The 127712-nt window shown below is 39.7% G+C and overlaps 6 protein-coding genes and 1 long non-coding RNA gene across 14 annotated transcripts; 3 read left to right on the top strand and 4 right to left on the bottom strand.

Annotated features, from left to right (window-relative positions):
* Positions 1-3483: 3483 nt before the first annotated feature.
* Positions 3484-11868, bottom strand: HRG (histidine rich glycoprotein). The gene is given in 10 exon segments (XM_039850625.1): positions 3484-4028; positions 4030-4067; positions 4069-4093; positions 4095-4441; positions 5625-5726; positions 7488-7568; positions 8556-8722; positions 9891-9981; positions 10828-10944; positions 11590-11868. Coding segments are annotated over 10 exon segments (1638 nt in total). The 5' UTR covers positions 11782-11868; the 3' UTR covers positions 3484-3550.
* A 3615-nt stretch (positions 11869-15483) lies between these two features.
* FETUB (fetuin B) lies at positions 15484-25716 on the bottom strand. The gene is made up of 7 exons (XM_039850627.1): positions 25288-25716; positions 24833-24943; positions 23450-23537; positions 21394-21557; positions 20554-20655; positions 16881-16964; positions 15484-15978 (listed from the first exon to the last, which is right to left on the bottom strand). The coding sequence occupies exons 1-7, from the start codon at positions 25510-25512 to the stop codon at positions 15601-15603; spliced, it is 1152 nt and encodes a 383-aa protein (XP_039706561.1). The 5' UTR covers positions 25513-25716; the 3' UTR covers positions 15484-15600.
* Positions 25717-44507: 18791 nt separating this feature from the next.
* Positions 44508-51702, bottom strand: AHSG (alpha 2-HS glycoprotein). Its single transcript, XM_039850628.1, has 7 exons — positions 51399-51702; positions 49028-49138; positions 48588-48672; positions 48065-48228; positions 46740-46841; positions 45737-45820; positions 44508-45031 (listed from the first exon to the last, which is right to left on the bottom strand). The coding sequence occupies exons 1-7, from the start codon at positions 51636-51638 to the stop codon at positions 44702-44704; spliced, it is 1116 nt and encodes a 371-aa protein (XP_039706562.1). The 5' UTR covers positions 51639-51702; the 3' UTR covers positions 44508-44701.
* Positions 51703-55705: 4003 nt separating this feature from the next.
* Positions 55706-69787, top strand: LOC120593003 (uncharacterized). 2 transcript variants are annotated; one of them, XR_005650283.1, is made up of 4 exons: positions 55706-55867; positions 57094-57166; positions 57297-58962; positions 69562-69787. It is a non-coding gene; the product is annotated as an uncharacterized LOC120593003 (long non-coding RNA). The 2 variants fall into 2 exon arrangements; XR_005650282.1 differs by having other exon boundaries at positions 57094-57177.
* Positions 69788-73282: 3495 nt separating this feature from the next.
* On the bottom strand, positions 73283-89167 carry DNAJB11 (DnaJ heat shock protein family (Hsp40) member B11). The gene is made up of 10 exons (XM_039850786.1): positions 88892-89167; positions 86137-86293; positions 83276-83373; positions 81486-81618; positions 77893-78035; positions 77073-77155; positions 76374-76431; positions 75138-75249; positions 74517-74676; positions 73283-73739 (listed from the first exon to the last, which is right to left on the bottom strand). Exons 1-10 carry the CDS (start codon positions 88957-88959, stop codon positions 73675-73677), a joined length of 1077 nt encoding a protein of 358 aa, XP_039706720.1. The 5' UTR covers positions 88960-89167; the 3' UTR covers positions 73283-73674.
* A 178-nt stretch (positions 89168-89345) lies between these two features.
* TBCCD1 (TBCC domain containing 1) lies at positions 89346-109061 on the top strand. Of its 6 annotated transcripts, none has more exons than XM_039850785.1 (8): positions 89346-89759; positions 94114-94486; positions 97448-97558; positions 100735-101101; positions 102900-103086; positions 103240-103737; positions 105735-105885; positions 108243-109061. In XM_039850785.1, exons 2-7 carry the CDS (start codon positions 94157-94159, stop codon positions 105862-105864), a joined length of 1623 nt encoding a protein of 540 aa, XP_039706719.1. In that variant the 5' UTR covers positions 89346-89759; positions 94114-94156; the 3' UTR covers positions 105865-105885; positions 108243-109061. The 6 variants fall into 6 exon arrangements, with proteins under 6 accessions (XP_039706719.1, XP_039706717.1, XP_039706713.1 ...); XM_039850783.1 differs by having other exon boundaries at positions 89347-89640; positions 97403-97558; XM_039850779.1 differs by having other exon boundaries at positions 89348-89759; positions 97403-97558.
* A 232-nt stretch (positions 109062-109293) lies between these two features.
* Positions 109294-116533, top strand: CRYGS (crystallin gamma S). 2 transcript variants are annotated; one of them, XM_039850788.1, is made up of 4 exons: positions 109294-110540; positions 110723-110785; positions 115340-115582; positions 116005-116533. In XM_039850788.1, the coding sequence occupies exons 2-4, from the start codon at positions 110768-110770 to the stop codon at positions 116275-116277; spliced, it is 534 nt and encodes a 177-aa protein (XP_039706722.1). In that variant the 5' UTR covers positions 109294-110540; positions 110723-110767; the 3' UTR covers positions 116278-116533. The 2 variants fall into 2 exon arrangements, with proteins under 2 accessions (XP_039706722.1, XP_039706721.1); XM_039850787.1 differs by lacking the exon at positions 110723-110785.
* Positions 116534-127712: the final 11179 nt, after the last annotated feature.

Raw genomic sequence — 127712 nt, 5'->3', positions numbered from 1 at the left:
ATCAGCACAACTGAAACTGAAAGGTGGGCATCCTATCGGGTCTCTGGCCAAGCCAGCCTCTTTCCATTCAATTGTGTTAGTTGTAGAAGGAAAAGTGCTCCCCAGGGTGGAGGAGACAGGTGAGAAGTGTAAGAAGGTATGGGCTGAGTTATGCCCTGCTTACCCTGTCCTTGCTTTTTGTTTCTGCTTTGGTCGATGTAGGGGTCCTTCACTCACCAAACCTAGGTGACCTTTCTAATAAAGTCCGACTGTTGAGGGAGAGGAGGTCTAAGGGTGGGTTCAAGATGTGGGCTAGCTCTTAGTAGATGCTCGCTTTCAAGTCCTAGCCTCTCCTCACCCCCAAAAGATGTTTGGCTTCTTTGTTGTTGTTGATAGGGACTCTAGCTTGGCAATTCAATCTCCCAAGAGCCTCTGAAAGAAGGAGGGGTCAGTGTGGGCTGAATGGTGGCCTTGTAGCAGAGTGGCAGGAACATGTGTTTGGCAGGAAGTCTAACCTTGATTGCAATCTAGCTCTGTTACTTAATTGCTATGTGATCCTGAACAAGTCAGGGTCATATAGCCTTTCTGAGCCTCAGTTTCCTCACCTGGAAATGTGAAAAATTGCAATACCTTAACTAGATTTTTTGAGGAGTGAATGAGAAAAAGGTACAGGGCCTGGTAATTAGTTCTTATAAATTATATCTAATATTAGAGTGGGATGGTTAAGAATCCCCGACTTACTGAAGCAGTTTCAGGTGCGGTACGGCAGAAGGTGATTCAGTGTGTGTGTGTGTGTGTGTGTGTGTGTGTGTGCGTGTGCAGGTGGTGGTGGTGGTGGTGCAGGTGGTGGTGGTAAGGGTGTAGGAAATAAAACTAAGGGTGAAAGAGACTTGAGTAAATCCTTAGGCTGGGAATAAGGAGGGACCCACAAAGATGTAGAAGCTGAAGATGGGAGAGTGAAGGCACGACTGATGGTGCATGGTCCAGGAGGAGTTAGAAAGGAACACAAGGCTGATCATGGCAGGTGTTTCAAGTGAAAACTCAGAAACAGGACTTGGCAGAGTATATAGGCAGTATAATAAGCAGGAAAGAATGTGACTTTGGAGGAGGCTGATTTGGGTTCTCATCCCAGTCCCACAATTTACTGACTATAACAAACATTAAACGTTCATACACTTTTTTAGCTATCTATAACAAAAAATCTAGAAAAGGTGCAATCAATGGTATATTGTCTAAACCTCTAGCACAATGTAAGCTCCCTAGAGTAGGGATTGTTTCTTACCCCATTATTCACCTGCAGCAACTTTGTTTGCATATTATAAATGTATTTAACTGAACTTTCAATCCTATTTTTCTAGGTAATATTTCCAATAACTCAAGCAATGTTTGTGAAAGTACTTTATAAATTATAAAACACTACTCAAATGCTTCTGTAAATTATTAAACTGTTGCGGTTTTTTTGTTTTTGTTTTGTTTGTCTTCCTGAATTTGTTCTTTCTGTCCTCTTTATCCAAGCAGCCAAACCTATGTTCACATCTCCGTGAAGGAATGTGATTCTGCAGGGCTGATTGTTTATGGCTGGTGCCTGTTCTGACCGGTTGTTGTATTTGCTTTGGCTGGTCAGTGCTTGTGCCATATTGGTTATTAAATATTTGGGGGATTATCGTGTGGCTCCAAGAAATGAAGTCTAGCTGTACTCTAAGGAGGAAAGGGATATGGGCTGCTACCAACGCCAATTTTTTAGGGAAGGAAGAAGAGACCCAAAGAGGTTTAATTACTTTCTTAGGATCTTATAATCAATAAATTGTAGTACCAGGATTAGAATCCAGATTGGCCTCCTCTCAAGTCAGATTCTTTCCTACTCATTACACTGCCTGTATATATGGCCAAGTTCTATTTTCTTTCCAGTTTTTTTGAGAAATAATTGACATACATCATATAAGTTTAAGGTATATAGCATGATGCTTTGGTTTACATATATTATAAAATTACTGCAATAGGTTTAGTTAACATTAATTGTCTTATAAGATAAGATAAGAAGAAAAAAATTTCTCCTTGTGATGAGCACTCTTAGAGTCTACTCTCTTAACAACTTTCCTGTGTATCGAACAGCAGTGTTCACTATACTCACCATGTTGTACATTATGTACCTAGTTTTTATTTATCTTAAAACTGGAAGTTTGCATCTTTTGACCACCTGTTGCTGAATCTTCACTCGAAATACCCGCCATGATCAGCCTTGTGCTCCTTTCCACTTCTCTTGGACCATTCCATCATCAGTTATGTCTTCATTCTCCTACCTTCAGCTTCTCCATCATTGTGGGCCCCTCCTTCTTCCCAGCCTAAGAGCTTATACAAGTCTCTTTCATCCTTAGCTTTTCCCCCTCACACTCCCCTCCGCTAGAATCTACCTTCTGCCATTACCACTTACCTGAAACTGCTTCAGTAAGTTAGGTAGAGAGAATCTAAAGTCTTATTAGCTTGTGTCTAAATGCTTGAGGTTGATTTAGAAAGAAGGGAAAAGAAAGGTGATTCAAATGTAACAAAAGAGTCCCCTGGCATCGAAAAATGAATAGAGAGAACTTTCTGAGACTCGAGAGTCCCTAGCCTGGGAGAAGAACAGAGAGGAGTGGAGGTCTGGAAGCAGAGGACACCTTTGCTCTGCTTTCTGGACATATAGCCTAAAAGGCAGCAGGATCCCAGGAAGAGAAAAGCCATGTGATATCTCTGGGCAGACATGTCCATCAGTAGTCTTACAGAGACTCTTATATTCCCAGTTGGAAATAGAAATAGCACATAACCTAGACAAAGAATGATGTGAACAGGGTAGTAAGCATCCCGCAGCAGAGGGACCTGGTGGACCAGTGGTGAAGAATCAGGCTCCTCTTGTACCCACCACCCAAACACCTTGACACTATGTGAGAGTCTTGGACTGTGGCACAACTTTATGTGGGAAGCAGCAGGATAGAGGAACTCCAAGAAGGACTGAGGTTAAGTTTCATTTTATCCTAGTAGGATGACAATCTGAAATAGAAATTAATGTGTTCTGAAAATAAAGTAATATTTCTGGTGCCTCTGAATTTATGGGCATGATTCATGCCTGTAAACTTCTTTGCAAATTATAGCCTAAGCTTCGTTTGCTTCATAATTAAATTTAGAACTTATTTTTTCAAAAATTAATGTAGAGAACTGGAAATAAGAAGTAGGAAAGAATTTAGATCACTTTTATAAGAGTAATCCTTTATGTGATAAATACATGCCTTCTTGGTATGCCCAGCTACAGCATAAGTACCAAGAGGAAAGCTGCTAGAATTAAAGGAGTTAATTCCAGGAAATAATGACCTTCAGGGCATCAGAGATGTGCCTCAAGTGGTTTACTGGCCAGTGAGAGAATTAACTTCCGACTTGTGGCACTGAGATCTTCCCTCTCTCCACTTGTCTTTTCTCATGTTGTCTCCTCTCTCACACGCATTTTGCCCCATCCTGAATGTGAAAGTAAGGTTTAAATAACTTTTAAATTTTCATTTGTTACTGGTTACATTTTATTTATGGTTCGAATTCAGAACATTATTCATTTTTCAAGGAACTCAGATTTTTCTTTTAGAAATGTATATGCAAAAAACTGTGAGACTTGTGGAAACTCACTCTTGAACACCCCTGGACATGATTCAGAGGCTGATTGAGGGAAGGGCTGAATTTCTGGCTTTAAAGGATTCCTGCGGTCTGGCAATGAGAAGATGGGAAAATTGGCTTCAGGAAGAGGAAGAACTTCGCCTTTCATTAGTGGCGGGAGTCGGTAGATGTATTTAACATGTCTCCACTTGAAGGGAAAGTGTCCTTTACCTGGACCTCTTTTTCCTGAGTGCCTAGGTGGTGGGCCATGGCCCCAACGATGGTGATCTGGGGGACTTTGGCTAAGGGGTAGTGGGTCACAGGGTCCATAGTCATGGAAATCGTGGCCGTGGGGATGGTGTCCATGAGGATGGTGTCCATGGGAGGGCGTCCAGGGGGAGGGTCCAGGGGAGGGTGTCCATGGGGGAGGGTGTCCGGGGATGATGTCCATGAGTGAGGTGTCCATGGGGATGGTAGTCCATGGGGATGGTGTCCATGTGTGAAAGTGTCCACGGGGAGGGTGTCCATGGGGATGATGCTCATAAGGATGGTGCCCAAGGGGATGGTGCTCATTGGAACTATGATTATGAGGGGGTACATGGGTCTCATTGGTGCCAAAATGGAGGTGATGACATCTTGGAGGGGGCAATGGTGGAGGAGCTCCTTCTTGAAACAATGGTCTGCCTGGGTGACTTTTCTCTTCTAGAGGAGGTGGGCATCCAAATTTATGTGGCTTGTGAGGATGGTGATAATCTCTGGATCCACCGGGCTTAAATGGAGAATGCTCATGCCCACCAGAGTGGAAGGGATGGCCCAGATGGGGTGGCGCATCACTGAAATTTCTATGTTCCTGGGAAAGGACACAGAAAAGTGAATACCATTGTGTAACACAAAAGAAGTTAGATATTTAACTTGAATTAGAGCAATGGCTCCTGTACTTTTGAATTCAACAAATCAATTTTAAAATTAGGACACCAAAAGAAGATTCTCAGGTTTTTATCTAACCAAGTTGACATTTAAAATACAAACAAAAATTATCATCTACCACCATCATTACTTCACAGCAGTAATGATATTTTGATAACACAAGAGTCAGAAAGATAATCTCTGAGTAAAGGATGGTCTTTTAAATGAAAAATGTTATAAAAACTTTTCTTATCTTTATTTTTATAATTTCAACATACAGTGGTAAAATTATATTGTAAAATGATAATTATCTATAGACCAACATTCGGAAAACTAGTACCTTATAATTTAGATTCTCACAGAGTTCTGAGGCATCTGTGTAAGCATCTCTATTTCTAAAGGACGAGCATTTTACCTCTTTACCCCCTTGTTCAGATTTTAATTAAAAAAAAAATCTATGTGGCCATGTTCATGGTAACAAATCTGTCCATCTTTCCTCTTTTTTTTTGGTTTGGCATATGGATGTTTGGATTATTTTCAGGTTTTTTTTGTTTTCGTTTTTTTCTTTTTGCTGATATAAAAAATACTGTGACGAATATCTGTGTGTAGAACAAAAGTTTCTACACACAGATATTCTTATAAAATATTGTTTTTCATCTTATTTTATATAACTTATATGATAAATTTGAGGCTAATTCATTTCCCTTAAATTCTATGCCTAATAATAAAACTAGGAATTATTAAGTCTCAGCACTGGAGTGCTGACTTCAAGGGCCATTTTCAAATTCATTAAAAGTTGATCAAATTGATTATGATTTTACTTTTCTGCCAAATCTTACCCCTTCCTAATTCTTGGAAAAAACTTCATACTTCTTGTGTCATACCAGCAATTGTACTCCTTTCCCCAGGAGCAAGTCTTTCTGTATCCCTCCCCGCCATCTCATCCGGCTCTCATGTCTCTCTCTCTCTCTCTCTCTCTCTCCTCTCTCCTCCCTCTCTCTCTCTACTCTCTCTCTCTCTCCACACACACACACACACACACAACTATAAGAACAAAATACACTATGTGTGTGAAAATATCACTTAGTCTGGCACTGCTCACGATAAGGACTACTTAGGCAACCCACCTGAAGGTTGAAGACTTCACAGTTTATGACAAAGTCTTCTGGCGTTTCCATGTCAGAGGTTCCTGCATCATAGGAAAAATCTGCTCTGCAGAATCCAAAGACCTATGAAGAAGAGAGAAGCCTGTTAATGTGTGTGTGTGTGTGTGTGTGTGTGTGTGTGTGTGTGTGTGTGTATGTGTGCAGGAGGTATAAAGGTGTCCAGCTAGAGTTGTAAACTTTCAGACATTCTAGAAAGGAGAGAGAGCTCTAGAAAAATCAGGGTAGGATTATCAAACATCTCCACCAGTTATTTAACAGTATTTCCTAGGCAACACTTCGGAAAAAATTACTGCTTCTAAAGGTTTTCTTTATGAGTCGCTGTGGTTCTCTTCCATGAGTGATCACCAACACTGGGCTTCATGGAATATCATGTCATTGATGCCTTGACTTTAGGCCAACTCTTCTACACCGAAGACCTAAGTTTTCTGTGCCTAGAGAGAATTAAGAGTGGTGTAGAAGAGAGATTTGTACAACTTTAACTGGTTCCTTGGAAGAAAGTTTTGGAAAGGAGTATAAAGTTTACAAGGACCCTGTCAAAGTGACTGTCTGCTGGACCTACCCTAAGTACAGAGGCTACAGCTGGCTGGCACCCATATACCCCAGAAGTCCCTAAACTCAACTGTTTGACTAACACATGAAGATAACTCTTTTTTAGAAGAGACTGTTAAGCACTGAGTTTCTGAGTACAGTTTTGGAGTCAGATAGGCTTATTCTAATCCTGGCTTCATCATTTACCAGTTGCGTGAGTTTAGACAAGTTGCACAAAATTTCTGAAACTCAGTCTTTGTCTGTAAAATGGGTAAAATAATATCTACCCACAGGTTGTGGGAGGGCTTAATTAAGTGAGATAATGCTGTGAAACACTTCGCATTGAGTTCCTCTTCTCCAGCTTCCATGTTTCTGCACTGGGTTTCATTACCCACACCAAGATAGTTAAGAGTTTGCTGGGGGACGGGAGTGTCTTTTCTGGTAGCATGAAGCAGGATTCCAGAACTGCTTCAGGTTGAAAAGGTGAACAGCCAGACAAGGAATTAATGAATGCTTCCTCTCTACTGGCCCCAGAGAATGTGTTGTTAAACTCCAGAAAAATCCTGGACTTGAAATAAGAAGTCCACCGTTAAAATCCTGTGTCCTACCACTTTCTATCTAAGTGCCCTTGGGTAAGTGTTTAAACTTCTAGGCCCTTCTGTCCCAGGAAAATGGAAGCAGACACTTTTTTCTCCTCAATGGGTTTGTCACACGGCCCCAACAAGGCAATACATATGTGGAGGTGTTTTGTAGACTTTAAGTTACCATATAAATGCTGAGTATAATTAATAAGACTTTCCTGCAGGTACATGAGTATCAGTTTATAAGTGATTAGGGGAAAAATTCCAGTGGGTTGAACATAGAAATGGATTCAGCTTAATTGTGAACACTGGGCAAAACTGTTACTTTGCCGAGTCTCAATTACCTTCCCATTTGTCAGATGAGGTCTCTGTGACGAGTAAATGAGATGAAGTGAATGAAAGAACTCATGGTTCTTAATGCAATCTCGCTATTAGTTTTAGCAAAGTCTTTAATCCTAATGAGTTTAAATAACTCAGTGTTAAGTTTTGGTATATATCATGTGTACTTATAAAGTGATATTCTCACGATTCACTTAATTTCTCTGTGCCTCGGTTTCCCCATATGTAAACCAAAGATAAAAACAGTATCTGGTTCGTAGGGTAGTTGTGGAGGTAATAGGTTAACATATGTGTAAAGCACTTAGAAGGGTACCTGGTACATCGTAGGTGGCCTCTAAATGTTACCTAGTATTTCACAGACGTCTAGTATACTCACATTAGAGTGCCTGGGAAAACGGTAAGCGGAGCAGTTCCTCACAGAGAAGTCCACATAGTAATTGGTTCTTTCCTCTCCTCTCTAGAACAAATTGGATCAAAGCAGTTTCAGGAACATTAAAATAAAAGTCAGTAGCTACTTGCTATCCAATATACTGTAAACGACTATGAGGATTCAAAATCACTAATATGTGCCATTTTTCTTATGATCTCTGCCTTCTAAAACTTATTACATAAGTGATAAGGTGAATACTATTTTATTGAAAAGATTCAAATAATATAGAAATAATCAAGCATAGCATGAAAAATCACCCTTCCTGAACCCCAATCTTTCTTTCTCTGAGGTACCACTGTTTACCATTCGATGTATTTTTCCTTCTAGCCTTTTTCTAAATGTGTTGTGCATGTAAACACATATGTAATCATTTACTATGAGGGGGCTCATAGTCTAAGTATTGTTCTGTAATCTGCTTTTTCCCTTAGCATATCTTGAAACTCTTTCCAATGTGTATATCTCCAAAACAGTCTAACTGCATTATATTCATCCCATTGCTTGTATGCACCATAATCTATTTAACTTTGTGTTTTCGAAATGCAAGACAACTCAACTAGCTACTCTATAAGGTCACTCTGAGTGGAGGACACTTGGGTCCCTGGACTGGGAGGAACTGTCTAGCTCCAGCCACACCACTGGATGTGGCAAGGTAATTGCTCAGAGCCTCAGTTTTCTATCATATTATCAGGAGGTTAAGACGAGATGATTTTAATGACTCACATAGCCCTAATATGTTCTTCTGTTTCAATCTCTCTCTCTCTCTCTCTTTTTTTTTTTGGTTTGGGGTTTCCCTCCTCTCTGTTACATAGTCACACTCTCCACAACACCAAAAAAAGTAAAAGACTGCAGGAGGGCAGCTCTGTGGTAACTGCTGCCTGTCTGTTGAGGCTGCAACAGGGCCTTCAATGTAAAAAGCAGTTGGCGCAGTTAGGCCAGTGAAGAGTTGGTGAATTTGCACCTGCCAGGTCAGAGCCTGGGCCCTCAGACTCTAGCTGGGCATTAGTGAAGACTCACCACTCTCACAACTCTCTCCACCTGGTCCACTCTGAAAGAGGCAAAGTCAACATTCTCTTTTTTGTACTTCTCAAGGGCTTTGTCTGTCTGTTTTCTGAAGAGCTCGGTATCCTCAATGTAATCGAAGAGTACGGGGCTGTCTTTAGTATTGGCCAGTGCAGAAGAGACTGGAGAAAGAAGATGGCAGCTTTGTGGTTACTGGGTGGGAAACAGCAATGTCAGTGCTGGGGCTTAACACATATAAGCAGGGTGGCAAGAACAAAAAATAGCTTCCATTTTACAGATAGGCAAATTGAGGGTTGGAGAAGCTAAGAAACTTGTTCCAGATCAAATCAGCTAATCGACGGCAGAGCTAAACTTAAATCCAGATCCTTCTGATGCTCAAGTCTCTGTTGTGACCATATTCAAGATGCTCCCCCATCGTTCCTAAAATGTTAATATTTTAATGGACGCTTCCTACCTCTGCCAAGGAGAGAGAGGCATCATTAACATGAAGTTTTGCCCAGAGAGAGAAGAAGATGCAGCTCAATCTTTCTTTAAGGCAACCCCTTGAAGGAGTTGCTTGACTGTGAAGTTTTGTATATTGAATCACATTAAGATTTGCTATTTTTCAAGGAATTCTGTGGTAATTCTTTTTGAGAAAATTAAAGAACATGGGATTTAGAGTCAACCCCAGTGGGATAAGGTCATGTATTTTGACTGTGTTCCTGAGGCCAACTCTTTGAACTTTTTTGAACCTCAATTATTTCACTTCTAAAATAGAAAGTATCATAATCTTTACTTCATAGTCTTGCCATGAGATTAAATGAGATGACATATTTATAACCGCTTTATAAACTGTAGTAATAATACATAACTTGTAGACGTTGAAGTCAGTACTTACTGAGTGCTAAATACTTTGCAAATGTACAGACAGAACACGTCATTTAATTCTAACAAAGATCTGAAAGTTCAATACTGTTATTATCCTCATTTTACTAATGAGGAATGCTTAAAGAAGTTAAATAACTTGCCCTCAAGACCATACAACTAATAAGTGATGAGGTTGGGATTCAAGTAAATCTGACTCCAGAGCCCATGTTCTCTACAATAATGCTATAATGCCTCACATAGATTTCTATTTTTATGTATTGAATTTCTTTAAAGGAAAGTACACCAATAACAGGGGAAAACCGTCTCACCTCTCTTCTCAAGAGAGTGAGTAGTAATTAAACCCATGAGGTCAGGGACCCTTTCTGACATGTTCACCATAGAATTATCATATGAAAAATACCACAGTACAATTGAATTCTATATTAGTCTAGAATTAAGTACCATTATAACAGACTACCATACCAGAACTTGTGGTGCAATTAAAGTCATCCACTCTAAGATCTTGAGGTTCATTCAAACGTGTGGTAGCTACTACCTTACATTGTCCAATCACCTATAAGAAAGAGGAGTTGGTCATTGCATACTGCTTTCCTCAGCTTGAATATGAAGAAAAAAAAGTGATACAACGTATTCCTACTGTCCATTTAAAATTTATTTGTGGTTTTTCTCAACAAATCCTGTCTCAAAACCTGTAATTTTTTAATCTGTTTCTCTGTGTTGGATGCTATAGACATCCAAAACCCTCATGAGAACTAGAAAGAAACTATTTAAATGGATCATGGCCATATCCCAAACATTTTAAAGGAGAAAAATGCTGAAACTCCTAGGTACATAAATGTCTTATTTTCTGGAACTGAAATCTTAGATCTGTGTTTATTCATAATATTGTTCTCCTCCTGTGGCAGAGAACCTGGGATCAGAGTACCCATGGGCAATGTGCCAAACACCCCATTCCTCATGGTAATTGCAACTAACCCTTTTGGCCATTCTTGCTAATGGGACCAGTCTTCATAGGACACAATTACAAGTTCATAGGTTCCTACACCCATAGACAGTCAAGTCCAGGAAGGACCTTAGAGTTTATCTACTCCGAACCCGTCCTCTTATTTTACAGCTGAGGATACAGAGTCTAGTGACATTAGGTGATTTGCCCAAGGTCTCACAGCTGGTCATGCTATCCCATGGAACCACAGCCCCACTGACTTATTTCAAATTGGATTCCCAGGTATGGCTCTCAAGAGAATATTACTCAAGGTTAACATAATCCTTATGAGTCAAAAGGCAGAAGCTGCTCTTACTCTTTTGCTGTGTTAGCAGATACATACAGCTACCCTGAGTAAGCAGAGTAGGCAAAAGTCAAGAATGACAAGAAGAGAAGGGTGGTACCATGTTTACTTACTATATCAGATGGACGTCTGGAAACAGCTGGCTCACAGTCATCCCATTGTTTCCCGGATCGGGCCGGACAGTCAGATTCTTTCACATCTAACACTAAATAATAGACAGTCACAAATTCCTGAGGAATGCCAAGAAAACAACAGGTGAGTAAAAACAATCTCTTTATTTCTTAAACAGAATTCTTGCTCTTCTACAAATCATTGCAGATGGCTACCTTTGTGTCATTTGATCTATTTATTTGAATAAATAGCTTTAAAGAGTTACTTCCAAATGTTCTTTTTTAACTAGTCATGATGTTGTTTCTGCCCACGAGCTTTAAAAAGCAATCACCAAATAGCAGTGTTGGTTTAGGTAGAGGTGTTGAAGGTGTAAGCTTATAATTACAAGTGATGACAGCCATGTCACAAGTTCAATCTATATGTGCAGTACTGTCCTCACCTCTCTCTATTCTTCAACTTGATTATTATTTCCTTGGTGGCAAGGCCCACAGTTTATTATAATTTTTCTCTTATGGTACTTAGAATTTGATTTGGCTCAGCATCAGTGCTTTTAAGTATTTACAGACTGACTCATAGTTAAGGACATACTAATAACAAATGTTAGTCTGAAAGAAAAAAAATAGTTTAGAGCAGCAGCAGAAATTAAACAGAAAACCCTGACCAAAGCCATTGCATTGTGCAAAGCATTAGGCTTAAGGGCTAGAGTCACATTGGCCCCTGGCGCATGATCTCCCAACTCAGCTCTGCCATTGGCAATTCCTCACCAGGTTGTTCAAGTGGGCATCAGCGACCCGTAGCAACTGGAAAAGGTAGCCATTCCGACGTCCTATATTGATCAGGTCTACTGCTTTCGTAGCCAGGGGCTCAATAGCATTGCAGTCTGCGGGACTCACAGCACAGGAATAATGCAGCATGATCGAAAAGATTAAAAGTAGAGCTGCAGTGAATACCTTCATTGTGTTAGAATGTGAAAACAATTCCTTGTTATGGTATACCACAGCAGATAATTTTATGCAGGCTTTCTAAAACACACACCTGCACACACTGTTGATTAAACAAAGTTTTTATATATTTGTGTTGTATAACTGGGGATATTCACCTTGACCCCTGGTTAAAATGTCTGTCAACATGCTGTAAATGATTAATGGGTCCTGGGGACAGAAAGTTGAGACATGCCACTGGTGAGTGGGCGAAACTGTGATATGCACAAATCTGGATATTTCTAGTAGATAGCAGATCCAAAGTGTGTTTTTGACTGTAAACACTGCCTTCATTGGTGTGGGGAGGTAGGGTTAAAAGTAATTTTCCTTCACTTGCCTGCCTATCTCAGCCATTAATTTTCACCATCAGCCTCTCTCTTTGGATCATGGCACTAGAACTCCTCAGGAGAATGCAGCTGCATTATTTAAGGGAAGTAATGTGTTAAATGGTTAACACCATAACGGAAATTGAGTTCAAGTAGAATAGAATGACCAAGAGGCAGTTGCTTTGAAGTCAGATCTGAATTTCAACTCTGTTACACTCTCTTATGTGTGATGCTGGATAAACTATGAAGCTTCTCTAATTCTTAGTTTCCTCATTTATAAAATGTCACAGAGTTGGAATCATAGGATATATACCCTTTTCGGATTGGTTTCTTTCACTTAGTAATATATGCATTTAAGGTTCCTTCATGTCTTTTCATGGCTTGATAGCTCATTTCTTTTTAGCGCTGAATAACATGCCATTATCTGTATGTATCACAGTTTATCCGTTAAACTACTGAAAGGAATCTTGGTTGCTTTCAAGTTTTGGCAATTATGAGTAGAGTTTAACATCCATGTGCAAGTTTTTATATGGACATAAGTTTTCAACCCATTTGGGTAAATACTAAGGAGAACAATTGTCAGCTATTATGGTTAAGAGTATGTTTAGTTTTGTAAAAATCCGCCAAACTGTCTTCCAAAGTGGCCGAACCATTTTGCATTTCCAACAGCTATGAATCAGAGTTTCCCATTGCTGCACATTCTTGCCAGCATTTGGTGTTAGTGTTCTGGATTTTGGCCATTCTAATAGGTGGGTATCATATTATTGCTTTAACTTTCCATTCCCTAATGAGACATGATGTGGAGCATCTTTTCATATGCTTATTTGCCATGTTATATCTTTTTTGGCGAAGTGTCTGTTCAAATCTTTTGCCCATTTTTAAACTGAGTTGTTCATCTTCTGATTGTTGAAGAAGTTACTTTTAAAGATTCATCAAAGAGAACTCTTACTACCACGTAACTTGAAATGCCCGACTCTTAAAGTTTTAACATAGAAAATTAATGTTAGCAATTTGTAAGCCACTGATTATTTGCATATAAGGACTTCAAGTGGTTAATGATTACAGCATGTGAGTCTATTGGCAAGACTATAGGATTAGCTTGCCTGTATGGAGTTTGCAGAGTAAGAAAAGAAGATCAAGGATCCAAAGCTAGAGAAACAGCATCTAAGAGATGAGTCCACAAGGAACCCGAAACCTTAGGGGAAATCATTGGAAGGGTAGAGAAGGATCTGGAGAATGTGGGACAATGTCCTCTCGAGAAAGTTTGAAGAGAGAGCAAGAGTCAGCATTGACAGATACTTGAAAAAGTAGCCAGGGGCTCAAAAAGACTATGTAAGTGTGAATGGCAATGCTTTCTTTGAATTTAATAAAGTTAACTCAGCAACTTCATCAAATTGGCTCTTTCTCCTGCATCCTCTATCTCTGTTGATGGTGCCCTTGTCCATCCAAAAGAAACATCAAAGAAGACACAAATCTAGGGTCCTTTCTTGCCCTTTTTTTAGTGTAGGAACACCTTTGGGAAATCCCCTACATGAGACTCACAATGGTTATCTCATTTGCCACCCCCGCCAGGTTTATTCTTTGCCTTTCTCTTCCTGACTGTCTCAAGAGGCAGACTACTATGAATCGAGTAGTTTACTAGTTTAACTCCTCTCATTGGCTCTTTAACTAGTTAAAGAGCCAATGAGAGGAGGACATTGAAGGGATGGAAAAAGGGAGAGGTCAAAGTGTTCATTCCCTGCTCATTTGTGCTTCAGCACTTGGATCTGGCAGTGACTGCATCTCTCCACTAGGGCAGTTTCCTGCCAGGTGGCAGGCCTCTCCTCCAGTAGGTCCAGCTCACGCTGGGCTTGGTTAAGGCCCCTCCTTCAGCCTTCTCAGGCCGAGCGATAAAGAGTGATAAAGCCTTCTTGCTATTCTCCAGGTGCCTCAGCATCCTTGTTCCTTTAACTAGGCCTACAAGGCTTCATTACCTTCACTAAAGTCTTTTCAGTCGAACTATCTGAGTAAAATTGTGTTTCCTGCCAGACATTGATTGAAACAGGATTTAAGACTCCACATGACACCCCACTTAATTATTTTTCCTTCTTACAGGAAGCAGATAAGAGTAATATGGTGTAAATATTGTCTACGGCTCTTAAGCAAATTATGTTAAGGTCTATGTGCCTCTTCTAAAAACAGCTACTAGAATGGAGGATAATGGTTATACTCATAAATTCCCTATGTTCTCTGTGGTATTAGTTTGCTAGGGCTATCATAACATAGTGCCACAAACTGGGTGTCTTAAACAACAGAAATTCATTTTTCTCACAATTCTGGAGGCTACAAGTTTGAAATCAAGGTGTTGCAGGATTGGTTTCTTCTGAGGCCTCTCTCCTTGGCTTATAGATGGCCACCTTCTCTCTGTGTCCCCACGTGGTCTTCGCTCTGTGCTCATCTGTGTACTAATCACCTCTTCTTATGCGGACACCAGTCATATTGGATGAGGGCCCACCCTAATGACTTTATTTTACTTACTTACCTCTTTAAATATCCCGTATCCAAATACACTCATGTTCTGAGGTCCTGAGGTTTAGGACTTCAGTACATAAATTTAGGTGGTCACAATTCAGCCCATAACACCTGTCATATTTCAAAAGATATATGTGTGTATATATTGGTATGTATTACACATGTTTGTGTGTATATATGTATATGTACATAATATACATATCACATACATAATATTACATATATGCTGTATACATTTGTTCTTTTTTAAGTGAAAAAATTAGGAATGAATATTATCTGGGCTCCTAATTTCTTCTCTGAGCAAAACTATTAAAGAAGCTAGAAAGCTCCCTAGGTTGGAACGATGGCTGATTCCTCCCAGTCTCAGATGCAGGCCACAGGCACTGTCTCTTCCATCCACCCCCATTGCTAAGTGAATTTATCAAGTTCTGGGCTTGGAGCCTATTCAGACAGGTAAGAAAAAAAATCCACCTTCACGTTGAAGGCTCTGCAGACAATATCTGATTAATACTTGATGTTGAAATAATTATGGAATAAAGGAAGTGAAACTCTGTGATGAATCCCAGTCTCTTGGTATCCTTCAATTTCCATCTCATTTTGATCAAAAGAGTCATAGTCTGCTCTTGTCCATAAAGAGGAGGACATGCCTAAGGATGGCAGGCCCTATATCAGAGACGCTTAGTTAAAAGTCAGTAACCATTAGAAAAGGAGAGGTAAAAGACGTGAGAGGAATTTATCCATGGAACGAGACCTGGGCTAATATAGAAGGCATACAACCTAGTGTATAAGTGGAGGATTTAGTCCCATTTTCACTTCTAGCCAACATGATGAGACCAAGAAGAGTAAAAAAGACACACTTTATCAACTATTCTCTACAATGAAACTCTTCATCTCCCTTCCCCACCACTTCTCATGGTGTGGGGGGCACTGCATCTCCATGGAATTCGCTATGTAGTTCTTATGGTGGGAGAACAAGAGGGTCGGCCCTCTGGGCTGGTCCTGGGCACTTGGCAGAGCGTTTTTCTTCCTTCGGGAAAGGCAGGACAACCAGCTTCTCCTTCATAGGCCCCAGGAAGAGGAAGGAGACATCAAGGGTTTCTCCCTGGGGATTCGTGGTTAGATCTAGCTGCACAGGGAAGGCCTCCACAGGGCCTTTTTCCTGAGAACCTTCGGGCTTCTCATCATTCAAGTCAAGGAGGTATTGGACAGATCCTTTTGGCATGGCTTTGGAGGGTGAGTCGGTAGGGGCTGTGTTTATCTGCTGGGGCTCTTCCGCCTTGGGTAGGTTTGCAGGTCCCTGGTTATCAGCAGAGTTTTCTTCTCCAGGGGTGGGAGCCTGAAATAAGAACGCTTTCGATAAAGAAATGTCCCCCCAGGAAATCCCTGCGTGCCTGGTACCACACTAAGCTATTCTGTTCCTTCCTGATGGAATGTTTCAAAGGGGGACCAGCTAGAGGTATGGGCCTCTGGGTAAAGGGTTATAAAGCACAACAGATAAGGGCCAGGGGGAACCAAGACCTGTAGAAGCTTGACTGCAAGTCTCACAGATTCATAAACGGACAATGGTCCAGAAAGGGTAAATGGCTTATTAAAGGCCCCAGTGAGCTGTCTCCCTGCTCCTCGCAATAGAAGCAGCAGCAGCCACCTTTTATAATGTGCCAGGCTGAATACAGTGCCCTTTATCCAGGTCTTCTCACTTATTTCTCAAAGGGATCTGAATGAGGTAGGTGTCACAACTCTATTCATAGATAAGGCAACCATGACTCACAGAGATAAGAACTTGCCCATGGTCACACGGCTTGCAGGTGGCAGAGCAGGACTGGAACCCAAGTGGCCTGTCTTAATCACTCTCTCAACTATACCAGGCTGTCGCATAGTAAGTGCTAAATAAATACTTCTAGAAAGGGACTGGATATTTCCATGAAAACAGCTTCTCCCTATGGTTCAGGGTAAGGGTCTTTGGGAGACCGAATTTATTGTCTCAGAGGCCTGAACCATCCAGACTAGTAAATCCCTGTTTCTGAAGGGGTCTTGTTTATTCTGCAGGACCACATTGTGACTAAAACTAAAAGTAACAGATCTTTAACCAGCTATCCTGTGCGTGTGACCTCAGGGCAGCCTAAGTAAAGTGGTGATCAGGGATCTAAGGAAAATAAAAGGAGCGGGTGGGGTTGGGGCAGTTAAAATGCAAATAATCTGTTTTTTTCTTCTCAGGAAGACAATTAGAATGAAAAATACCTGTGATTCAAAAAAGTCACAAGTCACCGAGACGAACTTTTCTGAATAGCTTTGACTCAGAAAACCTTTGCAAAGACCAACGGGCTAAAACAAACAAACAAAAAAAAAAAAACAGAGAGAGAGAGGATAAAATGTTGTTTGAGTATTACACTATCAATAATTGTAAATAGAAATCAACTTGCTTTCTGCTTATGTGAACACATAGCCAATCAATATTTCTATGGTATTACCACAAAATAGGCAGGCTCTGAGCTGATTCTATCTAGATCATTCCTACAAGTAATCAGCCGAACAAGGCTAAATTGCCTCCAGTGATGGGAAACTCAAGACTTCTTGAGGAACAAATCCTATAAGAAAATTCTTTATATTTAGCAGAAATCTGCGTCTATAGAACATCTACCTCTTGGCCTTACTTCTACCTTTGGGTCTTCAATTCTCATATAGCAGCCCTTTATGTACATTCCATCTGAGTTTACTCTTCTCAGATGAAACCACTCTCAGCTCCTTCAGCTTCTTTTTATTTAAAAAATAAAATAATTTTGTTTTCTTATTACATTCTTATTAAAGTGTAATAGTTTTTTAGAATCTGGATTTTTTTTAAAAAGACTTGTAATTGCATGAAAGATACCTGTTTCCCAAAATGATTTAATTTCTTTTCTTCTAATCTTTTTTCCTATGTATATATATATGTATTTTCTTTTAGAAAAATAGGATTATACATATAATTTTCTAATTCTCTTTTGTCACTTAAAATTATATTGTGACTATTCTTTTATAGCATTGAATAGTCTTCTATCATCTTTATAATGGCTATCTAATATTCCTCTGTGTTATTTAACAAGTTCTCTTTTGTCACACACAAGATCGAATCCCATTTGTTTTGTTTAAACATTGAAGCTATATACTGCTGAAACTAGAGTGGACTACAAAGAGAGAGTTCGAGAATATGTTTAACATGTGAACCCTAGAGTTTAGAGACATATGGACTATGGAGATTGGGATACACTTCTCACTCAGAGCATTCTAAGAGCAGAATCTTGGAAAAAGCAGCCTACTGTGGTAGAGTAAGGAGAAAGGGCAGCAAAGAGAAGCCCATTTCCACTATTTGCCATAGTAATAATGTGTGAGGGTTCCATAGGACAAGCAAATGTCGTAGGTAGTACGGAGGTGCCCACCCAAGGGAATTCCAGATAGATATGAGGCATTTAATAGTAAAAATCTGGGAGGTGAATCCAAAAAGGGGTAGTTCCAAGGAGTCAGCTAGAGAAAACATTATCCTACTAAGACGAGACCTCTGGATGAATTCACACCTGTACCACCTGAGAAAACCAGCCTGGAGCCTGTCTCATAGAGGGCAAGTATAGACCAAGAGAAATCTATGACTGCAGGTTCAGTTATGTAAGACTTCGTACTCTTTTCCCTAATCCTATCATTCTTCTTGGAACTTGGAAGATACAGAATTAAGCAAAAGATTGCAGGATGGGGAGAAAGAGTGAAAGAACAGATCTTGACATCTTCCTCACATTTGATATTAAGCTCCAGGTAAGGCTTGAGCTACAGAGAAGGAAAAGCATTGTATTGTATACAAGATAGAAGTTTTGATTCAGAATTGACTAAATGGAATTTTTTCATACCTGAAAGTAAATTTTAATTTTCTAAGTGAAATTATTCTTCTTATTAAAAATAACCAGAAAGCTATGGGATCTGCCCAAGGTGTCATTGACAAGTGAGAAAGAAAAATCCCACAAAATAAGGTGAAGATGTTTTCCAAATTATTGCTTAAGAAAATTGAGACTATATGATTAACAGTTTACAAAAGGCTTTTGAGAGACACACCTTATATGCAAAGACATACATCAAATAAGCTGGGGCCACTGTATATCCACGTGCAAAAGAAAGAAGTCGAACCTCCTACCTCACATCATATACAAAACTTAACTCAAAATGGGTCATAGACTTAAATATAAGAGCTAAAACTATAAAACTCTTAGAGGAATACATAGAAGTAAATTGTAGTGATCTCGGATTAGGCAATGTTTTTTAGATATGACATCAAAAGCACATCAAAAAAAAAAAGAAAAAATATATAAATAAGACTTCATCAAAATCAAAAATTTTGTACTTCAAAGAACATCATGAAGAATATGAACAGATAACCCAGAGAATAGAAGAAAATCATATATCCGATGAGAGGATTGTATCTAGAATATGTAAAAAACACTTACGATTCAACAACAAAAAGATAAATAGTACAATTTTAAAATGGGCAAAGGATTTGAATAGACATTTCTCCAAAGAATATATTCAAATGGCCAATAAGCACATTGAAAGATGTTCAACACAACTACCCACGAGGAAAATGAAAATAATAAGCAAAATTCAATACCACTTCATATTCAGTAAGATGGCTATAATAAAAAAAAAACATAATAAGTATTGGCAAATAAGTGGAAAAATTGAAACTCTCATATATTTTTGATGGGATTGTAAAACTGGTACAGTAACTTTGGAAAATAGATTGGCAGTTAGTCAAAAGGGAAATCATAGAGTTCTTGACCCAACAATTCCACTCCAAGGTATATACCCAAGAGAAATGAAAACATATATACATAAAAACTTGTACATAGATGTTCATAGCAGCATTATCCACAATAGCTCAAATGAGGATGTAACTCAAATATCCATCAACTGATGAATAGATAAACAACACATTGTATAATTTAATGAAATATTATTTGACCATTAAAAGAAATGAAGCACTTATACATGCCATGACATAGATAAACCTTAAAAACATCATGCTAAATGAAAGAAGACAGAATCAAAAAGCCACATACGGTATGATTTCATTGTATAAAATGTTCAGAAAAAGGCAAAGGCATAAAGATAGTAAGTAGGTTTCCAGGGGCTTGGATGAGGGGGCAAGGAGAATGACTGCTGATGGCTATATGGTTTCTTTTGGGGCTGATGAAAATATTCTAAAATTAGACGCTGGTGATGGTGGCACAACTTTGTGTATATATCAGTAAAAAAAAAAAAAAAAAGCCAGTAAATCGTATACCTTAAAAGGGTGAATTTTATGGTGTGTGAATTATATCTTTATAAAGTTGTTGTTGCAAACAAGTAACTAAGTGGAGAAAAGGCTTTGAATGCATCTTGCCTAATTGTGTTACAACACATTGTGCCAATTGGCATTACCATCAGGTGTGTTTCAGATGGTTTCACGACACCCTCCCCATCCTGGATACATCTTTTGAAAGATGGCCTATTTGGCGTTCCTTCTTAAAGAGTGGTCCAAGGAACGGAACACCATGCTGTCTTCCAAATGCAACTGGATTTGTTCAGATAAAAGCAGGACCATCACCAATCACTGAGATTTGTCTATATTTTACAGCCTTCTACACTTGATCTTAGCCAAAGGGCCGAGAAGTGATTTTCTAGCCTCCTATGATCATTTTCTGCAAAGGCATAACACTGTTGATGAAAATTGCACTTACAATAAAATATTATTGCACCTGGGCCAGCACAATCTCTAACTAGTCAGTTTCTCCTTGAGAGGAAGAAAAGTATCTTGTGCATTACAACACCTCATGTATAATTTATTTTCAATAAATACATATAGATGACCTGTGAATTCAAATATTTAATTATGAAGACATTCAGGAATACTCACCACAGAGTCAGTGAGCTGAAGTGTGCAGCTGCTGGCCTCAGATTTGGTACATGGTGACTCTTTGATTAAATATTCCACAGAGGTGGCAGGGCCAAATACCCACTGGTATGAGACAAGAGTTGAGAAACAGAAATCAAACCTCTCCATGTAGAGAAATGACTGAGGTTTGGCAGCATTATATTCACAAAAACTATACATCTCAGAGTCATTATCAATACAGGTCTCCTGTTGCCTCTATACTTCCTATCGTGATCAAACCATGTGTTATGATTTTGTTATTTAGAAAATATAACCAGCATATCTTTCTTCCCTTCTTAATGACTTGAATGGGTTCTAAAAAGCTTCTCTCAGACGAGTTTATTTTTCCTCATGTAGATTTGTTTTTAGATTAGTTTTCTATTAGCTTTTCTTTATATAATGGATATTAACATAATTCAAATACAAATGAGCTTCCACTTCCTCTAACCCATAAAATTGAACATCTACTCCAGGCCTTAACATAGAGCAGAAATTGACTTGCTAAAAGGTCCGTAGTCAATTTGATAAGAGGATTTAGCAGTAAATAGTGAACCTATGTAGAATTCATTTCTATGAATTCATTTCTATTGTTGCCTTAAGGACAATGAAGTAAAATCGAATCCCATAACAAAAGGAAATACCATGGAATAACTCAGAAACTGAAACATGATTGAAAGTGCATCAGGTCTACCAAAGTAGGGAGTGAGGAAAGGCTTTTGAGTTTTAATCAAAAAAGTACCTTAACATTCTCCTCTCAGTTTAGAAATCGATAGCAACAGTCATGAGACACTTTGGTGGTATAACCGGGCATTTCGACCTCACCTGGCTAGAAGCCTTGGTGACTTTGAAGAGAGCATACTGTTTCAAGGTGTTCTCATTATTGTACTTCGCAAGAGACTCAGTGGCAGCTTCCAGGACTCTGGGATCTGACAAGTCATCAGGGCTAGGGCAGTCGGGGCACATTCTGTGAACCTTTCTTCGAGAAACTGTTGGTGTCAAAGAGAGCAGTTTAAAAACGAAACTCATTCATGAGTTTTAATCCTATATTGTATGACCACAACAGAAGCAGAGATTGAGAAACTAAAGATAATACTCACTTTCAGCAAGGATGGCATTGTCTGGAATGAAACTTAGCTGCCAGTAGTGAGTTTTCTGCAATGAGCATGTATTACTTTCATAATTTACAAAAAAGTCAAAGCAAGATTTTTTTACCTGACACAAATTTATCCTAGGAATTTTGTTCAAAAACACATAGTATGTGTGTTTATAATGATATAAAAACTTTTATCCTAATTAGTAGCTTGATATCTTCCATCATCATTGCCTCTGTTAAGCAGGTGAGTGTCTTAAAAGGCTGGGATTTCATTATTGTCATGTCTTATTCACCTTTTAGTCCCCAACACCTGAGATAATATATAATACATGGTAAGTGCTTAGAAAATGATGGTTGAATGAATGAATGAGAGAATAACATAGAAGGTGGAATTACACCCTCTCTGGTTAGAAAATGCAAGTGAGCCAGAAAGCAAAAATTCATCAGATCACTGTGTAACTGCATAGACTAATCACTCTAATAGTACAGCTAGAATTTCTGACTGGGAGGAGCTGGGGGTGGCAAAACTAGTGTAAAATTCAGGCTAGAGAACTTGTCTGCAAGTTGTTTTTGCAGAGTAAATACACTTTTTTGATCAACTGTGTGTTTAGGTGGGTGTATTTGGGTGTACTATGATGGAGTTATATCTACAGCTTGTCACTCCCCACAACATCATTCCCATGTGTCACTTCCTGATCTCCCACACCTCCGGTATCTATGAATTTCATTTGAGTCCTGATCTGTTTTATTAGCTGTTGTTCTCTAATTTATTCAAGTAAGTTTCATCTTCACAACCAGGAAACCATGGCTAATAAAATATTTGCTCTGCTGCCTTGTCCCTCAAAGTAACTAGCAGCATTGTTATGACCTGGAGCTTGTTACAAATGCAGACTCGTAGGCCCTGCCCCAGATCCACATAATCAGAATCTTGACCAAGATCCACCAGGGAAGACACAAGCACATAACAGGTTGACAAGTAGCCATATCCTATTTTCCCATGTGTTGGATGCTTGCTTTCCAAAGAAGGACCCAGAATGAATGCACAGGCATATTTGAAATGTCATTAGTTGCAACATCATTCTTAGTCCATTTACTCATTTATTCAACAATATTGTAGACTCTATACCTGATAGGAACTGGGAGAGGGTTAAAGCAAGAAAGAAGGGATAAAATATTCTGCATGAAATAAGATATGAGACTTCAAATCAAGGCAGTGCATGGTCTATACTCCATGAATAGTTAGGTTACAGTTTTATAGGAATGAGAACAAGAAAGCTTGTTCCTTTCCTGAATAGAGAACATTGTGAGAAAAGCAGAACTGGTCTTTAAAGAATGAGTTCCAAGGGCAGAGGGTATCAGGGGAAGTCATCCTCAGTGGAGGGAAAGGGACAAGCAAGTTGCAGAGACTGGAAAAAGTTCAATGTGCGTTCAGAAAATAGTGAGGCATCCAGTTGGATGAAGCGTAGAGATGGTGTCATCAGGGAAGTAATAGCAGAGATACCTAGAAAGGGAGTGGGAACTAATGTAGAGATGAAGTCATTTATGTCAGTCTAAAAATTTAGGATTTAATGCAATACTCAAGAATAAACTTTTGCAGGTGATGTGGAAAGAAGAGCAGTGCAAATGGAATTTTGCTGGGGAGGCAAGTATTGGATATATTAAGAACCTGGCCTTGGTATGAATAGGAAGTAGAATGGGAGAACCCTATACATTCTGAGCATAGCCCTACTTAATATTCTTTTTCCATCTTTTATTAAAATTAATAAAATCAGAGTACTCTCTTACCTGGGCGAAGAATACAGTTATAAGCAGGCAAATAGAGAACTCTTCTTGGCTTGTTAATGTAAAATATTGCTTTGCATTGACCATAAACCTGGAATCAACAAACACATTTTATGAGATGGCGAAACAAAGTTTTTAAAATACCTCCAAATGAAATTGGACATTTTATTTTTAAATAATTTAAAAATTTTGGTCAATTTTGGTGGCTTTCAATGTGAGAAACTACCAGTTGATTATCAAGCAATCTAACCTTCTCCTGGGACACAGCTAGACTACATTTCCCAGCTTTATTCCCAGTTAGGCATGACTGTATACTGAGTTCTAACCACAAGAAGGTGAGCAGAAGTGATTGTAATCACTTCCAAGTCTGGCCCATGAAGGTCTCCCATGTGCAATCTATCCTCCATGCTCCTTCTCTTTCTACGGCTTGATCAGATGAGTATGGTGACCATAGAAAGCATGAGTTGAAGGTGGCAGAGTCTAGAGCCACAGAGTGGAAAAACCTAGGTCTCCAAGTCACTCCTGGAAAAACCCCTCTCTTGATCAGGAATTTTCATTTTGAATTTTACATAAGTGAGAAATAAATTTCAATCATGTTGGAATCAGTATATACTTTTTAGAGTATATGTTATAGCAGCTAGTGTCACCTTAACAAATATAATTCATGACAGGGTAAAAAGATTTTTTTTTAAGATCAGATAGGTGCAGTTTGACAAATTTGGTTAAATGATTAGAAAAAACATCTTGATCAGATAGTTTACTTCTAAACAATTCTATACTCATAAAGTTTCATATCAATTAAGGGAAATAACTCAGGATAATTGAGAATCAAATGAAATCTGACTATATTATTTTCAAGACTCTTCAACGGTCATCTTTAAAAGGATCAGTTCTGAGGTCCTTTAGGTTCTACGATTCCAGGAAATCCTTCTATGGCACCTCTGAGAGCTCCCATGCCATGTAAGCCCTTCCTCTCCCCAGCCTCAAACTTAATACTGGTGTTCATTAAAATGAAATAAGACAAAATAAAACAAATAAGAAAGCTCTCCCTTCATTATTTCTATAGTCTTCCTCAAACACATCCAGAGAGCTACACCACAGATCTTTTTCTCACAATTTAAACAATGACTCAGAACCTATAGGAGGGTCTTAAAAGTAAAAAAAATTGGGGGCAACTTTTCAATTCTGGGGTCATAATTCCAATGAGACTCTCAGAAATTCCTCTGATCAAATTCCACTTTGAAATTGAAATAACCACCCCGGGCACCATGCCCAAGAGAACGAGTATAAAGGACATGTAAAAGACGGCACACATTGAAAAATTTTTACTCTGTAGACAGAGGATATCTAGTTTCTCCGTTAGAGCTCCTGGACATGAGCACTTACCGATTCATAAAAGCTCCTCGCCTCACAGCCCTTCCACGCCTTCTTGCTGAGCACATGGCAGTCAGTTTCTAAAACATCCAGTGTGAGATAGAACACAGACCCCAGACCATCCTGCGGGAAGGAGTGGAGAAATGTGTCACATCCCACATGAAGTAGAAACCCCTAAAGACTGACCAAAAAATTCTCTGGTTTATGGCTGAGCCAAAGGCTGCAATGTTTTTGATGATTTCTTATAAACTGTGGGACACTGGACAAGTGTCAGAGTAGGATACTATTAAGACTTGATCCTAGCAACAATAAGGGCTCATAGCTCACCCTAGTAGAGGGGAGCAAAGCATTCTCAACAGGTTTCCAGTTTGCAAAGCACCACCAACATTTGCCCCTGGGTTCCCATTCCCTGGCTGTCCTCTGCAGCTTGTGCAAACAGCTGTCCCAGATAGGGGACTGTCACTTGCCTGTCTGTGTTCTCGGACATCGCTCACTCGGTTGAGGCTCAGCACATAGCCGTCTTTTCGGTTACTATTCACATCCTGCAGGGCGAAGCCTGCCACTGCCAGCACGTCTGAGTCGTTGCAGCCACGGGAGAGGAGAGGCAAGAGGCTGAGGGCTTCCTGGGGCAGAGATTCCACTGTGTAGAATGTGGCCAGGGAGCAGAGCACCAGAGGTAGGAGCAGACCCATTCTGTAGGGAACAAGACCCAGGACAGATCAGTATATAGAGCTAAGGGGATGGGCTGCTTATATAGAGCTCTGTAAGACCAGCTTGAGTAGTTTTTAATCACAATCTAAAATGGTGACCAGGATTTGAAATACAATGCCCTATTCTATCTCCTCGAAATCTAAATGTGGACTTCCCTGAGTCAGTACTTTGGATGGAATTTGCCAATGTTTGTAACCTTAGACCCTGAGCAATCTCATATTTATGTGTACCTGTGAGCAAATTTAAGTTTCCTAACCGTTTTCCCAAGAAATCATAATAAACACTTGGGTCAAGGCTCCTAGGAGGTCATGACTGGATTCTAGTTTGTATCCCAGACTTCACCAGAATCAGAATCTGCGGACTGGTATGTTCTACCATCTCCCCTAGCATCTCCCTATAAGCCTATGTCCTCAGCCACACTAATAGTTATTCCAGGCTTGGAGCCCAGGGTCACAGTGCCAATGGTTCTCAGTGAATTCAGACTTCCTGCTTGACCTCCCATGTTCATCATTCTTAGACCCCACATCACCTTTATGAAACACCAGTGAGATTCCTGAAGTACTTTAGGGTTTGGCTAGAAAGTGGTCTGTACAGTCTCATTTAGGTTTTTTTTTTAAACAAAAGCTTCATTTAAGTTTTTTAAAAAAGTAAATGGCATATCAATAGTTCTCACGTCATACTTCAAATCTACACTTGCTTCTCTGGAGTTATGTGGAAGCAAGCTCATAAGGAAGCTAAAACCTAATAATATTCTTAAGAGATAGATAATGATTGGTAGGTGGGCTAGAATGCCTGTAATATACTGGTCGGAAATCTTACTTTTCTCTTTCAGCTTCTACGTGGAGTTTCAGAAAGTTTCTACTGATTAGAACTGTACAAAACACAAATATCTTTAAAAATTTCCCATTAAACACACATACACATGCACACGTGCATACACACACACACACACACACACATACACACACACACACACACACACACACTAAAGGTAGTTTGTCTTCAGGGAAAAGTGCCAAGACTGGAAGGAAGCTTCTAACTTAGGATATAACAGAAGTTATTCTGTAGAACCTTAGTCCATGAGATGTGTGCTTCACCCCATTCTTCCCCTCAGCCCCACCCTCACCTCCTGCCCCTGTCCTCAGTGTTCTATGCTAAAATAAGTTTGGGAACAACTCAAACAAGTTGTTACAGCTTACAGTACGTCTTACAGAATTTCAACGCACATTAGCAAGTTAAAGGCCCTCCAAAGCTTTGAGGCGAAGAAACCTCTTTATACCACAATTTCCTACACTTATCTGATGATAAGAGAGGTGTTTGTAATACTTATTATTAACCCACAGAATACAGTTTTGGAATTGCTCCACTAGTAGAGAAGGATGTCTATCCATGAGTTTTTAAATAAGAAACTGGTCAGAGGTATAAAGATTTTGACTGGAAGTGAAGATATTCCAAGTGAATTGAAAGAAATATCCCTTCAGCCTAAATCAAAACTCAGGTTATAGTGAGCTGTGGAAAACAGTGAACTAAACATAGGCAAGTCACTTAATATTATCTATGCTTATTTACAACTTTAATTTCACACTAAACAAATATAATGATTTGTGTTGGATATAATGATTTGTAAGAATTACTGTTGTTAGCTATTGTGATATAATTTAAATTTTTATTAAAAAGTCGAATGGACAATAGTTTCCCTCATTTGATAACCAAGATTTTGAAGAGCTAAGTCATGGCATTAGAGGTACTTGGTGGTGGTGTATAGACACTGAAAAGTACCTCGGTGAGAATTTAGTGAATGTAACCACCACATTTCTCAGGTGAGAAAACTGAGGTTTAGGAAGGTGGAGGGTCTAAACAAAAATGATAAATGAATTGGTGGCAGAACCAGTACAGAACCCTTCTAGTTTCGAACTCTTTTCATTAGACCAAATATTATAGCAATAGCTTAATTACAACTCTTTTAATTACCAACTGAATGAACTTGAAAAGTCATTTAACCACTATAAGCATCAGTAGCCAGATCTGTAAAATGGGCTAATCCTAGCACCTGCCTCATAAGAGATTATGTACAAGGAGGGCTAGACCCACGCTTAGCACACAATGGTAGCTATTGTTATAAGTATAATCATGGTAGTTACTTGAAGTTCCACAAGCACTTATTGAGCATCTCCGCAACACCAGGAATTGTGTTGGGCTCTCTGGAATCGAAGGTTAGTAAAATTAATTAGAAAAATAAGATACAGCCCCTCATTTTTGCAAGCAAATGAACAGTTTTTGAGTCTTGATTTACAAATCCAAATGTAATGATCATAGCTCCTTAGAGATAGGCATTCGGCATGGTTTTCAAATAGGAGTAACACTAGGAAAATGGTTGCGAAAACCAGAAATGGGTATAGAAACTAGAAGTTCAAATTCTGAGGTGCTACAAATATTTGCAGCCAGTGAGTAAGCAAACATTCACCGGGCTGAGTTAAGATTGGAATAGAGTTGAGAAGGACCGAGGGTACAGGAATGGAGAGGGGCCAAAGATTGCCCAAGGCCTGAGGATATGCAACCAAAATGAAAGGTGAAACTCAAACAATCAGATTAAAAAGAGATTAAACACTGATGGAATAGTAAAGCCGACTTTGACCCAATGTCCTGATTCAGTCTTAGCTGTGTGACCAAGGGCAAGTGGTATAAGCTGTCTGAAGCCCAGTTTCCTCATCTGTGAAATCAGGTTTAGAAATGCACAATTGCTAAGAGCCCTTTCAATTCTGACATGAAGGCATTCCTACCTTTCTCTTTATCTGACATTACTCCATTTTCAGGAGATATCACTCCTCAAATCCAGTATGGTGGCCAGTGTTCACCACCACCCAGGGATTTGGGTTTCAACTCAGTCTCAACCTGAGCCAGCCTCCTTCTGGATTGCAGAGTGTGGGAGCCCTGGAAGAGATGGCAGGGAGAACAGTCCAGTCTCTGGGATCAGACTCGGGTTTTAATTCTACCTCTGCCATTTTCCTGTTATGCGGCAAGAGACACTGGGTACGCCATAAAATTTGGTTTCCTGTCCATACACTGACCAAAGAAGGAAAGGGAATTAACACTGCTGAGAGCCTATTGCATGCCAGCACTGCCGAATGCAAGATACTTATACTTAATCCTCATCAAGTCTTGTTGGGAAGTATCTACATCCCCATGTGATGACTGTGTCACCAAAAGCATGCGTCTTTTCCAATTCCCCATGTGTGGTAACATCTGCCAAATTAGCAGAACCAGAACTTGATTGCATGACCCATTTTCATGGAGGAGCTGCAATTATGGCACATTTTCTTTCAGTGGAAGCTCAGCCACAATTCAGTTGCTTTTTTTTGGAGGGGGGCAGGGTGCGGATTTGGCCTGAACATGGTGGGTAAAGGAGATTCTTTTGAAGAAATAAAAGGAAATGGGTTGGAGGTTGGGGGACATGGATGACAGTGGTCCAAGGGTACAAAGTCCGGTTTTAGATGAATCAGTTTTGAGGATCTAATGTACAGCACATGGCCATAGTTAACAATGCTGTATTGTATACTTGAAAGTTACCAAATGAGTAGATCTTAAATGTTCTCACCACACACACGCACACAAAATAATCTTACGTACTCAAAAACAATAACTAATTCAATAAAGCTGGGGGAAAAACTAAATAGAAAGGGAACAGAAACAAATGAGAAACAAAGAATTTTTTTTTTACAAGAGACTATTTATATTTATTTATTTTAAAATAAGTTTATTGGGGTAACATTGGTTAATACAATTATATAATTTTCAGATGTACATTATAACTTGGCATCTGTATATTCCATTGTGTGCTCACAATGGGGGAGGGTGAAGTGGGTAAAGGGGAGCAAAGAGATCTTGGGCTCTGTACCATAGGTTTGTTTCTCCATAACAGAATAGGTGCAGGAATCCCTGACACTATTTTGTATATGGTAACACTGAGCAAATGTCACTGTTATTTCACTGTTTAGGAATCAGGATTCTCCCGGGGTTCTCCCAGGGTGGGGATGCATGGGTAGTGAGAATGAGGAAAGATAAGGAAAGTTCTGTGAGTTGGATCTGGTTCTAGAGGTAGCAGTATGAATTCATAACTTTACATAGTTAACATGAGTGAGAGCTGAACCATATGAAATTATTACTCTTTCTGATTTTGTCCACTCTGAAAGCCTAGAAGCAAGGGTGTTCAGCAGCAGTGAGCCCATCTTGTGCTCAGATCTTGGTTTCTAAGTACTACTCCCCATTAAAAGCAACCAAAGTTCCTTGAAGAAATGGTTGATTCTAAGGGAAGGGAAGGTATAAGATGGCCTTGTGCCAGGAAGTAAAAAAGTACTCAAAGAGTAAGTTTACTTTAAAAAAAATCCACTTGAAGGAAATCTATTGTGAAATCTGGGACAACCTGAGCATCAGAACAAATAATGATCCTAGTGAATTAAATCTGTTGAAGAAAATAGTGATCCATGAGTCTATACTGGTACTAACTAAATAAGGAAGAAGGAAAAATTTTTGCTTACAATGAAATGTAAATTACCATACACAGATGAATGATAGAATTAGAAAACCCACATTGTAACCATCATTTTAACAACCAATTCAGGCAAGAATCATCAATGTATATTTAAACTATTGAGTGAAAATTTAATATAAAATAGTTTATCTGTGTAAAGTATCTCCCCACAGACTAGTTATTATTTATTAATTAATTATAATCAATTATTAATGACATTAATTATAAATGAGAATTATAATTATATCGCATAGAAACCTGGAAGATACCACCTTAACCAAACATCACCAATAATGGGACAAATAATACCATGTGTTTCTTGATGTGATGCACTGAGGACACAACATCACTTCTGTGGTATTCCTTGGGGGAGGCGGAATCAATAACCTAAATCTAGACGTGAGGCAAGATTAGAGAAATCCGAACTGAAGGACATTCTACAGAACAACTAGCTGGGACTCTTCCAAAATGGCAATTCATGAAAGACAAAGAAAAACGTCTCGAGAACTGTTCTAGACTGAAGGAGATTAAAAAGTCTTTATAAATAAATGCAATGTGTGATTTCAATTTGGTTCTGGATTGAATCTTGAAATGGGAAGGAAGGATTGCTCTAAAGCAGCAATCCCCAACCTTTTTGGCATCAGGGGCCGGTGCTATTATGAGACTCTAACACCTGATGATCCAAGGTGGAGCTGAAGCAGTGATGCTAGAGCTGGAGAGCAGCTGCAAATACAGATGAAGCTTCACTCCTTTGCCAGTTGCTCACCTTCTGCTGTGAGGCCCGGTTCCTAACAGGCCATGGACTGGCATGGGTCCACAGCCCAGGGGTTGGGGACTCCTGCTCTAAAGAACACTATAGGGGTAGTTAGTAAATTTTGCACGTGGAATGTAAATTATATAATAGTATATACATATTAAATTTTCTGAATTTTATAACTAGACCGTGATTATGAAAGAAAATGTGCTTGTTCTTAGGAAATAGACCTGAAGTATTTAGAGATAAAGAGAAAAGTGATGATATCTTTAACTTATTTTCAAATGGTTCAGAAAAATTGTGTGTATGTATGTGTGTATGTATTTGGAGAGAAAGACAGAGACAAAGACAAGGAATATGACAAAATATTAACAATTGGTGAATCTAGACAAAGAATATGGAGGTCTTTGTACTACTGCAATTCTTCTATAATTTTAAAGATAATTCAAAATAAAAGTTAGAAACACTATAAAGATTAACATTTGCCAGTTATATAAATACCAGATAATAAATGCCTAAATACTATGGACTGAATGTTTGTGTCCCCCTCAAATCCATATGTCAAAGCCCCAATTCCCGATATGATGGTATTTGGAGGTAGGGCCCTTGGGAGGTAATTGGGTTTGGATGATATCATGGTGAGCAGCCCTCGTGACAGGATTGGTGCCTCTAGAAGAGGATAAAGAGATCAGAGCTCTCTCGCTCTCTATGCCATGTTAAAATACAGCAAGAAGATGACTATCTACAAGCCAGGAAGTGTCCTCGTCAAGAGACCAACCATGCTGGCAAATTGAACTTGGACTTCTATCTTCCAGAACTGTAAGAAATAAATTTGTGGTGTTTAAGCCATCCAGTTTATGGTAGTTGTTATAGCAGCACAAGCTGACTAAGACCAAATAACAGGAAACTCTGAATATAAAGTAATTGCCCACTAAGAAAATTGGTGAGCTAAATGCTTATAGCTTGAGATAAAAATTTCAACAACAGCCTTTTACGTGTATTCTAAAATGCCCAATTCACACTCCACTAGCACCGTATGAGTGCATATATTTATTTTTCTATTAAATGACTCACAACACAGGTGATCTCTGTACCTCTTCTAGAGCTCTGGATCCATGAAGCCTGATGCTGTGCTTGTGCTGACTCAGCCTTCAACCCTGAGCCTTCCTCCTTTCCACTACCGTTGGTAATTTCTGCCTCATACTCTTCAGATCCTGATACCATTAAGGAGGAAACATTCTGATAGTTGAACCCAGACCAAATCACTGATCTCCTTGGTTTGTTCATTCAACACACAAGAAACCGTGAAGGGCCTCAGCAAGCAGCTGATGGGGGACATGGGAAAAGAAGAGTCAGAAATGACTGCAGAAATGTGATGCGAGGAGACTGTAAAGAAAGAGTGCCATGAAGAGAGGGACTAGGAGGTTGGAGGGGGCAATAGGAAATAGGATGAAATGAATTTTGGAAAAAGTATTGAGTTTAATATGCCAGGAGGATATCCAGTGATGTTTACAAGACAATGCCTACTCAGGAAGCATTCGTCAACCAAAGGAGAGAGGACAGAGCTAGAAAACAGTTCCTTGGAGGTGACAGTAGAAACCCTGAGAATAGATGAGACCACCAGCGCTGAGCTCAGGCAAAGAGTCAAGGACAGAATTTTTGTACTTGGTCTACTGGGATTTTGGAGACTGGCTGTCAAAGTTCTACTATGTTTCTATTATATTCTAAAAAGAACAACTTGTTCCTTTGTAAGATGGATTATGTCCTTCACAAAATGCGGTCACATATTTCTTATATAAATTTGGCAGTGTTTACTTTTCCTGGGGCCAGGGAGCCCAAGAGATCCAAGGCTTTCTCATGTTTTAATTAATAGATATTAATGGCAGTGCACAGGGGAAAAAATTAAAGCTATAAAGCTGGCATTTGCTTTACTGGTTGGTGTTGTTACAAATAATTTTATCTTGACAGCTTCCACACTAATCACCTTGAAGAGACTGAGGAAACAACTTGAGTAGAGATTTAGGCCTATGAGAGGTGTCCAATGGACTTGGGATTTTCCAGTGTGGTTCAAACAGCTTTAGAAGATAGTCATTTATGCTTCATTTATTAAACTCCTGCTGAGCACCTGTACGTACCAGGTACTAATTAGCAGGGATATTGACATAGAAATAATAAAGGATCCCTACCTATAAAGCAAGCACACGTAGTCTAGAGAAGAGATGTTTATAAGGAGAAAATATTATAAGGGGTGTGTGTGTGTGTGTGTGCGCGCGCACGCACGTGTGTGTGCGTGACCATCGAGCCTCTGGTCACAACATTTTCATCAACTGATCAATAATACATAATCTTGTTTTATATGTATTTCTGTTTAAAGATAGTTTATTTAACATATATTGTTAGTTCATTAACATTGAAGTCATGGGCACTCTAACTCATGCCTGAAGGAAGCTTACTTAACACTTGAATTTTCAGCCTTCTTGCTCTTAGGAATACTACACAGCACTTTGGCACTGTGCTTGGGGGCCATTTTAAATAGTGAAATCACCAAAAAAGTTGTGAAAAAATGGGACACTAAATATACCTCAAAAATTATACTTGTTTATAGCATGAACACTGAAGCAAGAAGCAGAGTCATCTTGTGTGACTTCAGCTAGGGATTCAAGTTGTCTCAAGTGAATCAACTTTTTTAAAAAATTAAATAATGTATTAATTTTTTTCAATTAAGTCGAAATTCATTATTACTTTATATTCGTTTCAAGTACACAGTGTAGTGGTTAGACGTTTGTATAATTTATAAAGTGATCCCTCTGACATGTCTAGTACTCACCTGGCACTGTACATAGTTATTACAATATTACTATGTTCCGTATGCTGTACTTTAAAACCCCTTGACTATTTAGCAACAACCATTTATACTTCTTTCTCCCTTCACCTTTTTCCCCCAGTCCCCCAAACTTCTTCCCATATGGCAACCTTAGTTTATTCTCTGTATCTATGAATCTGTTTCTGTTTCATTTGTTCATTTATATTGTTCTGTAGATTCCACATGTAAGTGAAATCACATGGTATTTTTCTCTCGGTCTGACTTATTTCACTTAGCATAGTACCTTCTAGGTCTATCCACGTTGTGACATGACTTAACTTTTTACTACGCTGCGCATGTCTAGGAATGACAGAGAAAGTAGCCCAAGTATGAATTTGGGGGTTAAAAATAAGTTTTAGCAAGTAGGTGAATTTGCAAGTACAAAATCCACATATAATGAAGATTGACTGATACACACACGCAGTGGATGCTATTGAGGCACAGAGAAGAGACAATTAACAAGTAACCCTGTCGGTAATGCATTAGAGGCAGGAATGAAGGTTTTGTCCTCCAGATTTTAACACTTGCTGGTAATCATCACTTACCGGATGAACCGAGCAGTAAGAGTAAGGGTGGATGGGGAGACAGTAGGGAGAAGAGATTGGGGAAGAGGGATGAGAATACAAGGGTGGGTTAGCAGAGAAAGGGTAGGTAAAATTTTACCTTTTCTGCCCCTTCCCTTGCTACAGCATTATCTTCTGCTTAGTGCGAACTGAACAGAGAACATAATTTCTGAAGTCATTTTCCTTGTTTCTAAATTATGAGCATTACCTTCCCACTTTTCAATGTTCAAGAAATTTGTTAAATATTCTTTACTTTCAAAACACAGTTGAGAAGTCGTGGGGGATGCTGAGCAGTGTCCTGGCAGTACTGGGTGTGAGTTCTCAGGATCCAGGTGTTCAAAGCACACAGAAGACAGAGGCCATTAGGGATTCCTAAATAGACACAATAATCTGCAACACTCAGATTTTTTTTTTTCCTTCTGAGAAGTAAAGAATAAATAAGTTCTGAGGAATGCTCCTTTAAGAAAGATTAGATCTTGTGTCTCCTGAGCCAAGCTAAAGGACTTGCAGCTGAGCTGGGCAGAGACCTGTGTGAATCTGTCAGAGGAAAAAGATGTGCCAGCTTTTTGCCTCTCTATCAGAGAAAGCATTAACTTACCCCTCACTAGTTTTCTAGAAAACTGAGAAATTATCATGAAATCACATATTCTTAAAAACAACAAGGAAGAGTGGAGAGAGGGAGAAAAAAGTGTGAGGTTCCACACAGGAAGCTGCTAGAAAGTTGAGAAATTGTCCCTATAACTTTTCTAAGAACCAGTTTCCTCATCTTGAAAATAAGAAGAGAAAACTCTCTCAGAGGGTAGGTGAAACTGGAGTCTTTGAGACACTAGAAATGTTTGTCCCTGTCCCCATTCCCATAAGAAGATGCCCTCCCTACATGCTATGGGATATTTATTTTATCACAGAATTATAGAACGTTAGGGACTGAAGTGTCTTTAAATGTGGAGTAGGTCAATCCCCATTTTCTTTAAATGACAGAACCACAGTCCTGAGAAATTAGATGACCTGTCCAAGACAATGTATTCAGCCAGGGGTTGACCCAAGATCGCCTAACCCAGGGCTCTTTTCTTTAAGTGTGTGTGAGATTTGTTGCCCTTCATCGTTGGTCTCATTGGGTCAATACTCAGATAGATAACTGTTATTCATTAACTGCAGAGCAAAACCAACATACACTGTGATAGCTTTGATCCAGTTCTTGGCCTCTGGTGGGCTTACATAAGAGGTCAATAATCTCAGGAACTAATTTGGTTTGATCCTTCTCAGTGTGGGCACTGGCCTCAGAGGTGGGCACTCCTGAGTGGTGTAGTGGAAAAGCCAGAGCTTACAGTTGGGTAGACCTATTGAATGGAATCTGTCACTGGCTGTGTGATTTCAGGCATAGGTATAATTTATTTTCTCTGACACTCAGTTTTCTCATCAATAAAAATGAAGACAACATGTGTATTTCACAGGACTAAGATCATACGTATGCTCACCTACCTAATCGTATCTTAATACTTGATAATTTTTTTTCTTCTTCCTTTTGGTCCCAAAGCATTTATGCCTATTAATGGAGCTGGGTGAAGGACTTAGAGAAGTCATTACAACTTATTTAAACTTTTTTCTCATTAAAAAATATTATCGAAGCGATTTGTTTGCATTATAGAAAAGTAAAAAAGGAAGTAAAAAAGATGACAATATTTCACTAATTAATAGCTGATGGCTATCCTTCTAGACTTCTATCATACACACTTTTCATATAAAAAGAATATAATACTGTATCTATTATGTTATAACGTGCTTTAAAAAATCCCAGAAAAGATCATGGACATCTTAACCTATAAATAAACCCACTTGTACAACTTAATTTTTAATTACTAAATAGAAGTCCACTGACAATCTATTCGATTATTCAAACCAATTCTCTTTGATAGGCATGTAGATTGTTCCCAGTTATCTGCTGTTGTAAACAGTGCTACAGTTAACATTCTTGTGGAGTATTTCTTTGTTCACCCCCTTAATTATTTCCTTAGTTCAAATGACTAGAAATGGGATTAATGGGTTAAAGACAATTTCTAATGTTAAAGTTTTCAATAGAATTTGCCACATTGCTCTCCAAAAAATTATAAAAAATAGTATTCACACCAGCAGTATATAAAACACTAAGAAATGGTCTTCGTTTGATTGTCTCAGGTTTGGTTTCCTCAGCTCCTCAGTGAACAGATGGATCAGGACTTCGGGGGTTAAGAATTTCCCTCCATCCAACTAATGTATTGTTTTTCTCCAGCGAGCAAAGTTAGTATTCTGTGGCAGGCGCGATGCTAGATGCTGGAGATGAAGAGTTAAAACACACACATATATATATATATATCCCCTGCCCTGAGGAGCAGATTGCAGCAGGTTACAATACAGTGCAATAAGTCCAACCGCAGAAGAAAGTCTAGGGGTTAGCCCCTCTCCCAGGCCTGGGCAGGCGGAAGGACCAAGAGGAAATAGCAAAGACTTCCTAGAGGAGGTGATGTCTTAGGCAAGCTTTGAAGACTGAATAGGAGTTAGTTCCATGAAGAAGTGTGGAAGGGCCAGAGGAACCACATGTTTAAGATCTCAAAGTGGGAGCAAGCAGATTCACAGGAATTATACCTAGGACTCTAAACACCAATGAATCCAAACCCCAAAATATTCTAAAAAGGCTTTTTACATAAGTGTCTAATTTTAATCTATTCCATCATAATAACTGGAGAATCATTTGCCCCAGGGGCATATGGCAGATAAAAGACAGCATGGGGCTGTAAATGACCAGTCAATGACAACAGGAGGACCCTGTGTGGAGCACAGGGTCATGCTCTTTATAATGAAATCTCCCTCAGATACAAGGGATACTTGGCTTGTAATGCCTAATTTGTTACAATTCTCAGCCTTTTCTATGTTTTAGCAGGTGAAGGCATAGTTTTTCAATTGTTCTTCTTTTTTGGAGTTAAGGTATCTAAACTTTGGAAATACTGTTAATTTTGAATAAATCAGGCTCCAAGTATTATGAGTAATTTTTTTCTATTGTAGTTTTATATGACTTGAGTGTGTATATGTGTGTGTGTGTGTATGAATGAGTGAAAAAGAGGGCAGAAAGGAGGTGAGAGGGGAAAGGGCAGGGGAATTGCAAGCTATCAAGCTGGAGGGGTAGGCAAGCAGCAACCTGAGGGCTCTCTGTGATGTAATGACTTACTCTGCAATCTCAAAGCACTGGGGAGTCATAGAAAGGTTTTAAAGATTTAGTTCTCTGAAAGATCATTCCAGGTAACAGTGATAAATGATGCCAGCTTCTACAGGATATCCTCATCACCAAGGTCAGAGGCAAAAGAATGAAGGTGGGTGTCAGTCTATCCTTGTGGGGTTCCAGTTCATGCTTGTGAGTTCCAGTCTACTCTCGATCCCCATACTTTACATCCATCCTCTCTCGAGTGCCTGCCTTGTAGACTTTAGATTCCAGCATCAGAGATAGCCTTAGAGGGACTGTTTATCCAGCCCCCACAATAAAGGGGACATAATTCCCTAAGGCAATTCCCTATAATGCCTCCTCTGGTTGAACCCCGACTGATACAGTTATGAGCAAGGGCCACCTGTCAGAGGTGATGCTGCCGCAGAGACAGAAGTGAGAGTGTAAATAGAGAGGAAGGGATCTGAGATGTATTAAGGATGTAGAAAATCAAGACTTGGTGACCCATCAGATAAGGCAGTGAGGAGGAAAAAGGGCTCCCAAGAAAGATCCCAGAGGTTTCAGGCTTGGTGACTGGACAAAGGAGTTGTGCTACTGTCATAGGAATAGAGCAGATTTGGGAGGGGAGGAAATAGAGAACTGAGTTCTAGACTTAAATTTGAAGGGCCTGATGGATCTGTAAGTGGAGATTTATAATAAGTGTTGGTTATATGAACCTAAAGTTTAAAGGGGTTGAGTAGACCATCATCACTACCACGAGTGCCATGGCTCTGGGAAAAGCTTCTTTTGTTTAGACTTTTATAGATGCCAATGCCTCCCCACAAAGGAGAGACTCTATGAATGCACTACATATTATAGAAAGCAATTTGACCGTATGTTTGAAGAATCTTAAAAAAAAAAAATGAAAGAGACATGAGTACATTTATGTGCTGAGAGTGTAAGGCCATTGGGAGCGGAGTAGATTAAAAATACAGCAGAGGGAGGAAGCTGTGAAATAAGATCACTTAGTAAATCGAAGTTGTGGAGTGGATAAGATTACCAGGTGGAATATATAAAGTGACAAGAGCCAAGTTGAAAATCCCAAGGACTCTAACTTGTCTTTAGAGGTGGCTGGAGGAGGTAGAGACAGAAAAAGAGCTCCAAATAGGGGGTAAACAACAGCGCCAAACATTGCAGAGAGATTAAATAGTATAAGAAGAAAACAAATCAGTGGATCGATGGTTTTGGCAAATAAGGAGATCAGTGGTGACCTTTCTCTGGAGTAATTTCATTATATTGGTGTGAATATAAGCCATGGTATAGTGGATTTAGATGTGATAGGAATATAATAAATTATCTCTTAATTATTAAGGCAGCTATAAATCGGCACTTGCGAGGGATGGGGGAATGATAATGCCAAGTGATGGCATTATCAGTAAAACGGGCGCTCTCTGATTCCGGTATGTAGATTGGTAAAATTTGTTTGGAAAGCAATCTGACCATAAATGCCAATAATCTTAAAATATTCGTATTATTTTGGAACACTAGTTCTATTTCTGAAACTCTACTTTCAGAAAGTATTCATAAATATTGGCCAATATTATGCATAATAATGTTTGTTGTGTTAAAAGATAAACTGAGGCATATTAAAGTTTTTGAGTTTATTTGAGCAAAAGTTGATTCAAATCAGGCAGCATTCCATCTAGCAAAGAGAAAGGAGCTCCAAGGAGCTGTACAAAATGAATGACTTACAAGCAGAAGGGAGTAGGAACAAGGAAGTTATACTCACCAAAAAAGTGGGTTAGTCATTACAAAGTTACTTTCTTTCAGGGGATGGCAGAGGTCTAGCAGGCAGATTACCTAATTAGTGCTGATCACATGATTCCCGGTTGACTGTTTTAAGATTCAATTTCTGGGAAAGCTGAGACTGTAATTAAGACTCGTTTTGGTGATGTGGGACTTAGCATAATCAACTCCATTTTGGGGCCAATTGTTTTGCATTTAACAATTGCCGTGCCACTAACAACTGTGGAAAGGCAGTGGCCACCGATGTGTTCAGCGATAGAATAATTAAGTAAACTGTTTTGGTATGTCCATTTGCTGGAATACTGACCAGTCATTACAAATTATGTTTGTGAGTCCTATGTAGTGACAGAAAACATTTGTGTTATAATGTTAAGTTACAAGCTTGATAGCTGGATAGATCACTGAAACTACAGGGTAATCATACTGTTTTATAAAGCACCTCTACGGAGTGGGGTTGGGAGGTAGGATGAATACAATACAAAAAAAAGTTAATAGCATCTGTATCTGAGATATAGGACTATAGGGGGCAGTTATTTTTATTCTTTCAGCTTCTCAGTATTTTCCAAGTTTTTTAGTGAACATGTAACATTTAAACAAATTAAGTAAACATTTTTTAAAAGGAGGTTTGATGGTAAAGGAAAGGGGAGGGATTGAGAAGTGGCTTAAGAGGGGTGCGGGATCAAGGGCAGAGTGAATTTTAGGATGAGAATTATCTGAAAGTATTCAGGGTCAGTGCAAAGGGTGAGGCCGATGCGGGGGCGGGGCGGGTAGAAAGGATGCTGGGGAGGGCAAAGTAATTACAAAAGGTGAGGGGTTGGGGTGGGGCAGGGGGAAGGCTTGGGAGAAGAGAAAGATAACTACTCCGAGCAAGCTAGAAAGAGGTAAGAACGAGAGACTTTGGAGATAATGCTGGAGGGAAGTGGAGGGAGTTTTTACCTGAAAACATTTGGAAACTAAATAAATATTGAGGATTGAGATGTAAGCATGTGATCAGGGATTTGAGTGAGGCAAATATATCTATTAGCCATTGTGGGGAATGAGAAATAGAATAAAACTGAGGAGCATGAGAGTGGGTCACCCAGTGGTCTCATTTGAGGACAGAAAGCTGCACCCAGCAGGCTGTGATCAGGAATGGAAAAGTCCAGCTGGAGATGGGCCCTGGAGGGACACGTGATCCAGAGGACAGAGGTCAAGACTCGCAAAGGGTGCTTGTATGAGTATCAGTGAAATGACTGACTGTGAGATTGAGGCTCACAGACAAGCAAGCGAAACCAGGAGGAGTCTGATAGGTGAACTAACACACAGAAATATAGATTCTGAAGCCCTCCCTCAGTGAGGTTAAATAACCAGTTTAACTTGATCAAAGGTGAACGAGAAGTGGATGAAAAGGTGGCTAAGGAGCAAGTTTTGCCAGCCAGGATGAGGATGACTGCTTCATGGGGCACGATGGTGGGAACAACAGGGTGGAAGAAACAGAGAAGCAGTAGTGGAGGCAAGATGGTAGAGAGTTCCAGATGTGGGAAGTTGGCTGGAGCTGGAGAGGAGAGACACTAAAGATGCCGTTGAATATGAGAGTCCCTGTGGGTATCAGATGGGAAGGGGCACCCCAATGGCAGAAAAGAATAAGCAATATCCTAAAAGCCAATGCAGAAATAGGAGTGTGTCAACACCAGCAATATTTTATGAAAACGATTAATTGGGAAATTAATGTTTGTATTATCCTAACATCCATCAAATATTGTTAATGGTGCTGGTGGAAATGGTACTGAAAAATATATCTAAAATTCAGTAACTTTGGAACATGAATTAGATGTGATTAAAAAGCTACTAAGAAGGCAAGTAATGGGATGTATGCAATTCTATTAATTTAGAAGCGAGCACTGCAAAATATTAAAAATGATGTTAAGAAAATATAGAACAGCATTAATGCAAAAAAAAAAAAATGTGCTAAAAGTGCAGTAGATTTAATAGCTCCATAACTCATCCTCTCTAATTTATGTTTATTCTTGGGAAGAAATTTTTCCAGAATATGCACATTTTGAGTAATGCTGAGTCTTCAGGTATGCATCTCTTAGATAAAATAAATCATGTAGGAAACTGTTTTAGGTAAATTCAAGCGTGGTAATCCTGGAGATGTTTGGAAATGCACTGTTGGAATTCAAAAGAGAGGCCTTACCTGGAGCTGGAAAATTGGAAGTTATCTGTAGAAGACGAGTGTTTAAATCATGAGAAAAGATGGACTTTACCAAGCAGAGAGTAGACATTTAAGAGCCAAGGTCAAGAACATGATCTCCTGAAGCCACTAAATTCAGAGGACAGGAAGAGAAAGCAGAGAGGGAGGACACTTACTGAGAACCAAGAATGTGTCAAGGAGTTTCCAAGCATATACTTCTGAAATGAACTCCTTCCTACAGCACAGCCAGGCTGTTGTATACATTTGGTGTATAATGAGGACAATGAGAAATGAAAGGTGAAACAGCTTGGCCAGGTCATGCAGGTCTGTCTGATTCACACTTGCTTCCTTGAGAGGCATGGGTGAGCCTGACATAGAAAAACCAACTGCACGGTTTCTAAATAGAGAGGAGAGAAGCTGAGGTAACTCAAATGAAATGAACTGGCGCCCTCTGCCTCAGTAAATGGCACCACCATCTACTCAGTTTGCAAAGCCACAAATCCTCTCACTTTCTCACTCCCACGTCAAATTCATCAGCAGGTCCTAGGAGTTCTACCTGCAAATAATGTCCTTATTCTACCACATCTGCGCACACCATCTTAGTCTTAGTCTTACTTATGTCTCTTCTAGAAAGCTCCCGTCACTTCCTATCCTGTGGCTATTCTTGCCCATTTTCTCTACAGCAACTAACAAGGTGAATGCTATTGGCTTTCGGAGCATTAATTAGTTGTATTGTTCACTGTTGGAAATTCATTGTTGGGGCTGTCCTGTTCATTTCAGAATGTTTAGCATCCCTAGCCTCTGTCCAGTAGCATCCCAAGTAAATGCCTCCATTTACTTCCTAACATCTCTCTAAGGAGGAGGTGATATTGCTCCACCCACCTCATCCCATCCCCAGGCTGAGAACCAGAGCCTGAGTGATCCTGTAACATAAAGCACATGATGTCACCGCTCTGCTGAAAACCTTTAAGTTTCCCTCTGGGGACTTTAAGGTCACTCACGCCCTGGCCTCCGGCCACTTCTTTAACCTCATCTTTTACAGCCCTCCTCCTTCTCTCGCTTGCTTAAATCCAGCTTCCTTTTCCATCCTTGGCTACATTGACCTGCTTCCTACCTCTAGGCCTTCATGCCTGCTATTCCTCTAAAATAGCTCCTTCCTTGGCTCTTCTCAACTTCTCTCTTTCTTCAGGCTTAGCACTAATGCTGATGTAGGTGTGAGACTGCCAATGGCCATCCTGGCTAAGACTAAAGGCAGGCATTACTGAAAAATGGAGGGAGGGAGGACAGGAGGCAGGAAAAGAGAGAGAGAGAGACAGAGAGACAGAGAGACAGAGAGACAGAGACAGAGACAGAGAGACAGAGAGAGACAGGAGACAGAGACAGAGAGACAGAGACAGAGACAGAGAAGGGAGTGAGGAGAGAGAGAAAGAGAGAGAGAGGATGAACATCATTTGAATCCCTGGATCCTGCCGTGCCTTAGGTAGGACTCATTCATTTGAATTCCCAGTACACAAGGTGGTAGCATTCCCTTTTTACTTAGGTTGCTTGTTGTGACTAATACACCATGTGCTCCTTCACAGCCACACCTGTGTATACAGGGTGAAGAGCAGGTGAGCCTCTTTTAGTACTGGGTGAAAGGTGCCTCTCCAGGATCTTCTTCCAAGTTCTCTCAAGGAAGGGCTAGAATCCTTGGCAGAGTTGCTCAAACCCTCCCATTTCCAGCTCTCCACTAAATATCCTGCCCCATTATCTCTTTTCTTTCTTCTATATTTTTCTATTTTTTGCCCAAAACTCTTCTTTCTTGGAAAAGATATCTTCTCTCCATCCAGTTATCCTTTTAGATTATAACTTATGTCTTCCACTCTTCACCATCAAACTGCTTGAAAGAGAATACACGAGCCTCTCCATTTTCTCATCATATACATACCACCAGTCAACTCTCTGCAACCAGGCCTTTACACTCACCCTTCTAATGAAACTGCATCTGCCAGTGGCCGCCGGGACCTCCAAGACAGCCAACTAACCATGGCCTTTCCTCGTTCTTCATTCTCATTGCTCTTTCTTCAGCATTTAGCCCAGCTGACCATACCTTCCTCATCTTCTCTGGCTAACGATATACCTAGTGGTTTTCCCACCTTCCTGGCCATTCCTCTGGCTACTGGAATATTGGCAAAACTTCTAGGTAAGAGTGATAAGGTGAATGTCAATGCTTGAGTCACTCTTCTTGGTTCAGTGAAGCCACTCAACTGCCTGTTAGTCCCACCCATTTAAAATTCCGTATGAAAAGGTCCATCACTTAGGTCTCTCAGAACAACCTAGTTCTAGTAGACAAAAATGGAAATTTTCTAGACACCATTCTATGGTGGGAACTGTTTATTCCTTTGTGTTATCTGAGCACTTAGATAGTGTCTACAATCGTCCACTGGATTTATCTGTCCAGGTATCCCTCTTCTATTCATTCTATAAACCAGAGCTTTTACTTGAAGGCTTACAATGGATTGGCTAGAAAGACTAAAATTGCAAAAATAAAATGTATACAGTAAATCAAGTTATTTTTAACATAAATAATAAACAAATATAATTAAAGTGAAGTTCCTGCATTAATTACCAATCCCTCCTTACTTGGGTATTGGAGTAAACCAATGGTTGGTTTGTCTGCACAAAGTTCAGGCAACTTATCCTCCTTTAGCAATATTTTTTTACCCTTACGAAATGAAAAGAATTATTTTCTCATAAGGAAATGGGCATAGCCTATGGGTTGTGAGCAGATTCTAGTCTTTTTCCTGTTTATGTAATGTAGCAGATTCTTGTTCTATTTTGTTTCTATTTTCACTTTGATTTTGCTTAGTGACACTTGGGCTATGGCTGTTGGGAAGACAGACCACACACATGAGCCTGGAGGAAGTAGCCAATAATGATAACCACATTTCAGCTTAGAACCTTCTTTATTAAGGAAGGTCTTTCAGACACTTTTATTAACAAGCAGATACAAGCTCAGCAAGGACACCTTTCAAAGTCACAGTTCCAATTGTTTTTGTGAGGTCAGAGAAGGCAGAAAACACAATGGTGGTGGCTTAGCACCAAAACAATGATAATCAAGTTGCCAGCCTTATGCCTTCCAACAAATACAACTATCACCCCTGCTGTTTCTGTCCTCTGAAGAATGAAAGGAAGTTGGGATTCAAGACTTGATGTTAATCTAGATCACACGCACTACTTGCTCTGACAGCAGACAAGGTTCCCAACCCTACCCAGACTTGGACAGAATGGTGGCTATGTTCTCTGTGCCAAACCTTCTCATCGCTAACCTTCATCTAGATCTTGAAGTGTCTGATTCTCCCTGGGCAAGGGCGGACCACTGGACCGGCAGCAACAGCAACGCCTGGCTGCACCACTGCGGGTGCTTTTTCCACAAGGAATGCTTCTCCTGAGGCTGACTCCACTGAGGCCACGCCTGCAAAAGCGTGGCGCAGGTCATAGTGTGCCCGGTGCACCGGTAGGGATGGTGGGGGAGCTGCCGCCACCAGGGGCCCCACCACCACCGTGGCTGCAGGCAGGTTAGCTGGAGGAGACAAAGGCTTGGCAGAGGTCTCCGCAGGAGTGGGTGAGTTGGTGCCCTCCGGTTGGGGTTGAGGTAACACAGGCTGGAGAGAGAACCGTCCTTAGGTTAGCTACCCAGACAAGGCCACCAATGCTTCCTGGCAGAACCCCACCCAATTCTTTTATAACTGTCATTATATTTTACTATAAGGAGGGAGGAGGAGGAGAAGGAGGATGGGGGGTGGGAGGAGGGGGGAGGAGGAGGGGAGGAGGGGGAGAAAGAAGGGGAGGAAGAGGAGGAAGAAGAACTACCTAGGTGCAAAGGGTTGTCATCAGAGCTGCAGGAGAGGGTAACTGGCTTATGATAGCCCCTTTCTCACCAATTGTCTTGGGGGTGGTGGACTTACACATGTCCCACAAGCAAAAGCATCCCACCTTATGGCTAACCTTTATCAGCAGTGTCACCCTTTTTGTTATCTACACCTGCAACCACTGGGAGATGCCAGGCAGATCCGGCCACCTGGTCTCTGCAATTCAGAAAATCACTCTCACCCCAGCAAATCAAAAGGTGGCTTTGTCAAATACCCACTAAAATGGTTCTGCCCTGTAGCCCCCAGTTCATGAGAGAGGAAGGCATGGCTAAAATATCCTTCCGTTTATTGATGATCCCACGTGCCCTGGTGCTATTTATCATTGTGGGGCTCAGAAGGATAGAGCAGCAAATGCCCTGTAATCCTAACGCAATGCATAAATGTCGAGGAGTCATTGTATTTTGAAGATGAAGGCAAGTGTATCCATGACGCCATTACCTGTGTTTGGAATACCACACAAGTCACTGCAACATCTTCCCCGCCAAACTTGCCAGTGAGCCTTGCCTTACAGAAGCCATATTGCTGTCCATAGAAAAACAGGAGTTATCTGAACCGGTTCAAAAAGTGGATTCCTCCCCCAATTTCACTGATACTCCAATATATCAAAAAAAAAAAAAAATCTTAAACTTTAATTCCTTAAGAAAAAAACTTTTTTCTAAAGTTTATAGTTCTTATTTACAGAAGATATATAACATATAATTCTATATAGAATGTGAAAAATATTCTAAAAAATATTTGAGAAAGGGAGAAATCACCAATAACCCAGAAATGGTGGGAACCTAGGAGAACTTCTGTTAACATACATGTATTTCTTATTTTAAAAATCATTTAAAAAATAGGATCCTTATGACTATACCATTTTGTATTCTGTGTTTTTCACTTACCAAAATATGAGAGCATTTTCTTACATCATTCTTTATTCCTTGAAAACATAATATTTAGTGTCTATTTACTGATGTACCAATGACTCCCTCCTGTTAGTCATTCAGATCTTTTTGTATATTTTTGTATATTTTGCATCTATGACAAATCATCTTTATAGATATATTTCTGCCAAACATCTCTGTTGATCTCTTTATGCTAAATTCCTAGTAGACATTACTGGCTCAAGGACTTGAAAAATTTCATATCAGAGGTATATCTAGAAAATCTACATTTCAAACTCCCAGTAACCAGGTATGACTTGGCTTAGTTAGGAAACAGTCTCCTGTCTTTTTTTCTAATTCCAGGGGCCTGCAGCAGATGAGATGATTTGAGATGATTTGTGACAACTCTTAAATGGAGGAGGTGACACCCCAGAGGAAGGCCTGGCATGACCCCACCCCATAGGGAGTGGGTATTTTGCAGCTATCTCTTTTCTGCCTCCCCAAGATACTAACTTGCTCCAAGAATGCTCTGTTCTACAACCAGGTTTGCCATGCCCAGGGCCTGGCCTGCTCACCTTTTCTGCCAGCAGGTTACACTTGGCTGGGTCTGTGACCTCTTTAGAAACACAGTCAGTGGCAGCCACCACAAATTCCACATAGGTTGAAACTGGAAAAGGCTAATGAGAATAAATGAAAATGCTCATGAGGCAACATGACTTAGCATGAAAAAGGTGGGAGAGGAGAGGCTGGAGAGCAGTAGCATGGGCCACGGCATTGCACACTCCAAGGAGTACCCTGCACGTAAATCACACTGTGTGGCCAGAGAATTTGGCCCCCGTGGCTTAAGGGGTCGATTATCATGGCCTCATGTTCCACAGTGCTTGTATACAGAGGTCAGGGGTGGGTGTCCCCTGAAGGAGATGCAGGTATCCACTGCCCATCATTCAGGGCAGAATGAGTTTTCAAATAGGAAGTACGAATCCAGAGGCCGACCTTACACTGACCTGACTGGGAGCGCTTCCCCGCAACCTCTTCCTCCGCCTTCCTTCTTGGGACTGCACTTTGAGACCCAAGGTTTAGGTTATTCCAAGATGGAGCAGGAAAGTAAAAAGAGTAATACCTCTCCCACCAATTTTGTAGAGCGGGATCAAATGAAAAATAAAAATGAACACATGGAAAATACTTGTGCTTTTCTTGTAGTTCTTATGGAGCATATAGACTCTTACAATAATAAGATATCTGTTATTTGGGGATAGTCTGGGGTTGGGGTGTTCTGAGAAGCACATATTCTGGTTAATAAAATTACCATCTATACAATGTATTTCCAATGCCTTGGTTGGTCATCAGAATACTAGTTTTCTTAAATATTAGAATTCTGTTGCATTCAAATGTGCTAAATTGGCCACAGTACAATTAGATTTTTTTTTTTCAGTAAGTCAAAAGATATTAGGATCCTGCCATTATATGCCTGTCTGTGCAAATAGGCTCGTGTCGTTACACAGATCTTACGAGAATGCTGCAGATGGTCAGTGGCGATAGATGATAAAGATGTGGAGACCCGTGAATTTACAGTGAGTGCTTCTGGGTAATGTGGGAACTCCTGACCTCTGAACAGCGAACCCTGGTGTTGACTAGAACTGAGGAACTAGGGACAGGCAGCGTCTGGCTGTTTTGTGTTAGAGTGGCCCAGCATGGGGGAAGCACTGGGGGTTCTCTGGGTCCTCATGACACTCAGGGTCCTCATACATCGCAGGACCCTTTCTTTCCCTTTTCTCCCACAGCCCTCCTTGCTTTCTCACTGCTGCTCCTGCACCTGCTCTGTCCCTCACTGCTGTTTCACCACTATATATTCCCGAAGTGCCACCAAATTGCCCAGTCAGCTAAAAGGTCTCAGTCTTACCACAAGTTGAGCCCGGGAAACTTCCACAAGCTGATAATAGGAGCCGTTATTACGTGCGTTGAAGGCGGCCAGCGCAGCCTCTACGGCGTGCACCACCCTCGTGTCATTGAGCGGGGCCAGCAGGGGGCAGTCTGGGCACACCTTCAGCACATCCTCCGCAGAGTCTGCGCAGAGAGAAGAAACCCATCCGGGGGTGTAATTGTCGGCGTTCACCCCAGCTCTGCTTCTTTAGAAAGGCCTAAGAGCATCCAAATGGCTTCAGGCGTTCTCTCTGCTGCTTACTAAACCTTCAGGTAGCTCCTGTCATGCTGACATTTCTGCAGGAGCCCCTCTCATCAAAGGGCAATTTTCACCTCCAGTGGGAACAGCTCCTTAAAACAGTTTTACAATCCCAGGTCCCAGGAAATTTGGCTTCTCCTTTTCCTCACCAGCAAAGTGGCTAGAACTACTCACGTTGAAAACAATTCGGGTTCCTTCCTTACTCTCTCTACAAGGTCAAAATAATAAGAAGAATCATATCTACCTGGACTGGAATCACATTTTGCAAACAACACAGAAAACTGGCCGTCCTGTTTCAGCACTCGGAAATCACAGTCTCCTTCCACAGCCTAGAGAAATAAATCCACAGTGAGGGCCCCAGAGTGGGGCTGGCTTCTCACTTCTCATCAGGGAAGGGTTGGTCCCTCAGGCATGATTGTCAAAGGTGAGCCTCACAAAATCACTTTCACTGGCTGATATTGAACCATTAGAGTCTCTGGTTTCAGGAAGGGCTACAACAAGAAAATTGAACTGTTGTAAAAATCGGCCCCAGGGAAGGTGGCTTCAAATGGTAATTTTAGAAATTACGAACTCCCTAGGCATGAGGGCAGTCTGGGCAGCTGGATAAAATGGGCCTGCTCTTTGCAGAATCACAGTGGAACTGGCTGGGCCACCACCCGAAGTCACCCTAAGAGTGCCACTCACGTGCTCCTGCAGCTGCCTCACAGAGCAGTTTGCCACCGGGGTGGGGTCCAGCGCATGGCAGGTGGTTTCCAGTGTGTCTATTTCAATCTCAAACACCTCTCCCATGGGCCGCTGTGGAGAAGTAGAATGAAGAGGTGAGCAGCCTATTGCCCTCCCTGATCCTGTTGATCAGGCCAAAGTGTGAGACTGCATTGGGCTTGAACCCACCCGGTGTGGGAAAGATGAGATTAGTCATTTCTGTTGTGTGTCTGCAACTCTACCCAGCTCTGACGTGCCCTGTGGACAGGACTATGACAGGGCTTCTATCCTCCTGTTGGCTGAGCAAGTGCTCAATGGTGTTTGCCAGGAAAAAGGGGTCCTGGGCTTGGATAGGTTGATGGAACCATAGTCATCACTCTGAGCTCTATTTGGAAGCTAAAAGTGAGTGCTGAAACTTATTAATTTAAAATTTTTCACCCTTCAAGCAGTGCTTTGAAAAAGTCAGCTTTGGATTTTTCTCAGTTAAGCAGCAAAGTAAAGTGCTGTAAGATAATATCTTACCGTCTCTATCTTCTCTATTCCTCCCTCTACTTCTTTCTCCCTTCCCTCTCATCATCTACTTTCCTTCCTTCTCCATTTCCTTTCCCTTCCTAAAGAAAAAGTTGTCCTTGGCTTTTTGTCTTTGGCTTATAAAGACCTGGATGCAAAGTTGCTGCTCTCTACTGCCCCTTGCTGGCGGGCAAGGGGAAGCGCAAGCTCCTATTTGACACTGAGGAAGCAGTGTGTAAGTCACTAGTGTAGACCTGAAGGAGTTGTGGGGAAGGCATTGATAGAGGAGCTTGTATAAATCCTTGGAGTTGTTATTGCCAGCTCACCTCCAGTGAGAACAGCTCCTTAAAACAGTTTATTCAAAGCCTGGAAAATCAAAAAGTTACGAGCATGCCTTTTTGTCTTTCAGCCAGGCTCTGCCTGCCTTTCATTTCTGTTCTGGCTGACTCACTAGTACCTGAAGCATTGGAATCACCTCTCCTGGAGGAAGCTGTGTTTTATGAGGTGCAGATGTGCCCAAGTTAGCTTCCTGAAAACACTCAGTTTCAGTGAATAGGAGCCAAGCACTCCTGAGTTTCTCAAGGAAAAACTTTAGTGACGTTTCTCTGCCTTTAGTGAAAACCACAATGTTTGTTCATAACCTTTCTCTCACATGTGCATGTTGTATGTAATTCCCCCTGAACTGATCAGTGTTTCTTCTGTATTTCAATATAGTTGGAGCACTCCTAAAATCCACTGGGACAATCTCAATTGTGGCTATTATGTCTCATTGAGAGATCAAATGTCAGTCAGTCAGCCCAGATACCCTGATGTTTACCTTTTCTTTCTTTTCTAGATTGTGAATCTTTTGTGGGCACTATGTTTTTCTCGCCTTATATTAAGTCGAACTACTAAAATGCCAATATTCGACTGCTTTTAATATACAAAAATGGCAACTTAATATGGTTCAACCTAATAGTACCTATAGCACCTGACCCTGGTTTTTGCCCATGGAAAGCTTGTAATCAATGTTTGCATTGATCAATATTCTTCATTAGGTACACAACCTAATTTCAAAACAGTCAGTAGATAGATGCCTTTTCCACATCTCTTCAAATCTTTCAACTGATCCCCAAGGCATATTTTCTAGCTTGATCTTTATCATCACTGGCTTCAGACGGCACTGGTTTCCTGTCTAGCATGTGAGGAAGTCAGTTGCATCATGCCAAGACTTCTCTCTGGAGGCAGCTTGTGTAGAGGAAGGAACACAGGTCTAGAATCGAGTCCCAGACCAGTGCTTACTAATTACATGGCCTCAGGCAAAGAAAGGTACCCTAATTTGTCAGATTACTGGTTTCCTTTTATGTAAGAGAAGGACAATACCTACCGCACAGGACTCAGGGGTAAAAGGGGTTAAGGAGTAGATATATGCGAAAGGGCCTGGCACAAAGTAAGTAGTTTTCACAAGTTAGTTTCATTCACTCTCAGTCTTCATCCAGAGAAACAGAAGCAAAGAAAGGTAAGTGATTTCCAACTGGCAATAACTTGGCAATTTAGGGTCCAGTCCCTTGTACCCTAGTTTTTCTAGCAAGCCACATTTTCTACTTGAGATGTTCAAATATCCTTTGAAGACTTTTCTTCTCCTACGCCCACCCCCAACCCCCAGCACCCTCCTTAAGACCTGTGAATACAGTACAAGATGTCTCCTCTTTTGCCCTCTGCCTGCTCCCTCCCTCTCTCCTGGGAGGAAATCAGAGTTTACCCCTCTTCAGTTTCATTTGTGCTGGGAGATGTGATTTTTTGAGACACCCATTTAAGCTCCAGGAACAGATTCTTTCTGCTCATAAACAGTAGGTTCACTTACCCGAGGCCACACTTTCACTTTGTCAATCTGGTTCAAGGTGTGCTTGTAGCCCCGAAGAAGGTGGCTATTGATGTAGTCCACAGCCACCAGGGCTGCTTGCTCTGTTTCTGGGTCATCACAGTTCAGTTCTCTATAACCCAGACCTGGGCCATGAGGCGCAGAGTGGCAGCCCCAGAGTTGAGCAAGGCAAAGGACCAGGACAAGGGACCTCATGGCTGTCCCAGAAAGGCCCTGGCACATGGGCAGTTACCTGGAAGCTTTGGGAAAAACCCAGGTGCTCTGCTGGGAAAGGTAGACCGATGGAGAAGTTGAGGGCTTTATTTATCTGTGGGAGCCACCAGAGGAATTGCATAAGAACGTGGGATGATTTCTGTTGTGGTTCCAAGAAAATCCCTGCAAATATCAGCCCTGGAAAAGCAAACAGGTTAGGACATGGCTGGCCCCCAAGAAACCTGCCAAATCAATACTACTTGGGGTGGGGTGGTAGGGGCGTGCGGGGGAGATGCTCCAAAGTCAGCTAGGAACAGGATAACAGCAGCAAGAAGAGGAGGGGGCTCAGGCGTTCACCCAGGTGAGGGGGCCCGGCACAGCCAGCCCTAGAGCACTGTGGGTTTGGCAGCAGAGGCAGTGCCTTCTATTGTAATCTAAGCACACCAGGGGGTCTGTGAGGGGGGGAAGGGGGGATATTCAGCACTTTGATAAAATCCTCTAATGTCAGGGAGGATTTTCTCCTCCAAGAGCGTTCTTGGAGGGAGGAGGACCAGGCCCACAGATGTAGCAAAGGTACAGATGACCTAGAGTGAGGAGGGAGAGATATGGGAGATGCCAAGATCTTGATTACGATCCTTGGAAAAAAGAAGGAAAGAAGAGAGATATTTCTGCCTAAAGTGGGGAACGGGGTTGAGAAGAGAGAGTTTCCACAGCACAACTGGGAGGGCAACGGCCAGAAGAGCAGTGTGGAGTTCCGTACTCCCTCATCCTCTTTCTTCCAGACCTCATTGCCAAGGTTCTGCAGGTGACAGCACAGCCGGCACTCACCTGAGTCTCCTGGGTGGCTGGGTGTGATTGGCACCAGTGACCCTGTGTCCTCAGCGTCCTGTGCCACCAGCCAGTGCACAAGTGCAGCAGAGGGGAGCCCAGGGCTAACAGCTGCTCACTTGGCAGAGCTCTGGGTTTGAGTCTCACACTCAAGCAGAGATGCTGCAGGGGCAGCTCAGACCACAAATGCCTCCTTAATGCCCTTCACAGTCTTAGCAAAATTAGAGTGAATCTTTCTGGCCAGAGCACCGTGCCACAGTGTTTGTTCCATGCACTGCTTTTCAAGTGGCCCTTGACAATCTTAAGTGTAACTTCCAAAAAGAGTGGGCAGGATATTGAGAGACTTGGGAAATATCATATAAGGACCTGGCTTGGTTTAGCCTGGAGCAAGGAAGTCCTAACATGGAAACCAACGTGTTCTTCAAACATTTAGAGGCCATCGTTGTGGGTGGGTGGGTTTGTCCTGTTGTTCGCTATTGCTTCAGAAAACAAAACTTGGTTTAATAAAAAGAGGGGCCCTTCTACAGGGGAGTTTAATAGCACTGATTTGCTGGGGGAGGGAGAATACAAGGGAGAGCGTGATGAGGCAAAGAAAGTAGCTAGAAGGACTATTTTCACCCTCACTCCCAGCTGCTCATACACTAATACAGAATCTTAATGACAGAAGCTCAGAAGGTATGGTTAAGACTCCAGGTTCTCTCTGAGACAGGGGTCCTGGCTCTTAGAGACACAAAACAAGCTCTGGACATCTAGCAAGATGATCCTCAGACCAGGAGTGACTTTCCATCATCCTCATGGCCCTTTTCTTCAGGGCCTTGACTCCTGAGCCACTTTTTGTGGATGCTATGCTTTTCTTTTCAGTAATCTTTTATAATAAAAAATATGATCATTATTAAAAATTTGAAAATTACAAAAAATACATGCAGCGAGTGCATATTTCATAAGCTCAGGCATACATAACTATTTTTCCACAACTTCACTGAATTTCTGACTCTGAGCCCTCTTTTGTGAAAATTTAATCTGGTTGCTTCTAGGTAACTTGCTTTCTCAGACACTTGGGTTGAAACCCAGCCCAATTGAAGATTTTTTTGTCCCTTATGTTTCTTCCTCCCTCTGGGATTAAAAGCAAGCCTGAAGTGACTTATGCAAATATCACTTTAGCCAAGGGCAGAAAGAAGTGTTCTCCTTTACCAGTACTACAAGGGCCTGTGCATCATCTGTCAGGTGACCTGTCTCGTCTGTCCTTAGTCACATCTACCTGGCATGTCCACCTGCGAGTTCATGCCCTACCTGCCCCATCTAATCCATAGCAAGACAGTCCTCCTGCATTCCCAGTCAGGGGTTCCCTTATTGCAGCTGCAGGACCCTTTCTTGACCACAGGCCTTTTCTCGGCTACCTTCTCCTTTAAGCTGGGGAAAATTTGGCTGCTGTGCCCACCCAGGTTGCGGGGGTCTTCATGAAGCTGCCTTCCAGCTCGTCTACCTAGACACCCTCCGCAATCATGGCCCCGCCACTGTTCCAGTCCCACTTGCTACTCAGGGGGCTTCTCCCTGCTATGTGATGTATCCCTGTGCTACCTGTGTGCCCCTTCACCCCTCCCACCCCGCAGCTTCTCCTGCCCCACCTTCAATCCTGGTGGTGAGTCTGGGATCTCATCTGCTCTGCTATTTCCACACTGTTCTTTGGGTTGATCTACTGCCATCCCAATCTAAGGGCAGAAGGAGAAAAAAAAGTTCTGTTTGATCATCCTTTCTGATCATTTCTGTCTTTATACAGGGAGCATTTCTTTTGGTATCATTGTTTTTGGATCTTCCATGGATGACAATTTCTAGAGCACAAGATATGTCTTGTTTGCTGATGCTAGAAAAACAAAGGATGTAGTAAAGAGCAATTAATAACTCACCTATCATCCCTCTACATATAAACAGGAAAACAAATTCAACCACAATCTCATCACCCAGAGATAAATAGTGTTTGTTTTAGTGCATTTCCAGCTTCTTTTTTTTCTACACAAGGAATTATTTTAATGTAATTTAAATCATACTGCATATACAATTTTGTATTCTTTTTCATTTAATATTTTAACTCGAATATTTCCCCATGTTATTCAACTTGAAAAACATGCTTATAATGACTACTTATGATTCCATTCTGTACATCACAGTTTATCTTATTGTTGGGCATTTAGTTTGTTCACAAATGATTACTGTCATATACAAAGCTTCAAAAGAAATTTTTTATTCAGGAATCTTTGGCTTTCTGGTTTTTGTTTGTTTGTTTGTTTGTTCGTTTGTTTTAGGATAGATTCTTATTAGTGAAATTATTGACTCAAATGATTTGGACAATTTTTAAAGCTTTTAATTTAAAACTGGTCAAACTGCCTATCACAAAGGCCATGTCACTTTATATCCCCACGGTTTAACTGGTGTGTTGTGTTAGGTCAGCTATTGTCGCTTTGTCTCCGCTATTGCTTCCATGTTGACTTTTGTGGGAGCTTAGATATGGAAAAATTATCAGAACTCTTTTAAAATGTATTTTAGGAATACCTTGGTTTTATCTCGAGTATTCCATATGTCTAACTCTTATGAACTAAAGTAACTTTTGTGTCAAGCCGAATAAAATGGTTCCTCATTTCATTTTTTTTTTTTCAGTTTCCCTAGAAAGAAATGTTGCCACTTACTTACTGACAATGAAGAAGAAAATAGATGATATTTTGGTATTTTTCCAAGAGAGCCGTAGCAAAGCGTGCCGAAGGGAGGCTGTAGGTATTTCTCTGTGCCTGACGGCACCAATTTTAAACTTGGAAAGATTTTCACCTGCTGAATGCCAAGTGTGTATCCTCATGAGTGTTCTTGGGTCAGCTCCATCCTCCTGGCTTCACCATCTTTGCATGCCAATGGGAGATAGGCATCTACTTCTCTTTATGGTCATTCCTCTCATTATTTTAATTATGTATCTGTGCATTAAAATAATAACTCTTTTCATTCACACTGTGTCTGATAGTGTATGGAAGACATCAGGGACTTGTTAGAGCAGGTGGAGGAGAGTAGACCCAAAGGTCTAAGGAGCAGAAGAGGATGAGCCACTTCCAGGAGATGGCAGCAGGGCACTGAACCTCGCTTGCTGGGTGGAGCCCCTGTGTGTGCCTCTGATGGTGGAAATCTCAAGATGGCAGCTGAGGATGGCACCAGGTCTCTGAATTTGTTAGCAGAGCTCTCCACTAGGGGAGCAATGCATTCAAACTGTTCCAAAGCAGCATTCCGCATTTATAGTTGCCGGTCAGGAGGCAGGACGAGAAGGATCATGGCCAGCACAGGAACAGAGTTGTGGGGGCTGTTCTTGTCGGGATCCTGCCAACGGACACAGGTCTTGGAAGAGAAGAATAGAGCTAAAAGAGGGTGCAATGTCACGTCAGGCAGCGAGAGCCGAGGTGAGAGCTAGAAACCCATCCTCTCACAAAACAGGACATGAACAAGTACACGTCAGCAAAAGCCAGAGGAACCACTGGTTTTTGCAGAGAGGAAGTGGCCATGGTTGGTGTTTAAATAATTGGGCCAGATTTCCCAGCTCTGCCCTTCCTGGTACTTAAAGAGCATAGGCCCTTAGAAGCCAAGGGTTAATTTCTGATGCACCTGGTATTTCTTCATTTATACGAACATTTATTAAACATCTATCTGTGATGTAAAGTGCCTAGACACAGAGTAATGAGAAGATGCTGTCTGCCCTGAAGAAGCTCCCTTTGACTTATTTGATTCAGTGATATCTGATCAGCCGAGAACTATAATTTATATGAAATTATCATAATGTTTGTCCTGTAGAGACAGATTGGGATTTATTTCTCTAATGTAAAACATCGCTTAATGGAGTGCAAGTTACCCTTGTCCAAGGACCTGTCAGGTTTTTTGCAAAGGTAACAACACTGTTTGCCCTGGATTAATTTGGAAGAACCCTTTGTACTCAGTGGCAACATACCAAAATTAAGAGACATGAGCCTGAGCATATCGTGAAAATTATCAAACCTGGTGACCAGCAGGCTTTTCATTATCATATAAGAAACTATGAGAAACCTTTCATTCTCTTTTGTTTGGAAGAAAACTTCCTACTACCTACTGTTTAGTGTGACCTTGACACCCTATCAACGTCGTTTCTCAAAAGAGAGAATCATTTTAGAGTTAAAGACAGCATGGGAATATCTGGGCTGTCTGAGGCTGGAACAGTTCCTCCTCAGGAAAACATCATCATCATCATAGCGAATGTTATTGATTCCTTATTCTCTAAAAGGCCTTGTGCTTTAATTCTTATAAATCCATGGGAGTTCTACTATTCTCGTCATTTGTCCTTTAGAAGAAGCAGAGGCTCACACAGGTTCTGAAGCTTGACCACATCATACAGGGATGGAGCCTGAATTTGGCCCAATTGCTTTTTCTCTGTTAACCCCAAGCCAAAAGAATGTAGGGCCTTAAGAGAGCCAGCTGCGAGGCACTGCCTAAAAGTGAGCAAATTATTATTCTTAATTATAGGAAACATGATTGTATTTGAAGAGAAGCGAAAGACATAATGAACTGTATTGGGTCTGGTTTACAATGAAAACAATACAATGTTAATTTACCCACATAACTTCAGTCAGTAATATATATCTGGCAATTGATTTTGCAGAAGAGACCTTTACCTGTTGACTTTAGCGATGACTCAGCTGTTGTTGAAATTATCTCTACCTCCGGTTTAGAAGGTAAATAAAAGGTAAATGATTACATTGCTCCTGGTTAAATGTTTTCTAGAGGAAAGCTAGTCAATGCAAAGAGTCATATCCATCTCTCCTGTTGGTTTTTGCCATTAACTTTCAATATCTTCAAAACCAGGTTAGAGGCATTCTTCAGACAAGAAGAAAGATGAGAGGTGAAACCGTCATCTTCGAATGAGCTCCATGGTCTGCTTGCTGAAGCCCTGGGACACAGAGATGTTCAGAAGAGCTATGGCCTTATCATCCAAGGGTCATGTGATTACAATGAGGCCACTCATTGTCAAGTAGGAGTCAAGAAACTCATTGCACCTTAGTAAATTTGAACATTTCTTTATCCATTATGTAGATTACTGGGGTTGGGATGGGTCCTTTTAACAGTGGATCAATGCTATAGATTATGGGGATTCATTTATTGACTTGTATTGAGTATCCTCTGAACACACATTCATTAACTTCAAAACTAATTTTTTTTTTACATTTTGCTAGGTGCTAAAGATTCACAAATGGGAAGTATAATTTTTATCTTCCAGGTGCTCACTGTTGGGTCTGGTTCCATATCTCTATGATTAGCTATTATGAGCACACAGGAGAAGAATAAGCTGTGGTTCCTGCCCTCAAGAACCACATTAAATTCAGAGGAGCACAGTCTCCAAGTTAGAAGTGTTCTCAGAGGACAGCAGTGTCTATGTCATCTTCATTCTTGTATCCCCAGCACCTCCTTCCTACCCAGCACAGACTGAGCCCCATGCATGATCATCGAGGGGCTCTAGGCCAGCCTCCCGCTCAACTCAGAGCCTCCCTTCAGTGTCTGGTGTCTGCTTGAGGATGTTCAGATACAGGACTCTCTCCATCACCCTAGAAGCCCATTTTATTGTTGAACTAAACTAGGAAGTTACTAGTTTTCTTTCTATGAAGTCAACATCTGCCTACCTTATAACCTCACCAATGAATCCAGATTCTCTTTTAGGAACTACACAGACTAAATCAATTTCCTGTTCTGTATGTTAGGCTTTTAGGTACTTAGAGACATCCATGTTGTATCCTGTTACCCTCCTCTGACCTCCATCATCTCTGTTCCTTCAGTTACTTCTCAGGTGATTTAGTTTTGAGACCATTTATTGAATAGGCAAGACTGGCACTAATGGTTAAAAAATAATATGAATCATCTTGTGATTGGGAGTCAAATGGACTCCATCCATAGCTATCTGAGTGGGTGTGCACTTGTGCATGCACATGTGTGCACAAGTGTAGGGCATTCAACGATTACTAGGAAAGGAGGTAGGCCCCTTGCTCCTTAGGACAGGAAGTTTTCTCTGGTTTCCAGAGATTTATCTGGACCCTCAAAAGAATTAACAGTTAAACCAACCAACAGAGAAACCATTCTTTCCTGTGGATTGACTTGATTAGATTTCTTGGATGTTGAGAGGGAAAATGTATGAGGCTAGTGGAAGATCTGCAAGAAGGGACCAAGTCTTTACTCTGCTTGCATTCAGCAAGGCTCTCAGCTGGTAACACTTCTTCAGTACTTGCTGTCTGATCTCTAGGGATGCAGAAGGTCTTTGCTTCTGGTATTCTTGCTAGGACATTAGAAGCTGACAAGTTGAAATTGAGAAGGTGCCGATCATAAGGCCAGGGCAGGTAATGTGGGCAACTTTCTTTCTGTCCTGGGATTGTGCAATAGGCAGCCAAATCATTTGGTAGGTTAAGCAACAATTGAGCCTTCAGAACTCAGATTCTAATGGAGACTGAGGCAATGGGAGGATGGATGCAGCAGGAAGGTGAGGGTGAGTAAGATGGAAGGGCCGGACGGGTGGGGGGCAAGGGCATGGGAGCAGCTTAGCCTGATTAGAAACCCTGCATCTAGAGTCAGGACAGACTGTGGTGCTGCTACTGTTTACCAGCTATGCAGCCTAACTAGACGTTTAATCTTGCTAAGCCTTAGTTTCTTCATCTGTTAAATATGGGCAATGAAACCCGGCTAGTAGAGATGTGCTGAGGAGTTAATGAGAGGACATTTGCAAATGCTCAGCGTAGAACCTGGCACAGAGTGAGCTATCAATAAATGAGAATTTTTAATAACCCCAATAATACGCTGGTACTGAAAGCACAAAGAGATGCCATGGGGGAATACAATGTGACTAAGATGCAGTCTTTGTCTTCAATTAGCCTATTTTGAGGCAACATAGCCCAACGGCTTAGAGTAAGACCTACTTAACTTTTCCATCTTTGGCAAGTTATTTAACCTCTGAGTTGTTTTAGTCATCTGTGAAAGGCATAATAATAGCAGTGCATACTTCAAAGTCGAGAGCATTAAATGAGATAGTACGCTTAACGTTCCCGGCATCAGGCAAGCATCTATATTACCACTTAGTCGGAGAGAAGAAGTCGAACAGGTGGAAGAGTACGACTGCATTTTTTGCACCAACATGCTGGCACAGAGGGATTGTATGTTGGCAACTTCTGGCAACAGAAGGGAACAGAAAGGAAGGGAGATGGTGGTGTTGTGGAAAGGAACCAATAGATCCTTCCTCGTTCATTGTGCTAGTGGCCAACCCAAGGAGATCAACAAGACAGGATTCAGGGATAAGGGGCAGTAGGCATAGGTCAGAGTGGCTGGACAAGGAGGCTTGGGGGCCAGCCCCTCAGCTAAGTGCCAGTGAGATAGAGAGTCAGGCATGTAGGCGTTGGAGTGCTCGAAGGGCTCAGGAAGGCGGGCAGTGCAGAAGTTTTCCTAGGAGGCGGTTAGACTGGGCATTTGCCACTGGGACTCTCGGTTTCCCCTGGAGTGTCCCTGTGTAATTATCTGGCATGTGTTCCGTGCAGTGGTGCCGGGGCACTTAGAAGGGCTCTGTTCTTGGTGTAATGCTCTACTGCAGCCATTCTGAAATTCTGAACAATTTTTGAACAATGGGTCCTACATTTTCATTTTGCATCGAGCTGTAAAATCATGCAGTTGGTTAATCATAAGTGGTACATAAGAGGAACCATGTGCTATAGGCATCCACAGAAGAAGGAGGAGGGTCATTCTCAGCTGAGTGTGGGCAGGGGGAGGGAAGTGGGGCTAATGGATGAGAACACATTTTGAATTTGACCCTGAAGGATCAGGGACAGTAGAAATGAGTATGGCTGTCTGGTTGGAAGGAATAAGTTGGGTGAAGTACAAACTATGTCCAGGGAATGATAAGAAATTCTTGTAAACATGGAGTTTTATACTGAGTGGCTGACATAGGCTCTTTCAAGGCAGTGACAAGCTCAGCTGGCCTTTCTGGGGACAGCTTTCTTGTCAAGGCCTTTCATAGTTCTTCCCTTCAAGTGCCATTCTGCTAGGTGCCTGTACAACTAATAAACTAAATTTAGCCATGCTATTCATAGAAACCACAAAGCAAGGCAGGGGCCAGGGGCCAGGGAGAGGCAAATTTAACAAAGAATCAAACAGAAATTTTTAATTGAAAAACATGATTATTTAAATAAAAATGAGGATACTTAAATATGTCAAATAATAGATCAAATACGAACCAAGAGAACAGTCAGTCAGGAATCCCCGTAGTCTGACTTGCTCTCTCTCAGTCTTTTATAATGCAAGTTTTGTGTAGGGATTTGCACAGCAGGCAACTGGTAGAGGTGCAATTGTGACCAGAGTCCATATCCGGTCCTCTGTTTACTACAGCTCACTGCCATGGCCCCATATCACTCTGTGGTGGAAGGTTTCTCCCAGCAGAAGACTGGAGAGGTCCAGAAAACTGAGCATTAGTTAGCAATTATAAAATTACCTGTAGTCATACCCTGGTGACACAGAAGAGAGAAAACTTAATGAAAAGGCCATTTTTCTTTTAAACATCTCACATTCTCTATTCTCAATCTTATTATCCTAAAATTTACCTTTAAGATTTATTTCTAATCACAACATGGATCACGAATGACGTGCCAGTATACATTTCATTGTATTCCCATTTGATTTGCATAAATATTAAACTTTGCCACTTGATCAACATACTTTCATATTTCTTTTCCAGTGTAAATGTCTCATGGCTTCTAACTTGCTCCTAAATTAAATGAGATAGTTACATAGATATCTAGGAAGTCTTGTGTAGTCCTGGAGCCTCATCCTCCTCCTAGGCTTTGTTGCTGCATGTCTGCAGACTGGTGGAACAGATCAAGGCCACTATCTGCAGGAAGTGGGGGGAGCCTTCCAGGGCAGAATCCTCCTTGGACTAGAGCCAGGCCCTGGTATAGAAGCCTCTTCCATAGCGAAAGGGAACAACGAAATAGTATCTGCCACTCAGATATGTCTCTCGGCCTGGCCTTGCTTTGAACTCATTACCTAAGTCCTATTATGATAAAGAACTAAAGAGGGCCGTCAAAAAGACCTCAGGAAGTTCGAGCATTTCTGTTTCGATGCCCATTGCCAGCCTCTGACACAGAAGAGCAAAGAGACCTTCTCTCATAGTCTATATAGAACTAAGTATGGCCCTGGGTGCACCATGGCCTCAGTTGGGCAGTGTCCAGCAGTTGGGTAGTGCCCAGGCCAAGGGCCAGCAGTATCAGAGTACAGGCGATGGTACCCAGGGGAGCCAGTTGTGCCCTTTAGAAGACAGGAGTGCTCTCCTGGTCCCTACGTCATTTGATTGCTTTTAGAAAACAATATTCACTTACTGTACACAGCTAAATACAGTATTTTTTGAGAAGTAAACAGAGAATATGACATTAACCAAAAGAAATGTGGGAGCATCATGTTTAAGAAAGAATAGGAAATGATTACCCAGGAATGTTTAAACCATCAGAGACCACATATAATCAGGACATTGTAGAGAGGGAGCAGCAGCATTATCTCATTGTAAAAAATCCAAAACTAACAGTTCAAGGTTTATTTACTTTCTGATGTAATGAAAGTCCTAAGTCAGTTTGTTACTCATATGTCCTCTGTCCATGAGCTCAAACATTAATGACCAGAATACCCAAGTCAAGGGGGCCTGGGGGTACAGGGTGACCTAGAGTGGATGCAGGTGGGGTTTAGGCCATAATTTCCATCACCACTCTCCTTTCTTTGATATAAATGATTGCTGTTTCCTCAGTCTAGCATGAAGTACTTTGTGAAATATTAAAACACTTTATGACATGTCAGCTGCTCTCCTCCACCCCATTCAAGTCACCCTATACCTCGCTACTGGGTAGAAATCTAACTCGCCAGTGCCTAGAAACCTCAGTTCTGCCTCTGCTCTGCTGCTTTGATGGTGTCAGATTTTCCCACTGTGGTGAGAAGAGCCAAACCTCCAGGGAGGAGACATTTTTCATGCAGCGTGTCTATCACTCTCTCTGTCTCTCTGTATCTCACTCTGTCTCACACACACACACACACACACACACACACACACACCCCTCTTCCACTTACTGGGGGTGCAGAAGGATGGAGCCAAGGATCCTGCTACTCTGAAAATAGAGTCATAACCATAGTGGCTGTCAGATCTTGTATTTTTGCAGCTATTTCAATAGCTTAATTTTTTTCCTCAGTAAAGGTAATTTGCTAAATATTTTAAAAAGTCTTATTTAAATTTCCTTTTGTTCTAACATTTTTCATTCAGATAAATTCACAAACCAGGAAAACATCATCTTTCAGAACACCTGTGACAAGTGTGCACAACTGGTGGCTCTGATGACACAAGGGCTGCTTTGCTGCTACTCTCCCTGCGAAGGCCTGCTTTTTGTGCTGCCAAAGGCAGTGGCAGGCTCTAGCTCTGTGCCATACAAAGGAGAGGTACACAATAACCTTTCAAATAAAGTGTGTAAAGGAGGAGGTAGAAGATGATGGGGGCCACGCTCCAGGAGTGGAGGGAGTGGCTCAACCCTTGACCCAGCCTGTCATTAGAAATGGTCTTTTCATGAACAGGAACCATCTTCAGCAAATATCGAACCGCGGATGGCCCAAGGTGTCTCCTTATGCGTCATCTCCCCAGTAGATTGGAAAGTCCCCATGGAGTTGTGTTGGGGAGGAGTCTGAGTGCGGGGGTCAGTGGGGAGGCTGTGGAAGGAGCAAGCCTGCACCCCGCACCCTGCACTGGAGGGCTCTGGGCATCCTCGGTCTCCAGAACTTCCGAAGTTCATGTACATAGCAGCTGCTTAATAAATGTGTAATGAATCAATGGTGTACATTGTTTTTATCTTCTGTTCCCCTTTGAAAGAGTCTGTAATTGCTCCTAGTTGTTTTTATACCAAATTCAGCTTGTAACGTCTTCCACAGTCTAGGGATTTGATGTAATTTTGCCCTGTCCCTCTCTACAGCAGAGACAGTGGGCTTTTCCCAGGCTGACGAGAATGCACAGAGCCCTTGCCTGAATCATACGTAGGGGCCAACATGTGTAGCCAATCAGTAACAGGGAGCTAAATGACTCTGTAACAAACTGGAAACCTGGCAGTTGAAGTTCCATATGTGATATACAGTCCACAGGAAGTACATCAGCTCCATCCCCTCCACAGCAGAAAGCGCCCTCTAGTGTAAATAAAGAAACATTCTAAAAAAACATTCCTTGCAGGTGCTGGACTTCTCTTGAGGGCTTTTGCAGTTTGCACCTGTAAGCTCAGCTGTGATAGGGACTCTGAGACCAGCCAGCTGGTTGTTACCTGGAGTCAGTAGTCAGGTTGGCTGGAATTCTGAGATAGAACAATATCATCATTTACAGATACAACTACTGCATTTTATCATCTACAATGAACACCCTTAATACGTTTCTTAAAAGATGCCTGGCTCAAGACTCACAAAACGAACAATCACACAACAAACAAATAAAAAGGGATTAAAACAACCAAACAAAAGTGGGAGAATTATGGCAACATACAATCAGAAAAAATAGTTTAAAAGATATTTTTAGAGGACTTTAAGCCCAGAACCATGTAAGTAAACTATATCCTTAGTAAATATGAGTGTATAAAGTTATTCACTAAAATAAATGGAAAACTGAAATGAAAGACAATTCAATTAAGTCAATCCATGCAATAAAATTCCCTTAATCTTTAATATAAAGGACAAAGTACACTTTTACTAAAAAAAAAAAAAATTCATTCTCTCCTTATCTCTCTATATAAATGTCCAAAGTGAAATGTTGTTTTTAACACATGCCAACCTGTGAACCAGCTCAGGAAGCACTACCTGGGTCTGGCCTGGCTCTGCACACACTTACCCTGTAACACCTGCACTTGGGCCTTGTCCCTCTAGGTCTCCATGCACGTGCACGTTTCCCATGGATTTCTTCTTCAAGGGACATTCTCAGGACTCATGTGGCTCTAGCTCCTCCAGTCCCTTTGGCCATTGCTCTATGCTTGCCCACGACAATTATGAATGACATGAGCTGCAGGGACTTCCATGCAAGCCACCCCTTCAAGTTGGACCTTAGGGTGACCAACCATCTGGTTTGCCTGAGACTAAGGCATTTCTAGGATGCAGGACTTCCTGTGCTAAAACCAAAAACAAGTCTCAGGCAAACAGGGATGACTTGGTCACCCCAGTGCTGGTTGGGGTGGGGCAGTGGTCACTCCAACTACTATGAGTCTTGACTCCCAGAACTCCAGCAGCGAAGGCCTAAGAAATCTGACGCTTCCTACTATGGCATGTCACCAGTCAGTTCTGGAGACACCTGCTTTCATTTCTTGTAAGGCTCTTGGGTTGGTTTGCCTTTTCCGTGTTTTGATGTTTAGTACATATTCCTCCTAGCAATTCCTGTCTTTCTGGGCCTGGGAAAGACTGAGAATGTAATGTAGTTTCTGTCAGTTTTCTGAGGAAATCCTTCAGCAAGAATATTTCCTGTTTTTTTCCCAAAGTGGGGAGGGGGGGAGAAGAGGAGGGGCGTTGTTACAGGGTCAGAAATCCACCATGTGCAGGTCAATGAATGTTTCACACTGTTTAACATGGAGAAAAGATAACCTGTTAGCATTTTGAAAATATGTTTTACCAGAAATGCAAATCGTTTCAAAAACAGTTTAATCACATTTATTGCATAACGGTGATAATTGTCTTAGCTTGGGCTGCTATAACAAATTACCTTAGACTGGGTGGCTTAAACAACAAGAATTTATTTCTCACAGTTCTAGAGGTTGGGAAGTCCAAGATCAAGGTGCCGGCAGATCCAGTGTCTGGGGAGGGCCCCCCTTCCTGGTTTGTAGATGGCCGCCTTCTTTCCGGGTTCTCATATGGTGGAAAGAGAGATCACTTCTCTTATGTCTCCACGCTTACAAGGCACTAATCCCACTTTTGAAGGCTCCACCCTTATGACCTAATTCCCTTCTAAAGGTCTCACTTCCTAATACCATCACATTGGAGATTAGGGGAGGGAGGCAAAAATATCAATCCATAGCAATAACTAATATTTAAAGAGAGCTTGCTACATACCAGTTACTGTGCTAATTATTTTTAACACATCAGGTTGTTGAATCTTCAGAATATGAGGTAGGTGAGGAGACAGTCTCAGAGAAGTTAAGATACTTGTCTGAGGTCACAGAGCTTATAACTGGTGGAGCTGGATTTGAATCCAGAAGTCTTACTGCAGAGTCAGTACTTGGACTCAGAACTGTAGACCTGGGGCTAAGCATGATCATGCTTGAGCAGACTAATGAGAACACCACAGTTTCGCAGAGGGCTTTCTGGCTCAATAACGGTGGAGGATATCAGTCAGGATGTGCCTTTTTCTTGAAACTGGTCTGTATCACTGGTGGGGCTCTCAGTTTCTACAGCAAGAGTTAAATAAAAGACAAGATATCTGTGCACAAAGTGGACCCAACAATTGCCCAGAATTTGGTCAGAGGATCTGAAATTCCATGATCATTCTGGGATTCACATGCTGTCACCAAAATTCCAGGGACAACACATCCATGACTAGTATAGGCCATGGTTACTTCTCAGCTCAGCCACTTCCTCTTGAAAGTGAGCCACACTGATAAGATCTGGGCTTGAAACTTTAGCCATACCCTCAGGTTTGTGCTTCAAAGGCCATCAAAGAAATAAAACACTCATAGTGTAGTACTTTGTGACAGTTTGTGTTTGCATGCCTTTCCTTGATCAAATCGTCTGCATTTACACATATATGTGGATTAGCTATGTTTTGAGTTCTTCCCTAGAGTTTCAGGTTCAGTATATTCAAATATCATGTATGTAGAAAAGTCTTTTTTTATAACTTATTCTTTCGAGTTTGTTAGAGAATGTAATTCTTAAAGGTCTTGATCTGGTTTTAAAATTTCTTCCATTTTCTGAAAATGTAACCATCTAAGTGCATCAAAATCAAATAAATCTTCTCATTCATCTTCAATGTCTTAAAAATGTCCCCTATAAGGGCAATGGCAACGCATGAAGGGGACACAGCTTTAACTGCTTGCCTGTGCAGCAGCGTGGGCTTCCAAGGTCCACACGCACACTTCCTGTGATAAATGATGCAGGGCGTGCCGGGCATGGTCACGTTCTCTTTTTCTTGGACAAACTGTTGAAAAATGTTTTCCTGTCATCATGAAATCGTAAGTGTTCCATCTGTGGTAAACTAATTCAGCTTTCCATATTTAACTAAAACATTTTAAATTTCTTACTGGTCAATGATTAAAAGCCTCTGTTAGTCTATATACTGGCTAATTAGTATTTTGTTGTGTGTATGAATGTTTGTGTTAAAAATCTCATCTGGCTTTTGTACCATTTGTGTGTGTGTGTCCCAAGTTTCCTGCATTGCATATAAATTATTGAGGGGTTGGGGATTCAGTGTTAGAAACCCTGCAGTAGTATGTGAGGGCTGCAAAACTAAGAACCACATTCTAGCACCTAGTGTATCCTCATCATGCCTTGCACAGTCCCTGGCAGCTGGGAGAAATAAATTCAGTGATTGTATTATGTTGAGTCCTGTGGAAAAGTAGAAGTTGCAACTGACTTTAAGAGAGTTTTTTTGTGCTATTTGGTTTAAAAAAAAATTAGTCGTCCTGTTTTACTAGAATTGGCTTCCAAGAGGTTTCAACAGCTCTAGTGAGGAGTCCCATCTGCCATCCTATATCCCTTACAGTTTTGAGTGTCCACAGCTTCCATCAGCATCCCTCGCATTCTCGCCAGAGGTCACCAGTGTGTAATTCATATTCCCCAGCAGGAAAGGGGGTAACCCCATGAACCAGAATGATGTAACCTTTGGCTCTGGTCCCTGCTCCCAGAATCCCCTTCCTTAATGGCAGGGACAGGGTGGTGCTCACAGACTAGCAGATAGTCACTGCATTCTTCTTGAGTTCCCCTGCCCTCTTTTATGCTCCATGAGCACGATGTGGTTCATCCATTGTTGTTCTGACATTGTTCCCTGGTCATAGCTGCTGCTGTTATGGTTGTCTCTTGTGATCACCTGGGGCAAACTGTATGCTCCAAAAATGTCTATGGCAATATTTATAGATCTAGATACTCTTTTGGAACCTTGAAGATTCTTTTATCAAAGGCTGAATCTAATTCCTCTCCCCTAGAATATGGGTGAGCCTTTGTGAATAGAATATGGCAGAAAGGACGCTGCATTCCTTATGAGGCTAGGTCATGAAAAGAAATAGGCTTTTTATTTTGGAATATGTGTCTTGGGAACCCTGAGCCAATATGTAAGAAGTCCAGCTCTGCTGAAGCTACCACGCTGCAGAGACCACATAGAAATAAAGGCTCCCAAGGAGCCCCATGTCCCAGCCTCCAGCGGCATGAGTCCTCCCAGGATCAACTGCAGGGCATGACAAGAGAATCTTCAGACAATTCCAGTCCCCAGGCTTTGAGCTGTCCTAAATGACACCACATAGAACAAAGGATCTGTCTTCATCAAGCCCAGCCAATACTGCATGTTCATGAGAAAATTAATGGTTACCGTTTTAAGCCACTAAGTTTTGGGGTAATTTGTTACATGGCAGTAGTACTGGGACGTCACCATTATGGTGTCATCAGGCTGCTCTCCTTGTTTCTTATGAGACCTTAGCTTCTCTTTTCTAGCAGTTGCTTAACAGAATTAGGGGAGGGTTCCTTCTTTCCCCATTGTCAAAATTCCTTTAACAAATCATAAAACATGGAGGCATTTAGCTCTTACAATTTGAAGACTTACAGTTTCTCATAATGGCCTGATGGTATAAATCTTTTATTCAGCTGACTCTAGTTTGTTACTTTGCCCATAACATTTAGTGTAAGTCCTCATGCGATTGTGTTGGGGACATCAGTTTAACTGACATCTTGACAGTGTTGTTGCCAACTCATGCTTCCTCATTAATTCTATAGATGAAGATGGTGCACCCCAACACTCTCCCTGCAGATTAAATCGCTTCCCCCATCCTGAGCATTGTGCAGGAGTCAAAAGCTTTCTGGTCAGTTTTAATGTGTCCTGCTTCTCTCCTGGGGATTTTGGACTCACAAGCATTTAAGAGCTGTGAAATCTCTGTAACTTACACATACAGTAGGCATTTGGCATTTTAAACTCTTTCTGGAACTTCACCATTAATAAAAGTATTGAACTGATCAGGACTGAGAACATAGGTCTGTTTTTTGCCAGCAGAGACTACCCCCATTCAGGTTGACATGATCCATTCATTAACAGCATGCTCAATCATAATTAATGAGTTGAATCCAACTACTTGTTTCTATTTTGTCCCAAAGGACATCATGAGATGAGTCATCAAATGTGTTGCTGAAAACCTTATCACATTTTTTGTTCTCACAGGTTAGTGAACTATTACAAGAGGCAGAGGCTTTAATTACCTGAGTCATTCCCAATAATTTATCCTGGCTCCTCACGATAGTTTCCACAACTGTTATTATTCTCAGGCTTATGTATGCATATATATATATATGTATTTATAATTGAATTCCAAATCAAAATTCAGCCCATGTGGAATCTACCTTCTCTACATTAGAAATAAGTGAAGCTAAGAGAGGAGGGCAGACAGTCAAGGTGCATTATTTATTTGAGTTTGCATTGATACTTATCATTATTGTTGTCTTACTTAATGGCTTGATTTTTAGTGAAAATTACCAGAAAATGACTAAAAATCTTTAGCCCCCAGGCTAATTTTACAGCTAGCACAGTGTCATTTAGCGCCACCTGGAGACACATCATGCATTGCAGAGGGGAGAAAATAAACAGGAAAAAAAATCATAACCTTGGGTAAGCAATGTAGAGATATTAACATGCTCCTTTTGCCTATCTGCCCCCAAGCCAGGCGTTCTGGTTATAACTGTTCGATCATTCAATCATGCTATGAAACAGATACTATTCTTATTACCATTTTACAGTTGGAGAAATTAAGACACTAGTAAGTGGTAGAATTGGAAATTGATTCTAAACAGTTTGATTCTAGAGCCTATATGTTTTATCCAGTATGGCATATAAAACCTCCCTTTTGCTTCTTTATTCTTTCAAAAGAATGATGTCTGAAATAGGAAGAGTAGAACAAACATCAATAAGTGGAAATGGGAGCCCAAGAGGGAAGAAGTGATGCTAAGAAACACTTTAGCACTTCAAAGGAAATCATGTCTGCTGGACTGGAAGAAATCTCAACGTACTGGAGAATATTCAGAAGGCTGCTAAACGTGTTGTGATTTCGAGGCACCATGGAAGAATGAGAGTCCGAAAGACTGGAGATGGGCTATTTTTCAAAAAGATAAGAGCATGACAGCCAAGTATGGCATCACTTGTAAGCACCTGGATATGACAGTGCTGATCCCTGGGACCCAATACGGGCTCAGTAAGATTTAGTTGTTGACACACATCATTTCTTAACAGGCTGTTGTGTGAGTGGATCCTTGTACACAATAAAGAAATATGGCTGGATGCAAAATTAGTTATTTTCATGGAGGTTGATATGACTTTACCTTGATGTTTGATGAATGCCAACCTGGAGAGATTTCATGGAAAAATATAAGAGTTGGCCTTCGACTCTTTGGCTAGGACTTTTATTCACCCTTTGGATGAAAATTTTGATGTCTTGGTCAAAAGGACAGATAACGTCAAGTGGAGAGGCACAAAATATTGATCCCAGAACATCTTAACTGTCTGGACCATTGGACTGACTTGAATGAGAGGTAGTTGAATAGGAATGAATATGAGGCCTTTTATTCCAAAGTCCTGGTCAACTTCTTTAATGTCGACTTGGCAGCAGTGCTATCAATAGAAGTAGAATGTGAGCTACATCTGTAATTTAAAATTTTCTAATAGCCACATTTTTTAAAAGTAAAAAAAACAGAAAAGCCTCAGGTGAATTTTAATAATGTATTTTTTTAATATATTTTACCCAATATATTCAGAGGACTATCATTTCAACACATAATCAATATGTGAAATTATTGTTGAAATAATTTACTTTTTTTTTACTGTCTCCAAAATCTAGAGTGTATTTTATACTTATAGCACCTCTCAATTCACAATAGCCACACATATGGCTATGTATTAGATAATGTAGCTTCAGAAGGATTTTATTGACACTCAGGTCTGTGACTAGGATGCTCTCCAATTATGTCATTCTCTAGTTGGCTGCATGAATAGAGGAAATATGCCTAAAGTTATACCACTCATAAGTTTTTTTGTTTGTTTGTTTTGTTTTTAGTGAAAAGAGAAAGGGTCTGGGCTCTTTGACATATAATCACTGTGGAAAGTGTATTGGTGCCCACTGCCTGTGACCTATATTCAACCCTTACTCATAGGTACTGGTACAATCTCAGTGACTGAAATACAACACTTTTTTTTCAAAGTAAACATTTACCCAACTGTTTTTTCTTCTCTGCATTTCTCCTTAGATATGCCTTTTTTTGTTCAGGGTAGATGTTGTTACTAGAGCAAGTAGCAGCTTTTTATTTTTATTTTTTTCAAAGAATATAATAAAATCCTTGTTCCATTCCCATTTCTAATTACAACCAGTGCAACTTTTTAAATTGGTTTTAAGTTCCCACATCTGTTCCCTTTTTCAAAAATGGTGATTTCTGAACACTAACACCCATGGAAGCTTCAGAAATCTGGAAACCTAACCAATAGTGAATACAGCAAATAATCATAAATATATATATATATAAAACAAAATAATTGTTAGAAATGCACAAAAGCTCACATAAAATATATAGCACCCTTCATTATTCCCTTTTTGCGGATGAGAAAACTGAAGTTCGGAGAGGTTAACTGGCTAGCCCAGTGTCACAGAGTTTGAGTCTGATCTCAGGCCAACACCTTTTCTGCTTCATTACGTATCTTGCTGGAATGACATTTTTCCTTGCAGGACTAAAGACACTATTATCTGTTCATACACCATCACTACCTAGAATCCTTCTTCCACGGTAGTTATTTTCTCTGAGTAGAATTCATGAATTCATGGCAATTGAAAATACATTCTCTGGAGCAGACTGCTTGGGTTTAAATGCTGGTCCCACCACTTGTAAGCTCTGAGATATAACTCAATTTCCTCATCTATAATTTCAGGGTAACAGTCCCTCTTGCATAGAGATGAGCTCATCCATATAAAGCACTTGAACGGAAACTGGCCCATAGTAAGCACTCAATATTTTTTACTTAGTAGAACAAGTTTTCACAGTCCTTCACTTAAAAACTCTGTAATAGAGGCTTCTAGCTTGAAAGGAACGTTCATATTGACTACCACAACCTCCTGAGCCCAGGAACCCCTGCTGCAGCATTCCTGGAAAGACAGATGTCTGTATACCACTTGGTAGGGAGCTTGCTGCCTCAGGGACCGCCACTCCATTTTTGGACAGCCCTAACTTCTGGGGAGGCAGTTGTACCACAGTGCAAAAAATTTGGGACAAGCAAATACGTGAAACTTTGATACAAATCTTTCCACATTACTGCCTGCTTCCAAGAAAGCACTTAGAGTGAACTGGAGCTCACAGAGTCAAAGATAAAAGAATATTCTTTTCAACTCATTAAATCATGGTCGTCTGGACCATGGATAAATAGAAGTGACGAAGCCTAATTAACATTATTTGTAGCAAGTGCATTATCTCTATGGGGGTCTTTCTAGCAAGACTAGTAACTCTAGCTTAGTGTGAGACTGACTCTTGGAAGAAGGGATCAACAAGTGCAAATAATGATCAAAAGCTCTCCTGGGCTAAGATATGTAAGGGAAATGGTTATTTCTACGAAATGCTCCACTAGGGCAATTCAGTACATAATGAATGTTAATTGTACAAAGTCCACTAAACTGACATATGTATTTATGTGATTTCATTTGATTTCTAAGGTAGATTTTTCAGCATTTCAAATAAGCCTTTTAATTTTCTTTTCCTTCACAAGTGAATGCAGGCTTGATCTACTCAAGTCCAAAAGTGTCTGACTGAGGTTAAAGGTGTGCTGCTTTTTATCTTGTTTTTAACTGTTCTAAACTGATAAAATTTCCATTTTTTTCTCTTCCACTCATTTTTGCAAAACAGGGAAAAATGCAATGAAACGGCAAGTAGTAACATCAGCAGCTGCATAATCAAAGGTGGAAATGCTGCTGGAACTATTTCGATAGCTGGAAGGCAGCTCCACAAACATTGCAATATTGTTCAACAGCATTGAAACACTCGTTAGCTGAGGCAAGAAGTCCAAAGGTATATAAAAAGCAGAGTGTGACATGACCGTATAATGTAGAAAAGTGAAGGAGGTTGAAAAGTCAAATATAACTCAAGTCACGTACCATCTGAATTAGGTGCTGCTGGGAGAGGCAAATGTAATTTGCAGATCTACTTTAAATTATTTTTCTAGAGCCAAGGGAAATCCTGGTTCCTAACGCAAACCAAATGTTTTTTGATTATTAGGTCAACTGAGATCAGATATATGAAAGTGCCTTCTAAACAGTAAAGTTTCCATGTTAGATTTTATTATTCTCAAATTAAATGAGGAAATATACTTTCTCAAGTACAACTAGATCTTTGTGTAAACTTGATTCTTCTACCTCAATCTCTATTCAGTTTCTTCAAGCTCCTTTCTAGATGACTGGCACGGGGATCTTTATCACTCTTTTGCAGGTTTGTACATCTATCTTGCTTGATGGGTAAACAACCCAACTCACAAGAACCCAGGAGGGAAAACAGCAAAGGGAAAATGACCAAAATGGAGATGGAAAAGACAAAAGTATAGCTAAACCAAAAAGAAACAGGAGTCAAGAAAAAATAACAACAAAATATATTTAAAAACAGACTTCTCCAATTGGCATTTGAATGAAAGAGCTACCAATTAACTCCACCCCTTTCTATTGTTTCCTTTGCTCCTGGAGTCCTCTTGCAGCTTTTATTCTTGAAACTCAGGCGGCAGCACCAGACATTAAATCCCCAAAGGGAGAGGTATTATTAAACCTTTTGCTGGTCACTTTTCTGAACAAAATGGACAAATTCTTAAGCACTCTTATTCATTTCATGGCGATCGTTAGAAGAAAAAAATTAAGCCAAACTTGCATATTGAAAATAAAAACAAAACACACACCAAAAAAAAACCCTGAAGATAATAAATATCGCTGATTCACTTATTTTAAACAAAGTCCAATTTTATTCACTCTTAATATCCTTGCAGTCCATTGTATACCTTCTGCACTGATCCCTGTTTCAGTAGCTGTTTGATACCTGAGGAAAGAATGAACAAATGACTCCATTAAACAATGTGACTTCACTAGAGTTTAAAGAGCATGTTTCATGGGAGGCTCACAAAAAGTTTTATAACAACCACAGATTTGAATGAAACAAATAACCACCAATGTCCACATGTTCATTGCATGTGAATACCCCCACACATGCACATGTACATCCAAGACGATCCTTCGTTTTTCTCTCAGGCACACACACTATACACATCCCATAAAACCCTATGAGAAGAGGTAACTGAAATGGAATGCAAGTTTTGCACTGTCTTCCATTACTTCTTTGTCCTCTTTTCAGTTTGACCTCTTTCACCTTCTTTTTATTTAGGACCCACCAATTAGGCCCTCTTCTCAACCAGTCATTGCAGACATTACCCCGAAGACTCTGATCCTTCCAGCGTACCCCATCTCTCCTTTTATAGTTTGGTCCAGCTCATTTAAGTGACTCTGTTTCATAACCACACGCCCACACAAGCTCTCTCTCCCTCGGTTTCAAAGCCCAGCTTACACAGCCTTTTGTAACACGACGACAGAAGGATTTTCAGTACTGCCTTTACAGAAAGGTAAGTTTATTCCCAGTCTTGTGTTCACTAATGTTAGTGGCTGATATCTGAAGTCACTGGAGGGTTTGTTTTTATTGCTTGTCCTCTTTAACTACCTGTTCTCACACTCACATACAACACACACACACACACACCCACACCCACACACACACACACACACACACAATCTCTCTCTCTTTCACACACATTATACCCCTCACCTTCTCTTGCTTCCTCTGTTAACTGTTCTTTTGGAAAATCCACATCAAAAGTGATGATCAAAGAGCCTTTGATGTTGTTGTTGTCGAAGTTCGGGAGCCCTTCCCCTTTCTTCCATAGCTTGGCTCCCGGTCTAGTGATCTTATCCCGGGAAATATGTACCTGAAAAGCCAGAGAATGGACTGGAGCAGGACTGGTACTCCTGAAGTACAATACTGGCTTCTAGTGAACACTAGTGCCCAAAGCTCATGTCACAGCTCAGAGGAGCAGCAAGGAGGAAGGGGCGAGGGGACTCATTAGTACATTGCAAGCCAAAGTAAGCAAAGGCCTTCAAAAGAAAAAGGAAAACCAAACGCACAAACAAGCAAAACAGTAAGGCTCTGCCAATGGAGGCTGTAAGGACAACGCCGCCAGGGGCTGCGCGCAATCAGCTCTTAAGTAGCAGAAACATCTGTGACTCAGTTACTGCCAGACATTCAGCAGCAGAGTGAGGAGAAGAAGCAGGACAAAGACTGAGAAAGGAGTCCCCATGGCTCTAAATGATTGAAGGGGCTGAAATAATCTTAAAAGCACCCACGTGAAAGCTTTAAGAGAACAGGAAGCAGGAAAATTGGTTTGTTTACCTTGTGACCATCCAAGTGAGTGATATCCATATCAAAGCCCACCAGAGACTCAACTAGTGAGATTGTCACGTTTGTGTATAAATCATCTCCTCTCCTTTCAAATATTGGGTGCCTAAAAACAGATCAAGGCAAAAATCATTAACTTCCACCTTCCTGTGAAAAGAATTCAAAAAGTTTTTAGAATATCTTGGAAAAGGATGAATATCACTCTTTTAAACAATAAATATTTATTAGACACTCCTTTATGTGTAGTACTAATCAAGACTACACAGGTATGTAAGATTTATTAAACTACTCTAAAAGAACGTACAATCAGCAGAAGCCAAAGATATAAATATAAAACTACAAGTACTAGATTATGGAAAAGAGAGAAAGACAACTTCCAGCAAGGAAGATGGGCATCAGGAACGGATCTGGGGAGGTTTCCAGAGCTGAGATTGCAGACCAGGTCAGTTCTAGAGATGCAGATAAGGTGGACACAGGCGGGATGGGGATAGGGAGAAAGGGAATTCTGGCAAAGACAAGGACTTGAGAAAGTACCAAGTTTACTCAAGGAATAGTACATATTCCAGTTTCTCTGGGAAGCAATGAGGAAGACAAGGTAGGTAAAGAAAGCTGGAGAAATGATCACTGAGATTAAAGTGTGCTATGAGGGAAAAGTCCTAAGTGGTGGGGGCCCATTTCTCCATGTTTAGGTGGGAACCTCGTTTCAAAGAATTCTTAGAAGCAGGGGTACCACTGGTTTCCAAAGTGGTAACAAGAGAGACATAAATGAGAAAGACTGAGTCCCAAAATTCTTGTCTGAGCAGCATTTCATGGTGAAGAGACGCCAACGAAATAAGAGCTCTCTCTGCACAGAAGCTGCATATTATGTAATACTGGGTCTTTTTTATGGAGACAGCTCCCATTCTTGTATGGAGCCATATTTTCTGTTAAAATATCAGGTCTCCTTGATTTCCCATTCTTGTTTGCCTCTCACTTACAACTCCTTACTTGTCTTATCAATTCTTTCCTGCCAACATCTTCTGGATTTGTATGTCCTGAGCAAATAAACAACGGGGCTCAATCTTAGGCCCCGACCCTAAATTTTCAGTATTCTAGAGTTACAAATAATCATTTAGGCATGACACAGAAGACAAGGTCTGTAAGTGCCCTGGTGGTTACCCATATTTCTATCATCTGACTCATATGAAAAGCAAGAGCTAAAGAGAAGTCCTCTAACATTAGCTTACTTACTTGACAACTTTGATTCGGAAACGTAAGTCTCCTGGTTCTCCATCCACATGAGGCTCACCTAGTCAGAACAGATTACAGCAGACTGTGAACCACACAAGTCGAACATTGGAAATCTATTTGGCAGTTGAGAGTATTTTAAAGCCATTACCTAAGGTGCTATCAAGTCTATCTATGAGAGCACTGTCTCTACCTGGTTATATCAAGTGTCACATTATTAGTGAAGGTCACTTGTGCCTCAGGCACAGCAATAAATAACTTGACCTATTTTCTAAACAAAGAAAGATTTGTTGATTTCCTGAACCTGAAGTCTTAAAGCTTCTTTTCTTTTAGATTTTAAATTTAACCCCAAAGGTGAGGTCTGAGAACATCCTAATTAATGCAAACTAGTAAGAAAGAGAACCTTCTTTCATTGCTGAGTTAGAATTAATCCATTAAGGTCTGAACACGCTAAATTTTGATAACTTAGGTCACTTGACGGTAACTTTTGCCATGATATCCAAAAGATAAACAGTAACGCTACTGCTTAAGGTGATCAACCATGATGGTCATAACAGATTTTCTGTATCGCAAAACTGACTGAAGATAGTCAGAAATGACATGTGCATTTACTACGTGGCCATAGGTGCAGGTGGGAAGGTATTCGCAAGCAAGCAAAGAGCAGAAAGTTATGACAATAAAACATCAATATCGATATTTTACCTTCTCCAATAAAGGGGTACTCCATGCCATCTCTCACCCCAGGCTCTATTTCTACCTCCAATGTTCGTTCTTCATTCACTAGTCTGAGACAGAGAATTTAAAATGAAAAAAGTGAGACTACAAAGCAAACTCCAGATGCAGATAATTAAAGTTTTACCTATTGTATAGAGCTTTTTCTTGGAAGATGATCCTGTATCTTTAGTTGACAAAGCCATGTGGTATTTATTTACACCTATGTGCCAAAAGCCACAACAAAGCTACTATATATATTACATAATCATGCAACTGCTACTTCCAAAAAAGCCTGCAGTAGATGGATTACTTTGAAGTGCGTGATACACATTTGCACCTGGAAGGACAGGGTCATGTTTATCAGGAATCTAGCAGGAGAGTTTATCCTGATTTTTTTTCCTGTTCCCACAAATACCAACTTGGTTTTGATATATATAATTTAAGTTTCAATTAAATAGTTGTGTTTATAACATAATCAGCAAATAGTACTTCTCTAATTTGAAATGTCGGCTGGACATATAAGATTACTCTAATATTCCAAGTAGAAAAATTGAAACATCAACATTTTTTAAGTACATTCGGAAATAAAGAGCATTGCTTATTGGTTCAGAAACATAAAAGGAGATATTTAGAAGAATGCCATTGTAAAAATATTAAAATGTACTTTTGCTCTATCATGGTAGAACATGAGAGAGAGAGGAGTGAGGAAAAGGAGGGGAAAAATCTGGGAAAGGATCATTAGCATTTTAATAGAAAATGAGATGATTAAAGTGTCTCTTGGTAAAACAAAGCTAGTGCTTTCACATACTTGACGTTAGGGCACTCATCGCAGACCACCTCCTGGGTCATCTGGAAGCGCCCTGGGCCCAGCTGGGTGGTCCGCATCTCTTGCCGACAGTTGCATTTTCGTTTTCCAGGAGCCTGCCTTGCCACAGGTTTGTTCCTAACTACCTAAGAAGTGCATAAACAACATCAGCTTCCCGCTCACATAAAACAGCCTTCGGTTTTTTCAAGTGATCAGGGCTCTGCGCATGTGCCAGGGCTGGGGCTCCCCCTTCCCTGGCAAGCTATCCCTCAGGACCTAAGGCTAACATAAGTCTTTGAGGAGTTACAGAGCAGCCCCAATGCAAAAATGAAACATATAGATAATTAAATGACTCCAATTCTAAAGTTGGAGAAGAGAGGGAAATAAGAAAGAGAACTGAAAAATACTGTGTATGATATCAGCATTTCTAAGCCTCAGTTAAATACTACTGAGTTAAAGTAGTTCACAGAATTACTGTCTTCTAGAAATCTGAGCTGTGCAAACCACAACCCCTGAAGAACTACAGCCTTCAAAAGCTGGTTTGTGGCTACCACCAGAGGATTAGTTATAATTAACCTAATGAAAACACTTCCCTGTTTCAGACAACTCAGTCTAGGACTGTTTCCAGTGCTGTCTCAATTCAGATACTTTAACAAGTAGAAGAGGCACAATGATCATTTCTTTGTAGTTGATTGCAATCAAACATCCTGATCCCTCCAAGTATGTGGAAACTAATTTACATAGAGAAATGCATTCTTGTTTTTACCTGTTTAATTAGTTAAACACCTAATCACAAACCATGTGCTTACGCAGAAGGATGAAACAAATGCTTGGAGAAAAATCCCCGAAAGCCTACCAACATGAAAGCCCAGGTCAACAGAATAAATAACATCAATAGTAATTACAACAAATACTTTATAGCACTTACTATGTGCCAAGTAATTCTCTAATTGCTTTTACATAAATGAACTTATTTAATCCTCACAACAACCTTGTGAAGTAGATACTGTTATTATCCCCATTTTAGAGGAAGTAATGAAAGCACAGAAAGATTCAGTAAAAGACCAAGGTCACATAAGTAACATATGGCAGAGCCAGGATTCGAAACCAGGTAGTTCAGCTCCAAAGTCCATGCTTTTAACTACAATGTTCTCTCAAGATAATTTTTTCTTAAAGAAGAATTTACTATTGGGCCATTTAAATAGCAAGGTCACTTACATTCTTTACAATAATTAGACTGAAAAAGAATTTCTTTAGAAACACACTAACTGTAAAAAGTGATATGCACTGTGTATTAGCCACGACTTCAGACAACAGGTCTGGTGGGGAACATGGGAGTTAATTACGCTCACCTCTTTTCTACCACTTGAACAACCTATCCTGTTTCTGAAGGAGAGATGGCCCACATATTTTGAATGCCCTTTACTCTCATTCTTCAGACTGAACAACACTATTACAAGCCAGTTGCATCTTCCGTAAATCTAGTCCTCCTCTTCCAACTATTCAGAGCCACAATTAAGAAGAATGTGCTTCTTGTTAAGATGGCGCATATGCACAGGCAACCTGCTATCTCTTCCAAAACCCTGGAAAAACTAGGAAATATGGGCTCCAGGAAACAATAATGGTAACAACACATGTGAGAAAACTCCTGACACAGAAGGCTGTTTTGAACTGGTATGTGTATTGGGGCAACAGTAGCTATCAGGGGCAGTGAGAGGATCTGGAAAAAAAGCAGTTGAAGTTCTGGACAAGACTATCGCACCCCTCTTCCCAGAAAACAACAGACTCCAGACACAAAACAAAAACACAAACGTTGCATGAAAATAAAATACAGTTAAACCACTAGGTAAGGGCTTGCCCTAATACACTCTACAATGGAAAGAGAGGTGCCAACAGTGGGGAAGGGAGGAGGATATGAGCTCAAAGGCCAAAACAGTGAGAGGTCTGAAAACTCCAATGATCCATCCCCCACCTCCAAGACAAAATACTGGCCACCAAATGTATTTTAAACAAATTGTATTAGAAAAGACAATCTAAGAAATTAAAATAAGCATGGTGATACTTAAGAAAGTAAGGGAAGACATTAGCAAAATGAAATAGAGTAAGAATTAATACAAGAATCAAGCAGAAATGTTATGTACACAAATGAGTCGAAATAAAAACACAGCTGATGGGGTATTATTAGAATAGATATAACTGAAGATTGAAATAGTGAGCTGGAAGACCATGAGGCACTCTCCTAGAAGTATGAAAGGATAAAGAAGTAGAAAAATTTTTTATTATTTAAAAGAAAGTTAACAGCAGATAGAAGGAGAAGTGCCAATGGACTAAATATCTAAAATTGTAATAGACATAAACTTCTCAGAATTAAAAAAGATGAATAACCTAAAAAACTCCAAAATTTTAGTAAAAAATATAGGTGAACTGCTTTCTGATTTTAGGGCAGAGAAGAATTTCTTAAACAAGACATGAAAACTTACCATAAAAGAAAATACTGAAAAATCTGACCACATTAAAATCAATTATTTCTGTTCACTTAAATAAATCTTTAATATAATGAAAAGACAAGTTATAAACTAATAGAATATACTTGTATCACATATAGCCAGCAAAGGATTAGTACTAAAAATAAACTTTTCTTAGACATCAATAAGGGCAAAAGGCAAATGGGCAAAAGACATAAAAGGGCATTTTATGAGATGAAACAAATATGGCCAATCAAGATATAAAGATACTTATCCTAATTATGAATCAAAAATGCAAATTAAGACCACAATAACATTTTATAGCCATTTAATGGGTAAAAATTGAGAAGTCTAATAATTCAAAGTATTGGAGAAGTGGGCAGATCTATAAGATCTTTTATAAACTGCTGGTGGAAGTACCAGTACCAATCAATTGAAAAAACAATACAAATGAACACTGGGTCATATTACCCAGCAATTCCACTCTTACATATATCTACCCAAGAGAAATGCTTGCTCATATGTACCTGGATATATACACAAGAATGTTCATACAAGTACTATTTGGAATTAAAAAAAAAACTGGTTGTAACCTATCTGTCTATTTATACATTGTAGTCACAGTGAGATTCTATTCAGCAGAATTATAGCTATAAGCAACAACATGGATGAATCTGAGTAACATAACATGAATGAAAAAAGCCAGTCCCAGAAGATAATGCATTATACGATACCATTTTTACAAAGTCAAAAATGACCAAAAAAAAAAAAAATCAATATATTATTCAGGTATTCATGCATATGTGATAAAACAAGCAAGAGTGGCAAGGGAATAATAAAGACAAAATTCAGGACAGTAGCTACTTCTGAAGGGAGGCAGGGGACCAGAACAGGGAAGCAGCATGTAGGCAGATGTAAGTGGTGGTATTGTTTTATTTAGTTCTTGGGCTAGGTGATGAGTTCTTGAAACAACAACAGTGTCTCATGAACCAAGGATTATGATTAATTCTACACATCTGGTCACTCTCCCCACACCCTAAAAGACAGAGAAGATACCTAGAAACATCTTGTTTTTAGTCAAAAGTACTACTTCTGGCAGTCAATATGAATAGCTGTATTGTTTGAACTTACTTCCACAAAATTTCCCGCATATACTTCTTCCAAAGTGACTTCTAGATCTACAATAATATCACTTCCTCTTGGAATATTTCTGTCTTGCTGACGAGGGGTTCCTCCAAACATGAAACCAAAATCTCCAAAGAAGCTGTAGATAAATGTAAAATCATCAGGAAAAAAAATCAGAGTTCGTGCCTTAAATTAGTTTTCTTTACATTCATAAAATATTGTGTCCTACAATGTATTGTGCAAACCTAAAAGACATTTTTCACACATTGGAGTCATACATCATATACAATTTTTAATTTATACAATATCGACTATATTGCCCCCACAAAAAAATTTACGTTATAATACAGTATTGTCCAGAAATGTAGTATAGTGCATATATATAGTATACCAATGAATTCAGTAAATTCATTCAGTGAATTGGGTTTAACCAATGAAATAATGATTTAATACTGAGGAATAACAGAATATAATGGACTTATTGAGAAAGGGTATAATATATATAGACCATGTAATGCTGAACCCAATGGTAATTTTGAACATTTGCTGTATTAAGTTTATATGCTTTTTAGAAACTAACTTTAGTGAAAGCTACTGCTCTGTACAAAAATCTTGGATACATAATTAAATAAAGTGAAAAAGCATCAGCCTTAGTAAAATTCTAGACCTTAAGGAAAAGAAGTTCAGGTCTCTACAAGACCAAAATTAATTTTTGTGAGTAACAGAAGCATCGCTTTGAGATTAATACAAACAGTGACATTCAACTGTACAGTGTTCTGATCTTAATGTTAATTATTGATGTTACTAAGAAGTCTCAGATTTTACAACAGTGATGATGACAACTATTTAACTTTCCCCTACCAGTCAGTCTTGGTGAATGGATTCTCTGAATCTTAAATAAAAGCAGAGAGGGAGGATTTGGGGGAAAGGGTATAAACAAAGCTTTTTCTGTTTCTGACATTCCTAAGTATCATTTCTAAAAGACAAGGGGAACAAGATAACTTCCTAGCAGACTAACTGAAATCAATCCTGGGGGAAAGAAGGATTTCCTAATCATGTTAGTCACATAGCTTCACAAGTCTTGAAAATCTGTCACCTCCAAATATTAATGAACGCAACAGTGACTCTTACTTTTGGAGAAGGTTCACAAAATCCTTTGAGAATCTAAAGAAAGCAATAAACCCTCTCCCCAAAGAAATGCATATCCAAACATCTTTTTGTTATAACACTTAAAACCCTACATTAAGATCTCTTAGTATATGGCATCAGGGCATATGGAACTTCGAATGCTCCACAAGAAGGGTTCAAAGAGTGGAAAGGAAGGGTGTTTATATTCCATCCAGTCAGCACTCCCAGAAAGCCATGTGCTGCAAGAGATAAAGAGCTTCTACTCTAATTCCTTCCCCCAGTGCTGGTTATCATAATCATCTCTCTAGTTGATAAAATGAAAGAGAGGCAGCCTTGGGTATGGGAGGAGGAATTTCTCTCTCTCTGCTTACAAGAAAAACTTTGCTCATTAAAGGGTTTACAGTGAGGAGACAAGGTTTCCAAAGTATATTCCCCAGGCCCCAATATTGTGGGCCAGATGAATGACACTTTTAGTGCTGTCTTTTCTAGAGCTTTGAGAAAATAGAAGAGTATATTCCCAAAAAGAGAATGACTGCTTTTGGATAAGGATTGGTGAATTGCACTCTTCATCAAAAGCTTCTGAAAAAGGGAGCAAGGATAATTCTTTAATAATCACTAAGTGATCCATTCTCAGACACTGACACTTTGCAGATGGAGAAATTACATACTGTGAAAAAATGTCTCCATGGGAGCTCTGATGACCATCTTTTAATCCCTCTTCACCGTAAGTATCATATTGTTTCCGCTTCTCACTATCTGACAGAACCTGGGGGCAAAAAACAATGGAGGAAAAGATCATGAGTTTGTAATATTCAGATGTAGTGCATTCATTTTTTTTTTTTTTAATTCTGATACCGTGTCTAAGATTTTAGTGGAATTTAATCCTCATTATATTTTCTTTAGCAGACTAAATTCTTTGATGCATTGTTCATTTTGTAACTTCTGAATGCTCAATTCATGTTTTTAATTTAAATGTATCCAAACTCACCTAGTAACATAAAAATCATATCTGACTTTAATGATGTGGCTATGAAGGTGAGGGCAGTAACAAGAAAGAGGTGAGATGAATTCCTCAGGTTTACCTTCCATGCAGTTTGACTCTAGTGCTTATACTGTTAATCACTATGCTATATTATCTCTCTATAAACTAGGATATGACTATGACAGATTGCCATTAGTGCCAGAAACAGTAAATTAGGACAGCTTTAAAATTTGCTCAGCCCTATATGTCCATACCATACTCACTCTTTCCAACATACACACACTACAAGATTAGCAAATCAAAGGAATTAAAAAGTAGACCCTCCAGAAAGTTCTATACAGCTATATTTTCATACTTCCCTTTTCATTCTTTGGTTTCATTATATAGAAATCTGTTTTTGGAAGAATGCTGTCTGCCACATACATGTTTAAGTTCATAACTTCCTGAGTTTGAATTACAGAGAGTAAAAAGGGACATTGCTCTGTGAAGGTTGCTCAAGGTCAATTTCACAGTTTGAAATGACTTTTTGAAGTTTTAATGGTTTTAGAAAACTATATCCACAGTCAAAGGTATATGCTTTCTCAATGGCCCATTCCATACATAATACTAAAGAATGTAAAAAGAAAATAAGCTTCCATAATCTTCAAAATTTCCCTTCCAAAATAAAAGCTTCCTACTTAATCTGAAGTATATGCACACATATAACTTAGAAAATTAGATAATGTACACTCTTTCCTTGATATTTTTAAACTATTTAAATAATAGACTGAAGGAGAAAGTTATTGCAAACCTATACTTGTGTTGGCTCAGAAAAAGAGAGGCTGGAAGTAGATGGGGCTTGTTGACTCAGCAAGAGAAAAGGAAGATCTGATTGCCATATGTAAATAGTTTTGGCTCATGGCTAAATGATGTATAAGGAGCCACAGCAAAATTTATTAACATTTAAGATATATTAAGAAGAATTTTAAAAATTGAGTATATACTAAAGTGAGCGTTCTTAAAAGCAAAGACAAATGGGTTAGTCCAGAAGTGACTAGAATACTCAACTAAAGCCACTGTGATAGACCAAGTGAGAGAAAGGAATATTTTTGGAAGTATTCTAAAAAAGTAGCTACTTGGAAAAGCAGCAGAAATGGGCAGAGTTAACTTAAAACAACAACGACAACAACAACTCTCATTTCACATTCTGGATTTCCAATATTTTCACTTTCAAGTCCGCTTCTCTGGTCTTGTCTTCACAAACAAATGAACCCTACATTTGATCTATAAGAAATGCCATTTCAAAACCTCAAAACAAAGACTATTTTTTAGTCAGTTTCTATTCGGACATCAGAGACTTCTGTACCAACTTACCCAAAGTCACCCTTAAAATTATCTATTACCATTCACTTCCCTCCTCACTTTTCTAAGGAATGCAATTTTATTCCATAGTCTTGTAAACTATTTTATTTCTAAAAGAAAAAAAAAGGTTCTTAATTGATTTGCCAATCAACCCACAGTGTATAGACTAATTAAAATACCAGCAGTAATCCCAGCTCAATAAAGAAGACAAATTTGTGTTCACAAAAGACTCTTCAACTTTACAACTCTAATTTCTCTCAGAACCAAAGGCAATCAAGTAAATGATACCAAAAATAAAGAAAAGTTGAACTTGTGATTTAGAAAGAGTCTTAGAGTTAAAGAAACTACAATCTCATGAATGATCTATGTATGGCCTGCTTAAGTTATAGCTAAAGAACATGGTAGATTCTTTAAAAAGCATGTTAAATTTCTAACTTCCCTAGAAAATATTTGAGTCCTGGGTTCCTAGCAAACAATAGGGATATTCATGGGAAATACAGTGCAAAAATATGGAATACATATTATCAATAAGAAACAAAATTACATATAATATAAGAGGGTCCACCAACCCTCTCAAGTTTATTTGTAGGCCCCAGGTTAGAAATTTTGATCCTACAGGATCTTTGAAGGTGCCAAGAGAAGAAAGGGGGACCCTATTAGTTCTAGGTTTCACCTGGGTATAAGTCACTACTTTAGTTCATTCACTTCTGTAATCTAGGAGGCCTTGGGATCCCTTCGTTTCATGTTTTTTCCAATACTAAAATATCTCTCATATTGGGTATGCCTATAGATACCTAATATGGGAGGTAGAATATTAACTGTCATGTTTTATCTTATACCTCTCCTGCTTGTTATTTGTGTGGTCCATATGGGCATGTGGATTTGTAATCCTCATTTAGAGTTTGTTCTGTTTCTGACTCCAGGTCCTGAAGTGATTAATTGATGATCAATTTACTTACAAACCTATCAATCTTAATCTCTTTCTTTCATTCATCTTTTCAACATTACTCTCCTTAATAAAATAAATATTATATGAAAAAGGAAAGAAATGACATCTACTGACATTAATTTACAATATAGCATCAAATACTTTTACCTATTATCTACTTTTAAAAAGAAGTGACCTAGAGGAAGGGAATGCTTCTCTGTGGTACATGGTCTTTTCTTATAGGTTTTACTCATACTTTATCCTTTTTCCTGACTCACCTCATAAGCAGCACCCAGATCCTGAAATTTTTCCTGAGCTCGTGGATCATCGGGGTTCCGGTCAGGATGAAGCTGCAGGGCTAGTTTCCTGTAGGCCTTTTTAATATCCTTTATAGAGGCGCTTCGAGGTACCCCCAAGATCTTATAGAAATCTCGCCTGGGTTGGGGGGAGAGGGAGAGGATACTCATTAAAGAGTTATATGTTACATTTATTTAAAGTAAAATTTTTCCCTTTATATTTAGGTTTGTGTCTGAGCAGAGGCAGGAAAATAAAGGTATACATGTGACACATACACATAAAAAAGAATGACTAAAAAGAGAACACACCAGAATTTGTAATGAGTCTTATATATATTGAAGTAATCACACTGAGAGGCTATGTACTTTTTAAGCAATGCTAGAATTACTCAAAATATCTGTGGTATTCTTCTCCTAGAATACCTTCAGTCAAGAAAATCATTTTCTTATTTTATGTTCACACATTATTTTCAACCAGTAACTGTATAATCAAATTAACTCTGTTCTTTCCATTACTGACTTCAAATGATTTTTGACTGTTTCCAGTGGTCAAATAACAACCTCAAAGGATGGTTTCCTTTATTCAAAAAGATTACATCACAAAAATGTTTTAACAGTAGTACTGTTGGAATGTTAAAGATGAAGTTAACTTCAGAGGTTAACACAGAGGTTAAGCCAAAGCCCAAAGAAGAGCCATGAAGAGAGAATACCCATTTGGATGTATGAGTTACAGGTTTGTTTTGTTTTGTTTTTCTGAAAAAGAAAGAAAATATCAATCTTGTAATCACTGCTAGCAGTTATACTAGTTTGTCTAGGTCAAGTCTTAATTATAGACAGCTGCAAAAACTCATATGCAGGAGCTATAAGTCTCAGTGGCTGCAAATATGCATATGGCATGACCTGGGAGATAAGGTAGAGATCCACAGATCTCCTTGCAAGGGACTATGCTGGAACCAAATTAATCATAAAGTAAATCTTTGCAAGAAAGGCCTACGGGAAGATACAATATGACTATAATAAACTTTCAGAGCAGGGACTGTACCCATCCCACAGAAGATACCAATAAATATTCATTGAATGAAATGAATAAATAAGCATGCTCACAAAAATCTATTCCTTTTTTCTAGAGTCACTTTAGCCACCAGAAGTTATTCTGAAATGCACTGTCAACAAAGGGAATGGGAAAGTTGTTCACAACAGACACACTAATGTAGTAGTGATGGTAATTTTATAATGCAGTGGGGAAAATGCACTGGGGTACCAAGATCCAGGTGATATAAGACAGAACATTTAAAATATTATTTCATAAGCTTTTAGTCACACTGCAGGAAAATCATTTAACATATAAGTTTTAAAAATTATCATCCACAAGGGGTTCCATGAGGATTAAATAGGTGTTTATCTTCTCCCCTAAAAATCTACAAAAACTTGAGACAAGAACTATATAAACTGAAATGTTTGCTAAAATTAATGACAAAAGAGCTAACTGTATAAAGAATATGGCTTACTTAAAATATGCTTAATATAAACAGCTCAGAAAAATAATGGGAAAAGACAGCTGACACAACTCGATATTGATATTACAGTTCTCAAGAGATTCTTTTATGAAAGACTAAATTTTAAAGCCATAGGATTAACAATATTTATACTGACATTTTGTTTAAACACCTTAAGGTCTCATGCTTTAGTGTAAAAAGTACAAACAACAAACTAGAAAAACAATAAGGCACTACCTAGAAGAAGTTAATTTTTTAAAAAAAATTTAAGATGTTTCACAAGAAAAAAAAAGAATGACATTAAAGTTTAGACATATATACACAGGGAAAAAGCTTTTAAGAGCATAACAAGCATTTAAATTTTAAAGCTCTGCTAGGTAGTACTTTCTCCTTTTAAAGCAACCTATTAATTGTTAGAAACTAAGACTTTACTATTACCCGCATTCTAAAATATGAGTCTGGCCTATCATATCCTGTGGCCACCAGATTTATAGGATCATGTATCTTAAAGACTGAAAGGATCCTCAAGAGTTCAGGTGGTCCTACTCTTTTCATAAAGGAGGCACATCATTATCCTCGTGTTACAGAAGTGAATTTAAGTGATTCCTTCAAGGTCACATAATTCATAAGTGGGGAGGAGGCTAGAATCCCAGTCTGCTACCTGTTGGTGAAATGCTCTTCCCGCTCAAAATATCATCCACCTTCTCAAAAATGTACCATGGAGACAGTGAGGCATGATGACATCTTAGGTTCAATATCTCAAGAAGCTGGAACGTACAAGGGCTCTCTAAACGGTCTGCTCCCTCAGTTTTATTTTCTTCAGTCCCAGCATGCCTTTCCTACCCGTCCCTACTTCCTCACTCAGCCCGGCACTAACCCACCCACTTTAATGTCAGCTCCCCAAAGGCTCGTTGCAGGCTCGACACTTTATCTTCCTCTACTCCAGCTCAGTGGCCCCGCTTCGCCTCCCCTCGCCCCTCCAATGTCTTTGGTACAGCAACCAACTCCCACTCCGGCCAAATTTGGCTCTACAGGACCTCTAGATCTAAGCCCCTTCTCATTCGCGTTACCCATTGCTCTCCTCTCCTCTCCTCTCCACTCCACTTGCTTGGTCCGCACTACCCATTCCTCCGCCCCACCACCTACCTCACCACAGCAATGCCCCCCTCCTCTTCCCTTCAGCCTCGTCCCAGCCAAGACTGACTCAAGAGCCCCGTGCCCCGCGGGTGTCCGTTCCTCACCCGGCGATCACGGCCCCGATGAAGTACAGCAGCAACAGGCAGAAGGTGCCCAGGTTTTGGGGGGCCATGGTTTCTCTGTGCCAGCCTCTGTGCCGGCCTTTGCCCCACACACTCCTCACAACCTCCGCCTCCGCAGCGTCGGCTCGCCAGCCCACCCGGCCCTGAGAGGCCGCCGTACACCAAGGTCTCCTACTTGGTCCGGAGCGACAGCTAGCTTGCCCCCTCCTCTGCCAGTCCGGTTCCCGGGAGTACCCAGTCCCGGTGAGATAAGCCTCCCAGGTGAGAGCCAATCGCTGCTCGGGACATCACACGCGGCCGGTGTCTTGCAGCCAATCAACGCAGTACACTTCACCTCCGAGGCCGCGCGGGTGGCCAGTTAGTCTTCGGAACTACAGCCGCAGCTCTCGGCCAATTAGAAGAGGGAACGTCAGAACGCCGCGCCGCTGCAGGAATCCGCTCGGCCCCGGCTCCCGCGAGTCGTAGAAAACTACGTAAAAGGGCCGTAGGAAAATAGGTGTTAAAAGAGGGCATCCGAGGTACACGAAGTTACCCCATCCGCTCCTTCGGATTCTCCCCAATCACGAAATTCCTCCTTCAGCACTGACCAATTGCGGGAGGAAGGTTTGATCCTGGTTATAAGTCTCGGAATTTCATTCATATGGAACTACGCGCTGGCGCGGAGCGGAGGGACAAGGGCTAAATAGGCGGGACAATCACGGCGCCAACGGGACCGCAGAGGCATTGCTTAGGTGATCTTATTTTACCTTCTCCTAATAGCCCAGGAGAATATTTGTCTCGGTTTCACAGAGAAGAGGCCGTGGAGACAGACAGACTGAGGTTCGGAGACAGCTTCTACCACTTCTTAGCGGTGAGAACAGCCCTCGCCCCTTACACACCAATCTGAACCTGAGCTTCCTTATTTACAAACTTAACCTATTCACTGGCAGTGCTGTTGTAAAACTTAAATAGGAGAAAATCTGTAAACCATCTAGCACAGCGTCTGGTACATTGTAAGCAGTCAATGAATAACTATTATTAGTTATCAGAACTGATTTCCCCTCACTTACTTTTGCTAATCTCAGTAAAGGCACCACCTAGTTGTTCACGAAAAAACTCTAGGTGTGTTCTTTGATTTGTGTGCTGCATCCCTTATCCAAATTTTTTACCTTTAAACTATAACCTGAATCTGTCCACTACTCTACATCTCCACTACTCCGGGCTAAGTCCCATCATCCCTCACCTGACAAGGGCTTCCTAACTGGTCTCCCAGCCGCCACTCTTAATATCTCTTATTCACTCTTGCCCTGCTCCCATGATTTTTTAAAAAAACATGGCTCAAATCATGGCTTCCCATTGCACTTAGAATAAAGTCCCACGTCTTTATGCTAGCTTATTAAACCGTATATGTCTCAATAAAGCTGAAAAAAAATTTTTTTTAACTTTATGTGAGCTCTATCCTCACCTCTTATACTCCTTACTGTGTTCCAGAAAAACTGGTTTCCTTCCTCTTTTTTGAATACACCAAGCTCATACCTGCCTAGGGCCTTTGTTCTCTCTGCCTGAAACATTCTTCCCTCGGATCCTAACATGGGAGACTCCTTTTTAAACACAGATATCAGCTTAAATATCACCACCTCAGAGAAGACTTCCCTGAGCATGTGATCAAAGCCCCTGCTAAACCCCTTATTCTTACACCTTGTTTTATTTCATTGTTTCCATCCCTGCCTCCCACACTCATACACTGGAATGCCAGTTTTCTGAGCACATGAAGCTGGATTGCCTTGTTCAGTATTATAGAAGAGTACCTTAGAGCAGTTCCTGCCACGGAGTAACAGTTGCTTCAACTGTGATCTTCCTATGATGGCTTCTTATTCTTCAAGTCTCAGCTCAAATTCAGCACTGACTTCCTCGCCTTAATAATTACTATCTGATATCCTATTTTATTTCCTTAATATGTATTATGTATTTCCCTATTAAAATATGCACTCCAAGAAAGCAAGAACCTTATCTATTTCATTAACTACTGTAATCCTAGTGCGTACCACTGTTTCAGACACAGGGTGGTGCTCAATAAATAATCGCTGTCACAGAAAACATAGGCATGGAATCCGCTGAAGGTCTGAGCTACTTAGTGGTGCAGCGTGTATTCTAACCCAGAACTTTTTTAATCTAAGGCCCCTCCTCTTTACCATTTGACTCATGTAGAATTAAGAGAAAGATAAGGTTACTGCTTTCAGGAAGATACCTACTAGGAGAGAGAAGCTATGTACAAGAGGAACTAAATTGCATTTTATGGTCTTATTTACCTTTATATCTCCCACAACTAGAGACTATAAATGAACTAGGAAAGCAGGAAATGGCTAAAAATCATGAAATGGAAGTTTAAAGGAAAGAGCGATGTCTGCTGCTTGGTAGGATTTTAAAAAGCTTCATGAAGATGGTAATATGGTGGGAAAGCTAAGAGTTACGGAGCTAACTCTGGGGTCTCCGGCTTCAGAAGGCCTGGGTTTGTTTCTTGACTCGCATGTGACCTTAGGGCTGTGTTACTGTAACCTATCTACGCCCTAGTTTCTTCATCAATAAAACAAATGCACTTAACATTAAGGGCTCCTGGGAAGACTGAGATAATACCATAAAGGTGCTTTACACAGTGCCCAACCAAGAATAAGCACTTTCAAATGTAAACTGTTGTTATCATTATTATTACTGATCAAAGCGTGCTGACCTTTCCAGCAGCTATTGTCTAACCACAGTTATGTGGAACAGTAGACGTCCTACTCCTCTGAGTTGAAAGGCGCGATCCCATAAAGCGGACGGGTCTGGCTCCAAGTCGCGCCATTTAGGGCTCCTAAGACCTTTGGCCAATTTTTCTCGGGCCGCTGGGTAAGCAATTGGTCGCTCTAGCAACGTGGTCCTCCGGTTCTCGGTGGTGCGAGGACTCGCGCTTGCGTGGTGGGTGCGGCTGCGGGCGGAGGGCGCTTCGGCGCGCGGAGAGGTTCCAGCGGAGTGGCGCCTGCCTTCGCAGGTAACCGCTTGAGAGCCGGCGCCAGGGAGGGAAGGATCGGTGGGTTACACTTCATGCTCGGGCTGGAGAGGCTGACTTTGCTCTCGCCAGGTTTCGGGTCCGCTACGGACCCTGTCCGCTGGGGCTTCTCTGTTTGCGAAATCGGGTCGGAGCGCTGGAGCGGCCCACGCGGCGTCCTACCCGGGACAGCGTCGGAGGTGGCGGCGAAGACTCTGGAGGACCGCCTTGGGCCTCACGCCGATCTCCCCGCCTGAAAAACCCTAACCTCAGCGCACCGGGGGAGTTTTTTTGAACTGGGAAAGAGCCCCAGTTTATGTTTGTTTTACGAATTTAGCCCTCTCGAGTCTCGGAGTTAGAGGATTCAGCTCCAGAATCTGGCATTTGATTGCACGCTTCAGGCACAGGAGCTTGGTACCTCACAGAACAGCCTGTCTCCATTTTGGAGTGAATTAAGATCTTCTTCACATAACTTCCATCGTTTGGTTTTCCTCACAACGATGCTAAACCATTCCTGTATTCGAAGACAGCTGCCATTTCCCCCCTTCCTTTGGGTTCATGCTGCCATGTTCCTTCACTTGGAAAATGGCCTTACATGGCCTCACGTCCAAAGCCATTCGTTCTGGTAATTCTCTTCTGGATCCACTCCCATTTTTTGGAGATTTTCCAAAAACTAGGTTCCTAAATTACATGTGTAAACAACACAGTTCTCAAGTCAGGTAGACTTGAGTTCTAATCCAGAGCTGTGCCAATTTAAGTATGTGATTTTGGATTAGTCTCTTCTTTAAGCCTCCGTTTTCTAATCTGAAAATGGAATAATCATACGTATCTCCAGGTGGTTGTGAGGATGAAAGAGGTGAAGTATATATACAAAATATTTAGCATGCTACCTGGCACATAGTAAGCACTCAATGTGAGTTATTTTTTGAGCAGGTATATCCATCCCCAAAGAAGCACAATTTCCTTAGAATCAAATACAAAATAAAATAATAGCAATAAAACAATTTTCATCAGTCATGTAAGGAAGGTTATTTAAGCAATGTTACTTAGTGCCGAGAAGTGTTAAGAGAGTACCTTGGTTAAATGATGGTAGTTTGATACAGTCATTTTAGAAAGCAATGGAAATATATTCAGAAATGTCAGTTACACAGTTTCACAAATGCACATCTGAAATTTTTCTCTGGTAAATAATGCAGAAAATAGGCAAAAGGGGGGTATAGCATTTATAATAGTGAAAATATTTAAACTTTTATTAATGGAGATTTTTAACACAAAAGTAGAATAGGTCAGTGACCCCCATGTGCTCTTCATCTTTAACAATGATCAATATTTTGCCTATCTTGTAAAAAATTTTAAATCTATTAAAGGTCTAAAAATAGAACAATTTAATAAGCTAGGGTACATTTATTTAGAGTGCTATGAAGCTTTTAAAATACAGAATTCTACGTATGGTATCACAATTATGAAAATTCAAAAACTAACATCTACGTACAGAAAAAAGAAAAGGAGTACAATAAAATATTAACTAGTTTCTGTTTGGTGGTGGGACTGGGGATGATTCCTCCTTTTCTATTTTTATATGTTTTATAAATATTCCATAAAAATCATGTATTGTTATAACGAACACCAAAATCTGAAAATATTACACCTGAACATAATACATTATACCTGTTACAGAGACTAGCTTTCACTTTCCTTCATCTGTTTCTGCAGCCTACATTTACATGAGCATTCTTGTTTGCCATCTTGTGTTAGTGCTTCATATTGAGCTTATATGGTCAGCTCACATGTCCAAGTCTTTAACCAGCCATCCTCTATGTGTAAATGATTTGACTCTGAAGTTTATTTCCTTAATTTTGACTAGTTTTCCTCCTCAGGGTAGAGCAAGATTTCCTGTGGTAGGGTAACCACCTATTTCTTTTCCAACTCATACCTTATGCATGTATTCACTCTTTTTAAAATAACAGTTTTGAACAATTCAAGTAAGATAATTCTGTTTTATTACAAAATTTTTCTTGCTCAAAAAGATTGTAATAAGAGCTGACGAAAAATCTATTCTGCTCTTGGTTGGTGAGCTAGATTTGCCTTTTAAACTGATAATAGTGCCTTTAAAAAACGGTTAAGGGAGGGGTCACTTTACAAGAAAATATATAAGTGAGTTTTGTTTCAACTCAATTTTTGAAGAAACTTTGTTTCCTAGGTATGCAAAGAAGCCTTTTTACACAGATGTCCTTTGAGATAATATGGATCAGTCCGGAGTTCTCCTCTGGGTGAAAGCAGAACCCTTTATAGTGGGTGCTTTGCAGGCCCCTCCTCCATCCAAGTTCAGTCTTCACTACCTCAGGAAGATATCCACCTATGTACGAACCCGGGAAGGAGCTTACCCACGCCTATACTGGTCTACATGGAGGCACATTGCATGTGGGAAGCTGCAGTTGGCTAAGGATCTGGCATGGCTTTACTTTGAAATATTTGATAGTCTTGCAGCGAAGACACCAGAGGAGCGTCTAGAATGGTCTGAGATTCTATCAAACTGCACATCTGAGGATGAAGTCGAAAAGCAGAGAAATCAGGTATGGATCTATATGTATGTGTGCGTGTGTTTAGTAACTTTGGGAAATAAAATTTTTAATTTTTAAATTTTCTAAGTTAAAATTTTTATTTAAAAATTTTTAATGTATACACTAGTACAGTATGCATTTTTAGGTTAACTACAATTGTGATCCCAAAGAACCATTTGACTTTTAGGAGTTCCAGTTTGGCAGTATTTAATGGATTTAATGAATTAGTCCTTACTTAGCAATCCTTATTCACCTGTTTCTAAAGGAATGTTATAGGAACCCTGTAATTGAAAGAGGGAAATATTTTCATTGACTTTAAAAGTGTTTCGAGGTCAGTGAGTACTTATGAACCACTGATGTGTTATAGTCAGAGCACCTTACTCTTTTTAAGTGAGCATCTGTTATGTGCTGGGGTTCAAAGAACAGCCTCTCTGCCTTCATGAAGCTGAGATTTCTAATTTTTAAATAGACTAGTAGGGGATGCTGGTGTGTAAAAAAGTGCTATTCAATAGCTTGGTATGTACAGTAATAAAAAGTATGCATAACATACAGAAATAGAATAGAAAAGAGAGTGATTAATTCTTGTGATCAGGAAGGACTTCACAGAGAAACCATATTAATCAGAATAGGATTAGTTATAGTGACAAGCAATCCAGCATTTCAGTGGCTTAGCACAATAACAGTTTATTTCTCATTCATGCAGCAGTGCAACACAGGGCATCTCTAGGCTGCCGTTGTCCAAGCAATGACTCAAGAATGAATCTAGAGGCTTCTTCTATCTTTTGGAGCCACTATTATATTAGTCAGCTTTGATGCAGTTAAAAACAAACAAAAATGAAATTTCAGTGGCTTACAGTAATAAAGGTTTATTTCTTACTTATTTTACATGTGGGCTGCACCTTAGCTATGGCTTTCTTCACTTGGCTTTGTGTTCTTATTTGAAGACCCAGGCTGAGGAAATAGCTTCTGTGGGTCATCTATTCTTGTGACAGAAGGGAAAAGCAGCATAGCAATAGGAAACTCATGATGCCTCTTAAAACTTGATCAGATGTAACAAGCTATTACTACTTTCATTCCATTAGCTAAAGATTTGTCATGCCTAAAATCAATGAGAAGAGAAGGTAAACTACCTCACAGGCAGTAAGGAAAATTTCATCATCTGTGTAAGCCTCTTGGAGGATAGGGAAATGAACTGTTGCAAGTATAATACTATTTGCCACAGCCATGCCCATTAGGGCCTCAGAGTTCTTCACTTCCATTTATTTGGAAGAGTTTTTTTGAGGCTTGAAAGTGGTATATGAAAATCCACCCACATTCTGTTAACTATAGCCCAGTTATACCATATCTAACTTGAAGAGAGGCTGGGAAATGCCATCTAATTGTGTGCCCTGGAAGGGAAGAAAAAGCACTTAACATCTAGCCAGTCTCTGCTATGTGAGGTAATATCTAACCAAGGTTTTGGGAATTGAAAAAGTTTAGCAAACAACCAAGAGGGGGAAAGGCATTACAGTTATTCATAAATGAAATATTTATTGAATGCCTACTATGTGCTAGGTAAATTAGATAATACTGTGGATACAGAGATGAATAAAATCTCAAGAAGCTCCAAATTTTTTGAGTGCTTACTATGTACCAGATTCTATTCTTCTTACTAGGAATATGAAAACGAAAAAGACCAGGATCTTATAGTCTCGAGGGAGGCAGGAATATGAATAATGATAATATAACAAATAGTTGTTAAATGGAAATATGTGTAAAATTAGGAAATTATGTGGAGTTTAAAAAGCCAATTCCAAAAGTTTACATACTGTATGATTCTGTTTTTATAATATTCTTGAAACAACAAAATATAGAGAGAGATAACAAATAAGTGGTTGTCAGGGGTTAAGGAAGGGGATAAAGGGCAACATGAGAGATCCTGTGTTGATAGAAGTGTTCTGTATCTTGACTATTATTGTCAGTATCCTGGTTGTAATATCGTACTATAGTTTTGCAAGATGAGAAACTGGGTAAGGCATGCATGGGATTTCTCTTTTAGTTCTTACAACTGCATTTGAATCTACAGTTACCTCAAAGAATTTAATTAAGAAATTAAAAAAATTTTTTTAAATATATGTATTTATGGGGCTTCACATCAACATTGACAGTTGATTGAATAAGTCTGGGTAATTCTATGAATCCATATTTTTAAGTTCTTCATAGCAATTTTTAGCCAGGTTGGGAATCAGGGTGAACATAGGTATAGTCCCAGATGTATTACTTCACTTTTTGCCTCTCCTGTTGATATACAAGGATAATCATGTGCTTCAAATTCAGAGTTTCAAACCACACCTTCTTCAAATAAGAAACAACTTATAAACATCTATCAGACCAGTAGCTTTTTTTTTTTAAGTCAAACACCTCTTTAAGAATTTGATGAAAACCTGAAGCCTGCTCCCTACAAAATGCACATACACCAAAAAATTACATATGATTTCAGGTGTTGCACTGATATCCTAAACTTGTGAGGCAAATCAGTGTGTGAGCCTTAGATTAACTGACTTCTGTGTCTTGACTAAATTCCCTTCTTCCTTTCTTTTATCTATTTATTCATATTACTGTTTTTTTTAACCGTAATTTTAAACTTCTGAAATAATATACTTTTAAAAAGTATGTACTTCATCCTTTATTCTTCATCAGTTTTAGGAGAGAATGTCTATGGCCATAGGTGCTCCATAGCTTTCTGAGAAAGTGACTCCAGTTTAATTAATTTTAGAAACTTTTACATGTGGGTATCAGAGACGTACATATCGAATGCTACCATTGTTTCTACATTTGTCTTCTTCGGATCAGTAAACTGTTGCGAATTTATTTTACTATATCTATTTAGTTGTAGACTAGTAATTGATGTGGTTTTAGGACATGTTCATCATTTATTTTCTTGAACAGCTTTCAGTGGACACCCTACAGTTTCTGCTCTTCTTATACATACAGCAGTTAAATAAGGTCTCTCTGAGGACATCTTTAATTGGAGAAGAGTGGCCTAGTCCCAGAAACAGATCTCAGTCTCCTGACCTAACTGAAAAATCCAGCTGTCATAATAAGGTACTGTTTAAATTTTGGTGTCCTTCTCTGAAAGAGACAATTTGTGAGGGAGATGGTTTGCCTTCATTAAAACTTATGTTGAGATTATTTATATAAGCCACTGATTTGCTGGCTTGTTTTATTTTGCTTTGCATTTTACTTTTCTTTTCCAAATTATACAAAATCAATGCGTGCAATCAATAAAAATAGGGAAGTGATTTCAGTTTCTTCACTGACACAAAAATCATTTACATAATTTTCAGGCAAATCATTTACTATATTCTTATTAGCATTACTTTTTTTTGCAAATTTTAATGAATTTGAATTGAATTTGACTGAGGATAAATGAGAGATGCAGTGTCTGCAAGGTCTGTTGAAATATACTGAAAAAATTTTTGTAAAAATATCTTCTTATATATTTAAGTAATATGCTTATGTATACTTAAGGTCGGCATGCTTAAGTAATTATTTTTGATGTGATAACCTAGAAGTTAAATTTAACTGCCTCACATTGTGACTTTTAGAAAATCTTATTTCTTCTTTCTGTTTTTGTAAAGAAAACCAATATGTTTTTACTTGCGTATGTAAAAGTATTTTTAAAAACAAAGTAAAATGTAGATCTCAGTATTATTGCCATGTTCAGGCTCTTAAATCTCCTTTTTCAAAGAAATCTGTTTACCTTATATATTTCATAATGCTATTCCTTCTTGATTCTGCTTCTGATTTTTTCTTTTTACTCTTCTTCACGAGCCTCTCTCCCCCTGGTCCTTAAGAGCCACTCTTCCCTTAAGATTCTGCCCATGGCAATTTTTTCTTCTCATTCAACATATTTATTAGAGTAATTTTTTCTCTTCTAATGACTTTATTATCTTGCCGACTCCTGAGTTTTCCTCCCTTCTGGAATTCCCTCTGTACATAGATGCCCTGTCTATACCTTCAATTCAGAATGTCCAAGTCCAGATACATTAGAGAGGCCAGTCATTGCCTGCTGTTTCCACACCTAGTTCCTCTTGAATGGGTACCATACTAGAGATAGTATTTTGATCTAAGATAGCCTGTATTCAAATCTGGCTCTGCTACTTGATACCACATGGTTTTAGGCAAATCAGTTAAGTTCTCTAGGCCTTGACTTTCCTTCCCTAAATAAGGATAATTCTATTTCTGAATGGCTGTGAGAATTCATGAGATTTGTTGCGTAGTAAACACCAGTAAATGGTGATTCTAATTTGTGCTCTAGCATGACCTCTCCCAACAACTGGTTAGACCAGGGATGAACACTTCACTGGAGTAGTCCATTCATCGGTATGTGTTTGAAATTGGTCTTATTTGAAATGATGAGCTGGCCCGCTCAGTATCCCCAGGGACTGAAGAAATTACCAGTTGGCAATGATGGGTGCTTGAGTTAACAACTCTTGTGGCATTAGGACCAGATTAGCCACCAATTTAATGAGTAACCAGAGTTATGAGGGATTAGGAACTCTGGGGTAATCAGAGAAAAAGAAGAGAATGGAACAGCAGAAAGACACTGGCCACTGGGAACAGTGTTCAAGATGACTTTCCAGTTATAGTTCTGAGGAAGCCTACCTGTACTGCAGTTTGGAAGACGATTGTGTGTCCCTACAGTAAAATCTTCTTTTACTTGTATTAACTTGTATTCCCTCTGCAAGTAAAAGTCACCACCAGTCACCCATGCTCTCTCTTATCACCCATACCTAGTTAATTGTTAAGTCTTACTGATTCTGCCTCCAAATAGGTCTGCCTCCAGAGTCTTTAAAAATCTGTCTCTTTTCTTCTTATATAAGCCTAATGACATTTTTTGTTGTTGTCGTTGCCTTTATTTCTGTAATTCAGTCCTACCTGGTCACCCTGCTGTTATTCTACAGTCCACCCACTACATTGAACTTTCTAAAATGCCGATGGATTATATCCCTCTCCTATAGAAACTCTGTCAGTGAATTCTCATTGTCATTGTTGTTTTCATATTGTACTCCATCGGGCCACCACAGGGCTTAGTGTGGGGGAAGGGGATACAGCAAGAGGGATGAACAGGTGGGGCTAATAAGACAGCTCTGTTCTCTGGCATCCAAATATGAGTTTATTAAAAAGAAAAAAAAAGGTATAGCTATTTAGAAAATAGTTTGAAGTCCCTGGCACACAAAATAAAGTCCAGGTGTTTTCATATTTTTTACAAGAACTTTCATGATTGGTCCCTGCATTTTAACTTTTTTTAACCTGTCACTTCCCAGCATGCTTCACTCTGAACTTTCAGTTCTCTGAACACAGCAGGTAATTTTACTCCTGTGGGCCTTGGCTTCTACTGTTCTCTATGCCTCAGATGCCTTTTTTTCTTGTCTGTTTGCCTAACATCAATCAAGAATCTATTAAATAGCACCCATTACAATTTTTTCCCCAAGTGGAGTTCATTGTTTCTCTCATGCTCATAGAATGTCTTTACAGATCTCTTGCTATAGGTTTTATCTCATCATGTCATAGTTATTGTTTATAATGTCTTTTCACTACATAGAGTTCCTTAAAGACAGGAACTGTGTCTTATTCAACTTTCATAATTTATCACTTAACACTACTCATATCACATAAGAGGTATTCAAAAGATATCTGTCAAATGAATAAGCTAAGTCATTGGGACATCTGCCCACTTAAAGCTTATTTCCAAAGTGATAACCTCTCTTAAATCTAGTTACCATAAGATTAGTTGCCTTGTTTCATCCAGTGGAATTTGAATTTTTTCTGTAATTTGAGCAGATAAATGAAGAAACCCAATGCTTCATCAAATGTTCAAGGTGGTTATGATATGACACTTTTAGAGTATTTACAAGGTGTGTGACCTTGGGCAAGTTTTTTTAACCTTTCCATCTCTATTTTCTCATCTGTAAAATGGGCTATCTTAAGATTGCTGTTAGGATTAAATATGTTGACCTTTGTATAACATTTAGTACTTGGCATACACAGAGGGTTAGATATTAATATTACTTTTAAATTGACTAAGGTGGAGAAGGAATCTGTTTATACCTATCGCATACACACACAAAAAAATCTTTATGAGGTTTATTTGATACCTTAAATGCTTTTAGAGGGATAAGGCAAAGTACAAATACAAAATAACTAAAATATAAAAGGTTTAGGTCTTGTAGAATCTCCTTACTTTGTTAAGTGTGATTTCTTTTGATATTTTTTAGAACTGGAATGATTACAGTCACCAAACTTTTGTCTCTGATCATCTATCAGATCTCCTTGAGCTGCTTTTAGATCCAGAGCAACTCACTGTATCCTCTCATTCAACCCATAATAGTCTAGTCTCTCGAGAAGCTGTTGTGGCACTCAGCTTTCTTATTGAAGGTACAGTGAGTAGAGCCAAGAAGGTATATCCACTTCATGAACTTGCACTGTGGCAACCACTACATGCAGAAAGTGGCTTCTCAAAGATCTCGAAGACCTTTTCTTTCTACAAGCTGGAAGCCTGGTTGAGAGCCTGTTTGACTGGGAATCCATTTGGTACATCTGCTTGCCTCAAATCTGGAAAGAAATTAGCTTGGGCTCATCAAGGTATTTCATATTTTAATCTATATTAAATTGAATGACAAGGAACCTAGTGTTTTCAGGTATACTAATGATCACACACCTTCTGTAGAAGAATTAAATAATGCTACTATAAAAGAGAAAAAGGGAATATCTGTCTTTTGTGTATGCCTTTTTCTTGCAGTGCAGCAACAGTCTCAGATGATTTATTAGTCCAGGTCATTTTGGTTGCACTTAACAGAAACTCCAAATTCAGTTAGTTCTCTTTTTACTCTGCTTTTCTCTTTTTGACTCTTTCTTCCTTTAGTCTCATATGCTTATTTGCTTGAGGCTTTTCTGTTTCCTATGCCCCACAGCAGAACTTGGCATTCCACAGTTACAACCTCAGAGAGTTGGTGAAGAGATGAGGTCCTTTTTAGCTCCACAGACACAAGCAGAGTAGATATTTCTAAATTGGAAATTTAAATTTATCATGGAGGGGATCTGGCCTTGGTTGTTGCATCAGATATTCATCTTCCTGATAGTCCAGTGATGGCCAAAAGAATAGGTTCAGATGCTATATGACTTCTTGGGGCCCAAGTATAAGTTTAAAGAGAAGTAGATTCTAAACTGAGGCAAACTCCAGGCAAAATTAATGGAAGAAAAAAACTAGAATAAACTTCTATGATTGCTGAATTTCAAATATAAAGAAAAAATAGCTTCCAGGAAAATGTTATAAAAAATCAGTTTTGTATCAAATTTATATAATGGTAGAAAATAGAAAATGGTTGACCAACATCTACAGAATCTTGAACAAAAACATAATGACCTATGAATTCTTTATCCAACCAAGCTATTGTTCTAGTATGAGATCAAAGACTCAGCCATGTTAGGCTTCCATAAATATGTAGGAGATAATACATAATTCTTGATGTCGATGAAAGAATATAGGTTCAAGTAAATTTTTAAATGATGTTAGGGTAGGCGCTAGTAGGAAAGAGAAGGAGATCTAACCTCTTAGGATTATACTAAAATGTTAACAGTGGTAGATAGTTGGATAACGAGTAATTTTTTCTTGTTTTACTATTAATATTTAAAATTTTTCTACAATAACCATGTAGTACTTATCTAATAAAAAGAAACAATAAGGATTGCTTTAAAAGAATAATAATAGCATACTGAAGTGTTCTCTTAACATTTAGCCGTATTCTTTACTAGGGTGTCCTGATGGCTTTTAAGGAAGTACAATCTGAGAAGCTAATCATATAATGGCAGGGCTATGTTAGGAGAGCAACCTGCACAGATTTTTTGAGTGTCAGTTTGCGCAAGACACTGTGTATGAGAGGAAGCTGTGTTTTCAGTAATGATCTGGGGAGTAAAGACATGAATCCAAATTGAATTCATGGAATGTTGTGGTAAGAAACTTAGGAGGGGTTCAGAATTAGTATTATGAAAACTTAAAGAGATTATTTAAGTGTAGGAATGACAAATTAAAACATCTTGGAGGAGAAAATGTTTGAGTTAACCCAGCTCTGCCACTTACCCTAGGCGTATTACTTAACTTGAGGGGTAGACCTGAAAAATATCTTGAACGTAGGCAATCTTGAATGGATTATAGGCTTAAAAATTTTTTAACAAAAAATTATGAAATATTGCAAACATACAGAAAAGTATAGAGAATAGTATAGCAAACACCTCTTTACCCAATACCCAGATCTAACATTTTTTTAAACCTCACATGTATCTAATTTTAGACGTGTAGACATGTAGATGTGTGTAACTTCATATGGTTATTGTTTGTCTTTGATTTGAAACTATCTCATTTATTTACATTTTTCTTAAATAGTTGAGGGGACGACCAAAAGAGCTAAGATTGCTTGTAATACTCATGTGGCCCCTAGGATGCACCGCATGGTGGTGATGAGCCAGGTTTATAAGCAGACATTGGCCAAGAGCTCAGATACTCTGGTGGAGGCACATATAAAGATTCATCGTTGCAACGAATCTTTTATATATCTGCTCTCTCCCTTACGGTAAGCACAGTTTTCACAACGTTCTGACATTTTGACATTTTCTTTGGACTAGGATCGATCCTTTTTTTGCCATCAGAGAATAATATTATAATGAAATATTTTTTATTTTATTCTCATTCATAGGAGTTTACTTCATTTTTTTTCATTTTTCAGATCTGTGACAATTGAAAAGTGCAGGAATAGCACCTTTGTCTTGGGCCCTGTACAGACAGCTCTTCACCTCCACAGCTGTGACAGCGTTAAAGTCATTGCTGTTTGCCATCGTTTGTCCATCTCTTCTACAGCAGGTTGTGTCTTTCACATTCTGACGCCTACACGCCCACTTATTCTTTCTGGGAACCACACAGTAACTTTTGCACCTTTTCATACCCATTACCCAATGCTGGAGGACCATATGGCCAGGACTGGCCTTGCTACAGTGCCTAACTATTGGGATAATCCAATGATTGTGTGCAGAGAGAACAGTGACACAAATATCTTCCGACTCTTACCACCATGTGAATTCTATGTATTTATTATTCCCTTTGAAATGGAAGGGGACACAACAGAGATACCTGGGGGTCTTCCATCTGTGTATCAGAAAGCACTGGGTCAAAGAGAACAGAAGATACAGATCTGGCAGAAAACTGTGAAGGAGGCTCGTTTGACAAAGTGAGTATTTTCTGGAAGTAATAATTTGTCTTTTATGTAAAACTCCATGGAAAGCAAATTAATCTGCATATGTTTACAGCTATGCCAAAGTTATAAAAAATTCATAGTGTGCCTTTAGTTAAAGCTTGGGTTTCAGGTCAGTATTCTAGGTACTGTGTGCTTAGGGGATGGGAGTGAATGGATACTCAGCTATTAGACTCACTTTTTTTAAAAAGCTTAAGTTTAGTTGGCAGATATAAAACTTACATCAATGAAGGTAATATACAGAATATGCCACATATTCCATCTTAAATGGATTGGTTTTCGTTTTTAATTTACTATGCCGATAGTTCTCAAACCTAGTTATGCATCAGAATCATCCAAGGGGCTTGTTAAAAATACAAATATCCTGGTTCCATACCACAAACAGACTCTCCAAGGGTGAATTCCTCATGCTAGTCCATGAACTAATGCCAGTTTTTGTTAAAGTTTTCCATAATCCATGTTTCCCTAATTTATACAGCATTTTAAAATAAAACTAAGCTTAGTCCATTTAAAATACTGGTTTTTATTCTGAGATTATTTCCTTCCTACTTCTGGGTACTAAAATATCTTATTTTTAATAACATGCTTGTGATAGTAGATGGTTGCGGTTTATGTCTACCACAAAATTTTATTTCAAGGGTATTGGTCTTTGGTCTCTAGAAGCTAGGGACACACTATCTGGTTTATAGAAATTCAGAAAACATCAATGTAAGTAGTCAGGAAAGATTTCTGGAAGAAATTTACATTGCACTTTGAAGAATAAGCTGAATTTGGATGGGAAATGAGGACTGAGCAGAATAGTTTTAACAGTATTAGAGGAGCAGGTGTGGAAGCAGAAGTAGACCTTAGGTATCCTGGAAATCAATTGGATAGCTGTGTCTAGATTGTACTGGAAAGTACTCAGACTCAGGAATTAGTACTGACCATACCACTTTACTGTTGACGTGAGTCTATCATTTAACCTCTCTAGCTCTTAATTGTATCATATATAAAATATATTTTTGTACCTGATGAGATTGATGTGAAGGTTTAATAAGATAACTTATAGTAAATGTGTGTGCATGAGACACTATGTGTAGTGGTATGTGCTGTACTGTGTTTAGTAATATGAGTGTGAGATACTCAGTTTAGTGATGTGTGTGAGACACATTTTCTGGGTGAGATGGTTTACAAAGAATATCTGAGACTTGATCTATTAGAATTAAGTTTATTCTAAGAGAAACAGTAATTGAAAAAAGACTTGGTCCAGCCTGGTATTTTCTGGAAGCATTTTTGTGGTTTCGTTCTCATCATATGGATTAAGGAATGAAATATATAATACATTTAGACTCTTTAAAACAGTGGCTACCTGTCAAAAAATATAAAGATCAAAAACTGTTACAACTCATGCTTTAACTGGGAATTCTTTGCGATATGCTGCTGTTATCTTTTATAAACATTCCGCCTGGTTTGTATCGCATGAATTGAGCCTCCAAGACATTAATATTTACAGACCAGTCATTCTCAGTTTATCGTATCATAGAATAATGATGATGACCATAATAACAGACAGTATGTATTGAGCACTTATTATGTGCCAAGTACTATGTTAAGCACTCATTTATTTTTTATAACAATATCCTATTACAGGAAGAGAGAAAGATTAAGTAATTTATCTAAAGTCACATAGGAGCTGGGATTCACACCTAGTCAGAACACTACCCAGCGTCACTTGGTCCTCAGTCAGTATCTGTTGAGTGAATAACCACAGTAGAACAAATTGGTAATTATTAATAAGTCTTTACAAAGAGGGTATTGTATCTGACCAAATTTATTTTTCTGGGTGGTGGTCTAATGTACAGAACTGAACAGAACAGTTGTTTGGAGAGAACAAATGAATAGCTAGGATCCTATAAGGTATTTTATAATCACTTGGAGTAAAATTGATATGAATTTGTGTTCAACATTCTTTTTGCTCTCAATTGTGATTTTAGAGATCAAAGGAAGCAGTTCCAGGTACTTGTGGAGAATAAATTTTATGAGTGGTTGATTAATACAGGACATCGCCAACAGCTGGATAGCCTTGTGCCCCCTGCAGCAGGTTCCAAACAAGCAGCAGGATGAGACTCCTACATCAAAACACTGGTAGGCATTTATAATGCAGACCACTTAAAAAAATTATTTTGAAAAAATCTTGTAAGCATACAAAAAAACTACACAGAATGTTATGTTACCAATCATTGCTGAATTTTTCCCTCTGCTCACACCTGCACGTACAGACCTTTTGTAGTGAGGAGATCGGCCAGAATATTCAAGTGGAGCCTATAGAATTATGGGCAAACATAATGACCACGTTTAATCTTTTTTGCTTTTTGCCTAGCACAAATTATATTGTCCAAAGATACTACTTTCCCCATACATAACTTTAAGTTTTATTCCCCCTTTCTAACACATCTTTCTGTTTCCCATCACCCACACATAAACCAGTTAATAAATCAGCTGACCTTTGTTCCCTACTCATATAAGCATTAATAAATTATCAGAATTAATCCAAATGAAGATTGGAATGCTGAACTCCAGGCACTCACAGCTTCAACAGATGAGAACATGTATATAGACAAATTTAGTAGAAATTGTTTAATCCAAATATATAACGTTTTTTTAATAGAAATTAGTTTACTTTGCCATTTTAAAGTATTTCTAAAGACTGACAATAGGAAAACAGACAAAGGACATAAGTAGGTAGAAAAATACTTAAAAACACAAAGATACTCACTTTCACTTAAAATTAAAGAAATGTAGAATACTATTTTTATCTATCAGATTTGCAAGGATCAATATCTGGTGGTATACAACACTGGCAAGATATTTTACTTACCACTGGGGAAAGTATTAATTTGTGTAACTTCTCTGGAGGATAGCTTGACAAAATCAGAATTAAAAATATACATATTCTTTAGCTTAGCAATTTCATTTCTTATATATACATATATGTACAAATATGTGTAAGAAATATGTTCATTGCAGCATTGTTTGAAATAGCTATAGACTGGAAACAACCCAAATGCTTCTCAGTATTGGGCTGGCGCTTAATGAACTCATACATCCGTGTCATGGAATGCATCTTTAAAAAAGAATGAGTGATCACTGAGCCAGAGGGTGGGAGGAATTGGGTGTGAGTAAAATGTTCCTTTGTGTTTGAAAAAGGAGAGTGATTATCACGTGTATTTACATGCTAATTATATGCCCTAAATTTTTCTGAAAGGATGTAAAGAAATTGTTAATAATGTTTATCTTCAAAAAATGAGATTAGGTATATAGGGTGGGAGAAAACTTATTCTTAATTTTAATTGAGATAGAATTCGCATGCCATAAAATTCATCTTTTTAAAGCGAAGAATTCAGTGGCTTTTATTATATTCACAAGTTTGTGCAACCATCACCATGAACAAATCCAGAACGTTTTTATTACCCTAAAAATAAACCTTGTACACGGAGGCAGTCCCTCCCCATTCCTGCAACTTCCCATATCTCCTCTTTCCTCCAGTCTCTGGCAACCACTAATCTACTTTTTGTCTCTTGATTTGTCAACTCTAGAGATTTTATATAGATGGAATCATACAACATGTGGCCTTTGTGTCTGACTTCTTTCACTTAGCATAACGTTTTCAGGTTTCATCCATGCTATAGCATGTGTTGGTATGTCATTCCTTTGTGGCTGCACAATATTCCATTGTACTGATATAACACACTTTGTTTATCTGTTCGTCAGTTGATGGACATTTGAGCCACTGTGACTAGTACGGCTATGTACTTTTGTGTACAAATTGTGTGGACATGTTTTCATTTCTCTTAGGTATATACCAAGGAGTAGAAAGTCACGTTTAACTTTTTGACTAACTGGTGAACTGTTTTCCAAAGCTGCAAAATCTTATTCTTTATTGTTACTTTATATATTGTTCACATTTTTAAATGTGAATTTCTTTTAATAAAAAAAGGAATTTTATAATATTTAGTTAATACTGAGATTAAGAATTAGAAATCTGATAAATATTATAAGGAAATGGGAACTATAACGGTAAAATTTTAGATTAAACTAGGCCCCATTGCTTGCCTTTTTTTTTTTGGCGAGACAACACTTGGTTGACTTCACAGATTGCAAGGACCTTGTCTGCTTACAATTTCTTATTTTTTATACCTGTAGCACCTGGTCTTCTAGGTGATCTCCCATCCAAATACTAACCAGGCCCGACCCTGCTTAGCTTCCGAGACCAATTTTTTGTTTATGTATGAGTTTCTTTTCTTTTCTTATGAACTAATGTGATCCTTAGAAAAAAAGGAATATAATTAACTTTAAACTTAATGTATTTTATTATTCTAAACTATCATCTGACCTTAATAATTTATGTGATTTTTTTTTTTAATGCAAAATTTTTTTTCTAATTGTTTGCATAAAGGCAACAGACAATTAATTTTAATTTTGTTTTGTTTTGTTATCTTCAGGGCCCTGGAGACATGAGGATGAATGGAAGATGGTGCACATCTTGAAATTAAATTGGGAAGGTGCCCTGGCTGCTTAAGAGACTTTGGGGCTTTTTCTTCCTATTTAAGACCTTTGCTTGATTTCCATTCCATACTCATTTATTACCATTTAGGTTGAATTTTAGGTAAACTTCTACCTATGTTATAAACATATTGTTTATAGAACATCAGAAAACTCATCTTCGTGATACCAGAATGAAAAAGTAGATGAAGGCAGTTCTATCGTGTATATATTAATATTAAAGTGATTGCATATAGATTTGCTAGCAAACACATTTTGATTTATATGATGAAAGGGTTTCATCCTTTCTAGTTAAGAGTTTTATAGTTCTTTGTAACTAAAAGGAAATTGCTCCTTTTAAAAAATAATTGGAAAGAAAGTATAATTTGTTGGTTTATAAATATAGCAAAGATAGTTTTATATGAAGATATTTTAGTCCTTAAACTATGAAGGTTAATGAAACTATAAAATCTTTATTTTTCATTTTCTAATTCAAATTTTCAATAAACAAGTTCTAAAAAGTAATATTCTCTTTTGGATAAAAAGATAAAGCTTTACTTTTAACTTAGAAAAGGCTCCAATGTTATTCTGTGACTTTATATCAAAATAAAGTTTACATTTGATTGGGAAAGCTATGTTCTTTAGATAAAGAAAAACAATTAGCACATTAACAGAATGAACCTGATTGCTGATAAACATGGTTTCAAGTGCTTAGTAATTATATCAAAAAAGGGGCTTGATCTTTTATTTCTAAAATAAAAATTAACCCTCAGAATGTATTAGTTCTGGCTGAGGTTTTCATAGTTTTTATTTGAAGATGAAATTCAAGCAAGCATTATCAAATAAACACTGGAGTAACAAGTGTGTTTTGTAAATTGCTATTGGTTAATGAAATTAATGGTATTAATTAGATAATTTCTTTAAAGTTTATAAAATTCAAAAAACTAGGCACATATTTAATACTTCGTTTCTCAATAATCTTCATATCAAGGCACATTCGCCATTTTCTGAATTGACTATAATGTATCTTAGGGGCATCTAACTTATAAAAATATTTGTTGGTTAGCTTTGTTAGTGGAAAAATGAGGAAGTTGGACTTTTGAGAAAAATATACTGGACCAGGAAAATTTAAATGGAGAAGAGTTGATTTGTTGCTTTTTTTTTTAGCATATGTAAAATGTAATCTCGTTTATAAAGTCATAGGTATATTAAGTGCTAAAATGTTCTCTAAACATGTCCCAGTATGATAGTATGGCAGAGAAATGCCCCCTAGCAGGTGGCAAGGTGGCCTTAGCTAAACCTTTGCAAATTCAGGAGTCCCCATAGTAGCTTTCTGTCTCTTAGGCTACAATGTGTAGCACCCTTTCCTGTGGATTAGAACTTTTTTAGTTGTATTTTGAAAGAATTTCTAACTTAAAGAACAGTTGTAAGAATCCGAATTTCTACATACCCCTTTGTCTAGATGTACCAAATGTTAACGTTTTGCAACATTCACTTTACCATTCTCTCTATAGTAATATTACTTATTTTTGCTCAGTGATTTGAGAGTAGGTTGCAGACCTCTTGGACCTTTACTCCTAAGTACATTAGCATGTATTTCCTAAAAACAAAGATGTTCTCTTACCTACTAGACATAGTATAATGATTAAATTTAGGAAGTATAACATTCAATAGTATTACCTAACATCCAGTTTACATTAAAATTTTTGCAGATTGTCTCTAAAATGTCTTTTGTAGTGACTTTTTTCAAATACAAGATCATGCATTAGCTTTAGTTATGTAAGTTATGTTGCTTTGGAAGATGTCACTTCTGTTCAGAAATAGAGGCTATCTTTTTGACTCATCTCTTGCAAGCTTTGTTGAAGGACAAAAAGACATTAGGAATTTCAGGGTAGCTGATGGCTTGAAAACCAAATTGCCCAGGTAAGAGGGCCTTTTTATTTTTAATTTTGAAAACTTTAGCTGAGTTTTGGTGTCTTGACTCAGCAAAGTCTATAATGCAGCAAGGCTTGGTAAGCATTAAATTGGGTACCGAAGCTTTCCTTTATTTCATAATCCCAGTTGTTTTTCTAGAAACCGTCAATAGACTCTAAATGACTGACTCAATTTTTGGATCCTATTCTCATGACTAAGCAAATGTTTGATTTGAAACCAGCCCAGTATAAATGTCTCTGTGCCTCTAACTCTGTAGCTATTCCTGGATTTCAGCATTGGGGAAACCGATCTATGCACCAAAAATGTCTAAAACTGGAACCAAGGTAAGTAAATAGTCATGTTGATTTTTACCCTACCGACTTTCTTTTCACCTGATGATACATTGAAAGAAACATGGGGAAAAGCTTTTGCTTCTTTGCCTGGAGGGTGAGTATGATAGTGGTTAGAAGGTTGGGATTGGGAGAGAAGATTTAAGAAATGCTGATTATATTTTCTACTCTAACAGAATTACCAAACAGTTTATTAAGGGATTATCTTTCTGTGTGGTGCTATGTTGAATACTGTACAGGTATGTCATATATAAATATCATGATTTCTGTCTTCCAGCAACTAATATTCTATGAACTTCGAAAGGAATAGAACGTGCTAATAAGTGGATTATGTGGAGTAGAAAACTTTTAGTATTCAATTAAAAATTTGTTTTGTGAAATTTAGTCTCAACTGTTAATATCCTCAAAGGGCAAGGTAGATGGACCTATCAAATGCATTAAATCCTGCAATCCCCTTCATTCAAGCAGTTACTCTTACCCCTATCTCCAAATAAAGTGCTTATTAAGTTAGGAATATTGCTGCTAACATATTTGATTCATACAATATTATATTAGCTTCAGGTGTACACCATAGTTATTCAACATTTATATACCTAAAGAAGTGATCACCGTGATAAGTCCAGCAACAACCTGATACTGTACAACGCTATCACAATATTACTGACTTTATTCCCTGTACATTAAATCAAAACTGGTGAATAAGAAAAAAATGTTGAATGAATACTTGTATATCCTTCACTTATATTCTCCAATTGTTAACATTTTGCCCTATTCGATCTCTTTCTGTCTCTCTTTACTAAACCATTTGAGAATGAATAACAGACTTAATACTTTCGCCTTAAGTATTTAAGCATGTATCTATCTCCTAATTACAACGGCATTCCCCAGTATAAACATATCATGTCCTCCAAATTTATCATAAATACAATACATGATATTCACACTATATTCAAATATCCCCCAGTTGCTCCCAAAAATGCGCTTCACGGCTGGCTTTTCCCCTGGTGTAGGATCCAATTAAGGGTCACACGTTGTATTTGACTGTCATGTTTCTTTAGCCTGTTTTTTTTTTTTTAAGCCTCTTTTGTATAGAACAGTACCCCTACCTTTTTGTGTTCTCATTGTTTTCTGAGACATTGATATTTTTCAAAGTCCAGACCAGGTATCCTGTAGAAAGTCCTGAAATCTGATTTGTTTGATTGTTTCCTCATGTTTAGATTCAGACTAACCATCTTTGGTATGAAAGCTACACAGACAATGTCAAGTACATCCCATTGCATTCTTTCAGGGGCACCTGTTAACTTGACCAGAATTAGTTAGAACTAGTAATTGTACTTGTTATTCATATGATCTGGGGAGAGAAATGAGACAGTGTCTTTAGTGCTCTCAGGTTCTTGAAAACATGCCGTGCAAATCCCTCTAAAAAGTTCTTGAAGTCCTTAGAGGGATAACCACTTCCCTCGAGGACAGACTGTTACAGAACCATCTTATAGGAAAACATCCCCACTTTCACAGATTTCCAGAGTGATAATGGTGTTCTCTCTTTTATTTCTTATCGCTGGGCTCTTCACTTAGTTAAATAACTTTTGTTCGTTAAACCAAAGAAAATAGTATCTCAACTTTTTCTGTTACTGCTTCTCCCTTTCCCACTACTTGATTGTAATTTAATCAAAAGGGATGCATTAATTTGTTTTTGTTACTTCTGAAATACTAAAGACATTTTTCTTTCTGCTACATTGGATTAGTAGGCTATTTTTCAAAAAATAAACTTGAAAACGAGGGGAATTTTGAAATAATCTCTAGGAAAATCTTCTGCACATTTCTTAGCTTTCTGCACAAAATTTTTTGCCCAAGAGTCAAAACCTTCTCTCCTCTGACCATAGAGTGGATTTCATGGTCCTTCTATAAATGGAAACTGAGTAGAGGTGCAGCATTCTCTGGGCCCTGGGGTTTGGAAGTTCTGCTGAAAGGAGAGCTTGGTCCTGAAGCTCAGTAATGGTTCCATGGCAACATTAGTGCTTTGTTTCAATCTGGGGATGGTTGGCTGCTCTGCTGGGAGGGTGGACAGCAAGATGACCTTGTAAAACATCGTATATGTTTCCACTTCTCAGATTGATGTCGGTCAGGCAAATGTGCAAGGGCAGTAAGTGTGAAAAACAAGGAAAAAGAGATGATATCAATTTCCCATAGCATATCCTTGACAAAGCCTCTGTTTTGGTGAATAGTTGGCCAAAAACCAACGGTAAATTGAATTAAGGACTTTGGATCTATCTATTCTTAGAGAAGTTACCTTGATTTTTAAAAAGATCTTTCCACAAGTCTTGGGAAAAGCCCTTTCAGACTCAGGATCAGTCTTGTTCTGTTTCTAAGAGAGTAAATGTTATGTCGAACAGAGCTAACAGCAGGTAGGAAGACAGCAAAGGAGGAGATAAAGTAAAATAAAATGAACCACAGATTACTAACCAGGATTTGCACTGCAGTCCACTCGCTTGCCTGCCCCTAACGTGTAACTAGCTAGTGACATCAGCAAATCATTTAATTTCTTTTTCTGTAACAACTATAGCAAAAGCTTATTGGAAAATTTGAGCCAGGTATTACACTAAGTGTTTTATCAACACTGTTCCTTCAGACCCTTGGAACAACCCTCTGCAGGAGATATTGTTATCCAGTTTTGTAAGAGACTGAGCTTTAAAGAGATTCAGTGGTCTTTCCAAGGTCACAGAGCCAGTGACTAGTGGTGCTGTGGTTTTGTTTTCTTCATCTGTTAACTGGGGTATCATGTATCTCTAAATATGTGCTAAAATGAGAAAAGGAGCTGGAAGAGATGAATTTGGGAATGGAAGAAAGGAGATGAAGTAGATGAGTTAGAGGTGAGAAGGGGTAAGGAAGCTTTTAGGGAATAGGAAATAGAGTTGAGAGAAATGGGAAGGATGGTGGGGGAAGATAAAGATAGAAGGAAATGTTAGTAGGTTACTATCTGGAAAGAATCATCTGAGGTGGAAGAGATGCCCATATGCAAATCATTCTTTGTTTCTTTCTCCTCTATTCCCTATATCTAATTAGTCAACCAAATTCTAAATTTATTTTGACTGTTTCCTCATCATCATTCACATTGCACTTGCCTTTCAGTTGGCCGTCATCATCTCTCACCTCACCCATGGTGAAAATCTATTTCCAGACACATCTCCCACATAATCACCAAAGGATTCTAGCCTGGCTCCTGTGTCATTTTTCTGGCTTTATTTCCTTATACCTCACAAATGTTCGATATGCACCAGTGTTAATGAACCACTTGTCCCTATAATAGGTCATGACTTTCACTCCTTTATTCCTTTGAACAGGCTGTTATTTTTAGTTTGCCTCTGGAAAACCTCTACTTATCCTTCAAGCCTCACATCATATCCTCTCTAGACTTTACTTGGCTCTGCTCCTCTCATCTGATTCGGCTGACATGGTTTTCTTTTTAAACCAATAAAGCAAATTAGCCACAAGGTGGCAGCATAATGCCGGGGAATTGACTGCTCAAATCAATGACATACGTGATTTCATTTTAAATTATAACCTAGTTTTGATCTTGGATTATGGAATTATAGAACAAGAAGGGACAAATTCTGTAGTCCATTTGGTCTATTTATTTCCAGGCACTGTTTTATGAAGCCCTAGTAGTTTCTGGGAACTCTTTCTCCTGTTTCAATCAGAAAAGCTCTGGGTTTTATTTTACAGCCAGGGCTTCCCATGTTTAGTCCTTTCATTTGACAAATGGGAAATTGGAGCCCAGAGAGATGGCTTGACTAAGGTAGTAGGGCTGATTGTGGAGATACAGTTCTGGACCCCAGGTTTATTATTTCCCCTTTCTTGGGGCTGCATATTTTCCCAGAGCCATCATGGGTCTCAGAGGTTTATCTCAGGCATTATGGTAAAAACTTGGTAAGAGTTTTCATAAAGAGCATTTTTGCCTTGTCATTTTGTTATTTTGTAACTATGCTCTTACCAATAAAATAACACAGAACATAGCGATATATTTTCATGTGTGTATGCCCTATATCAGCAATCCCTAACCTTTTTGGCACCAGGGACCGATGGTCTGAGGTGGAGCTGAAGCGCTGATAGTAACGCTGGGGAGTGGCTGCAAATAGAGATAAAGCTTCGCTTGCTTGCCTGCCACTCACCTCTTGCTGTGCAACCCAGTTCTTAACAGGCCACGGACCGGTACCAGTCTGCGGCCTGGGGCTTGGGAACCCCTCCTCTATATCCATGTAAAATAAACTCTGAAACTAAGGTCTATGTTTTATTTTCCTCTATACTTTAAATCATCTAGAATGAATTTCTGCATTCGAATTCATTCATCTTCATCAAACATTTATTGAAGGTCTGTCAAGTGCTGGGCACGTGTCCATAGCTTAAATAGGCTTGGTCTTCACCCTTGGAAGAAGTTTAGGTGGAATCTGGAAGGAGACACAGACATGTTAGTAGATCATTATATAATATGGTAGGTACCTTGAGCTGTGGGGACAAAAAAGAGGAAGCAATGACTTTGAGTCTGAAACTGCCAGTTTATATTAGAGCACTTTTGTTTTTCTTCATTTTAAGTCTTCAGAAAGTACTCATTCTTATTGTCCACAACTAATGTCTGCCAGAAAGCACATGTTGCAAGGCGAGGTAGAACTTATCTTTTCTCCTCAAAATTGAGGAGAAAGGAATTTCTGAAGTGGGGAATATAGTCTTGATTTTTATTTTGTCTGTGAATAAAGCCATCCAACTCCTCAGTTCTCTTTGTTTGCCCTGTACTTCAGATTACTTTCTATGAAGACAAAAATTTTCAAGGCCGCCACTATGACTGTGATTGCGACTGTGCAGATTTCCACATGTACCTGAATCGCTGTAACTCCATTAGGGTGGAAGGAGGTACCTGGGCTGTGTATGAGAGGCCCAATTTTGCTGGGTACATGTACATCTTACCTCGGGGCGAGTACCCCGAATACCAGCATTGGATGGGCCTCAACGACCGCCTCAGCTCCTGCAGAGCTGTTCATCTGGTGAGTCTTGTGGCTCTGGTGTATGTGTGTATATATATCACTCCCTCCCTCACCCCCCCACACAATTTTTTTTGTTTTGTTTTTTTGCTTTTCTGCAAAAAGGGTTTTTCCTGTTATTTTCCTACCTCTTAATGGGAGTGGTGGGGAGGCTGTCTTTTGTTGGCTGCAGAGACTTAAACCTTAGGTCAGTTCATCCCAAGACTGAATACACTTTTCATAGCGCTTTCTCTAACTCTTGAGGATTTTAAGGAGTTAAGGTTTTCTTATTGAAAGTCAGCTGTTTCAGTCAGTGCGCAGTGGGGATGGGAGTTCAGAGCATCTAGCTTTCAAGAGGGTAGCTTCTGAACTATACTGTTGTCTGAATTCCTGACCTGCTGGTGATTTCCATAATGGTTGCTGTTCATTTCCTCCTGTTTTTTCAGTCTAGCGGAGGCCAGTATAAGATTCAGATCTTTGAGAAAGGGGATTTTAATGGTCAGATGTATGAAACCTCTGAAGATTGTCCTTCCATAATGGAGCAATTTCACATGCGAGAGGTCCACTCCTGTAAGGTGCTGGAGGGTGCCTGGATTTTCTACGAGCTACCCAACTACCGTGGCAGGCAGTACCTCCTGGACAAGAAGGAGTACCGGAAGCCCATGGAATGGGGTGCAGCTTCCCCAGCTATCCAGTCTTTCCGCCGTGTTGTGGAGTAATGACATGGGAGGGGCCATAAGCTTCTTCCTGGGGGCTAAATGCTGGCTGGCTTTGTCACCCAAATAGGCATCATAAATAAAACAATTGGCATGCATTCCACTGTTGACTGTAATGCCTCTCCTTAAATACTTTTAGGGACTAGTAAAATAATGCCCGCCACAGTGGGAAGTTACACAAAGCAGCTCAGCTTTCAGACTACCAGCCTATAGCTTTGTGTCAAACAAAATGGGACTTCATTAAAAGGTTAGAAAATCATATTGTCATGTAGTGGTTCTTGTTGCTTAAGTTTTGTGTTAATGCAACAGGTATAATAATAATAGCTGCCATTTACTGAGTGCTTTCATTATCTAATTTTCTCTCCACAACAACCTTATAAAAGAGGTGATTTTATCTGCATTTTACAAATAAGGAAACCAAGGTTTAGAGAAATAAAAAACTTGCCCAAGTTCACCAGCTGGTGAATGAAAGGACCAGGATTTGGTCCAGGATATTTGTTTCCAAAGCTTTTGTTCTTTTTATTTCCAACTCATTCATCCAACACATATTGGCTGAGGTTCTGTGTGCATAATGTAAATATAAGACCCTGAAAAATTTAAAAGGTGGAAAGGACAGAGTCCCCTTATTGAGGAAACAGAATACCTATCAAGAATGGCCAGTGAAAATATTAACTTGAAAATAGAGTCATAAGTCCTCTGAAGTCCCGTTTTTAAGATCTAGAAACTCTTATGTCAGTTACTTTTCAACCCTTAAGTCTAGTTTTTCTATGGAGGGAGATATGATGAACTGAGGAGGAGGAATGGGAAGCCACTTGCAGGGCTGAAAAGAGCTCTGACCTTGTCAACCTACCATGCAGCCAACTTTCCTTACCTTGAAAATGAGGGTGAACCAAATGCTCACTCAAGTCCCATCAAACATAAACGTTCTAATTCTTCGGAGGCCAGAGGAGGATGCTGAAAGACTAACTGTTGCCCAAAGACTACTGACACCTATTTTTAGACGCACAATTTCTGGGAATGATCTTAGAGATCCTGCCTCTTCTTTCCCACTGAGGACACTGAGTCTGCGGTAACAGAGTTAGCACAATTCTCTCCTGTCATATTAACTGCTGCCATGTTCCAGTCCTTGGTGAGTTGGTCACAGTCTGTTCAAAACAACCAGAAAAGCAGTTCTGGAAGCAAGATAGGAAAACAAGTGTCAGGATGACTAACCACAGTCTCAGAGAAGCAGAAGATGGTTTTCGACATAAAACAATTATTATTTTGGGATGTTTTATGCCTCTTGTTTCATGCACTGAATCAGAAGGAGATTACCACCATTCTCCCAAGCTATAGACACATCAATCAACTTGCACTTAAAGAATTTTTGCTAGCAATTGATATTGGAATTCAAAAACACTTTATGTCTTTATCAATTCCAGTTCTGGTAGAACATTCTGCTGTTAAAACAAGAATCCAGCATCCCACCCGTCAGGTACACCCAGAATAGCACCTGGGTTGTAATTTAGAATTATCTCTCTCTACTTTTTATTATTTTGTCACTATAAAACAGGAGGGAGAGTCTGAAGAAACTAGGGCAAGGGCATACTTAGACCGTTTTAGTCCTGCTTCCATTCTGAGTAGTCCTGCTTCCATTCTGAGCATTCCTGAGACAAGTCTCTGAATAGTTCCCAAATACAGAGCCCACTTCCTCAAAATGCAACATCGGGGCTCCCATTTAAAGTCTCCAGGGTAGTGGAATCTAAAAAAAACAAAACATGAATAAACAAAACAGAAATAGACCTACAGATACAGAGAACAGCTGATGGTTGCCAGAGGGGAGGAGGGTGAGGGATGAGTGAAAAAGGTCTATGACCAGTTATCATTTATTCTTTACCGAAGGGGGGTGGGGGCGGCGAAGAAAGAAGCCTCCAGGCTAGGGTTGCCGAACAAATACAGGACAATATTAGTAAATCCCAAGTAGTCGAATATAAATATAAATACAGTATAAGTATATCCCAAGTATTGAATGGGACATACTTATACTAAAAATTATTTGTCTGAAATACAAATTTAACTGCATTTTATATTTTTATTTGTTAAATCTGTCAATCCTACACTTTAAGGGCAAAGCAAAGGAGTGATATGGGTCTGAAAGCACAGGGAGTGGTACAGGCTGTGGAAACGAGACGCATGCCCAAAGGAAGAACATTTAAATACGATTTTTGAAAAAACACTTATGAGCCAACAAAATGTGTCTGCAGCTGGATTTGGCCTGTGGACCACCAGTCCTCAATCTTGACTTGTTGGAGAGCTTTGAATTTCAGAAAACGTTCCTTACGTTGAGTCAAAATTTGCTGTCTATAATTCTCAACCTACAAGCCTAGATTTGCTTTCCTTCTAATTCTTCATTCCTGAGATAGCCCATTAAGAATTTAGAGATCTCTTCTGTTTGCCTCCACACTCTCATTTCCAGGATGAACAACTCTGGTTCCTCCCATTGTTTCTCTCTTGGTGTGGTTGGCTCCCAGACTCCACCATCCTGGTGCCTCTATTCTGTGCCGATTGCAGATTATCTTTTCCCCCGGTGTTAGCTATAGTTTGTCCAGTGCAGACTACATCTGGAGGATTGTGTTCAATTCTCTCACCCTTCTTTCTCAGAAATGTACCGTTTTTGACTAGGCTCAGCTTTCCTGTGTCCTCCCACCATCCCCGATATGCACCTGACCAACCTTTCCTAAGAACTCACATTCCAGTTCAAGGGCTAGAAAATTTCCTTCCCCTCTGGAGAATTAGAAATGAATTCAAATCCTGCCACTTCCATATGTTAGCTCCAAGTCCCATGATCTAATATGTACAATCTCGACTTCCTTATCTGTAAAACAAAGATAACACTTTGTGGGCATTAAGATAATGTACAAACAATACATGGCATGTACAGCCAATTCTCATTATTCACGTAGTTATATTCTACAAAGACGGTTAACATTTAATAGCGAATGCTGAACTATTATTCCTAGAGGAAATAAAGGGTTGGGTGCCTGTGAGCCTCTGGTCATGTTTTCGTCAACCAATCTTTACATAACCTTTTTTAACATCTGCCTCTGTTTAAAGACATCTTAATATATATTGATTCATTCACAGTGAACTTACGATCAACTGAGGTTGGAATGAAGCCTTCTTGTGCTTAGGAACCCTAGACAGCACTTCAGCACTACATTGGCAGTTGTTTTACAAAGCAAAATCATCAACCGAAAGAAAAACAATGCAAAAAAAAAAAAAAAAACAAAGCACTAAATAGGCAGCAGAAGAAGATATTTGTTTATAGTATGAGAGCTGAAACCAGAAGAAGGCAGAGCATTTGTTCATCCTCAGATGGGGACATGCAAATTTTTCATTGTTCTGCTCATGTGTGTGAATGACCTTGAAAGTACCATGAGTAGTGATTTTGGGATGACAAATTTTAGTGCAGGGGCAAATTCACAAATATAGAATCTGTGAATAATGAAGGTCAATGGTACTTCACCACCATGGTTAGAATATTAGTACTTAAGTACCTCTGTTACCAAGTTGTTTGTTTTTTATTTTTTGTTTTCGTGGATTTTTTAAAGCTTTTTTATACCTCTTTCTATCCCCGAGTTGTTTTCAGAAAAGAATCTCCGCATTTTGGGCAGATGCTTCATTGTTGGGAAGAAATATATCCAGTCCACCCTAATGCCTTGAAAAACAGCCACCTATTTATGGGAGCCTGGCCTTTCTTAGCTCTCTTATAAACCTGTCTCCTGGTTCTAGATCCCACCGGTTTTCAAGGGTAGTGGAACCTAAAAATACCAAAACATGAATAAACAAAACAAAACAGGGTTGTCCCTAGAGTTCATACAACCTCCACCCCGCCTCCACCCCCTTGTCTTCTAACTTCTACCTAGTCTCTCTTATTTGGGGTCTCTCAGAGAACAGCCAGTTGCCAAGCTCTCCTTCCAGACCTCTGGCTGACCAGCCTTTGGTACACACAGGAGAGAAGGATCTCTGTAGGTGTGACTTCAAAGTAAGAGAAACCTCTCTGTCTACTTTTACCTCTTCATTCAAGCCTCAAACTTCAAAATCAGGGAGTTTTAGAACTGGAGGGCCTGGGGGCTTTCCCATTCACTATCACAACATGATGAGATGGGCTTGTTAACCCCAGTTCTCTGAGGAGGAGCTAGGGCTCCAAGAAGCTAAATGAATCGTCCAAAGATGCTGATTCCACTGCACCATGCAGCTTCTGCTTCTCAACCTTCACGGGAAACAACCATGATACCTTGTCAGTCACAACATGAGCTATTCCTTTTTAAATAGCTTTATTGAGATATAATCCTCATACCACAATTTACCTGTTTAAAGTATACAATTCAGTGGTTTTTAGTATATTCACATATATGTGTGACTATCACCACAGTTAACTCTAGAATATTTTTATCACCTCAAAAAGAAATTCTGTACCATTTAGAGACCACCACCTTATCCCCGCCCCTACGACCAGCCCTGAGTAATCACTAATCTCCTTTCTGTGTCTATATATTTGCTAATTCTAGACATTTCATGTAAAGCAAATCACATATTGTGTGTTCTTCTGTGAGTGGCTTCTTTCACTTAGTAAAATGTTTTCAAGCTTCATCCATGTCGTAGCATATTATTTGTGCTTCATTCTTTTTTATGGCCAAATAATATTCCATTGTATGGATATTCTACACATTGTTTATCTATTCTTCAGTTGATGGGCATTTGAGTCATTTCTATCTTTTAACTATTATGAATAATATTGCTATAAACATTTATGTGTGTGGTTTTTGTGAACCTATGTTTTCATTTTTCTTGAGTATTTACTTAGGAGTACAATTGCTGGGAGTCTGAGCTACTTCTTCTTAAGTGTCAGAAGCATGTGGAACCTCGAAGCCCCAAAGACCTAGATTCAGTTTTAACTCTCCCACTTTCTAGTTGTAAGATTTCAAACCAATGCACTTTTAGAAGGTCTGAACCTTCTCATATGTAAAATAAAGATAATTATACCTACTTCTTAGCAGCTTCGTTGGCATTAGATGAAACAGTAAGGGCAAATTCTTAGCCCAGTGAACAATCCAAAGAAGCAGATACTCAATAAGGGCAGCTATTCTAATATCTCCCAAATACGGAATCCCTGCTGGAGGAGGCATTAAATGGAGACATTGGTGCTGAGAAGTTTGGGAACCAATAGGCTGGTGGTCTCTCCAGCCCCTCCCTGCTTTAATGATCAATGACTTAGGTGTCCGTAAGTGACTGGTGAGCAGGTAGAGAGGAGGAGGTGGTAGGGAATGGAGGCGAGGCAACGACAGGGGCTGCAGGAGAGCCAGAGAGCTCTGTGCAGCTGTGGGGAGTAGCCATTGCACTGAAAGGGGCCATGAATCTCTCTTACTTCATTTCTGCCAGGCCTTGTGCTGCCCCCTGGGTCTTCTCTTCTTTCGGCTAAATGATCTCATTTCCTCTCACTTTAGTGAAAATGGTTTCCCATTTCCCCAGCACCAGTGTGGCCCTTTGTGAGTCAGCAATCAAAGGGCTCAAAACCCTGGTTGAATGGTTCTGGAATTGATTAGCTCTGGAAGAAATCCTGCCAGCACTTTGCCCCTTGGGAGCACAGCAGGGAGAGATTTGTTCACATTGTTCACGCCCCACCTCCCTGAACAGGCCACATTAGCCTGTCCACTGAACCGTGGGGCAGACAATGGTGGGCTTGGCTGTAGTGCTGACCTCCACAGTTTCTCAGTACACGCTGAATGATTTGCCCAAGCTCACGGTAAACCCCATGACCCTGACTAGACCATCACTCCAGGACCCATTGCTCAGAACAGAAAGAGAAATCTTTAGACCGTGTTCCTGTGAGCAGGAGGAGGGGAAAGGCGGCAGCCTGCAGGCTGGTTATAAACCAAAAATAAAAATTATTCCAACCGCTAACAAGCTTTTGAGGCCTCCTCTGCAGGCCAGGGGTCCTTGCACTTGTGAAGGAGTTACATTTTTATGCCACGCTGGCCCTACCATACAGCCACTCAGCAGCAGCTCACATTTACACACACTATTTCAAAAGAATTCATAAAGCCCTTTCACGTAAAGTACCTCATTTGACCTTCACCATGGTTATGTGACTTAGGGAGGATTACATCCTTCTAGATCCCACAATCAAGAGCAGCCCTTTTGTGTAACAGGTGTTCATGCCAAAAGTCTTCCCCATGATATGATAATTTTTAAAAAGCCATTTCTCTCATTCGTATCACAAAGTCTAAGGCATACTTTCAGAGTAAGTGGCTTCTAGGATTTCATGTAATGTTAGTGAAATGTAAGTGGGACCTGGAGCTCTGGACCGGGGAGGAAAGTGTGAATGTCTTTGAGTATGCAACAGAAAGACAAATAGAAATGCATTTTGTTTATCCATTGTTTTTATATTATCTTCTACCCTCCTGTCCTCCATTTTTCTGGTTTCCAATTGGGCTTGCTATAACGAAAAGGCATATATGGCAGATCTATCAAGCAAATAGGGGCTTGATGGCTTGTCCTTCAGGTACCCTCCCTCATAAGCAAATCTAATCCATGAAAATTTTCAATTTTCAAAACAGGTAAATTAGGGGGGAAATATTCACCTTACAATGACTACCTATGGGACCCTTTAAAATGTACATTTAAAATTTCAACAAAAATTTAATGTTCATTGAAGGTTTACTATCAAAGAGATAGTAAAGGGGGAGAGAATCTATTGGGTGGCAGAAGCTGAGGTGGACCTAGACTTCACGAAGGAGAGTCTCTCTGTGACGTTCTTGTACAGTTCTCAGACCCAGAAAGTACCCTTTCCCTGCCTTGGGGCCTGCACTTAGGGGGATCCTACATATCACAAACCAAAATATAAATGTTTTTCAGAAACAAACAGATACAGAGAATATTTTGATAGTTGCCAGATGGGAGGGGGGTTGGAGGGCTGGATGAAAAGGGGAAGGGAATAAGAAGTACAAATTGGTAGTTACAAAATGGTCATGGGGATGTAAAGGATAGCATAAGGAATATAGTCAAGAATGTTGTAATACATATGTATGGGGGCAGAGAGGTATTGGATTTACTGGGGTGAGCACTTCGTTAAAGTCATATAAATGTCTAATCACCATGTTGTACACCTGAAACTAATATAATATTGTATGCCAACTGTAATTGAAAAATAAAAAAAAATTTAAAAAATATATAAACGTTTTCTGTCTTTTCTATCTAAATCTCTGTCTCTCTCTGCCTCTCCCTATCTCTCTCTCTCTCTCTCTCTCTCTCTCTCTCTCTCTGGTTAGGTAACTAACTGAGGTAAGGACAATTACAGGAGAGAGTTGCTTGGGCTGAAATGGATCCACTAGACCATGGGAGAGGGATAAAATCGCAGCCTCTGCCCTGAGGAAACCAGAGAAAGAGGGTCTGATTGATTTATTTCTTTACTTACTTGGGGTAAACTTTATTAAATTTCCAAACTAGAAAATTCACCCTTTTTAAAGTGTTTGTTTTGACAATTTTGAGAAATATATACAATTGTGTAACTGCCAGCACTATCAAGATACAGAACATTTTCACCACCCAATCAAATTCCCTTCTGTCTCTGTGGTGTTAACCGCTTCCTCTCTGCCTGCTCTGGCCAGCACTGATCTGTCTTCTCCCCGTAGCTCACCTGTCCCAGACTGTCATAGAAACGGAATCATGCAGTAATAGCCTTCTGTGCCTAGCTTCTTTCACTTAGCATAATGCTTTTGAGTGCTTTTTGAGTTACTTTTTATATGTTGTTGCATACATTAGAAGTTTATTCTTTTTTATTACTGATTACTATGTATGTAGTACATTTTGTTTTACCATTTACTGGTTGAAGGAGATTAGGTTGTTTCCAGAAGGTCTGCTTTGTTTATAGTTGCTTCAAATCACCCAAAGTGGGGATCTAGCCATAGAGGTTTCCACAAGATAACTATGCTCTTTCTTTTCTCTCTATGCAGGTGATGTAGTTGGGAGGTGCTTAAAACTGCCTGGAAATCCTGAGCTGACAAAATGACATGCAGGACCTGCCTGCCCCAGCTTCCTGGGGACACTGATTATATCAGTCTTTGTCCTAGGTTCAGGAGTCTAGTCATAGTCAGTCATCCCAGGTCTGGCCTGAACCCCATCCTGCACTAGCAGATATGAGCTGGCCCTCAGGCCCACAGGTGCAGGGATGAGCCAGGGGAGAGCTCACCTCCTTTAGCCTCTGGGATGCAAGGGTGATGCCTGGGAATGGGTTGGGAGGTCTGGCTGGAAATGCATGTCAGCTGTGGGAATAGCTTAATTTACAGTTTCTAAATGTTTAGACATCTGGTATAGGAGCCTCCATTTGAACTCTTGCTCCAGGCCTGCGAATGTGAAGGTCTGCTCCCGGCCGTAATGAGGGAGGCACCTGGGAGCTGCATCCTGCACTCTCATAAGCAAATGACTACATCAGCACCAGTGGCCCTCTAGTGGTTCAGAGGGATAAAGTCTGTATCTAAAAGGACCTGCTCTGCTCCCAGAGTGTAGTTTTTGTGCTAGAGAATCTCTCCTCATTATTCCATCTGCTTCTCTGACTGACAGCAGCTGTCAGGCCAGGAGAAAACAATCTGTGCTTGGCAGTCCTTCTTAGTGTCCCCAACCACTCCCTCACCCACTCCCCACAGCAGCTGTTTCCTCCTCACTCCCCTAGTGCCCCTCCCCCACCACATGCCTGGTCTCCACAGATACTTCCACCTCCTACTTAGTGGAAAAAAGAAAGACTAGAAGGCCAGCATTTGCTCAGCTCGTCCCTGCTCCCAGAACATTTCTTTCCGTCTCTAAAATATCACGTTTCTCTGACATTTTGTTCTGTGTTGTCTTCCCACTAGACTCTTCGATGGGTTCAACTTCTCTCCGTCCCCATGTATATGACTCCCGAATCACGTCTCCAGAGCCATACTTTCTCCTGAGCTGCAGAACCCAGCCATCATCATGTCCTCAACCTCTCTTCTCCCATATCCACTTGGTTACAAAATCTTGCCCAATCTATGTTCTAAGCATGTCTCAAAGCCTCCCTTTCTTGCTCCTGTGCTTCGGACTGTGAAATCTGAAGGTTATCAGCCCAGCCTCCCTGCATGGTGCCTCTGCTTGTGTCCTCAATGTGTCCTCCCCCGGGCCTCCCAGCCTTCTCACACTCCTCACCAATCAGTCAGCCTTACTGCTTCGGGAGTGTTCTCTCTAAAACGTGGCTGTGATTGTGTCACTTCTTAATTTAAACCCTTCTAATTAACCTTTCATTTTCTGAGTGTTTTCTGAACAAAATCCAGACTTCCCAGACCTTGACACAGGTCCCTTATGATACAGTAAACTGTGCCAAGGGCTTGGTGTACAGTTGTGCAGTGATGCACATAAAGCCATCCAGCCAAAGGGAGGTGCTCCAGTGCAGCTGGAGAAAGGGGTCCGGGAAGCCCCAGGCCTGCAGAAGGGCACCTTCTTCCTAACTGGCACAAAGCCTCATCTCCTTCTACTCCCCCTACTCCCTTCTCTTCACCCCCAGTTTACTGTACTCCTAGTGAATCACTGATAATCCTTCAAAGATGCTGTGCCGTTTCCTGCCAGGAATGACCCTGTCTATTCTTTTGCATGTGGGTCTCATATTTTATAACAGCTCAGATGTCTCCTGGGGTGGGAGTGGGGGTGGGGATTCTTTTCTGACAACATCTTCGCCTTCCCCAATATGGCTACACACCTCTCTTTCATGCTCCTGTGACACTCCACCCTCGCCTCTATCACAGTCCTTAGTATCCTGAGTCGTGGTTGTCTATCCACATTTCTCTTCCTCTTTAGCTGGGAACTTCTGGAGGTCAAAGGCTGTGTCTTGTCCATATATCTCCAGGTAGATGTTTGTTACATTGATATTTATTGTGCACCTACTGTGTCAGGTGCTTTATATATTGTTGCCAGTACTGGTGGGCTGGAACTTAAGAGAAAGATTTCTCTTAAACAGGTAAACTTAAGCATAATTTGTCAAGGATCACAGCATAGATCCTCAAATTCATCTTAGACAGAAAGGCTCCGCATCCTCCAAGAAGTTACTTATGTGCAGGAATAAGTTAACAAACAGGAGGGGGATGGGTCAGCCATGAAATCTCAGAGCAAATGGTAGGTAAGTAGGTGAGTATGTCCCAATGCTGTCCTTAGGAGAGGAAGCCTGGGCCGATACCTTCAGATTTCACAGTCCAAAGCACAGGAGTAAGCAGGAGGCACGTCTACAGTGTCAGACATTTGAGTCTTGTAACTCCCCTCATTCTTTTTAAAAAATTTTTCAGTTACAGTTAACATGTAATATTATATTAGTTTCAGGTATACAGTAGAGTGATTAGACATTTATGTAACTTGTAAAATGATCACCCATCTGATACTATATGTAGTTATTACAATATTATTGACTACATTCCCTATGCTGTACTTTGCATCCCCATGACTGTTTTTATAACTGGCAATTTGTACTTCTTAATCACTTCCCTTTTTTTTAACCCAGCCCTCCAACTCCGCTCCCATCTGGAGACCATCAATTTTTTCTCTGTATCTATGATTTTGTTCATTTATTTTGTTTTTTAGATTCCACATATGAACGAAATTGTATTTGTCTTTCTCTGTCTGACTTATTTCACTTGGCATAATACCCTCCGGATCCATCCATGTTATCGCAAATGGCATAATTTTATTCTTTTTTATGTTTGAGTAACATTCCATTGTATATATGTACCACATCTTCTTTATGCTTTCATCTATAGATAGACACTTGGGTTGCTTCCATATCTTGGCTATCATGTTTTTCAGGTGAACTTCTGATTCGGACTTGGCTTCCAAGTACCATGAGTGTCGTTGGTCACTGAGCTCAAGTGCTCTGGTTCCTCTAGTGGTTATTCCTCATTGTAAGTTACCAGCTGGGATGGGCCTGTATTCCTTGTGTCAACAGGAGCTGGTTTCTGGCTTATAAGGCTGAAAACCAGATCTTGAACTCAGACATCTTTATCAAAGCAATGAAAAATATTCTGTGAAAAATCTCGAGACACAGACAGCATTTCCAGAAGGTGACACATTATGAAATTGTGCAGCTACAAAAGAGAACTTTTTAAATTTAGACAGACTGCCTAGTATAATGGTTATTACACAGGCTCTGGGGCTAGATGACAGAGGTTCAAATCCTGGTGAGTTATTTAATCTTTCTGTACCTCCATTTCCTCACTTACTAAATGGGAATAGTAAAACTACCACTTTCTCTACCCTTCAGCCCTTTCAATCCTGGTAGCAATCCCCAAAAATGCTGAGAAGTTAAAGATGGGGAAAGTAAAGTTCAGAGAGATGAAGTAACTGGCACAGGATCACAGAGCCACAAGGGACAGCACCCAGATTCTAACCCGTCCTGCCCATTT

The sequence above is a fragment of the Pteropus medius genome, unplaced genomic scaffold (assembly GCF_902729225.1).
Source record: "Pteropus medius unplaced genomic scaffold, Ma_sr-lr_union100, whole genome shotgun sequence".
In the NCBI taxonomy this organism is placed as follows: domain Eukaryota; kingdom Metazoa; phylum Chordata; class Mammalia; order Chiroptera; family Pteropodidae; genus Pteropus; species Pteropus medius.
This window is presented reverse-complemented; position numbering and strand designations above follow the sequence as displayed.

Excerpts from the sequence above, each read along its gene's own strand:
- TBCCD1 (XM_039850783.1), top strand. The coding sequence starts at position 94,157 with ATGGATCAGTCCGGAGTTCTCCTCTGGGTGAAAGCAGAACCCTTTATA. Across the intron at positions 97,559-100,734 it reads AATCCAGCTGTCATAATAAG|AACTGGAATGATTACAGTCA; the intron begins GTACTGTTTAAA and ends GATATTTTTTAG. Across the intron at positions 103,087-103,239 it reads TATCTGCTCTCTCCCTTACG|ATCTGTGACAATTGAAAAGT; the intron begins GTAAGCACAGTT and ends TTCATTTTTCAG.
- AHSG (XM_039850628.1), bottom strand. The coding sequence starts at position 51,638 with ATGTGCCAGGGCCTTTCTGGGACAGCCATGAGGTCCCTTGTCCTGGTC. Across the intron at positions 48,673-49,027 it reads TGAGGCAGCTGCAGGAGCAC|GCTGTGGAAGGAGACTGTGA; the intron begins GTGAGTGGCACT and ends TTATTTCTCTAG. Across the intron at positions 46,842-48,064 it reads TTTCCCGGGCTCAACTTGTG|CCTTTTCCAGTTTCAACCTA; the intron begins GTAAGACTGAGA and ends TATTCTCATTAG.
- DNAJB11 (XM_039850786.1), bottom strand. The coding sequence starts at position 88,959 with ATGGCCCCCCAAAACCTGGGCACCTTCTGCCTGTTGCTGCTGTACTTC. Across the intron at positions 81,619-83,275 it reads CATGGAGACATTTTTTCACA|CTTCTTTGGAGATTTTGGTT; the intron begins GTATGTAATTTC and ends ATTTATCTACAG. Across the intron at positions 76,432-77,072 it reads GTACCCCTTTATTGGAGAAG|GTGAGCCTCATGTGGATGGA; the intron begins GTAAAATATCGA and ends TGTTCTGACTAG.
- FETUB (XM_039850627.1), bottom strand. The coding sequence starts at position 25,512 with ATGGGTCTGCTCCTACCTCTGGTGCTCTGCTCCCTGGCCACATTCTAC. Across the intron at positions 23,538-24,832 it reads CGAGGAGCTTTTATGAATCG|GTTTATGGTCAATGCAAAGC; the intron begins GTAAGTGCTCAT and ends TGTTGATTCCAG. Across the intron at positions 16,965-20,553 it reads TTCAGCTCACTGACTCTGTG|CCCGTTGGTCTTTGCAAAGG; the intron begins GTGAGTATTCCT and ends TGTTTGTTTTAG.
- CRYGS (XM_039850787.1), top strand. The coding sequence starts at position 110,520 with ATGTCTAAAACTGGAACCAAG. Across the intron at positions 110,541-115,339 it reads TGTCTAAAACTGGAACCAAG|ATTACTTTCTATGAAGACAA; the intron begins GTAAGTAAATAG and ends CCTGTACTTCAG. Across the intron at positions 115,583-116,004 it reads CCTGCAGAGCTGTTCATCTG|TCTAGCGGAGGCCAGTATAA; the intron begins GTGAGTCTTGTG and ends CTGTTTTTTCAG.